Source organism: Bubalus kerabau, chromosome 15, assembly GCF_029407905.1.
Source record: "Bubalus kerabau isolate K-KA32 ecotype Philippines breed swamp buffalo chromosome 15, PCC_UOA_SB_1v2, whole genome shotgun sequence".
Lineage (NCBI taxonomy): Eukaryota > Metazoa > Chordata > Mammalia > Artiodactyla > Bovidae > Bubalus > Bubalus kerabau.
In genome coordinates this window covers 24,208,053-24,336,147 of record NC_073638.1, presented here as the reverse complement: position 1 = coordinate 24,336,147, position 128,095 = coordinate 24,208,053, and the positions used below count along the sequence as shown (strand labels likewise).

Here is a 128,095-nt window from a genome sequence, read left to right as displayed (position 1 = left end):
CCCTACTCCAGTACTCTTGCCTGGAAAATCCCATGGACAGAGGAGCCTGGTGGGCTGCAGTCCATGGGGTCGCTAAGAGTTGGACACGACTGAACGACTTCACGTGCACTTTTCACTTTCATGCATTGGAGAAGGAAATGGCAACCCACTCCAGTGTTCTTGCCTGGAGAATCCCAGGGATGGGGGAGCCCAGTGGGCTGCCATCTATGGGGTCGCACAGAGTCGGACACGACTGAAGTGACTTAGCAACAGCAGCAGGCTACCCTCTATTCCTTCTAGCTGTGAATGATACACGCTCAGAAATACTTCGGGAAATACTATGGTTAAGATTCCCTAGGATCACTGCTTAAATTCAGGTTAAAATGCTCCATAAATAGATAGAATATATAATTTATCACCCAAACCTATACATTTGAGAAAGGTGGAGCTACTAACAATCATGCTTGGAAAATAGGGTTAAATTAGAATTGCACCAGCAATCTGGGACCTGTGGTCACCCCAACAGTAAATGGTCTTCTGCGTGCCAAGATCCCCATTGTCTTTCTCAACTCAAATAGCACCTCCTCAGAGAAGTCTTTGAAGGCTTTTTGTTCTCTTAATTGTTCATCTTTCGAAGCTAGGGTTTCTCTAAACCAGAATCTTTATATCTCACCTCAGGCTATAGATCGAGAAAGAGATTGCTTAGCTTAAAATCCTGTCTCTACCTTTATTAGTAGAGTCTTTGGGTAAATAAACCTTTCTGTGGTGGTTTACTCACTTGTGAAGCAGGTATTAAAAAAAAACAATCGAACTTACTTGGGAGGATGAAATGAGTAACACACGCAAAGCACTCAGAACATCACCTAGTCCATAGTGCTCAGTAAAGTTAGCTATCACTTCCTTTAAAAACGCCCCCTACTTCAAGAGTCAAGTATCTGATCATTAAAAAAAAAAAAGCAAAATTTATATGTCACTTCTGCCTCATCCATTCTTTCCATTCTGATATTTTGAGGACGAATATTTTTTACTTTAATAGTGATCCTGAGTGAAAAAAAATTAAGTCACCTGGAGCCCAAATTTATATCACAGTACTTGCTGCATTATAGAAGTTTCTATTTGCTTTTCCTGGGTGGTAGCTTTCTGGTTTTTATCCTGTCATGTTTTTGTTTTTGAAGCAAGGTCCCAACTATGACACATGTGGACAAAGTAGGTCCCGCCTGCCATTTCATTTTTTTTTAAATTTTATTTTTAAACTTTACATAATTGTATTAGTTTTGCCAAATATCAAAATGAATCCGCCACAGGTATACATGTGTTCCCCATCCTGAACCCTCCTCCCTCCTCCCTCCGCCTGCCATTTCAGTAAACAAAGTATGTAGCGGCCATAAAGCCACCTGTTGTGCCCTGAGGGGAATTTTAGGCAGAGAAAAGATTCTGACCCTCGATAGCACACGTTGTTGTTCAGTCACTAAGTGGTGTTTGACTTGTGACCCCATGGACTGTAGCACACCAGGCTCCTCACTCCTCCACTATTTCCCGAGTTTGCTCAAATTCATGTCCACTGACTGAGTTGGTTATACTATCTATCTCAATCTCTGCCGCCCCCTTCTCTTTCTGCCTTCAATCTTTCCTAGCATCATTTCCTGGGGTCTTTCTAATGAGTTGGCTCTTCGCATCAGGTGGCCAAAGTACTGGTGCTTCAGCTCTAGCACCAGTCCTTCCAAAGAATATTCAGGGTTGATTTCCTTTAGGATTGACTGGTTTGATCTCCTTACAGTCCAAGGGACTCTAAAAGAGTCTTCTACAGCACCACAATTGGAAAGCATCAGTTTTTTGGTGCTTAGTCATCATGGTCCAACTCTCACATCTGTACATGACTACTGGAAAAACCAAAGCTTTGACTATATGGGCATTTGTCAGCAAAGTGATGTCTCTGCTTTTATAATATAGTCTAGGCTTGTCATAGCTTTACTTCCAAGGAGCAAGTGTCTTAATTTCATGGCTGTAGTCATGATCCACAATGATTCTGGAGCCCAAGAAAATAAAATGTCACTGCTTCCACTTTTTCCTCTTCTATTTGCCATGAAGTGATGGGACTGGGTGCCATGATCTTAGTTTTTTGAATGTTGACTTTCAAGCCAGCTTTTTCACTCTCCACTTTCACCCTCATCAAGGGGCAATTTAGTACTTCACTTTCTGCCATTAGACCGGTATCATCTGCATATCTGAGGTTGTTGATAAGATGTATATCAAAGGAATAATTTCAGTAAGCCCGGACTCTTACATCTTTCCTACATAGAAAAATACTAAAATCATCTTGAGATGTCTTTTTTTGTGATTAGCAGTAATCTTTCAATGCTTGACTACTTTTTCCTTTTTGCAAAAAATCCTATATATCCTTTTCCCTTACTTCCTTGGAACAATTCCTCAGAACACGGCTGTATCCTAGGCTATAGCTCTCATTAAAGCTACAGAATTAAACACAATTCTCAACCGTACCTGTGTGTTTTGTTTTTCAGTCAACCCACAGACGTCTTTTGCAAAGAGCTGGGAGCTAAAAGGGAAAATATTTTACAATGTAGACTTGCTAAAATCTATAATCTGGATTTTTGGCACATCCTACATAAAATGGAATGGTAATTTTTGTTTATCTTGAAGATAGTCAACTTACAATTTCTACTTATTAGGCAAGACTGCCTTATCAATCACATAATATTTTTATTTTCTGCAAATTTGAGATTTTTGTCAGTTTTGTGACGACCACAGAAATGCTATTAGAGAATGAGGATGGTTTGCTTTTGAGCTTTATTTTTTGATTAGTGTACTTCTGATCTTTCGTTGTTATAGAACACATATAAAATGATTTAATGAATACTCATGTATCTACCACCTGACTTATGAAAATAGAACATTATCAGTATCTTTGAAGGTCCTTATATGACTCTTCCCCATTCCATCACTTGTCTCAGTTTCTATTCTGAATTTTGGGTTTATAGTGTTCTTGCTTTTATTTGTAGTTTAATCATGTTTGTCTCCATAGACAAAATATTAACATTTAAAAAATTTGTATAAATATAGTCATACTGTATGTCATCGTCTGCGCTTTGCTTTTCATCCACAAGACCATGATCCTGAGCTTCATTCATGTTATTGCATGGCTATCATTCATTCCTTTTTGATGTTGTATGATGTTCCACTGAATGTCTATACAAGATTTGAGCAATTTATATACTTACATACTGTTGATTTATTTAGGTTGTTTCCTGTTTTGCGGGCTGTTCAAAGTGTTATGAACATTTTTGTACATATATTTTGGTAAAAATGTTCAAGAATCTTTCTAGGATACTTACTTAGGGGAGGAACGGTTGGCCATGAGCCACGCAGGACTTCAAAGTTTAGTTGTTATTTAATTGCTAAGTTGTGTCCAACTCTCTGCCACCCTACAGACTGTAGCCTGCCAGGCTCCTCTGTCCATGGGATTTCCCAGGCAATACTGGAGTGGGATGACGTTTTCTTCCCCAAGAGATCTTTCTGACCCAGAAATCAAACCTGTGACTCCTGCATCAGCAGATGGATTCTTTACCGCTGAGCCACTAGGGAAGTCCAATTTTAGTAGCTAATGTCAAAGTGTTTTCCAAAGTGGTTGTGCTATTTTACACTACTAAACAGTGTAACGTGTTCTTCCATTGCTCTGCATTCTCACCAACACTTGTTAATGTGGACTTAAAGTATTTTTTCAGTTGAATGCATGAAATGATGCATTTTAATTCATGTGCTCCTGATTACCAGTGAGTTTAGAACCTTTAAAAATTTATTTTTGGTCACGCCCTGCATGGCATGCAGAATCTTACTTACTCAACCAGAGATAGAATTTGTACCCCCTGCAGTAGAAGCACCCACCAGGGAAGTCCTCAGCTCCTTTTTGTATGATTCTATTTCCTTTTCTGTGAAATGCTTGGCTTAGGCCTTTAGCATTTTTTTTTTTTCTATTGCATTGTCTTTTAATTTGTACGAGTTTTTCACTTAATTTACTTATCTTTAATTAAAATATAGTTGATTTACAATATTATATTAAGTTTCAGGTTTACAGCATAGTAATTCAATATTTTAATAGACTTCACTCTATTTAAAGTTATTACAACAAAGGATTAATCTCCAAAATATACAAGCAGCTCATCCAGTCAAAAGGTGGGCAGAAGACTTGAACAGACATTTTCCAAAGACATACAAATGGCTAACAAACACATGGAAAGATGCTCAGTATCACTCATTATTAGAGAAATGCAGATCTAAACTTCAGTGGTGTCACCTCGCACTGGTCAGAATGGTCATCATCAGAAAATCTACAAACAATAATGCTGGAGAGGGTGTGGAATAAAGGCAACCCTCTTGCACTGTTGGTGGGACTGTAAATTGACACAGCCACTATAGAGAACACTATGGAGACTCCTTAAGAAACCAGGAAGAAAACTACCATATGATCCAACAATCCCACTACTAGGCATATACCCTGAGGAAACCATAAATGAAAAAGACATATGTACCCCAATGTTCACTGCAGCACTATTTACAATAGCTAGGACATGGAAGCAACCTAGATGTCCATCAACAGATGAATGAATAAAGAAGTTGTGATGCTTATATACAATGGAATATTACTTAGCCATAAAAAGGAACACATTTGAGTCAGTTCTAATAAAGTAGATGAACTTATTATACAATGTGAATTAATTCAGAGAAACAAATGTCTATAAAGACATATATATGGAATCTAGAAAGATGGTACTGATGAACCTATTTGCAGGGCAGCAATGGAGACACAGACATAAAGAAGACTTGTGGACGCTGGGGGGGAGTGAGAGGGAAGGACAAATTGACAGAGAAACAGTGAAACAAATACATTACCACATGTGAAATAGCCATGGGAACTTGCATATGATGCAGGGATCTCACACTTGGTGCTCTGTGACAACCTAGAGGGGTGGGATGGGATGAGAGGTGGAAAGGAGGTTCAAGAGGGAGGAGACATCGGTACACCTATGACTGATTCATGTCGATGTATGGCAGAAACACAATATTGTGATTATCCTTCAATTAAAAATATAATTAAAAAACTATAAAAAAGTCATTACAAAATAATGGCTATATTTCCCTGTTGTATAATATATCCTTGTTGCTTATATATTTTATACATAGTGTTTTCTCTTAATCCCCTACCCCTATCTTGCCCCTCTTTTCTTCCCTCTCTCCACTGGCAACACTAGATTTGTTCTCTATATCTGAATGTTTGTTTTGTCATATTCTTTCATTTATTTTTTAGATTCCACATTATGTAGAATATTTGTCTTTGTCTGACATATCATTTTTCATGTAGTTTAAATATGTGATTCTCAAATGGAGGAGAAATTGCCCCTTAGGAAACATTAGGCAATGTCTGGAGACATTTTTAATGGTCACACAACTTGGCAGGGGAAGCATGTAACAGGTTGAGATCAGAGATGATGCTAAAGCATCCTATAAAGCAGTCTCCACAGTAAAGAATTATCGGGCCCAATATGTTAATCATGTCAAATGAAACTAGAGATTTGTCCTAGGGACCAATATGTTATCAATTATATGTGTTGTAAATATTTTTCCCAGTTTGTTGGTATCTTCATTTTTCCTGTGGTACTTTTTGATAAGAAATTCTTAATTTTAATATATTTAAGCTATCAATCTTTTCTTTTATGGACTATGCTTTTGTCTCTGATTTAAGAAAGTTCCCCATGCCTTAAGGATAGAGATTTTCCAATGAAATGTTTCATAAGTTTTAAATTTTGCTTTTTTATATTTAAGCCTTTGATTACATTTGTTTATAACCTAAGAGTCCAAAACTAACTTTTATATGAAGAAATGAGGACTATTTATTTAAAATCCATCTTATCCCCACTGGGTTACAATGCTGTCAAAACTGAAGTTTGCAAAAATGGACTTATTTCTAGTTGTCTATTTTAATCTTTTTATCTGGAGACTAAAGTTGTTTTTACTTTCTTAGAAAAACTGAATCCCAAGAGTTTAAGGTTTTCATAAATTTCATGAAAATAGATTTTAGAAGCTTTTTTTAAAAGTGTTTCTCTGTCTTTTCTAGAGATACAAAAAGAAGGAAATTTGATGTTATTTTGAATACCAAGACCAAATACTTCTCAAATTATTATAAAATGAACTCATTAATTTCACTGAAAGTTGTTTGACTTCTCCACAAACTACACTGCCTACAGGATACATTTCACAAAGGTTGGAAACCCATTTATTGACTGGCAAAATGAAAGCCTTTCCTCAAATATTTTTTAACATCTATATTTAACCTTATACATCATCCAACTCTTTTATCTAGGGGTTGTAACAGAAATATCCATGTTCTTTCCTCCATAGTAAGAAAGACCATTTCCTAACTGCTGAGAAGCTGGCTCTTCCCCACCAGATCATTCCTGGAAAGGAATTCATAGCTCAAAAAACATTCACACCTGTCAATCAGCCTCAGCCAGCAGCTTTCAAATCCAGTTGCTCTGAAGCCAGTGGCAAAACTATTCACAGGGTGAAGCAGAGACGAAATATATGTAAACATCTTTGTTTCCTTTTCGCTTTTCTTTTTCTAACATTTCCCCTTCATTCTCATTTAGCCCACACAAGCTCCAAACTAGTAGTCAGTAACACCGAAGTGGGATCATTTTATTAAAAGAAACTATACCTTGGAATTGAGGTAAATCAGAAGCAGAAGTATAAATCCACTGATTCAGAAAATAATTCAGCATTGGGACAAAAACTTTTCCAGGAAAGGAACATTTTTTTTTCAATTTTTTCCTTTGGGAAAATACTCTGGAAATGATTCCCTTTTTAAACAAGTATTTGCTATTGCTTGTTATTATTTCTTTTTTTCCTGAATATAATAATGCAATTAATCTGGAGCTTCAAGTATGGGTTTAAGGGAAAATGAGAAGGGGTTTTCTGCAGTGACAGCACTTTCCAAGATACCTACTTTTGATATATGATCACCATAAAGATTGACAACTCATGGCAAAGCGATGATATACAGTGGTCATGAAATACTCTGGTTGGACAGGGTGTCTCTAGCTGATTACCATGTCTGGGATCAGGTGGCAGTTAAACCCAAGGGGGCTAAGAGGATTTACCACACATACAGCTCTCAGATTCTATCAAATTTATTACATCTGGAGAACTGTTTAGAACCATATAGCACAAAGACGTTTACTCAAAACTCAAAAAGAGACCTCTATTTACCAAACGGCTGTACATACATCTTTCAGATATAGGAGTATAGATCTCTGGTGGTCTTTTAAGGAAATTTTCATTAACAAGATTTATAAGTTTCCAGCTCATTTAAACACATTAAATAAGAAATTTCCTAAAAATTGCAAAGGCACATAGGAGCTGCTCTAGGAGCAATGCAGAAGTACCCAATGCTGCAAATAAACTGGACTGAGAAATCAGTTTGTTTTGCAGTGACCCCCTCTTCTCCAAGTTGAGGCCAGGAATACAGGATTACACGAGGGGAAAAAAAAAAAAAAAAAAAGAGACAAAGCCACAAGCATAAAAAGTCCTACAACCATCAGACATAAATACACACCCGTTTTATGTGGAAGATTACGATTACGCTGCAAGTTTTACCTGCCAGGAAAGGGGACCCCCTGAATCTCCAGGTGAAGGAAGTAGCAGCAGTCATGGCCCAGGCTCCTGAGAATAATCGGGTCTCCCATGGGAGACGCACCTGATCTGTACCTGTTTCCTTTTGCCTCAAACTGCTCACATGCAGACTAGGAAGGCCTACTGGTGAAACATCACAATCACATGAACAACAATGCCAGGGGCACAGGAAAGGCCACCATCCACATAAAATTCACACTGAAGGTGCTGCCCAAGGGCTTTGACCAGGGCAACGATATCAGCTGTACGCCCTAAAAGAGATCCTTCCCTACCCAGCCTCCACACAGATTTGGAACAGCCAAGTGATACATCTGAATGTGAAGTAGGGTTTAGCAGTTACCATTTCCACCAAATTGTTGAAAATAAATTGAGGGCACCTTAGCTCTTTATATGCCATCATATGTATCCGGCTCAAGCTTAACAAAATACTATAAAATTTCAGTTTGAAAGTCAGAAAATCTAAAATGGGACAATGTGGCGATTCTTGCTCCCCACGCCCAGGTCGGTGTCAGGGTACCTCCCCAATCATCAGTGAACACAAGTTCTGGTCCGTTCGGTTAACTTTAGACGTCTGCCCACTCCGTCGAGTCTCAGTCTTCCCTTTTCTTCAGGACGAAACATTTTTCGTGTCACTGGACTTGTAAACGACTCCACCGTGAGGTAGGACATCCTCTATTACCCGTTCCCTAAGACAGGTTCCCAAAACAGGGAGCAGCTTTAACTTGTCTGTGAGGAGTCTTGAGCCGGCGGTGAGTCCGAAAAATGAGGAGATTTTGAGGGCGGACATCGGAGAAAGAGACTTGGGAAAGGAGGGACCCAGCTCGGCACCACCACTTCCGGGCCGCAGACGGCCCGACCGACGTACAAGTTGACCATTAGGCGCGGGCGGGGCCGGGGTCACGTGACCTGCGCGGGGTCAGAGCCCGGCGTACGCGGGAGCACGCAGAGCGGCTCGGCCCGCAGCCGCGCGCCTCGCGTGCGCGCGCAGGCCGGGGGCAGAGCGTGTGGGCTGAGCCTCCGGCGCGCGGCGGGGCGGAGGCGGGGTTCGAGTGGGGTGGAGGGCGGAGGCCGAGCCTCCTCCTTCACCTCCTCCTCCTCCTCCTCCGGCGAGGCTGGGCCGGCGGCAGCGGCGGCGGGAGGAGGGTGACCCACGGAGGGGCGTCTCGGCCATGACTGCGGAGCTGCAGCAGGACGACGCGGCCGGAGCGACCGACCGCCACGGCTCGGTGGGCCTCGCGGCGGCGAGCGCGAACCGGGGGGCGGGCTCCGGGTCCCACGGGGTAGGGGTGCGGGGCCCAGGCGGGAGCTGCGCGGGGCGCAGGCGGGCGGGCCTGCGGAGATGGGGCGCGGGGCTGCGGAGGGCGCCCGGGCCCGGCGGGGGCGAGGGCAGCGCTCCGGCCGGAGTGAGCACCGGGCTCCGGGAGGAAGCTGAAGTCTCTGCAAGGCTCGCTCGCAGAGATTGAGGACTCTTCTTGGGGTCCGGAGACGGGCTGAAGTTCGAGGGAGATTAGCTAATTTGGGATATCAAAAATAAAGGGCTGGACGTGGGCTGCTGTCTGCATCAGGGATCTCTAAAGAGAGCGCTCCTGGCCCCCGCGAAACTTCGGAAAGGGGCAGCTTTGCTGGATTTTTTTTTTTTTTTTTCGAATCCGTTTTAGGGCAGTGTTGTTTTAAGAGTCGAAAGTAGACCGAAGTTATCTAAGTTAAAGCGAGGATTTTATCTACACCTTGTGAAAGACCAAGGGTCCTTGTTACCACTTCCTACCTTCTACATTTCCCTCCCCAACCCCCATATTTTTAAGCAGAAAGCAGCCTCCCCATTACTGCATTCATCACTGTAGATTTTTAAGGAAGGGGGAGGAACACCGTGATGAATAGAAGGTATGCTGATAATGCTTTCCTAGTCCTAGTATCTAAGAAGATTGAAATCAATACAGGGATTCTGGGCTAAGAAGGTGAGAGGAAAAGAACACTGGTTTGAGAGAAAAAAGGCTAATGTCTGTGAAAAAAAAAAAAAAAAAAAACCTTGGGAAGTGGGCAATTTGAGAATGTCTTCTAATGTTACTTTGGAATGTTCTAACTTAACACTAGCCCGTCACCCCTCAAGCGATGCACTTTTTCAAGACAGAATGGGAAACTTGTACCAAGTATTTAAATGCGAGTTTGGAAGTGAGGAATTTCATCAACTATCTATTTACTGTACAGAGCTGTCAGATACCTCCATGTGAGAAACCTTTTACGCCCCTTTTTTCCACCCTCTTCGATCACTCAAGAGACCAATAGAGTATAAAGTGACCGCACTTCCTTTTTAAATTCCTGTAGTAAAAGATACCTCCAGGTCCTGGGCTCCAAAATGAAAGTAGGCATGGTGTTTCATGTGCTGATTTCTAATAGAAATATTGTTAGGCGTTTACAAATGACCCTTGGAATGTGAGTCAGGATTTTCTCTCCTTTCACAAATCAGTTCTGTTTGTTTAAAGGACAGTGACTTAAAAGCAGGTGGGAAAGTCTTAGTTTTGAGATCCTCATGTTGCTTTAGAGAAGAGACTATTTTAAGGGAGAGCAAGTCATATTTAAATTTGTTGGTTGAGACCATGTGCCTTTTGGTCAGCAGCAACTGCATTTACCTCTGCCGCAGTTTGAGAGATGACCACTGTCTCAGCCTTCTCGGTTTAAGCGTTCATGTGTGAGGTGTTTGATGAACACTTGTATATAAGTCATAGCTATTTTGGGAAAGCTTTGGAACTCCAGTGGCTGTGGCTGGCTGGAGGACCTGATTCCTGGCAACCTGCAGAGTGGTGACATTTACTGTTCTTCCCAGTGATTCGCCCCATACAGACAGATGATAAGCTTGGAATGCTTGATAATGTTTGCCCTTTTGGTTTTTTCTAATGTAAAATGCCCGAAGTTAGCAGGCTAGAATGAAGGAGTCTTATATGAGAAGTACCTTTCTCATCTCAGAGGAAAAATTTTGGTATTTTCTTCATTTTAAGTTTCATGTTAGAATGAACTCTATTTTAAATTCTGTGAAGCAATTCTTCATTGTCCTTAAAGGATCTTGAATTTCTAGAGGTTCTAGAAAAAAGGTTCTAATTGAGGGGAGCTCTCCTCCCCTGACACTCAGCAGCTATTTAAAACTTAGAGTGCTTCCTTTCCCTTATTGGTCAGCGTACATGGTACAGGCAGAATCTGTTATAGCCTCAAAGAACTTGAGTGGGACGAAAACTCAGTACTCTTGAAATCTGTTTTCAGTCTGCACTTGAGTCTAAAAGAGGTAGGTGCCATTTAAATCGCAGCTTCCCAGGTGGCGCTAGTGGTAAAGAATCCACCTGCTAATGCAGGAGTCTTGAGAGATGCAGGTTCGATCCCTGGGTTGGGAAAATTGTCTGGAGGAGAGCATGACAGCCCACTCCAGTATTCTTGCCTGGAGAATCTCATGGACAGAGGAGCCCGGCAGGCTACAGTCCATGGGATCACAAAGAGTCAGACGAGACTGAAGCGAGTTAGCATGCACCATTTAAATCAGTTCTTGACTTAGATGAAAACCCAGCAGCAGCGTTTAATGTTACTGTAGTGCTCTCGGAGGGAGAGCATTGAGCAGTCCTGAAGAGAGATCTTAGTTCTCTGCTTAGGAATTAAACCTGGGTAACCTGGATGAAAACCAAGAGTCCTAGCCACTGGACCACCAAGGGCTAGAGGCTAGAGTCAAAGTGGCGCTGGCTCTTGCCTCTGTTTGAAGCAAGAATATTTCAAGGAGGCAAAACATATAAAAACAGATACAAAGTTTAATATTAGAGACACAGCACAGTATATGGGAGAGCACACAGGAAAACAGCTTGTTTATCCAGCTCAGAATCAGGGCGGAGATACACACCGGACAGCGTGCGGGCATCCTCTCTAATGAGGAGCTGTGCGGTAAGTCAGAAGTCAGGCAGCGATGCACACCTGCAGAGGAGTGCAGGCGTTCAGAGACACACCCAGAGAGATGTGCGGCCGTCCGGGATGAGGAGGAGCAGTGAGGAGGTGATATAAATCATTTATGTAGGACTGTCCTTCCAGGTCTTTGTTTACCTCTGACCGATTATCTTGTTTCTCTGTCCATGCCTGACTGGCCCATGGATCCTGCCCAAGATGCGTGTGCAACTTTTTGCTGAGACGGTTCCCACTGTAGAGGCCTGTGGGTGCATGTCCACACTTACTATGGAATGGGGTCCCCTCCCTTTTCAACCCCCAAAAGCATTCCTTCTCATGTGCAGACAGGGAAGTCTTCCTTGACCTCAGGAGTGGGCACCTTATCCCTGCTTTAGCAGCACTCAGCTTTTACCACTAGCTTTGTCCTTAGAGTGTCTGGTTGAGAACAAAGGCTTAGTTTTACTCCACTTGACAACCACCAGGTGTCTGGCCCAGAGACCCACGGTCTCCTACCTCAGTAGGACATGTAATTTGAAGTCAGATTGGCTCTTATAAACCTGTCAACCTTGGCAGCTATACTAAGGCTCATCATACATCCTGCTAACGGAAGCCCTATGAAAACCTGTTTCTGAGAAAATTTAGTGCCTTCTTTTGATTTATTGGTTTTACACTCTCTTTTATCTTGTCTCATTACTTGTAATTTTTGGAACATCAGTAAGTGAGTGCTTGGTTGGCATCCACAGCTCTCATGCCTCCAGCTACAAACAGTTCCTACTCACACAGTACTTTTAGTAAATTTATAAAACTCATTGACAAGTAACACGTCACTAGGCAAGATCTTGCCATGTGTTTTCTTTCATCAGAGAAAGCAATAGCCAGATGAAACATATTTTTCAAGGAGAATAATGATGCTTATAATATGTAGTAGATAACCTTGATTGATCATGTACTATATGCCAGACTGTGCTCACAACTTAACATATTATCTCGGTACTTAGGACAGCTTCAGGAAGTTTTCTTATTTCTTGTTAAATAATTTGCACAAGGTTACTTACCTAGTAAAGGGTACAGCCAAGGTTGAACCCAGGGACTTCTAACTCCCAAGAGCTCAAGAAATCTCTGATCCTACTTAGTTGATGGACCCATGGTCTTGGGTCAGAACCTATTACTCTGTAGAACTCTCTTCCTGATGTTTTAAATTTTCAGTTCTCATTGCAGTCTTTCTCAGTAGATTACCTTCCTTTCTACTTGAATGAGCTAACTGATACCTAAAGAGCTCTCTGTCTCGTGCTTGGGGTCCTCCCCACTTCAGAATCTCTTTTCTCTTAGTGGAAGATGTACTCTTCCCTTCTCCCCTCTTTTAGAGATGAATCTAAATCAGTGGTGTCTAGAAACCTTTTTGATTGTGACTCCTAGGGAAGAATACTCCTGTCATCTAGTGAGTGGAAGCCAAGAATGCTGCTAAATATCCTGCAGTGTACAGAGAGCCCCCCCTTCCCCAAAACAAGAAGTTGTCTGGCCCAGAATGTCAATGGGGCTTAAGAAACCCTGGTTTAGATGATGTTTCTCCTCATTTGCCTAAGTTTTCTTTCATCTTCTTTATCCTAGCCTAATTCCCAGGTACCTTCACTGCCTTCTGCGCCCTTGAGACTCAGGATATGGTCCATGGACCAGTAGCATCCATATCACCTAAGAGTTTGTCAGAAATGTAGAAATTTGGGTGTGCTGGAGCCAGCTTGTACCTGTACTGCCTCTCCAGGTGACTGTATACATTTCTTCCCAACTCTCTGTTCAGTGACCTCATGTTAGTAGCTTGAAATCTCAGTTGAAATATTTCTACTAAGGCAATAAGTAGGCTGGACAAATCAACATACCACTGTCTGGGCCTCCACCCTAGACCTGCAGAATCAGAATCGCTTTTTGACGAGATCCCTGGGTGATAAACTTTGTGAAAGTGATCAATTTTCTCCTCCAAAGGATTCCCATTTTCCCTTCAGCTATGCACACTTCTCCTCAATCCTCAAACAAAATAGCAACAATAGCAAAATCGTCTCTGCCTTGTTCTTTAATTTTGTTTACTGTCTTTCATTTTGTTTACTTTCTTGTAAGTCCACCTGTTTCTTCTCTAAAACAGTTTTCTAGTTACAATGTAATTCCAGCTCCTTGTGGGTAATTTGAAAAATACAGACCCAGGCAAGGTTTAGCTCTTGGCTGGTGGGAGGCCCCCCTCCCCAGGCTGAAGTGAGTTGGTTCCCAGATTTTACTTGAGGTGCAGCAGCAACTTTGCAAAAGTCAAGTTAGCAGGTGACTCTGGGGATCACTTAGGCTCCAGCAGGATGAGGGCTGATTGCCCACAGGCCTACAGAGAGGCTGACCAGGCAACAGATTAGATTGTAGGGCAGTGAGTGGTTTTATGTGATCAGCATCTCCGAGGGCACCCAATGAGAGCCTTGCCAGCAGTAGGCTTTTAGTATTAGTAGCAAGTGAAATGGATCTCTTGGAGGTGACCAGTGACTAATCACCTTCTGGTCAGGTCAGTGACCTTTCAGTTCTAGTTCTTTCTACATCCTTGCTTATTTAAATTCTTTCTCAAGTCCCATTTTCATGGTTTGATTTGTGATGATTTTTCATGGCCACTTTTTGGTTGATAGTTATTTTGGCTCTTGATTTTGTTGCTAGTTATTACCAACTGTTCTGCTTTTTACAAAAAAATTCCAGCGTGTTTTCTTGAATCATTCACCATGGTCTCATCACAGATGTACCACAGTAAGCCCTCAGTTCTGAACTGATGACATCATTTTATAACTTTCTTATGAAAACTAGCCCTGGAAAAGATGTTTGAATTTATGTACTACAGCTTTCTCTTTTTTGTGTGGAGGGATGGAGTCGTGCTGCACAAGTTTGTAGGATCTTAGTTCCCAACCATGGAGAAGGCAATGGCACCCCACTCCAGTACTCTTGCCTGGAAAATCCCATGGACGGAGGAGCCTGGAAGGCTGCAGTCCATGGGGTTATGAAGAGTCGGACACGACTGAGTGACTTCACTTTCACTTTTCACTTTCATGCATTGGAGAAGGAAATGGCAACCCACTCCAGTGCCGTCTATGGGGTCGCACATAGTCGGACACGACTGAAGCGACTTAGCAGCAGCAGCAGTTCCCAACCAAGGATTGAATCTGTGCCCTTAACAGTGAAAGTGCCAAGTCCTCACCATCGGACCACCAAGGAATTCCATACTGCACCTTTGCTCTAGAGTGCGAGGGCTTCAGTAGTTGTGGCACTCGGGCTTAGCTACTCAGTGGCATGTGGGATCTTGTTGAGCCAGGGATCAAACCTCTGTCCCCTGCATTGGCAGGTGATTTTTATCCACTGCATCACCAGGGAAATCCCTTACTACAGCTTTCTTGGTTTTGCAAATATAGTAACTGGTTTATGGAGTTGATTTATTTGTGATCACAGTCTGTGGCAGAACCCTGGCCTCAGACTTTGGTTCCGTGTCCTGTTAAGTGTGCCCAGTGTTGCCGCTACTGTACTTCCTGAGCCCTCTGCCCTGGGACCTTTGGGGCCTGTGCTTTATGTATGTTTGTTTGTATGTATGTGTGTGTGTATTTGGCTGCACTGGGTCTTAGCCACACGCAGGATCTTTAGTTGTGACATGCAGCATGTGGGATCTGGTTCTCTGACCAAGGGTGGAACCTGGGCCACTTGCATTGGAAGCTCAGAGTCCCAGCCACTGCACCCCCAAGGAAGGCCCTGAGGCCTTTATTTTTCTGGCTTTTCTACATTTCTTCTCTGCTCGGGGCGAACCTTTGCTTTCTGTGTTGTTACTGTCCTTTTATTAACTGCTTCCAGATCTGCAATGTCTGATCCCAAATTGCAGACGACTTCAACACCTCTTTTTCCGAATGCTTTTTGAGCATTTCTACTTGAGATAAACATATGCTGCCTCACTCCTTTTCCCACAGTTACTATACCAGCCCTGTAAATACATACTTATAATCATAGCATCTGCCATATGCCAGTTTTTGGTACATTTTTAATCTTTATAAAAACCCTATAAGGTATGAATTATGTCTTATTACTGTGGGAAAACTCAGCCTCAGATATTAATATAACTTACAAGGTCCTAATAAGAAAATTTTAAACCAAAGTCTGTCTCTGTATTGCATTTGAAAAAATGACTTACTCAAGAATAAATTCTAAGTAGCATGTTTGAGGGGCTTCCCAGGTGGCTCAAATGATAAAGAATCAACCTGCGAATGCAGGAGATGAAGGCAGAAGCAGCAGCGTTCCTGCCTTGGATCGGGAAGATCCCCTGAAGAAGGTAATGGCTACCCATTCCAGTATTCTTGCCTGAAAAGTCCCGCAGACAGAGGAGCCTGGCGGGACTACAGGCTACAGTCCATAGGGTGGCAGAGTCAGATGGCTTAGCAGCTGAGCACACGCAGCATGGCACAGGTGAGACTTCATGCCATTCTGACTTTGCCTGCTGCAGTACATGTCTCTCTAGAACCAAACTTTTTGACTACCTTGACAATTTATGGAGCACTTTAACATATATTTCTCATTGAACCCATATAGCAACCCTATGAAATAAAATTTAGTGTGAAGCAGAATTTGCAAAGTGACCCAACTAGTGAGTAATAAAACTAAAACCCTGGCAAAGGCAATTATTTTTCTAGGATATCAGTATTTTTACTACAATCTGTAGATGAATTTTGTTAAGATGGACAGATCACAGTATTTTACATTTAAAAACTCATTTTTTCATTTTAATAACAATTCCTGTATGCATTACTTCATTTCACAGTCACACCTGTGCTGTCAAAGCTTATGGTATAGTTTATTTTCCAGCTGTAGAAATTGATGCTCAAGAAAGTTGAAATTTACCCAGAGGCTAATGTGTGGTGCAGTCGGGGCTACCTGGTGCTATTTCCACCATCAAGGCTTTCTAATAAAAACAGAGGTCAAAATGCCAGACATTCATAGCCAGATTAAAGATCTGTGTGAACAGATGCTAGCAGCTGCTACATGATGGTTGGTGGGTTAAATTTGAGATATCCTAAGAAAATATTTCCTTTTTCCAATATTCCTGCCCAAGTTAGTACTTTCCTGGTGTCTTTTTTCTTTTTTGTTGTGTGTATGTATGTACATACGCAAAGCTCAGTTTTTATTCAGTTGAGGTGAAATTCATATAATATAAATTACATATTTTAAAGTATACATTTAGTATATTCACAACATTGCACAACCACCACTTCTGTCTGGGTCCAAAATATTTTTATCACCCCAAAAGAAAACCATATTCTACTAAGCAGTCCCTCCCCGTTTCCCCTCCACTCTCCCCGCTGGCCACACTGATCTGCTCTCTGTCTCTGCGTTTTACCTGTTCTGGATAGTTCATGTAAATGGAATCGTATAATATGTGACCTTTTGTGTCTTGTGTCTTTCACTTAGTTTATTGAAGTTTATCCAAGTTATAGCATGTATCAGTACTTCATTCCTTTCAATAATGGCTGATACTCAGCTCTAGAACCAAACATGGAACAATGGAGTGGTTCCAAATTGGGAAAGGAGTACATCAAAGCTGTATATTGTCACCCTGCTTATTTAACTTATATGAAGAGTACATGATGTGAAATGCCAGGCTGGATGAAGCACAAACTGGAACCAAGAGTGCCGGAAGTAATATCAATAACCTCAGTAGTCATGTACAGATGTGAGAGTTGGACCGTAAAAAAGACTGAGCACTGAAGGATTGATGCTTTGCACCGTGGTACCAGAGAAGACTCTTGAGAGTCCCTTGGATAGAATTGATGCTTTTGAACTGTGGTGCTGGAGAAGATCTTGCGAGTCCCTCGGATAGCATAGAGATCAAACCAGTCAGTCCTAAAGGAAATCAACCCTGAATATTCATTGGAAGGACTGATGCTGAAGCTCTAATACTTTGTCCACCTGATGTGAATAGCTGACTCATTGGAAAAGACTATGATGCTGGGAAAGATTGAAAGCAGGAGAAGGGGTTGGCAGAGAATGAGATGGGTTGGATGGCATTGCCATCATGAATAGACATGAGTTTGAGTGAATTCCAGGAGATAGTGAAGGACAGGGGAGCCTGGCATACTGCAGTCCATGAGGTTGCAAAGAATTGAACACGACTGAGTGACTGAATAACAGATATATCTGTTACACCCTACCTGATGTAAGATGTAATTTTTCCATTGGTGGACATTTGAGTTTTTCCCACCTTTTGGCTTTTGCAAATAGTACTTCTGTGAACATTCATGTTCAAATATTTGAGTGTATGCTAAGTCACTTCAGTCATGTCTGACTCTTTGTGACTCCGTGGTCTGTAGCCACCAGGCTCCTCTGTCCTTGGGATTCTCCAGCCAAGAATACTGGAGTGGGTTGCCATGCTCTCCTCCAGGGCATCTCCCTGACCCAGGGATCAAACCTGTGTCTCCTGCATTGCAGGTGGATTCTTTACCACTGAGCCACATGTAAAGCCCTAAATATTTGAATACCTGCTTCCAGTTATTTTGGGTATATACCTAAGTGTAGAATTGCTGGCTCATAGGGTAATTCTATATATAACGTTTTGAAGAACCGTCAGACTTTTCCACAGCATCTTTACTGTTTTACATTCCCACCAGCAGCACACAAAGTGCCAGTTTCTCCATATCCTCCCCAAACTTGTAATTTTCCATTTTTGCTTTATTTCGTTTTATAGGAGTCATCTTTGCCTATGAAGTGGTATCTTGTTTAGTTTTGATTTGCATTTTCCTAATGGCAGTTGTTGTTAAGCATCTTTTCTTATGCTTATTGATCATTTGTATCTCTTCTTTGGGGAAATGTCTGTTTCAGTCCTTTTCCCATTTTTGAATTGGGTTTATTTGTCTTTGGTTTTTGAATTGTAAGAATTTTAATATAATCTGAAATACTAGACCCTTATCAGAATTATGTTTTGAAAATATTTACTCCCATCCTGTAGGTTGTCATTTCACTTTCTTGATAATGTCCTTTGTTGCATAAAAGTTTTTAATTTTGATGAAATGCCACTTGCCTATTTTTTCTTCTGTCACTTGTGCTTTGGGGATAATATAAAAAGAATCCATTGTCAAATTCAAGATACTGAAGATTTACCTCTAACTTTCTTGTTAGAGTTTTGTAATTTTAACTCTTAAACTTTAGATGTTGATCCATTTTGAGTTAGTTTTTGAATATTGTGTGAAGTAGGGGTCAAACTTTATTCTTTTGCAAGTGTATATCTAGTTGTTCTACCACCATTTTTGTTTGTGGAGTGTGTAAATATAAAGTGTACATCATGTTCCTTTGGTAAGTGTATATATTACAATATGTTTGCTCTTCTGATATTTATCACATCACATACCTATAGTGCATTATGATGATGTTCTGTAAACCTTACATTAAATCTCTATGGCTATTTTAGTACTTGTTGCAAATTTTGCTCTTAAATACTGTCAATCTTATCCTTATACCATCCTGAATGCCATTTTTTGAAGAGGCTTTTTTTCCCCCCATCAAATAGTCTTGACATCCTTATCAAAAATCAGTTGACCAGGACTTACCTGGTTGTCCAGTTGTTAACAGTCTGCCTGCCAGTGCAGGGGACACAGGTCCCATCTGTGGTCCTGGAAGATCCCATATATCACAGGGCAACTAAGCCCACGCGCCACAACTACTGAGGCCCTGCGCCTAGAGCCCGTGCCCCGCAGCAAGAGGAGCCACCACGGAGAGAAACCTGCACGCTGCAACGAGAAGTAGCCCCCATCTGCCGCAACTAGAGAAGGCCTGTGTGCAGCAGTGAAGACCTAGCACAGCCAGAAGTTAAATCAATAAATAGATAATAGAATTTTTTTTTTAATTTAAAAATCAGTTGACCAGAGATTATGACACTCTTCTGGACTCCCAGTTCCAATTCATTTGCCTATCTGCTTGTCCTTATGCCAGAACTATACTGTTGTGAGTACTCTCGTTTCACAGTCACTTTTGAAATCTTAGAGTGTGAGTCCTCTTTGTTCAATATTGTTTTGGCTATTCAGCGTCTTGTGAAATTCCATATGGATTTGAGGGTCAGCGGTTTAATTTCTGTAAAAATGATCATGGGAATTGATCTTTTTTACATTGCATCGAATCTGTAGATCACTTTGGGTAGTATTGATGTATTAATATTAAGTCTTTGTGATAGTTCATTTTATGTGTCAGCTTGACTAGACCAGGAGGTGTCCAGACGTTTTGTCAAACATTCTGGTTATGTCTATGAGGGTGCTTCTGGATGAGATTAGCATTTGAATCGGTAGGGTGAATAAAGCTGATTGCTCTCTCTGATGTCTTTGGACCTCATCCCAGCTACTGAAAGCCTAAACGGAAAAGGCTGATAAAGAGGAAACATTACCTACCTAATTGGGTGCAGGTCTTCTCTTGCCCTCAGACTGAAAGTTATGTCATCAGCTTTCCTGGTTCTCAGGCTTCCAACTCAGGTTAAAATGACCCCATTAGCTGGTTCTCCAGCCAGTGTAGATCTTGGAACTTCTCAGCTTCCAAAATCCCAAGAGCCAATTTGTAATAATAAACTTCTTAACTCACATATACTGGAAACTATGAACACAGGATTTCTTCACACACACACACTCACGCCCTGTTGGTTCTGTTTTTCTGGAGAACCTTAATACGGTCTTCCCGTCCATTACCTTGGATGTTTTTCCATTTATGAAAGTTTCCTTTACGTTTTTTCTCAGTGTTATGTAGTTTTTAGTATACAGATCTTTCACCTAGTTGGTTAAATTTATTCCGAAGTATGTTGTTCTTTTGGAAACTATTATGAATGGAATTGTTAATTTCCTGTTTAGATTGTACACTGTTACTGTATAGAAACACAGCTGATTTTTTTCTATAGATCCTATGCTCTTCAACTTTGCTGAATTTATTTATTAGCTCTAGTGGATTTTTTTGGTGTTTTATATATCATGTCATCTGTAAATAGAGATTTGCTTTTTCCTTTCCAGTGTAGGTGTCTTTTATTTATTTTTCTTGCCTAATTGTTCTGGCTAGAACTTCTAGTATAATGTTGAATAACACTGGTGAAAATGGGCTTCTTTGTATTAATACTGATTTTAAGGGGGACTCTTTCAGTCTTGCACTACTGTGCATGATGTTAACTGTGAGTTTCTTTTTCAAATACAGGTCCTTCATCACATTGAGGAAATGCCGTTCTTTTCCTAGTTTCCCAATTATTTATATCATCAAATGTGTTGTATTTTTTCTGCATTGATCAAGATGACTTTTTCCCCCCTCTTCATTCTGTTACTATGGTGTACTACATTATTTTTTTTATGGTTTCTTTTTATGTCTTTGTCAGTCACATTCTCTTAGGCATCCATTTTCAAATACTTGACTAAGCTTCATCTCTTCACTCTTTGAGATGTACAGAGTATACTCTTAGTGCTTAGTCGCTCAATTGTGTCTAGCCCTGTGACCCCATGGCCTGTAGCCTGCCAGGCTCGTCTGTCCATTGGATTTTTCAGCAAGAATTCTGGAGTGGGTTTCTCCTCCAGGGGATCTTCCCAACCCAGGGATCGAACCTGCATCTCCTGTGTCTCCAGCATTGCAGGTGTATTTACTCACTGAGCCGTTGGAAAAACCCATAGACTGTACTCTACCATTCTGCTTTTCCTACTAGCTTCCAACTGCTTTCATCATCTTTGGTTTATTCAGTAGCTCTGTAACTCATGGTTAAGCTTTCTTTTCCTAGTTTTAACCACTTTTAAACTAGCTGTTAACATGTGCTAGATTAATCCCTTTAAAATGCCTTTTTTGCCCCTCAGATTTCTTCCCTGCTGAAGAGCCTGTAGTGATTTTATGTTGTTCATTAGATCAAGTCTAAACTTCATCCTGACATTTAGAACTGTTCATAATCCCATCCCACATCACCTCTCTGCTGCTGCTGTTAAGTCGCTTCAGTTGTGTCTGACTCTGTGCGACCCCATAGACGGCTTCCCCGTCCCTGGGATTCTCCAGGCAAGAACACTGGAGTGGGTTGCCATTTCCTTCTCCAATGCATGAAAGTGAAAAGTGAAAGTGAAGTCGCCCAGTCGTGTCCGACTCCTAGCGACCCCATGGACTGCAGCCCACCAGGCTCCTCCGTCCATGGGATTTTCCAGGCAAGAGTGCTGGAGTGGGTTGCCATTGCCTTCTCCATCACCTCTCTGGTCCCTGTTATTTATAAAAGATGGAAACTACACACTGAGGCCCATCTAATAATAACATAGAATTTTGTTTCTAAAACTGTAAGTGTGTAAACTTGGTTTTATATCTTTTCCTGTATTTTCTTAGTTTCTCATTTAGCAAATAGATTGCTAAATGGCATTTTCTTAAATTTTTGAAGATGCATTTCATAAGACCTTGTCATATTAGTTTCCTGGACCTGTTTCTTGTATTTGGTTGAGGCATATATGTATTCAAAGAAATGAAAAAATATTGTCTTAGTGTATTCTAAAGTAAGGGAAAAAATAGGTGCAGGACTTCATGTATAGTATGAAAGAAGACATTCATGTGCATAGACCGTTTCTGAAAGATGTCAGAAACTATTAATAGTGATTACTCCTGGGACATGGAACTGGATGGAAGGACCAGGGAAATTTCCCTTTCATTTTATATTGTGTTGTGCTGTTAGAATTTTCTACTCAGTGAATGTGGACAAAAGAGATGAAAAAGTTTGAGTAAATAATGATTAGTTCTTTTTCCTTGCTTTCAATATTAGTTCAGACCCCTCTAAACCATTTAGGATTGACTAACTTTTAAAAGCTTTTAATGCTTTTTAAAAACTTTAAGCCAGTTGATGAACTGAAACAGTGATTTTCATCATGTACCTAAGTTGTGCACCATTAAAATAAGTTACCGATTTCAGGGGATCCAGTTTTATCCGGAAAAAAATGGCTGTTTGTCATTTGTGGAGTCATAAGGCACTTTAGATTTCCATATTATGAGTAAATTGTACCAACATAGAGTTTTTACTGGAATAAAAACTGAAAAAATAGCAGGGCTTTTGCGGACTTTTTCCGTGGAAGTTGGAAAGGTTAGCGACAGTCTCAGACTGTGTTAAGACTCTGTTATATAGCCTGGGTTTCTGGAGTTGCTGCTGTGTATTTTCTTTGACTCCTAGAGTTACCCTTTGCTTTCCTTGGATATTTAAGGTTTATTTTAAAATTAGAAAACCAGATCTTTGACTTTTTAGAGAATTTTATTAGGCACACCTTGGTATTTCTTTGAAGTAAAGTAGCATTTATCAGTTACTTAGTTTTAAATTTAGAAATGTCCTTGTAAAAATAGATAATCGAGATCAGTAAATGTGTGCATCAGAATGGTGAAAATAGCATTCCTGTTTGAAGGAATGGAATCATCTAGAAAGCACCCTTGTCACAGTGCTAAACTGGGTATTTTGAAGATTGTGAGATTAGTAATCGCAGTAGTTTGCTCATCAAGGAGTTTTAATTTAGTTGCAGTAGGAATAGGCCAGTTGTTTATTACAAAACTTGATAACTTAATGTTTTTACATGCAAATAATCCTGTTTATTGTTTATGATGAGGTGAGTTGCCATCTTTGCTGTAAGAGAACCTCAGTAGAGAGAAGCTTTGCACCAAAACCATGGAGTAGCTGAGCTCTTTCTAGAGATTTGTGTGTGCCTGTCTTTCTTTACTGCCTCTGGGCAAGAAAAGAGAGTGCTCTTTGTTTTATGAAAATAATCTGTATTTAGTTAAGGAAATGCAAACCTGTTGGCTCTTGCCAGTTATTTGACTTCATTATGACTAGAGCACAGGCTTTGTCTTGTCTCTTCTTGCGTGTGTGCTTTATTTGTAGCATCATAGTTATGGTGAAGTTAATATTTAAATCAATTTCGTGTGAAGTTGAGGAGAAACTGTGAGTTATCTATGCACAATGAGCTTAGCTTGTCTGTCGTTGTAAAATTAAAATGTCAGATATACCACCAGGCCCCTCTGTCCATGGAATTCTACAGGTCAGAATACTGGAGTGGGTTGCCTTTTCCTACTCCAGGGGATCTTCCTGGCCCAGGGATCGCACCTGAGTCTCCTACATTGCAGTGGATTCCTTACTGTCTGTACCCGGGAAGCCCTGATCAGGATTTGGGTTGTGGGTGCTACTGAGAGTTTAGGTTCAGCTAAATATTTATAGGACTGAGTCATGTAATAGCAGTTGTTCATGTGTGCCAATAGCATAGCTTATTCCTTGTGAAATGTGCTGTTCAGAATCTTAATGGTTATTTTTGAGTAATCATTTAATTAAGATATTTGATGACAAAACTGATTTTATAAACTGTAGTTTTCTAATTTGCACAATGAAGACGATCCTTGACTATTTTAGGGTTGTTCCAGGGATTACATGATGTATGAGGCATCCAAAGTTCCTGACAGAAAGGCGTTCAATAAGTGTTGGTTACAACTGTGAACAGCACGGTCCTGTGGGTAATTCACATTAGGTAGTGTGTTGTGTGATTCTTGTCTTTATGGAGGCAGGAATTTCACATATAAACAGATCCACATGGTGAGAAATAGCAGGTAAAGAGAGTAGGTCCCATTCCTTTACAGGCTTGTTTGTTCCGTCAGCATGGGAGGTTAGAAAGGGCAGAGAATAGTCAGGGGCTGGAGTCCTTGAATAGTATGGGGCTTCCCAGGTGGCGCTAGTGGTCAAGAACCTGCCTGCCAGTGCAGGAGACGTGGGAGACGCGGGTTGATCCCCGGGTCAGGACGATCCCCTGGCGGAGGCAGAGCAACCCACTCCGATATTCTTGCCTGGAGAATCCCCGAGGACAGAGGAGCCTGGCAGGTTACAGTCCATAGGGTCACACAGAGTCAGACTGAAGTGACTTAGCACACACACAGGGTTCCTGAGGGAGATGAGATGAGTATAACACTGTTCTTGGAGCTGCACAGAATGATTTTATGTCATTGTCCTCTCTGCCCAATAGCTTTAAAGAAAAGGGAACCTGAGTTTCCTTTCCTGAGTGTATTCTAGATGTGATAATGTCTGCTGCTACCTCTTTCAGCGTGGAGACAGAGGAGTGGGACTTTAACCTATGGCCACATGTAATGGTTAGTAAGTTACTTATCATTTGAATACCATATTTCGTTGATTAGCACTTATTTGGCATTCTGAGATCTCTGAAATTGAGATGCTCCTTAATTTACTGTCCTCCACATAGCACATGTGGTGTAGTTTTCATGGTCTACACACATGTGGGCTTGGTCATAGCTGTTCCTGCCACCATGGACGCCAGGTTACACACCCTGTTGGTGCTGCATGGTTAGTTTACTTGCTGTCTAAAACGACTTTAAAAAGATAACACTATGATTCAACAGTGAAACAAAAACTATGAAGAAAAGCATAGAAACAGAACAGCAGGGTAACAGATTTGATTTTATGTGAAGTAAAATATTTGTCTTTGGAGGAATGATTGCAAGTTCAGATTTTCTTGCAAAACTACAATCGAATGCATCATGGGACCTCAGAAAGGAAGATACTGTAGGTGTTTTAAGCCTTTTTTGATGTTGCTGCTGAGAAATATGCAAAAGAATTACCTAACGCATGCCAGGCTATGCACCTGGAAGCAGGGTGACTTGTTCTGTTTCTCAACATAAATGAGACATTTTGGAGCTACAAGAAGCTGATGTGACCAGTTCATGTGTCTCCTAGGACTGTCGTGAAGGTATTGTGTCATAGTTTAGCAGCAGTTTTTCTATTTGGTGGCACCATTTTATAACTGATGGCACCTTAGATTCAGTCTCTTCTAGTGTTTACATCTCTAGCTCCTGATGGTAGCTTATTTGGAACTGATTGTTCTACTAAGTAATCAAAACTGTGCTTTTATAAAGGCAGCTAAAATAAAAATAGGAAACTTGCTAAGATCAAGGTCAAAATTTAAGAATAAAATACTTGCATTGTTTTGCATTAAGTCGGCGTTTTTGCCTGTTTTCTTCGTCTTCTCAGATACAGCATGGCATAGAGGTTAGGGTGCAGACTCTGGGGTCGGGCAGCCTGGGGTCCAGTCCCAGCTCCAACCCTTACTAGCAGTAACTTTCTGTAAGTTACTCAACCTCTCTGTGCCTCAGTCTTCTGTCAGGCGGCCGCAGTGTCTCTCCCACAGGTTTGTTCTGAGAGATAATTGAGTTAATACCTCTGAAGTGCTTTGAACAGCACCTGGTGGGAAGTAAGCAGTGTGCGTGAGCTGTTATTCTACCTGGCATTGTCTTTTGTTGAAACACCGAGTGGTCTGAGGTGAAGGTGTGTCTGTCTATCCCACTCTTCCCTTCTTGGTTCCAGTTCAAGGCTGATACACTACCCATTTCCCCTTCCCAGTTGTTTTTCCATCCTTTTTTGGATACGTCATTTTGGACTTTTTAGAAAATTGGGTATGATTGAGCTATATAGATTTGCACACTTTTACACAATATGATCACGGAATTAGGATTCATTTGAAAACAGAGTTTTTGATGCATTACTTTTCTAAACACCACATGCTGGGTGGGTGTTTTCAGTGTTTTCCAAGGTTAGCTTTGGACACTTCTTAGTGCAAAGGTCCTTCTCCCAGTGCCCAGGCAGTGACTGCCTGAGACAGATGCCCAGCCTCCAGGACTGCTGGGCTCAGCAGGGTAGGGTTCCATTTCAAGCCTATGACCATGGCCTGTGACTAGAACAGAAAGACTGTTGATGCTTTTCTGAGGACTGCACAGGGGTGTTTCAGTTCGTTTTTTCTAGTGCGTGATACTTGAGTGTTGCATTGGGCCCTCAGCTGTTGAAGAACAGAGGATACTGTTTCTCTTACAGCTGGCAGGGAACTAGACTGCCTCTTGGAGACACAGCACTAACCGAAAGATAGTTAGTGGTCAACGTCAGCTGTTGATTCGGGGCTTCATTCTAGGATAACCTTAAGAATAGTATAAATTAGATTTCTGCTGGCTGGACTAAATTTGAACTATTTCGTTTTTAGTATTCATCTGAAAGATCACTGTGTCTTCACTTGGGCCAACCGACTGTTTAAGTTGAGCTTACTTGTAAATAGGTGTTTTATGTTAACTTTTGTCTTTGTGCAAAACAGGACCAAATGCTTAGTGAAGACTTTGAGGCTGAAAGGGGTTATAAACTGATCTTGTAGCACGGAAGGTTTTGCCATGATTCAGATTAATGAAGAGAAAACACTCCATACTTTATTCTCTCTGGAATTTTATTTATAATTCAGAAAATTCCGGCTTTATCTATACTTCTTTTTAATCAATCAGACCTAAAGTTTCAAATGTGACGTTGTTGGTGTTGTTTGTTAATTACATGATCGGAAACTTATTGTCAGTGAAAAATGACACACACAAATGGCATGTGCAGTGCAGCTTAAAATAGCACATCTTCACATCCATGCAGATTCCCTGGACTCCTTATAGTGACCTACTTACACACTGCTCACAGAGAAACAGGAGGCACTTTAAGTGTCCATTAAGCCTAGGATATTACATTTAAATGTTTTATGCATTTGTAGTTTTACTCGTTTCTTGTATTTCTTCCACAAGTATCAAAAGCATTTTCTGTGATTAAGCTTTTAAAAGAGTACTACATTTGACATTTCACAGTGTGTCTGACAGTCAGTACCTTGTTGCTTGGAGCTTGTTGGGTTTTTAAAGTAAGAAATGCAGTTCTCAAGCCTGTTTACCCTAGATGTTCATGTCTCTTCGTTACATGTATCCAGGTTTGCTTTCTGATTGACACATGTCTTGTGTTCATTTTGTTTCTGAAATACAGAGCTGCCAGATGCTGTTAAATCAACTGAGAGAAATCACAGGCATTCAGGACCCTTCTTTTCTTCATGAAGCTCTGAAGGTTAGTTTCAAGGCCTCTATGGGTCAACAGGTTTTAGAACAGTTGTTCATATCATAGTTATGTCGGTCGAAGCTATTTTTATGCCAAAATGAAAGTGCACATGTATAGGGACAGAAGTTCTAGAGGTCAAATGACCCAGTATCTTCAACCTATAAATTATAAGAGTAAGAAGAAGTTGAGGATGGAAGAGACAGTGCAGGGAACTCTGCAGAGATTTGAGATACATATCAACTAACTGCCCTGTATGGACCTTTTATGGATCCTGATTCAAACTAAAAAATAAATGAGTCAGGGCAGTTTAAACTGGTGATTTGTGTGAGGATAACACTGCGGGTTGTATATTTTTTTAAAGATACATTCTGAAATGTTGAATGATGATAATGTAATAAGATGCTTAGGATTTGCTTCAGAATATCTGGGGGAGAGGAGGCAGAAGAGATAAAATAAGATTGACTGTGGGTCAGTGACTATCGAAGTCAAGTGATGGGCACTTGGGATTCAGTTATACGTTCCCACTTCTGTTGTATACGTTAGAATTTTTACCTAAGGAAAGTTTAAAAAGTTGAAACAAAATAGAAATATGGTCACCACTAGAGAATATGATGACTGTTTGGCACCTTTATTGTAGGGGCTGACTTCATTTGGAGTCTGATACATATGCCTTAGCCATTGTGCAACTGGGAGGAGAAGAATCCAAAGCAGTGAGGTTTCATTCTTGTTTGCATGTTGTGGGAAATCAGCACATGGCACTCCCGTCCTGTACCTGGGAGTGTGATGGCATCGCTTCACGTTTCCTAGCGTATGTCCTAGAATTATGCCTAGATTTAGTATGTCCCCAGGGTAGTAAGGAGTTATAACCCCAAACTCACCTGCTGTTTATTTTAAATGCCGTGATGTTTGACTTTTGAAATTTGTTTTTTTCCCTCCACTTAGGCCAGTAATGGTGACATCACCCAGGCCGTCAGCCTTCTCACTGATGAAAGAGTTAAAGAGCCCAGCCAAGAGACTGCTGCAGAACCATCTGAAGAAGAGGGGAGTGCTGCCAGCAAAGAGGAATTAGCAAGTAGGTATATCCTGGCTGGGCCCTTTTCTGAACTAGCAGAAATTAAAAGATGAGTTTCTGTGAGTGTCCTTTCCATCACATCAACCCTTCGGAAATAATGGTAATCATGGCTAATTACTGAGCCATAATGAGGTGCCAGGCACAATTCTCAGCACTTAAATGGTTCCATTCATTCAGCAGTTATTTAATGAGCCCCTGTTAGGTGCCAAGCACTCTTTTAGGCACTGGAGATGAACAAAAGGAACAAGAATTGCTGCCTTGTGAGAGATGAGGCCATGGAGGGAGTGAACGGGAGGCAGATTATGCAGAGGCTTCATAGCTGCTTGGCTTGTACTCTGAGCTGGAGGACCAGCCATTGGAGAGTTTGCTGCAGAGGAATGCTGTAAACTGGTTTCCACTCCCTAAGGATTCTGGCTGCTATGTTGAGAACAGAACTGTGGGAGGGAGTAGTGAGCATGGGGCAGAGAAGGAGCCCAGCACCATTCAGGAAGCTGTTGCTGATGAGGGCAGTGTGGGCCAGGATGCGGTGGTGGAAGGCTGACAGTGCTCGCTGCACAGGATCTGCTTACAAAGGAGATGAGGGCTGTGACAAAAAAGAGAAGGGTTAAAGATGACTCCAGGTGTTTCCTAAGCAGCTGGAGGGGTGGAGTTGTACCTAACTGACACGGGAATAGTTACCGCTGAGCAGATGTGGGGTGGAAAATGAGAAGATCGATTTTGGCAATATTAAATTTGAGAGGCCTGTTAGACATCATGGTGGAGTGTCAGAAAGACAGTGGAGATCCAAGTGTGCCATTTAAGGGAGAGAGCTGGGCTGGACCTGGATAAAACTTGAAATCATAAACTTGTAAATGGTACATAAAGTTATGGGAAAGGATGAGCTCTCCTAGGGAGCGGATATAGAAAAGAGAAAAGGTTTCGTGTCTCAGCAGTAGGTACTTCCGATGTTGAGATGTCTGGGGAAGGTGGAGGGGGCAGTGAAGGAGTATATGGAGGCATAGCAGGAAGACCCAGAGAGTGGTACTCTGGAGACCAGAGAGGCTTCTGGGAGGAGGATCTGTCAGCTAGGTCAGGTGGTATTAATGGATATTTGGGCAGTTTCGAGCTATTCTGAGTGCTGCTGCTGTGAATATTCTTATATGTCTTTTAATGCACAGTGACTTATTTCAATCCATATTTTTCTTGTTGAGATGCATCCATGTTGGCTATACCTGTAGTTATTTCTTTTCATGTGTAGTATTTCTTGGTCTGAATACACAAGAGAATTGATATATTTGTTTTGACTTTGGAGTTGTTTTGAATTTTTTTGCCATTATGAACAAATCTACTGTGAGCTATTTTGATTCGCGTTCTTTGGTGCATGTATGCAAGAGTTTCTTTAGTGTTTAAAAACTCGCGATGTAATCGGTGAGTACTGAAACATGCCAGTCTTCATCTTAGTAGGTATTCGGTGTCTCAGATGGTAAGGAATCCGCCTGTAATGCGGAAATCCTGGGTTTGACCCCTGGGTTGGGAGGATCCCCTGGAGGGAAAGGCAATGCACTCCAGTATTCTTGCCTGGAGAATCCCCGTGGACAGAGGGGCCTGGTTCTGTGGGGACACAAAGGGTCGGACACGACTGAGCACTGAGCGACTAAGCACACAGCGCTGGTGACATTAGTTTCCGAAATGATTTTTTAACCTATGTATATTCCTACGAATAGAGTTTGAGGGTAACTCTTGCTCTTAGGATTGTTAGATTATAAAATTGTTGCTTGTGTTTTTGATAGAAAATGATTTTCTTGTTATTAACTAGAATTTTAAAAACTTAAATAATGATACTGGTCATCTTTTCCCTTTTGACCATTCATGTTTCTTCATGTGACATTTCTCTTAGTATCTTATGGTTTTTCTGTTTGTTTCTTTGTATTGATTCTTGATATTCTTAGTGATAGTGACCTTATTTTCTTGATATGAATCCATCTTTCTGGACTTGGGCTTTGCAAATACCTTCTTGTTGATGACCTGTGTTTTTCCTCTGTGGTGATGAGCTAATAAATAGCTTTCATTTATTAATCTTCTGTTGTGGTTTATGCTTTTTGTTTAAGAACTCCTATACCATGACATCATAGGATATTCTGTTATATTTTCTTCTAAAATTGTAATGTTTTGCTTTTCACATTTAAATATTTAATTCATCTGAAATGGATTATTTTGGTAAGAAATAAGATAGAAATATAGTTAGATCCATCACTGCCCCCCAGCACCTCCCCTCACTACCCACGACCTTTTATTGAAAAGGTAGTACTTACCACTGATGTGCAGTATTAGCTCTGTACATTATTTTTGTGTTTTCCATTTTTCTTCATTTGTTTTTAATTCTTTGCGGTATATACCTAGGAGTGGAATTGCTAGATCATATAACAATTTGTGCTTAAGTTAAAAAAAATTCTAGAATACCTTTTTTTCCATGACTACTACATTATCACACTTAAAAATTATAACAATTTCTTAATCTCATCAAATACTATTGTAGAAATTTCCCTGCTTGTCTCATGAACAATATGTTGGTAGTTGGTTTGAGAGTATAATGACCCACGTAAAATAAAACATTAAGCTATGTTTGAAGTCTAGTTCAAGATGGCAGATAATAGAAGGATGTGCACTCATCCTCCTCCTGTGAGAGGACCAAAATTGCAACTAGCTTTGCAGGAGGACAACCTGCAAAAATTTGCAGCCAGACAGGATGACACTGGAACCCACCAAAAGAACATACCCCACATCCAGAGAAAAAGAAGAAGCCAAGGTTAGACAGCAGGAGGCATACAGTCATGAAAAAAATCAAATCCCATATCTTCTGGGTGGGTGACCCACAGGCTGGAGAACAATAATGCCAAAGAAGTTCTCTCAGTGTTGTGAAGGTTCTGAACCCCATGTCAGGCTTCCCAGCCATAGGATCTGACAAAGGGACTGGAAGGCCAGGGAATCTGACCCTGAAGGCCAACAGGATTTGATTATAGGACTTCCAGAGGACTGAGGGGAAAAAAAAGACTCCAGTCTTGGAGGACATAAACAAAATTTTGTGCACACCATGACCAGAGAAGAGGAGCAGTGACCCCACCGGAGGCTGAATCAAAACTCCCTGCTGGGGTTGGAGGGCCTCCTGTGGAGGCGTGGGTCGGCAGGGGCTCACCAGTGGCCCCCTTGGCGTAAACCCTCTTGGAGGTTGCCATTATCCCTACTGTAGAGCCCGTAGACCCCAGGGCTGGGTCACCTCAGGCCAAACAACTACAAGGGAGGGAGTGCAACCCCAGCCATCAGCAGATAATTGGATTAAAGCTTTACTGAGCAAGGCCCTGCCCAACAGAGCAAGACCCTGCCCAACAGAGCAAGACCCAGTTTTTCCCATCAAGTTTTTCACCAGACTCTCCCATCAAGAAGCTTACATAAGCCTCAGCCATCAGAGGGGGGACAGAAGAAGCAAGAAGTAGCACAGTCTCACAGATGGCCAAAACAAAAACCATATTACAGAAAGTTAATCATGATGAAAAAGCAGAAAGTTATGTCTTAGGTGAAGGGACAAGATAGAATCTCAGAAAAACAATTAAATGATCGGAGATAGGCAGCCTTCCAGAAAAATAATTCAGAATAATGATAATGAAGATGATCCAGGATCTCAGAAGAGAGTGGACACAAAGATTGAGAAGATGCGAGAAATGTTTACCAGAGACCTAAAAGAACTAAAGAGCAGACAAATAGAGATGAGTAATACACTAGAAGGAATCAGCAGCAGAATAACTGAGGCAGAAGAATGGATAAAAGACCTGGAGGACAGAGTCGTGGAAATCACTGCCACAGAACAGAATATAGAAAAAAGAAAGAAAAGAAATGAAGAGAGCCTAAGAGAGCTCTGGGACAATGTTAAATACACCAACATTCACATTATAGGGGTTCCGAAGGAGAAAAGAGAGAAAGGATCTGAGAAAATACTTAAAGAGATAATAGCTGAAAACTTCCTGAGCATGGGAAAGGAAATAGCTAAGCCCAGGAAGCACAGAGTGTCCCAGGTAGGATAAACCCAAGGAGGAACACACCAAGACACATAGTAATCAAACTGACAAAATTAAAGGCAAATAAAATACTATAAGGGAACTCTCATCAGGCTGTCAGCTGATTTCTCAACAGAAGCTCTGCAAGCCAGAAGGGAATGGCATGATAAATTTAAAGTGATGAAAGGGAAAAACCTACAACCAAGAATACTCTACTCAGCAAGACTGTCCTTCAGATTTAATGGAGAAATCAAAAGCTTTCCAAACAAGCAAAAGTTAAGAGAATTCAACACCACCAAACCAGCCTTACAACAAATGCTAAAGAAACTTCTCTAGGCAGGAAACACAAGAGAAGGAAAAGACCTACAGAAAATAAACCCAAACCAATTAAGAAAACGGTAATAGGATCATACATATCGATAATTACCTTAAATGTAAATGGATTAAATGCATCAACCAAAAGACATAGACTTGCTGGAGAGATGAAAAGATGTGCCTGTATGCACTTTCATTTACCACATCACTCGGCTTTGACCCCCACCCCCCAAATTGTATGTAATTATTATATTACTCAGTTAATCATGTTCCCATTAAGGCTTGCAATTGTAATTATCTTTTTTTTTTCTTTTTCTGGCTATTGATTGTGAAAACAGATAAACATCTTTTATTGTGATTATGTAACTATAACTCGTTTAATACCATTATATCATGATTGGCAACAGAAAAATAGTAGAGCTCGATATCACCAAAACTAGGATATAATAGAAAAACCTTTGAAAAAAATCAGTTTTTAAAATCCGGGTGCATACCAGAATTATCTTGAAATTTTTTGAAAAATACAAATGCTCAGGTATTGCTTATTTTCTCCAGAGCTCCAGATATGTTTCTAATGAGCAGTCATGTTTAAAAACAACTGGACTCTGGGTCGTCCCAGTGCACCAGCCCAAGCATCCAGTATTGTGCATCGAACCTGGACTGGCGACTTGTTTCATATATGATATTATACATGTTTCAATGCCATTCTCCCAAATCATCCCACCCTCTCCCTCTCCCACAGAGTCCAAAAGACCTGGTGCACTGGGACGACCCAGAGGGATGGTACGGGGAGGGAGGAGGAAGGAGGGTTCAGGATGGGGAACACGTGTATACCTGTGGTGGATTCATGTTGATATATGGCAAAACCAATACAATATTGTAAAGTTAAAAAAGAAAGAAAGTAAAAAAAAAAAATTAAAATTAAAAACAACTGGACTATGTGATGGCCTTTTATCTAGTTTGTTTCACTTTTTCTATTTCATATTCAGTACTCCCATTTCATTTAGTTTATGTTCTCCAACTTTTCCATCTCTTTTTAAAATTTTCTTTCTCAAGCTTTTATCAGGTGTAGTAGAACATCTTTTGTATACATATATATAAACATGTATTATATATATTTTAAAAAACGGATGAATTTTTGCCTAACTAAAAAAATTATGACATTTTGATTCCACTTGTTTGACTTAATATGAATAGAATGCTTGATTTCTAATTAAAAAACAGATAATGCATGAAGCAACAAAGGTTTACTCTATGGCACAGGGGGCTATAGTCTATATCCTGTAATAGCCTATGATGGAAAATAATTTCAAAAATAATGTATGTATATTTGTATAACTGAATCGTCTTGCTGCGCACCTGAAACATTGTAAGTCAACTATACTTCCATAAAAAATATATGTTAAAATATGTTTGAAATGATTTTAAGGTTCCTTTTATCTATAAATTCCCCATCTCTTTTTTTGTCGTATTTCATACATTCTGGAATTTGCTGTTTGCATTCCTGTGGTGTACTTGACTGAAGTTTTATGTCCTCTGTCTTTCCTGTTAATTTAGGTGCTTATCTGGCATGACAGTGTCATAGGTAGTATTGTGTATATTTCTCCTGTTTTGTCATATCAAGAAGCAAATAATGTCTGGTCACCCCCTTTTTGTGTTGTTAAAATTGTTAGTGTGTTCAGGTTGTCAGCTTGATTCGTTTATCATAAAATTCCCCACCTAGTGTTTCCAGCCACCATTGGTGATTATTGCTTAGATTCTTTATTTTATTGGAGATTTCAAAATGATAATATTTTATATATCATTACCTTGTAATTTATTAGTTAGAATTCTTTTTTTCAGTTGTGGTAAAAGCACATTAACAAAATTTACATTTTAAGCATTTTTAAGTGTATATTTCAGTAGTGTTAAGTATATTCACATTATTGTGTAAAAGATGTCCAGAGCTATCTTGTAAATCTGACACTTCATTCCCATTAAGCAACTCTTTTCTCTCTCTAGCCCACCCCTGGTAACAGCCTTCTGCTTTCTACTTCTATGAATTGGACTACTTTAAATACCTCGTATAAGTGGAATCATATAGTATTTATGTTTTTATGACTAGCTTATCTCATTTAACATACTGTTGTCAATGTTCATCGATGCAATGGCATATGACAGGATTTCCTTCCTTTTCTGTCAAATGTTTTTCCCTGTGGTGAATTGCACACCACGAGCGCTCCTGTCGTAGCGGCTTTAGCGTGCGGCTCACTGGCGTTATGTGCATCGCGTCATTCTGCAGCTGTCAGCACCATCCACCTCCACGACTCGTGCTCTGTCTTGTGAGACTGAAACCTGTACCCATTCAACAGCAATTCCCTATGACTCCCTCTCCTAGCAACCTCTATTCTTTCTGTTTTCCATGATTTTGACTACTCTAAGTACCTTTTATAAGTGGGATCGTAGAGTATTTGTCCTTTTGTGCCTGGCTTGTTTCACTTAGTATAAGGTCTTTAATGCTCATTCAGATTGTAGCATGTTAGAATGTCCTTTCTGTTTCAGGTTGAATAATACTCAATTCTATGTGTATACCAGATTTGCTTTATCCATTTATCTGCCAATGGATATTGAGGTTGCTCTACCTCTTGACTCTTGTGAGTAGAGCCATTTGAACTTGGATGTGCAGATAGCTCTGAGACCCCGATGTGTACCCAGAAGTGAGATCGCTAGACCATATGGGAGTCGACTTTTAATTGTTTGAGGAGCCTCTGTACTGTTTCCCGTAGCATTTGCACTGTTTTATAATCCTACCAGCATTGCAGAAGAGTTCCAGCTTCTCCAAATCCTCGCTAATACTTGTTATTTTCCAGTTTTCGGTTGGTTTTTTGATGGCCATTCTAATGGACGTGGGGCGATAGCAGCACATTGAGGTTTTACGGTGCACTTTCTCTGATGATAGTGACACTGAGCATGTTTTCCTATGCCTGTTAGCCATCTTACATCATCTTTAGAGAAACGTCTATTCAGCTCTGTTGCCTATTTTACAATCAGATTAGTTGAGTTTTTACTGTTGTCGAGTTGTAAAACTTCTGTATATATTCTGGATATTAACTCTTTATCAGATATATGATAGGCAGATATTTTCTTCCATTCTGTAGATTGTCTTTTCCCTCTTTTGATTGTGTCCTTTCATGCTTTTAAAGTTTTTTACAAAGCTTGATTTAGCTCTGTTTGTTGATTTTTGTTTTTGTCTATGCTTTTTGGTGTCATATCCAAAAAAATCAATGTCAGGAAACTTTCTGTGTTTAACGTTTTGAAGAACTGACAAACTCCATTCCTCTAGCTCCCCCAGCAACTGCATGACTTTACATTCCCCCTGGCACTACACAGGGTTCTAACTTCTCCACATCTTCACTGACACTTGTTATTTAGCCTTCCAAGTGGGTGTGAAATGTTAATCTCATTGTGGTTTTGATTTGAATTTCCTAATGGCTAATGATGTGAAACATCTTTTCATGTGCTTATTGGCCATTTGTGTATCTCCTTTGGAGAATTGTCCATTGAAATTCTTTGCCCATTTTTAAAGTTTTTTTTAAAATTATGTATTATTTTATTATATTAAAGTTGGTCTTTTTATTTTTCAGTTGCAGGAATTAATGTATTCTGTACATAGTTCCCTTACCAGATAGACGATTTGCAAAATTTTTCTCTTATTTTGTGGGTTGTCTTTTCACTATCCTGATGGTATCCTTTGAAGCCCAAAGATATTTATTTGATGATGTCAAATTTATCAGTTTTTTCTTTAACTCTTGTACTTTTAGTGTCATCTGGAAGATGCCATTGTCTAATCCAAGGTCATGAAGATTCACCTATTTTAAGACTTTTGTTTTACCTCTTATCTTGAGGGCTTGATCCACTCTTTGAGTTCATTTTTGTAAATGATGTGAGGAAAGAGTTAAAAGTCATTTTTTTGCCTGTGGATATCCAATTGTCCCAGCACCTTTTGTTAAAAAGATATTTTTTTCTCTGTTGAATTGCCTTGGTACCTGTGTTGAAAATCAGTTGACTACAACCGTGAAGTTTATTCCTGGACCGTCAGTTAGGTTCCACTAATTCTGTTCCATTGATCCATACATTTATTCTTAGGCTGTTAGACAAGGTCTTGATTATTAGTTTTGTGTTCTTTGTGATTTTTTTCTTTATAAATTATTTCATTGCTCATGTATAGAAATTCATTTAACTTTTGTTCATTGATTGCTTATCTAACCACCTCTTATTATTCATTATGCCCATTTTCCATAGATTATTTTGGGCTTCATTGTATATGTGAATTACGAGTTTTGTTTCTTACTTTGCATTCTTTTATTTTTTTATCATAAACTTTTATTTTCTTATCACACTACCTGGAACTTTGAGAGCCACGGTGAGTAAAAGCCCTCACAAGAGACTTCATCTTACTCTTGGTTTTAAAGGAAATTTCACATTTCAGTATAAAGTCTGCTGTGGGTTTTCCATGGATAATTCTTTCTCAGTCTAAAAATACTTTTTCTCTTCCTGCTTGGCTTGGAGTTTTTATTCCTCGATAGAGGTTGAATGTTATCAAATACTTTTTTCTGTATCTATTGAGATGATCATTTTTTCCTTTAATTGCTTAGATGATGAATTTTACCGGTCTCTTTTCTAACATTAGCTCAGTATTTCATTTCTACAGTGAATTCAGCTTGGTCTTAATATATAATCTTTTGTGGTATGTTAGCTGGATTCTGTTTGCTTATATTTAGGCTTTTTACATCTGTGATCATGCGTGAGCTTGCCATTTTGCCTTTCTCTTCTGTCCTTGATTGGCTTGGGATGTAACAAGGTGTTATGCTGACTGTGTAAAGTGGGTTGAGGAGTATATTCCCTATTCTCGAGAGTAGTTTGTGTGAGATTGAAAGTACCCCTTTTTTGAATGTTTAACTTTTAGCTGCTACTTTACAACAAGTACACTATTTAACCTACAGGTATGGGATATATTTCTGACCCTGTGAAGTAAGGCTGCAAAAGAGGGTATTTGATTCATTGCACTTCAGCAGCTTGTTATTACTGTACTGTGAGCTAATCTTAAGGTTACAGTGTGGCAGTAAGTTATTACTTTGACTCTGGCAAGGAGTAATAAAGTTGTTTTTTCACAGATGAGCCGTTGTAGTGAGACCTAATTTTGTGACTGCTTTTACCTTTTTGCCTTCAATATAGACAATATAGACAGAAAGGCAGTGTTTCCTGCATGTAGACTAATTAAATTTCTGTTTATCTTACAGAAGTGATAGACCTTACTCACGATAGCAAGGATGATCTTCAGGCTGCCATTGCTTTGAGTCTGCTGGAGTCCCCCAAAATTCAAGCTGATGGAAGAGATCTTAACAGGTTATTGACTTAATTTATAATCTTTGCTCCACGCCTTAGTGTGTAGGTCAAAGACAGTTCTGCCAGACTTCTTTAATTGCACCTAAATGAAACTTCTTTTACTAGAAAATTTAAATTCATGTTAGCTTACTTACTCTTTGGTTCACTTTTCAAGAAGCTAAATATGATAAGAGTCTTACTGCAGCCTGCCGTCTTTGAGTTGAGTATAAACTGCAAGGTATTGTAGTTTTCAGTTGATAGGATGGAAACCAAGCTAGTGCAAATATCTGATAAATACATATTCTCTTTTTTTTAAGATGTCTGTGAGTTGGTATTCTGTTCATAAACCTTGAGCCTTTGTAAACTTTGAGAGTTACATTGTTGGCTATTTGAAAATGAAAGTTATCATTAACTCCCCTGTCTCAGAAGTGACTAGAGGGATATATTTTTTGAATTGGTACTGATTTAGTGTTGGTATTGTTCACAAATACCCAGTTCCAGGGGTGGCATGTTAGTTTGTAGACACGTTGATCACCTCCTGTTGCTGAGTTGCTTAGGACCATGATATGTGTGTTAAACAGTTTGGAGGCGCTTATCTTCCGCAGAGTGTCTCTCTTACCTCTTTCAATGGCAAGTCTGAAATAAGGCACTTTCATTGAAATGTAAAACTTTTAATAGTCTTGAGTCTCAACTCAGTTCCATCAGGGGCCTTACTGGTAATAATCTCTGCTAGGAAGAATTTTGACAACTTTATGTTTAAACCTTACTTTTCATTTATGGTAAAACTAAAGTTATGATATGCCCAGTGATACCCCAGTTAGTAGTATACCTGGCATTTTGAATTTCCTATGAAAGGTTATCTACAGCCTCCTTATTGTTGTTTAACTCTTTTCTTTTTGATGTGTGGTATGTTGGCACAATATAGGATGCACGAGGCAACCTCTGCAGAAACTAAACGCTCAAAGAGAAAACGCTGTGAAGTCTGGGGAGAGAATCCCAATCCCAATGACTGGAGACGAGTTGATGGTTGGCCAGTTGGGCTGAAAAATGTTGGCAATACATGTTGGTTTAGTGCTGTTATTCAGGTATGAAATTTTTAAGAGACAACTGTGTCTTCTGGAGACAGTTTTGTAATGTATTAAGCTGAAATATGAGAAAAACAGCTTTGAAAAAAATGGAGAAAGATAAATAAAACTGGAGCATTTTCCCCATGGTATGATTGTATTTCGGTTACTTTCTTATGTTTCGGACCTAGATGCTCTGGTGTCTAAAGTGGGCAGTACTGAAAACAAAGTCTTCTGTGCTTTTAAATAGGTTGAGTGAGTGGTGTATTACAGCAGAGCACGAGTTAATTAACAAGGAGAAACCAGTCTTTGAGAGGCTATTGTAAGGGACCAAGCAGGAAGGAAATGGTCGCGGCCTGGAATGGAAAAGTGGCATAAACTGTGAAAGGTGGGAATAAAAACATTCTCAAGGTGTTCAGGAGATCAGATGTGTAGGGCATGGCAGGCAGCCTAGCAGGGATATGTGCAGGAAGGGCTGAGGGAGACCAGATTTCTGACTTGAGCTACCAGGTGGGCAGCAGCGCCATCTGACACCAGAGGAGGAATAATTTGCATGTGTGTTAAACGTGGGGTTTGGTTAGTTTTAAAACATGCAGAGTTGTAGGGTCCACATGGAACTACTGGGTAGGCAGTTATCTTTGTGAATCTGTTGTTCAGTAAAAGGACCTGGGCTGCAGATAAAATTCTGGGAATCAGTAGCCTGTAGTTGGTGATCAAGCCCCGTGGATGGATGGATGAATTACCCTGGGGAGTGTGTTGCCTCTTAAACTTAACGTGGCTGCAGTGCAGCACGTGACCCCATCCTGCAAGCTTCTCCTTCATAGTACTTGACGGCAACCCAACTGCTCAGCAAAAACTGAATCCTCTGCTTCCACGCATAAAACCCATGGGCTCCTTCAGCTGACTCCTTGCCTGGCACTGTTGTAGCGCTGGGGAAACAGCAGTAGATAAAACAAGGCCCACACTCCCAGGGAGTTTGAAGAGAGTGGGACATCCAGGATACAAATTACACATCAGGTGGTGCTGAGGACTATAGAGACGAAAGAGAGTAAGAGGGACTAGAGAGGAAAGGGGTGCTGTTCATTCAAGGGGTTTGGGTAACGCCTTTCTGCCACGGTGAGCATCCGAGCAGAGGCTGGACTTGGGCGAGGCATTGGATGGGCCATGTAGTTACATGAAGAACGTTTCTTATGATCACATAAAGAATGCTGCAGACGGAGCGGACGGCAAGTACAAAGACTCAGGGTCAGGAGCTTAGTACGTTGAGAAATAGGGAGAAAGCTGGGACTGAGTGTGACCAAGGGGGAGGAGCAGACAGCAGTGACGACAGCGGTGGGGGGTACGGGGGAAGCTGGGGGTCATGCGAGGACTCGGGAAGTATGAGTGGTGGTAGGTGTCGGAAGGTTTGGAGCAGACAAGTCCTGTGAGTCTGCTTCCACTTTAAGTGGCTCACTGGCTTCTGTGTCGAGAATAGGCTATAGGGCGTTCATTGGGAATCAGGGATGCCAGTCAGTTCTTTCCTTTTGAGAGAGAGGGAGAGAGATTGACCAAGACTGAGACCCTGGCCTGAGTTGACGTCCCTCCTGTGAGAGATGATGATGAGGAGACAACTGAGAAAAGTTTCAGAGAAAGCATGGGAAGATGGGACAAGGAGCGTGTGGGGAGGGCTTGGCCTCCAGTAGCAAGAGGGCAGCAGAGTAATAGCAGAGGACAAGGAAGAAGTGATGACTGCTAACTCAAGTTGAAATGGTTCCTAAGTAGTCATTTTTTCCTCTGAAATAAGCACCACTTTCTGAGACAGCGTGGAAAAGTTGACAGAATCTCTTTAAGAGGGTGAAAGTTTAAAAGAGTTGGCAACAGCGGGAAACCAGTTGGCACCAGACCACAGTAGTAGAATTTCTAAAAATATGAAGCTCTGCTTGAGCTTATAGACTTAAATGCATAGTGGTATCAGTGTGCCTTGCTTTATCGAGACTTTTTCTCTTGGCAGTGCTCCACACTGCTTAAGTGGAAAATTAAGTTCATCTACGTTGGAGGATTTGCTGGGTTAGATGAAAGAATGAAAGGGCAGTTTGAGAATTTAATGAAGGTGGTTAGAGATCATGGGATCAAAGCTGGGGAGAGGGCAAAATGATGACAGGAAGGAGGTAATGACTGGGGAGACAAGGAAGATACTTATTTGCTTGGGTTCCTGAAGACGTCAAAGCACAGATGTCCTGTGGGCCACTGAACACGTGAGCCAGAGGACAGGTTATGGTTCTGGAGGGGGGTGTTCTGAATTTGTGGTCTGACCTCTGGCAGTTGTTTCAGGTACTGACATATCCTGGGTGTGGATGAGGGTGTAGAGATGAAGCTGAGGAGTAGGTCATGAGAGGTGAGATGCTCAGGGAGCCAGCCGGAGGTCCCCGGGCTGAACAAAAGTACCTGTGTTCCCTCCATGAATATAAGCCAGACAGCTGCTGTGTGCCTAGTGCTGTTCTGAGCACTTGAGATACAGAATTGAACCAAACCCAGACTGAGCCTTGTCCTTAGGAAGGTAGATTCTTATGAGGCAAGATGGACAAGGAACAGTAAATAGAAAATAATAAATAGCTGGAAAACTTAACTAGGTAACTAGATAGCTAAGTTTCTATACTATGTTAAACTGTGGTCGGTGTGGTGGGAAAGAGAGGAGGGTGAGGGAGACTGGAGCTGCCTTGGGAGGGCGGGAGGAGTTTCCCACATCGACTGCGAGGTCAGGCCAGGACTCTTGAGGGGCTGAGACTGGAGCACATGCCTGGGCAGCAGGCAAGGGGGAGAGCCCATAGCTGCCGGGGGCGGGGGCAGGGGTTGGGGGTGTTCCAGGCTATGGGACCTTCCTCGTAGGGCCCCAGCATGGGCGCGAGCTTGGCATGTTCAGGGGACTTCAGAGTCCTGAGTGGCTGAAATGCTCAGAGTAGAGGTGAGAGTCATTGGAGGTGTTGCTGGAGAGGTAACTTGACTTTTGTTCTGAGTGACATGGGGCGGCGTCATGCGGGTTCTGAGCAGAGGAGTGATGGACTCGGGCTTGAGTTTTCAAAGGCTCCCGCTGGCCCCTGAGGAGAGCAGAATGGAGGGGTGAGGATGCAGGTGTTGAGACGTGTGAAGGGGGCTGCCGCAGTCATCACCACGAGGCGTGCTGGCCGGGGCCAGGCTGGTGGCCGTGGGAGTGGAGGAGAGGTTGGAACCTTGATTTATTCCCAAGGCAGAGCTGAGAGGGTGTCCCATGGGTTGGATGTTGACCAAAGTCACCTAGGAAGGATGGCGGACTTGGGGTAGTCAGAAGACCTCTCACCACGTGACAGTCTTCAGTGACTCGGGAGCTCTGTTTTGGTCACACATATTAGAAAGATAGTGAGAAGGACCTGTGTGGAGAGTGGGCTGGTAGAGAGGAGGTTCTGGAGGCAGGGAGACGATGTGTGCAGAGCAGGGAGTTGGATTAGGTGCTTGGGACTGAGGGAGAGGAGGTGGTTATGAATAAAATAGTGCCCCAGAGGCAGAGTGCAACGGCCTTCTTACTGGATGTCAATGGTTAGTAAAAAGAAAGGAGTCAAAAGATTATTCTGAAGTTCTAAACTCTGATGCCTGGAGGAGGAGGATGTAATTAGTGCTAGAAAGACTTCAGGAGAAGCAGCAGATGGTGGACGGCCAGTCAGTATTGGATTGGGAAATGTGAGCAACGTTAACTCACACTGTTGTTGTTTTTAAGAATCACAGCATCTTTGCGGGACACCAGACTTTGGTGAAGCTGCAGAGGTGCAGTGAGGAGACTTGGGAATGTAAAACCATTTTTTCTCACGGTGGAAGAGAACTCCTGGAACTTTCCTGTTAGCAGAACAGGGATGAAACTGAGAGGAGTGGAGATGGGCTAGGTAGACAGGGGAGGTGGGAAGAGAAGAGAGCAGGTGGCAGGCAGAGCTGAGCATTCCCGAGCCCTGGCTCCAGACAGAACTTTGCCATCCCAGCCTCACCTGACTGAAGTTGCCAGGCCAGGTGTCCACGCCTCCTGTTGGCTGAATCCCAGTAGAGCTTGTGATGTTCCCAGTCCAGGTGTACTACTGGCTGAAACCTGTAGAGCTTGTGATGGAGTGTGGGAGGTTGGAGGCCTGTTGTCCACCCAGGCTGCCCCTTCAAGAGTTCCGGTCTATGGGCTGGAAGGCTTTTTCACTGGAGGAGTATGTTGGGATGAGGAGTTAGGGTCATACAAGAGGTTTTTTAAAACATCAAGTTTGAAAATAGAGTTAGTCATAGTTGGAAAAATGTGTAATTTACAAGCAATAAAAAGGAATTCCTTTCCCTAATTCTGCCAGTCCAAGATATCTACTATTATAATTTCTTAAAATACAGTACTTAAGACAGAGTGGAGAATAATGAACACAGCTGTACTCACCACCCAATTTTAGAAAGAAATGTTTCAAATCCCTGTACTATTGAGTCCCTGTTGTGCCCATTCCATGCCTTCCTAGATACACCCACAGGGGTATGTAACCCTAATAGTGTACCGTGTTGTTTTATATGATTAAACTTCATGTACACAGCATAGTACTCTTACTTTTCTACACTGAATGTTTCTGAGATGCATCCATGTTGATATATGTCACTTTGGAGACTTCGTTTTTACTGTGTACTTGTCCATTTTATGAAAACATTGTTTCTACAGTATTAATGACTGTATAATAATCTGCTGTGGAGAAGGCAACGGCAACCCACTCCAGTACTCTTGCCTGGAAAATCCCATGGACGGAGGAGCCTGGAGGGCTGCAGTCCATGGGGTCGCTGAGGGTCGGACACGACTGAGCGACTTCCCTTTCACTTTTCACTTTTATGCATTGGAGAAGGAAATGGCAACCCACTCCAGTGTTCTTGCCTGGAGAATCCCAGGAACGGGAGAGCCTGGCGGGCTGCCGTCTATGGGGTGGCACAGAGTCGGACACGACTGAAGTGTCTTAGCAGCAGCAGCAATAATCTGCTGTGCAGGTGTGCTATAGTTTATTTAATCTTTTCCTATTAGCCATTAGGTTGCTTCTAGTTTTTCTCTAAAAAGGATTAATATTCTTCGTGCTAAATTTTTATACATAGCCATTATTTCCTTAGAATAGAATTACCAAGTTAATGGGTTATACACATATTTTTAAGATAAAAAATATTTTTTTGCTGCAGTTATTTTGAAAGAAAGGCTATTAATCCATTTGCTTCTTTATTTCAGTCTCTGTTTCAGTTGCCTGAATTCCGAAGACTTGTCCTCAGCTATAGTCTACCGCAGAACGTACTTGAAAATTGTCCAAGTCACACGGTAAATTGGTGTTGAGGAGTCTTCACTGTTCAGCCCCTTTCATCCCAAAGGCCTTTAGATTTTGGTTAAAGCTGGTGACTGTGATGTTCTCTGGCTTCTGCAACATTTGTTTCCATTTCCTGATGACCCCTTTTATTTCTTTGTGACAAGAAATAAGGATTTACAAAAACGTGAAGTTAAGCAGGAATAAAATGAGAAAAATAGTTCTAAGAAAGCAACGAGTCACTCTGGTGACCTCAGCTTTTCTGCCGCTGGGTCTCCTTCAGGCTCCTTCAGCCATTTGCACTGAGTGATGCAGAGTGGATGACGTGACGTTGGAGGCCTGGACCATCATAGAAGAGATTTCAGCTCATTCTTGCCAAAGGGGGTAGCCTCCTGCCCAGATCAACCCTGCCCCGCCAAGGTTTCACCGTGGTGATGCTGTTCCCAGCAGGAGGGAGGGCAGCGGCTTTAGAAAGGGAGCACTTTTGCTTTCTGACAGTGTTCTGTCTCTGGCTGCTGTCAGTACACAGGTAGTCTTGAGTTTAGGGCAGTCCCCACCACAGCCCTTATCAGAATGCCGGTAACAATTTGAGACCTGACGCTGATCCAGATCTTCATAAATATAAATTAGGGAGTGATTGTTAACAACTTTTCTCTTTACGCGTTCTGATTTTCCACATACGAGGTTATAAGTACATATGGCTATCTTTCCTGCAGGAAAAGAGAAATATCGTGTTTATGCAGGAGCTTCAGTATTTGTTTGCTCTAATGATGGGATCAAATCGCAAGTTTGTCGACCCTTCAGCAGCCCTGGACCTCTTAAAGGGAGCGTTCCGATCACCTGAGGAACAGCAGGTACAGGAAGCCTCTAGTCCTGGAGCTTGCAGTGATGCCTTGTGACCATCACTGTGATGCTGCTTTGTCTCCGCTGTAGAATAAGCTGTGAACATGATGGTGTGGGACTTCAGTGCCTGCTTTTTTTGCCCTTTATAATGCTTAAGGAACAGGTGGTAAGAAGAATGTACATGCACGTGTGTGTTGTGCACAGTTTGCTGGCAGTGCTGAAGGAAAGAAGTAGGAGAAAGAAGAGAGTTTTCCAGGGACTGTTGAATTAGAAAGGAGGAGTTTGGAAGATACCTCAGTGAGCCATGGCAAAGGGTCACCGAGGAAAAGAAAGTCCGTCCTTTTTCTGCACCTTTGTCTTGGAATAGCCCAGATCGAAATCCTCATTTTAAAACTGTCTAAACCCGAGTTCAGTAGCTTTTCTGAGCAATCTTTCTTGTCTAGTCACAAGTCTATTCCTTTCCCTCTCTCCTATTAAAATCAAAACTAGCACTGTTGATACAATTACTTTTTTTCCCCTCTGTTTGTCTAAAGGTCCTACAGTTCTACAGAATTCTCAGAACATTTGAAAATGTTTCCTTTCTCCCCACAGATCTCCCATTCTAGAGGACTACAGTCTGTTCTTTGAACCTTGCTAAAAGGCCTAGCTGGAAGTGTTTGATAGTTTGTTACAAACAGATGTGGCTGGAAGGGGCTGCGTTCCATTTCCTTCTAGTCAGAGATCCTAGCTCACCCTGTGTGCTGTCTGCAGCCTTGGGCTCCAGTGTTCTTGTATCTTCATGATATTTGGACCTGAACAAAAAATCTTGCACAGTAATAGAGCCTTACTCATCGGTGGGGTAAGGGCAGAGTTTCATTTGCCCACATACAGTGTTGAGTCTAACTCTTCTGCACTTTGTGCCTCTCTTACAGCAAGATGTGAGTGAGTTCACACACAAGCTCCTGGATTGGCTGGAGGACGCCTTCCAGCTAGCTGTTAATGTTAAGTGAGTGCGGCGGATTTGTGCATTCTCCTACTCGTAGCAGTTCACTGAGAGTGATGATACAGGAGAAGACTATTCTTCTCAAGTAGAAATTACTGATTTTTACCAAACCCCATGGGGTAACCACCCATATTTGTCATTGTTTATCCCCCTTGCCTTTGGTTTTCCCCTCTATAGATAATCACATTAACCTGTAACTTTTTACTAAAAGGGCCATAGCTATTAACTTTCAAAAGTCAACACCTGTGCTGTAAAATGTATTGAAAGGTCAAATCAATCCTTGATGTGAGAATGGAGCTGTAATATGAATACATTGAATTTAATTGTTTCAGTCACTGACAGAAGTAAAATTCAAGGCAAAGAATATAAATACCTCTTACCAAATATAGATGCAGAGGTATTTGTTTCCTAAGCTTTTTTTTTTTTAAACTCTACATGGAAGAAGTATGTATCATAAAACAGCTTTCCAGTACATTTAAGAAGGGATTATAGAAATAAACTTCTCTTTCCATTTCTATTGTGCCACCAGGAAAACTTTTTCATTTGAAAAACTGCACAAGGGGGCTCATTCTTGCTTTTGTACAACTTCTACACCTTATATACTTCTGTCCCTGGATATGGATGTTATCTACTGAGTAGACACACATACATGTATTTGCATGTATGACTTCCTTATTAGACTTTCAGCTCCTTAAGACCAGCAGTCATGCCTTTGCCTTTGTGTCTCCAGAATTTAGTACAGTGCTGGGCATATACTTGATCAGTGAGTTTTTGAACTAAACTTGTTCAGTGGGTAACTAATCCTTTAGACCACACCTGGCTGTTAATGAAAATGTTTTATTTTTGTTTTTGAATGATTGTTTGGTTTAGTATATTGCTTACCTCATCCAAATGATACAGAATTGTTTCCTTGTTTTAAAAGTAGCAATCCCAGGAACAAATCTGAAAATCCAATGGTGCAGCTGTTCTATGGTACTTTCCTCACTGAAGGGATTCGTGAAGGTAAATCCTCCGCTCTAAATGTTAATTCTCAACTTGTGACCACATGTGTATTTACTGTGGAGAGGCTTGAGAGTCAGACAAATGCAGGTCTGAATACTAGTTCTGCCTCTTTGATGTGTGTGACCATGGACAAGCTCCATGATCCTGGATCATGAATCCTCAGTCTCTTCATCTGCAAAATGGGCACAGTGTTTGTTGCAGAGACGTTATATTGAATTGTATAATATTGCCCAGCCCAAACCTGGTATTAATATCAGACGTACACTGATATTTATCAGTTTTCTCTGTTTTTTTCAGACATAATATCTAAGCTCAAAGTTCCGTTGAGTCAGACTGCCAAAAAATGTGTATCTCTTCTAGTGGCTTATCTAGCTGCACATTGGACACATGGCCAGTCATTCCGCATCTAACCCTTGTCATCTTTTACCCTTCTGATAGCCTCCTTAAAACAATCTAATCCACTATCATCACTTCCCCAAAACAGCATTTTTTACTGTCGTATACAACTAGCCAAGTGTTCAAATACCCTATTTGTTTTATAATTTTTTGTGTATATAAATAAATAATTTTACGTATGTAAAGATACGTGCACTTCCCTATGTGTATACTTTTTTACAGTTTGTGTTAATCAGGATCAAATATGGTTCGTTTGTGACTGGTGATATTTGTCTTTTCAGTTTTTTCCAGAATCTGCAGACTATCCCGTCCTCCCATTCTTTCTTCCTTGAAATACATTATTTTTTTTTTTTTTTTTAAAGAAATTGGGTTGTTCTCTTATATTCTCTACAGTCTAAAATTTTGCTGCTCACTTATCTGTGATATAGTTTAGCATATTCCTCTCTGCTCATCATTTCATAAATTGATAGTTGGATCTAGAGTTTGGCCAGATTCAGGTAAGGCTTTTTAATTAGTCGAGACTAATCTGTAGATGGCGGGATGGTCTTTGATTAGGAGGCATGTTACCTCTGGTTGTCTTTCTTTTTTGTGAGGTTAGCAGTTGTCAGTGATCTATGAATGGATCCACTGGTTCATCAAGGCCATGTATACTTCTAACCTGTTTTCAGCAAATTGCTGAATTAAGAAGATACTGTTTCTGTGGTGCCAGGAAAAAAGCTTTAGAAAGCAGTAGTGATGCCTTTAAAAAAGCAATCTGTCTCTTTGCCTAGGAAAGCCCTTTTGTAACAATGAGACCTTCGGCCAGTATCCCCTTCAGGTAAACGGTTATCGTAACTTAGACGAGTGTTTAGAAGGGGCCATGGTGGAGGGTGACATTGAGCTGCTTCCTTCCGATCATTCAGTGAAGTACGGACAAGAGGTGAGTTGGATATTTTTGCTTTTGCCAATGACAAAGCCAGTTAAATAGGACTGAGCTTTTGGGCAGACTGTTTTCACATTATGTATTAAATAACTTTTTACACTTAGCAGGACTTGTACTAGTCTGAAGTGTCTCATGAGTTGGTAAGAGTAGTGAGTCTTAGTGTTTGATAATTAAATTCTTGTATAATTTGAGTTAATCATATAAAGGTTGTATGCTGCCTCTGATGTTTTAAGTATGATCAAGTTTCTCTCTTTCTGTTGAAGCCTACCTGTACCTGAGTAGGGAGAACCCACTGCCTCCATATTTTCGGAGGGTAAAAGTACAGTGATTAATTCCTATGGTATGCCATTTAGAATATCTTCCCTATTATAGTATTTACTGTTCTCAGTTGTAAATTCTGCCTTTGCTTTAAGTTTTTTTTAATTTAAGATTCATTTATTTGTTTTTGTGGGTTGGAAAGAAAGGGGGAAGGTGAAGGATGGGTAAGGGTAATTAATATCTCAACATTCCCATTGGGTTAAGAATTAGTGAGTTACATTGTAGCATAATTGCCAGCACCACACAGCTTGAATTATTCTCCTTTCATCATACATTTTGAAACAGAATTGTGGTTTTTATGAGTCCAGTCCAGTAATTACTTATAAGAGGAGGAAAATCTTTCTCGAATTTAACAGGGAGCCTAACATAAGCCTTGTCAAAGTATGTTAGCTGTAGAGCAGTGTTAGAACAGGGAGAGAACTATTGCCTCCCTGGCTTTTCAAGGAGCGTGTTGATTCCTGATTGGGAAGCATAACACCTGTGCCATCTGTACAGCGCTGACGCATGCTCTTACAAAAGAGAAAGAGTGTTTATTCACAGCTTGGACCTCTGGAGACTTTTATTCAAGAATCGGACCTCTCTATTAAAAAAAATAGATGGAGAAGGCAATGGCACCCCACTCCAGTACTCTTGCCTGGAAAATCCCATGGACGGAGGAGCCTGGTGGGCTGCAGTCCATGGGGTTGCGAAGAGTCGGACACGACTGAGCAACTTCCCTTTCACTTTTCACTTTCATGCATTGGAGAAGGAAATGGCAACCGCTCCAGCGTTCTTGCCTGGAGAATCCCAGGGACGGGGGAGCCTGGTGGGCTGCCATCTTTGGGGTTGCACAGAGTCAAACATGACTGAAGTGACTTAGCAGCAGTGCCTGTTTAGATTTATCTCTGAGGAGGTCAGGCAGACTGTCTGGTTCACCTCATGCCGACAAGGGTACGTGGAGGGAGTATAGCTGTTTTGCATCTTTGGTAAAGGGAACATTTTAAAGTTATTGGTATGAACCTCTGCCACACAGGTGAATTGAACAGAAATGCCTTTCCTGGTTTAGTCTTTCCTCATCTATGATCAGTGACAGTTGAGATCTTTTTTTAATAACTCAGTACTTTTCTTTTCTTGAAACTCAAGCTAACTTAATAGGTTGATTTGACAAAGTCCTTTGTGATATCCATAAATTCTTGGAATTCAGAGATTTTTTTCAGAACTCTCAGAATCATGAGGCTATTTCAAATTTTGTTTTTAGTAGTAAAGGGGATTCAAATTGTGTGTGAATAAGTAGTATAGAGGATGTGTACACATGTTAGTCTTTTTAGACAATTTTGAATTCATTGGTTGGGCTAGCTATTTTCTCCAGGTTTTAAGCCTCTTAAATGCTGATGATGTAGTGAATGATATGTAGATTTTTGGTGCAGTTCACATATTTAAAGGTCATTATTTCTGATGATAATAGTTGAATTAAAATGTTGTTCACTGGTTTGTAAGTTCGGGGTCTTGAGCATTTAACCATATTCTGTAAGAAGGCATGATTCTGTGTGGGCGTTTTAACTATTTGGGATTAAAAAAAAAATTTCAGTATGAGTTTGATTTGAATATAAATTCTATACCAAAAGAGAGTCTAATGAGGGATAGTTTAAATCTGGCTATTGCTGTTTCCTAAACTTTTATCTCCTGTATTTCTACTCTTGATTTAGCGTTGGTTTACAAAGCTACCTCCAGTGTTGACCTTTGAACTCTCAAGATTTGAGTTCAATCAGTCCCTGGGTCAGCCAGAGAAAATTCACAATAAGCTTGAATTTCCTCAGATCATTTATATGGACAGGTGAGTTCTGTGGTTGATTGTCTTCTTGATGTGCTGTAGCAGAAGTAAGCTAATGTAATGTCCGTAGTACTCTTTTGGAGGTCTTGATAATATGCAAATTTGGGTTCAGTGGATCTAGGTGGGGGCCCAAGAGTTTGCCTTTCCAAGAAGTCCTCAGGGTGATGCTATTGTCTGATCTTTGGACCACAATCTGAGTAGCTAGGCTTTAGGTGAAAGCGCTGCTCTCTGCGATGGTGGACAGTATGTGGAGTAGCTGCCGTGTATTTCTTTCTCATCTGAATACTATTTGTATTCCTGAAAAAAATACTAGACAGACACAATTTTAAGTCTGTTTTATCAACATATAGTTTACATACAAAGAAATGTTACCATTTTTAAGTGTACAACCAATGAGTTTTGACGAGTATATGCAGTCAAGTAACCAGTACCACAGTCAAGATACAGAATATTTCCATCACCCATGCCCTTTACAGTCAGTCCCTTCCCTCTACCCTCAGGCAACCACTGACTTATTCTCTGGCCCTCTAGTTTTGTCATTTATAAAGTGTTGCAATTAGGGACATTAATACTCATTATGCACCCTGTTGTGGTCATTGTCTTTCACTTAGAATAATGTTTTTGGAATTCATTGTGTGTGGTTGCATGTATCAGTGATTTCTTTCTTAATATTGAGTAGTATTGCATTGTATGGATGTACCACAATATTTTTTCCATTAACTAGTTTAGGGACATTTCAGATGTATCCAGTTTTAGGCTATTATGAATATGAATTTTCACATAAAAGTTTTGGTGTGGCTTTTAGTGCTTCTGGGTAAGATACCTGGGAGTGAGAGTCCTGGTGATTGTATGAAAAGTATGTTTTTAACTTTATAAGAAATTTCTAAACTGTTCTCTAAAGTGGCTATACAATTTTGTGTTCCTATCAGCAGGGTATGAAAGCTGCATTTGCTCTAAGTCCTCACCAGAATTTGGAATTATCAGTCTTTAAAATTTTAGCCATTCTGTTGGGTTTGTTGGGGCTTTTCTTGGTGGCTCAGATGGTAAAGAATCCACCTGCAATGCGAGAGACCTGGATTCAGTCCCTGGGTCAGGAAGATCTCCTGGAGAAGGGAATGGCTGGCACCCACTCCAGTATTCTGGCCTGGAGAACTCCCTGCACAAAGGAGCCTAGTGGGCTAGTCCATGGGGTTGCACAGAGTCAGACATGACTGAGCGACTTTCATTTTCACTGTTCATTGGGTTTATAGGAATATCTTTATTTTTCTTCTGACTTGTATTTCCATGGTAATGACACTGAGCATCTTTTTGTGTGCGTAATTAATGGTCATTTATATGTTTTCTTATGGGAGGTGTCTTCTGTCCACTTTTTAGTTTGGCTGATTGTGTTCATACTGAGTTGTAAGACTTCTTTATATATTTTAGATAGGAATTTAAATCTATCTTTGTCTCTTCCATTTCTTTACTAGTATTTTTAGAAGAGCAGGAGTTTTTACTTTTGATGAAGTCTAATATATCAGTTGCCTTTTTTGTATTCTAAATAAGAAGTCTTCCAACCCAGGGTCACAAAGGTCTTTGATACTTTTTTCTAGAAATTTTGTGACCTTTACTCTTAAGTTCATGTTTATGACCATTTAGAGTTTATTTTCACATATGGTATGAGGTAAGGGGATATTTTTGCAGGAGGCAGTCAGGCGGCATGTGGATATCCAGATATATCAGCATCATTTGTTTAAACAGCTCCCTTTTCCCCACTGAATTACCTTGATACTTTTTTAAAAAATTAGTTGGACTTACATTTGTGGGTCTTTTTCTGGAGGTTTTATTCTGTCTCTTGTGTAATCTTATGCCGGTGCCACACTCTCTTAGCTACTGTGATTTTATTATAAATCTTGACATCAGATATCCTACTGTGTTACTGTGGTTTTTTTTTTTTTTTTCAATGTGTTGGCTATTCTCAGTTCATTTCTATCTAAGTATTAAAATCATCTTGTCAAAACCCCTGGTAGCTACTGGGATTCTATTTGAGACTGTGTTGAATGTAAAGATCAATTTGGGGAAATTGACATTTTAGCAATTTTTAGTCCTCTAGTCCATGAGCATGGTATAGCTTCATTTATTCAACTCTTTGTTAATTTCTCTCAGCAGTGATTTATAATTTTTTTGTGTATAGTTCTTGCACATATCTGGTTGTTTATTCCTAAATAATTATTGCTTTTGATGTTATAAGGCTTTGGAAAAAAAGTTTACTTTCCATTTGTCCTTTACAGGTATATAGAAATGCAATAGATTTTTTTCTGTTTCTTTTTTAATTGACTTTATGTCTTTTGGCATTACTAATAAATTCAGTTATTAGTTCTGATACATTTTTGTAAATTCCTTGAGATTTCCTATGTACATGATCCTATTATCTGCAAATGAAGGCAGTTTCACTTCCTTTTCTATCTATATGACTTTTATTTCTTTTTTTTCACCTTATTGCACTGACTATGCCTCCAGTAAAAACACTGAATAGAAGAGGCAAGAATGGTCCTTCTTGGATTGATCCTGATCTTAGGGGGGAAGACTTTTAGTCTTTCATCATTAAATATGATGTTAGCTCTGTATTGTCATAGAGCTAACATAGAACTAACCCTGTGTCTGATTAAGGTAGTTTCCTTGTATCCAAAGTTTGCTGAAACTTTGTGTTATTAATGTTTTTAAATATAAATTGTGTTTGTGGGATTATTATTTGCTTAGGTATATGTACAGGAGCAAAGAGCTTGTTCGAAGTAAGCGAGAGTGTATTCGAAAACTCAAAGAAGAAATAAAAATTCTGCAGCAGAAACTGGAAAGGTGAGTCATAGACACCTTTGTACTTAGAATGGGGTATTAAAATTGGATAAGTTGCTTTTATCTAAAAACTAATTCAGAGTTTAAGTATTAACTAATATATTTCATTAAATGGATAAGGAAAAGGTGGAACAGTCTTTAAGATGGGCAGTGTGGTCCCAGGACACCTTTGACCCAAGTCACATGGTGCGTTATTGACAGTGTACTGAAGAGAAGCCAAGCTCTGACTTCATAGCTCCTTGCCTTTTCTGCTCTCCTTGCCGTCTCGTTCACAAACACAGGAGAGGTAACTAAGACAAAGCTCTAACCCCGTTGTCGTGAGAAAGCAGCTTTTGAAGTGCCTGGTAAGGGAAGAACGCGTCAGCAGCGCTGACTCAGAGAGAGGGCTTGTATTGTTGACACATACGAAGTCCTTTCTCCTGTGGAGAAGTCATTGTTCATCTTTTTGCTGACTGCTTTTGTGAAGTCACCCTATGACTTCCTAAGAAGGAATCAGTGTAACTTCTCTCTAGTCAGAGACTATTAATTTAGTCTTTAGAAAGGAGACTCCATACAATGTCAGTGGCTTTTTTTTTTTTTGCCTTTATCTACTTATTATTTTTGCTGCTACCACTGCTCCACCTCTGACTGCTTCATTGCTAGCTCAGTAATTTCCCTGAGAGGCAAACCCTGCTATATTAGCCTGAGAAAGACCCTGCACCTCTGGGTGCCACTTACCAGCTCCCTCCCTCTCACTTAGGAAGAATTTACCCAAGACTTGTTATGATCCATCATCTCGTTGTCTTAATATAGACTTAAGCTGGAAATTGAGTCCTCAGATACTCTTGGAAGTGATTTACAGTACTTTATACCTATAGCAATATTTTACTTTAAAAGTTTGAGTGATACTTTATAAGATTGGAAAGTTATAATTGTTTTCATACAACATACCTGGTATATCAGATGTATTTTAGCTGAAAAATACTCAATTTGCCAGTAATGAGCTAGGCATTCTGAATAGCGTACAGGAGTATTTTCTGTAGTATGAATACGATTTTCTTTTTAAAATAAAGTGACTTAAATTTTTGGATAATTTTACTTGAGTAATTATTTTTGAAAAATTGCTTGTCTATGTGTGACACAGTTCTGGGAATCTTTGCAAGGAACTTGCTAATGGATACCATTAGGTAGTAGAACTGAGGTGGCAATGGATGGCTTTTATGGTTTATTTTATCCTTTTTTGAATTTGAGTTTTCTTACTAGGTATATGTATTACTTTTATTATTTAAAAAAAACTTCACCATTTCTTCTGTAAAAGTATCTTGATATCATATTAAAAATAGAATTTCTTGTGTACAGTGTAGACATCTTTTTTGAAACCACTTTCATTCTAATTCTACTGAATTAATACATTATATAAAGTAGTTGGTCTAAAGGAATTCATTAGAAGAATTGGAAAATGATTATGTCATAGAATTGAAGGTAAGTTTCTCAAGGAAAATTTGTTCCTGAAATTTTGTATAAATATCATGTTAAAAATACAACAAACCTGGGAAGAGTTAGAGGTGTAAAATGAGGGCTTAAAATCTTATGACAGATTATCAGTGCTGCAATTCTACTAGAAAGATGTTTCCTTTGGTCCAAGGCAGTCATGTATTAATAAATTCTTTCAACAAACACTGCTTAAGAAGACATTTACCATGTCTGTGGGATAGACAAGGAGTTCAGACATGGGAGATGTTCCTTCAGTGTTAAAGGGAATGACATGCTGAAAGAAGACCATGGAGAAAATAGATCTTGAAAGATCAGTCAAGTTTAGATAAGTTGATAGCTGAAATTAAGCCAAAGATACACATCTAAGGACTAGAAGCAGTTATTTAAAGTTCCTCTAGCTTTATATATTTAACATCCTTTTCTTTGAAAGCCAAAACTCTCTGTGGCAGGCACGTCCACAGGAGAAATCATTGTTTCTCTTTTAAATTAGAGAGGATGAAGTGTCTTTGCTACATATCCTCTAACATGTGGTTGATTTTGAGTTGCATTATATTTTATTTTTCATTTCACAATGTCCTTTTTGATATAGAAACAGACAATTTTACTTCTCCCTAGTTCTGTGGCTGTTTCTTTCAGTTTATTCAGAGAAGAAAAATGTGAAGTGACTCTCCCCTTTTGTAAATGGAATCCCAGAATTAGAGTTTACCTGTACCAGCGAGTCACCTTACGTACTGCAGTGAGCTGGAGAAGTCACTAAAGTAAACCTCTTTTCTTAGTGTAACATGTGCTAGTAATGGCAGAACACTGGGTATTACTAAAATAATTAGTTATTTTGATTACATATTGAAGACATTTATTATTTACTGATTCCAAAGAAATCTTCAGTAATTTATGCCTGGCCTGCACTGTTAAATGAGTACATGAATCATAGTGTACATAGGACTTAAACTCTGACCTTTGTCAACACCTACTTCCCATTTCCAGCTTTATCGCTCTCATTTTTCCTAATTGCAGATTACTTGATCTAAAACGCAGCAAAGAAAAAAAACCTTGGGTACATTGGATTGGTACAAAAGTATTTGTGGTTTCAGACACTGAATTTTAAATCAGTATAACTAGGCTCAAACACATCTTTATTAGTCAAAGTAGGAACCATTACAATCAACACATTTTTGCCAACGAGAAAAAAGTATGCTTATTCCCGTAACATAAAAATCTGTACCTTGGGATTCGATGAACTCTTGGAAAGCATTTTCTGCATCCTGCTGGTTGTGGAAGCATTTTCCCTGCAAAATGTTGTTGAGATGCTTGAAGAAGTGGTTGTCAGTTGGCGAGAGGTCAGGTGAATATGGCAGATGAGGCAAAACTTTGTAGCCCAGTTTGTTCAGCCTTTGAAGCATTGTTTGTGTGACGTTTGGTTGGGCATTGTCATGGAGAAGAATTGGGCCCATTCTGTTGACCAGTGCTGGCTGCAGACGTTGCACTTTCCAGTTCATCTTATCCATTTGCTGAACATGCTTCTCAGATGTGATGGTTTCACTGGGATTCAGAAAGCTATAGTGGATCAGATTGGCAGCAGACCACCAGTGACCATGACCTTTTTTGGTGCAAGTTTGGCTTTGGAAAGTGCTTTGGAGCTGCTTCTCTGTCCAGCCACTGAGCTGGTTGTCACTGGTTGTCATGTATAATCCACTTTTTGTTGCACATCACAAACCGTAGGAAATGGTTTGTTGTGCAGAATAAGAGAAGATGACACTTGAGAGTGACAAGTTTTTTGATTTTCAGTCAGCTCATGAGGGTACCCACTTTCTGAGCTTTTTTACCTTTTTAATTTGCTTCAAATGCCAAACAGTCATCGAATGGTCAACACTGAGTTCTTGGGCAACTTACCCTGTAGTTGTAAGAGGATCAGCTTCAGTGATGCTCTCAATTGGTCATTGTCAACTTCTGGTGACCGGCCACTATGTCCTTCATCTTTCAGGCTCTGGTCTCCTTTGCCAGACTTCTAGAACCACCACTGCACTGTACATTCGTTAGAAATTCCTGGGCCAAATGCATTGTTGATGTTGTGAGTTGTCTCAGCTGCTCTATGACCCATTTTGAACTCGAATAAGAAAATCGCTTGAATTTGCTTTCTGACTAACATCATTTCCATAGTCTAAAACGCATAGAAAATAAACAGCAAGTAATAAGCCATTAGCAAAAAAAATTAAGCAAGAAATGCACATTAAAATGTATAACATAATCACGTTTATTTAAGAATATATTCCAACATCAAATGGCAAATTTCAGCAACTCAAAACTGCAGTTACTTTTGCACCAACCTGATAGTTCAACAGCATTATTTTCAGATTTGAGTAATGATAATATATCTCTCTTCCTTTAAAAAATAGAGTTTACTTTTATGAGTAGAGCCTAAATGTGATTTGAATTAAGAGAAAGCACCATTGGTGTGACTTTGAATAGGAGCCCACCTGAAATGCTTTCTGTCAAGTGTAAAGATTCAGATTGTTGTCAGTTTTCACTTTCGTAGTTAGAAAACTTTTGCTCTGTAGATTAATGTATTAAATATTGTATAGCCTTTAGGGATAAGCCTTTCCGTTGACTCTCCATATAATAATGCAGTGAGCCTGAAAGAACAAGATGCCTTGGCACTAGAGTACTATTTTCTCTGCCTCGTAGGTATGTGAAGTATGGCTCAGGCCCAGCCCGGTTCCCGCTTCCAGACATGTTGAAATACGTAATTGAATTTGCTAGTACAAAACCTGCCTCAGAGAGCTCTGCATCTCAAAGTGATGCGTGCATGACAGAACCACTTTCTTCAGCACACTGCCTGACTTCTGACCTGACATCCAAGGAAAGGTAACAGAAACAAGTTTTAAAATAGTGTATATTGGTGATTTTGGCTTACTCTGAGCCGTGTGCCATGTCTCCACCCGACGAACACTCTCCCCGTGAGAGCTCACGGGCCACGGGCTCTTTGTCTTACAGGGAAGGGTTTTGCCACTTAAGTGAACTGTCCGTAATTATTCCCACCCGTGTATTCGTCTCACCCAAGGGATAGTTGGGATTATTACAGACACGTCTTGAACTGTCTGGAACAGTGTTCATTCTCTGCCAGGCCCACCTGGCTCAGAGGTCGCTATAAGCTAACTGCCATGAAACACCTTGCCCAGAGGAAAAGTCAGCCGCTGATTTTCTAAAACATGGCATTCACTCGTCTGCTGAAGGAGCCTGCACGTCTAAGTAAACACCAAGCAAAGGGAAACTTATCTACAAGCAGAAAATTGGAATAAGAGAAAGAACTGGCTAGAAATTGAAGAGGACAACCTCCAGCGGCTTATCCAGCAAAGAGAGAGGCCATGGCACGCGAGCCTTGGTTCTCTTCTGGCTCAGCTGCGTGCAACAGCCTTTGTGGTCTGGAGGAGCCATTGGGGCCAGCTCGAATCAAATGTGATCTGTGTGTCCTGGCTAGCAAAAACACTAGAGCCTATAGAAGAGTTTAGACTTTTTTATGTTTTTAAAAGAAACCCAATCATTCCTTTGCCGCCCCTCCCACACACACACGTGTTACTATTCATTCATTCACGTGTGTGCAGAGTGCCTATTTGGATAGAACTTAACAAATGGTAATAGCAGTTATCTCTAGGAGATGGCGCTAGGCATGGGGTGGAGGGAGGGTTCCTTTACTTTTGTACTCTACTTATGTGTGTGTGTTTGGATTTTTGTAGACTGTTTTCATGTCGTTTGTAAAATATAAATGATTTTAATTTTTAAAAAGTGGTTTTATCTGTTTAATAATATGAAATGATACTGATATTAGATTTTAAAGTTGATCTGTGTGTGTGTATGTGTGTAATCTTTTTTGAGAGTGAGACATTTCCTCTTTTGCTTACATTGGCTTTGTTTTCCCATATGTATAGGTCCTCAGGGAAAAGAGGTTTGCTCCGTTATTTTGTATATGGGAGAGAGGCAGGGAGGAAGGGGAGTGAGAGTTTAAGTCAGAACTGGGAAGTTTATGTTCTTCAGTTTTGGTGTGAAACAGAAACCTAAGTACCGTTAGATTTGTTTGTATTCCTGCTGATTTGTCTGTGTGCAGTTTTTTTTGGCAGTAGTTAATTAGTAGATAAATTAACAGTTACTTTACATACAGTATTCTCAGTTTATAACAATGGTGTAAAGTGGTTGACATCCACCTCTTTCAGCTGAGGTGTTAGATTCCTTACCCGAGGCTGCTACCGTCTTCTTGGGTGTTTAGCTGAGATGCGGTGGAGCTATGTCTGCCTGTAAGTTCTGCACCCTGTGCTTTCCCAGAGTGCCACCTAGTTTGTGTTCCTGCATGTTGGGTATACAGCTGATGCTGTTTTTCTTCTGTGTATTTTGTTCCTGGATCCACCTGTCCATCTCACTTTGGTCAGTTATCTCTTGGAAACACAATAGTTGATCCCTTAACTACTCTACTCCCCATCTCCTCTTTTCCATGTTCCTTCTCATCCTTTCTTCTTGAGAAGAAGGTTCATTGTTACAAGTGGTTAGAGAGCAGGTACCATAGACTTGTAAACTCAGGTGGATGTGAGTATTGTAAAATATAAATGATTTTAATTTTTAAAAAGTGGTTTTATCTGTTTAATAATATGAAATGATACTGATATTAGATTTTAAAGTTGATCTGTGTGTGTGTATGTGTGTAATCTTTTTTGAGAGTGAAACATTTCCTCTTTTGCTTACATTGGCTTTGTTTTCCCGTATGTATAGGTCCTCAGGGAAAAGAGGTTTGCTCCGTGATTTTGTATATGGGAGAGAGGCAGGGAGTAATCCCTCCCTGTCCTTTACTAGCTGGGTGAACTTGGGAACGCTGCTTTATTTCTCTGAATCTTAGGTTTGAAAGTTGGTAAAATAGGAATGGTGATAGTACCTGCCTCGTCAGCAAGCTGTGTTAAAGGAGATGATGCCTGTAAAGGAAAGGTTTGGCTCAGTAACTTTATAGAGTAAACACTCACTAAATTGTAGCTGTGCTTTCCCACAGAGCAGCTCGCTTTACAGAGTCCATTAATTTAGGCAAAGATGTATTTTGGAAATGGAGGAGAAAATGGCAACCTGCTCCTGTATTCTTGCCTGGGAAACCCCATGGACAGAGGAGCCAGGCAGGCTACAGTCCATGCATGTATGCTAAGTCGCCTCAGTCATATCTGACCAATTCTTTGTGACCATATAGACTGTAGCCCGCCAGGCTCCTCTGTCCATGGGATGCTCCAGGCAGGAATACTGGAGTGGGTTGCCATGTCCTCTTCCAGAGCTATAGTCCATGAGGCCCCAAAGAATCGGACATAATTTAGCGACTGAGCACACACGCATAGTTCGGAAGTTGTCATCTCAGCTTTTTTTTTTGATCTTCCTTCAGTACAAGTGAAGAGAGCACATCTCAGGAAGCTGAAGGAACCTTTTCTTCCTCTGAAGATTCTCTACACAAGTCTAGGATGGCAGAGCAGCCACTTACACCTCCCCGTTCTTCCATGGAAATGCCCGCACACCCAGCTCCTCGAACAGTCACAGATGAGGAGATAAACTTTGTTAAGACCTGCCTGCAGAGGTGGAGGAACGAGATTGAACAGGATATACAAGGTTGGCTCTTTCTGCTTGTCAGAGGGTTACTCTTTGCCTTTTCTGTTTGTGTGAATGCATGCAAGTTAGGCACCTGGAGACACATCCTGTCATGGCCATGGATTCTGTTGAATTGAGGAATTTGACCTCTTTGGTACTTTTTGTTCCCTGTGAGATTACACTTTGTAATGTGTAATTACAAAGTGTAATTACACATTACAATGAGTGTCAGACACTTTGCTTTAGTAATATAACCATGAAAAGTTCTTCCCTAGATTCCTTCCTCAAATTTTCTGGGAATTCCTGGGTATCTTGGATATACAATGCCACTCATCTTAGAGAATTTTCTGTGTCTGCTGGATTTCTTTTCCTATAGTTTATCTGAACTCTGACTTCAGTTGACCCAAACTTAGAATTGCAGTTTCCTGAATTTCCACTTTAAAAATTTTTTCTACATACAGTATGCTTTATTGACAGTTAAGGAGGCAAAGAATATTCAATTAATGCATGCAGTGTAAAATCACATTATTCAGTATTTTGTTCCTAAAATCCTTTGGTCTTGTCTTGTTTCTCGTCCTCCCCTTCTTTCTCCTTTTATCTAGGAGCAATAAATAAGTAAATGATACGAATCTAGATTCCTCTCTAGTTTTTTTTAGAAATCTTAATGTAGTTATATTAAACTATAAGCCTTTGTAACCTAAAGGACTAGCTGCTTTAAAACTGCATGCTTCCTTATGGTTCATAGAAGCTGAAAGGGTGAAAACCTCAGGTACAGAGAAGCTGTAGTCTTTGCAGAGCTAAAGTTGCATGTGTGACATGGGATGAAATCATTATAAATGAGTTTTCTTTTTTAACAGACTTAAAGAACGGTATTGCAAGCACTACCCAGACTATCGAGCAGATGTACTGTGATCCTCTCCTCCGTCAGGTAGAATGAAAATTGATGGGAAGTAGTCAAGGCATGTTCTAATGGTGCTAATGGGATACAGACAGAGAAGTTGATGGTTTTCTTTGAAACTGAATGGAAACTTCCCTAAGATATAAAAATTAATTTTGGAAAGAAATATGTAGTATTCTATATTTTAGGCTAAAAAAGAGCAGTGTATCTTCCTTCTGCCACCAACAGGACGTAAAATGTAGTTGTCTTGAGTCTGCCACATGGTATTTTTTCCATGTATTGGAAAGGTTTGTTGTTAAATATTAATAAAATTTCTCATAAAATGGTAATTAAGCAGTACAGTGGAGGAAACCTGACCAGGGGCTGGTTCCCCATCCTTTGCAAAGTACCATGATCCTTCATGATTCTTCATTTAGCAGTATGATTTTTAACCTTTATGTCTCTCTTAATTCTAAAAGAGGTAGGCATGCTAGAAATTCTTACTTTCCACATATGTTTTTATTTAGAATAACATTCTGGGCATAGACGGGAAAGAGGCTGCAGTTAGGGGACTGCCCTCCACGGGCTTCTGTGTAAATGAGTGACCGTGGGAGCAGAGCCCTGTTTCTAGGGTCACGGGAAACCATAGTTATGCACCATGTGAATCTTGGGTGTTGACCGTTTTCTCTTTTCTATTCTTTAAAAAAATTTACTGTGTTTTTTTTAGTTCATCTTGAATCAACAAGATGTTTTGTTGATGTGAACCCTACATCAAACACACGTGTAAATGGGTAGTTTTCTTAGGTCTTATGGTTGGGTACACTCTGGAATTCTCGTCACGTAAACCCCTGTCGGATGACTTTGCTTTAACCTAACACGGGGAACGCTTTCTGACTTGCAGGTGCCTTATCGCTTGCACGCAGTCCTTGTTCACGAAGGACAGGCAAACGCGGGGCACTACTGGGCCTACGTCTATAATCAGCCGCGACAAGTCTGGCTCAAGTACAACGACATCTCTGTTACCGAGTCTTCCTGGGAAGAACTTGAAAGAGATTCCTATGGAGGCCAGAGAAATGTTAGTGCTTACTGCCTGATGTACATTAACGACAAGCTGCCCCACTTCAATGCAGGTAAAAACACTATAAGCAGAGGCCAGGCTTGGGGAGATGTTGTTCTTCTCAGGGAAGGGAACAGTCTTATAGTTTAAAAAAAAAAGAAACTCGGATTTATTAGAAAGTAATGATGTGTTTAAGAAATACAAATTGTATAAAAGAGAAGAAAAAGGAAAAATAAGTTTGCTTTCCTAATAAGTATCCATTCTTAGGCTCCTAAGGTAGTCTTCTAGAAATGTTCTGTGCAGATGCTAGGTTTTATTTATTGATATCTCACGTACACCCCATTTTTTCCCACCAAATGGGATATTTTTCCATTCTGTTTGGCATCTCTTTCACTGTTTTTCTTAGCAATCTCTATTTTTATAAATAGAACCAAGTTATTCCTATTAACAACTATAAAATAATTCCATTGCATGGAAGATATATATATATATAATTTATTAAACCAGCCTCCTGTTGATAGACTTTTAAGCTGCCTCTAGTTTTTCCCTTTTTTAGTGACATTCTTGTGTGTGTTTTTTGCACCTTTTGGAGAATAGCTAGATTTTACAAGTGGATTTGCCTCAGCGCTTTCAGACTTCTAATACTGCTACTATTGCTAACAGTAATCATAATTATCATTTATGCTGGTACTTTCCTCCTTACTGCATGCTTTCAAGCTTTATTTCTCTAATAACTTATTAACTCTTAACACAGAGGAGGCAGAGCAGAAATTCTTATCCCCCACATTTTCCAGCTGAGGTTCTGTACTTGTCATACAGCCAGTAAATAGTCTGGTTCCAGATTCTGTGCTGTTTTCCATGTATATTACTCTTTCTTTCTTCTTTAACATCTGAGATCATACAAGGCGTCTTCTTTTAATGTTCAAACTTCACTGTGCTGCATAAGTAAGGAAACATACAAGGCATTTTGTCTGGGCAGCAAGTGATCTTTCTCTTGGGCTTGGTGGGTAGGGGATGGAGAGAATGCTCACTTCACAGTAACTGATCGTCCTAATTGCGTGTTTGCAGTGTGAGGGCAGGAACAGCTGCTCGTGGGAGTTTCTGTACAAACGATTATGCTGGCTGTGGGTGGTATATAGGGGCCTTGTTATAACGGGTACGGCTCATCTATAGAAATAGACAAAAAGTGGGAGCTGTCATTTACTGAAAGACTAGTTAACAGCAACCAGTATGTGGATGTGCTACTCTTCTGTATGTTTTTATGATTTGTTTCGGTTGTAAGGTTGGAAATGAGATTGAATATGTCATTGATAGCCTTGTCATTTTTCATCATAGCCTTTAGTGAACCCCAGGTATTATTGACCTATTGATCTAACCTTTGTATCCCTTTGCTTTGTGGTAGCACTTGATTATGTGAACTTTAAGGCAGTATAAATGTCTTCGTTTTCATTTTCAACCATCTTGAGATGGATATACTTTGTTATTTAATTCAGTTTATTATTATTATTTTTTGACCACACTATATTGCATGTGAGATCTTATTTCCCTCACCAGGGATCAAACCCATGTCCCCTACAGTGGAAGCTCAGAGTCCCAACCACTGCACCACCAGGGAAGTCCTGGAGATGGATATTCTTAACAGTAATAGGGGCATTGTTTACACTGATAAAACTGTTTAACTTGAAATTTCCATTGAATCTAATGATTTTCTGAATTCCCAAGAAATGTTTGGTTTGTTCTTGCTACTTTGTCTGTGATTGGCCTCTATTCCAAATCCTCTCTTGTTACCATTGATTGATTCATTTAACAAATATTCAGTGTCCCTCGCTTCCAACATGCCAGCCACTGTTTCTGGGGTACTGCGACCATTGGCCTGATACTGTCAGTACTCCGGACAATGGATGGGTTATGTGCATATTTTTCATTAAAAGTAAGAAAAAAGACAAAGTGTCTTACTTTCTTGTTTTCTGGAAAGGAGCTTTGGTTTCCTTGAGACCTTTTGCTTGGTGGGACTCTGTTTTAACTGTGTCTTTGTTCTTCCTCAGAGGCGGCCCCAAATGAATTAGATCAGATGTCAGGAGAAGTGGAAGCCCTGTCTGTTGAACTTAAGCATTACATTCAGGAAGATAACTGGAGGTTTGAGCAGGAAGTGGAGGAATGGGAAGAAGAGCAGTCTTGTAAAATTCCTCAGATGGCATCTTCCAGCAGCTCAGCATCACAGGACTTCTCTCCATCTCAAGGTATCTGAGCAGGCCGTTTATGCCAGTGACTTGGGGGAGTTCACGCTGCATTCCTGTAGCCAGCCCCGTGCGCGTCCTCTGAGTGAGCCATGCCACACTCTGCAGAGTGTGATCAGAGTTGGTGTTGCACAGCCTGACAGCCTAGCTTGTGGCTCTAGACAGTCAGTTCTGCTGAGCAGAGGTAATAGCAGAAGGATTAGCAGCTAGCTACCTGGACTTTCACTCTGTTTAGTGTTTGCTCGTTTCCCAGGTTGCAGGAGAAACTATGGTAAGATTAATAGGTAGATTTTATGAAAACTATTCTGTAAAGTGATCTTCCTAACGGATAGTTGTTTATAGGAAGCCTTTTTGCCATGAAGAAATACGACAACGTCGGGAACACATTAAACTTGACAGAGTCATCAGTGACTCCTTGCTGAAGTAGCTGTTTCTTTTAGCTACTTGTTTCTAGGGGAAATTTACATAATTTTTTCAAAAGGTTAGTTAGAAGGCGTGCACATTAAATTTTGTATCCAGTCCTGCTTGCCTTGTAGAGTGTTCTAGTGGTTTTACTACCAGCTGCTGATTGGTACCTGCTGTTCTTTCTCAGAATCTTCAGCAGCCTCTTCCCACGGGGCTCGGTGCCTGTCCTCTGAGCATGCTGTGATCGTGAAGGAGCAGACTGCCCAGGCGATTGCAAACACCGCGCATGCCTATGAGAACAGTGGCGTAGAAGCTGCACTGAGCGAGGTGAGGGGCCGGGAAGCCCAGAATCCGGAAGGGTGGGCTTTCAGCAATAACTGCCACAGTTTTCTCACTTTTCTGTTATTCTGTGTCTGCTGCATTTAACCAATCCCTCTTTATTTCTGTTTTTTTCTTACTCTTTCTCTCCATTCTGCTGCCACAGCTTAAGGAAGCTGAACCCAAGAAGCCTATGCCCCCGGAAGCAAACCTTGCAGAGCAGTCAGAGCAGCCCCCACAGGCTCGTGACGCAGAGCCTGCCGCCCAGCCTAACGCTGAGGTCTCTGAAGTCGAGATTCCCAGTGTGGGAAGGATTCTGGTTAGATCTGATGCAGATGGATATGATGAGGAGGTACAGAGATGAGTCAGGGTCTAGCTGTCTGTTGTCAGTCTTGTATTTCCTTCTCACGTGACTGAGCATAGCTGTGTAAGGTGTGTGGCAACAGTGTTTTCTCCTAGACACAGGTGGTGGGCGAGAGGGCCTTAGTCACACCGCTGCCAGCAGGTCTACTCAGACCTGTCCTTATAAGGCCACCGTGGAGTCCAGGTGGCTCAGAAAGGTAGAGTTTAGTTCCATGCGTCATATCCTGAACACAAAATTGCCTTTTAAATTAGGAGTCTTTGGTAATATTAGTCCATTGCATTTCCTCCAAATATGAAAATTGCAGTTGTCTAGTGAGCAGGTCGAGCGTGAGTCGACCTGGTTCTAACTCGGAAGCTCGGGAGGCGCTGCAGATGCTGGGCTGCTTGCTGTCCGCCGCCTCGCAGCTGTCGCCACACACGGACAGGCCTGAACCCTGGCCTCAGCTTTCTGTGGGGTGCTTTTTTTTTTTTTTAATCATTGCAAGGATTTCACATTATGAAGTCCTATTTGTGCACCTGCTAGTTTCAGGCTGTTTCAAATGTGCTGTTCACCCAGATAAAACCTCTGAAAGACTGATGTATTTAGGATGGACACCCAAACCTCAGAACTCAGGTGGAATTCTCACCTCAGACCTTTCCCCTCTGAGAGCTGTAACTTACCTTGATTGTGAGGCAGTGCCACATCATAGGTATTTTTAGACATGCCTCTTTATTCATCTGCTAAATTAGAGAGAGTCTGTAGGAATAGCTTGTCATGGGCAAGGTCTGTGGTCGTGCAGAGGGCCAGGGGCCGCTAGTGTGGAGCGGGGTGTGCGAGCCTGCCCCTGCAGTGGCTGCTGGCCGGGGAGCACGCCGCCCCGCTTCCCTGCGGCGGTCTGTTCGCCTTTCTTTCACAGTCTTCTTCTGAACCCTTCTTCTCTGCTTTCTCTCTGTGTTTTGTGCCCTCTTGTGGTAGGTGATGCTGAGCCCTGCCATGCAAGGGGTCATCCTGGCCATAGCTAAAGCCCGTCAGACCTTTGACCGAGATGGGTCTGAAGCAGGGCTTATTAAGGTATCTCTTGTTTTGTCTTGTTTTTTAAATTCTCATTTAATTAGGATTAAATTTTAATCCTTATACCACAGGGATCATAATCATGGGGCAGTGATTATATCAGATGCTAAAACAATGTCTTTCATTGAAGTAAAACGTAAAACTGCCTTCGCTGCCCGCCCAGCAGCCCAGCCGTCCACGGCACTGACGGCGCCTCTCGTGGCGCTAGCACGGCCTCGGTGCTCAGGCCACAGCTGGCCTGGGGTAACCGGCCAGCAGCCCGGCCGTCCCACGGCACTGACGGCGCCTCCTCTCGTGGCGCTAGCACGGCCTCGGTGCTCAGCTCACACCTGGCCTGGGGTAACCGCCCACCAGCCCAGCCGTCCACGGCACTGACGCCTCCTCTCGTGGCGCTAACACAGCCTCGGTGCTCAGGCCACACCTGGCCTGGGGTAACCGCCTGGTTCTTAGCAGGTGCCTATCAATAAAGCTCTGAGTGAGACCTTGCCTTTGTAATTTGGAGGCCGTAATATAAGAAAGTAGGCCATGCTTTTTAAGGTGCTTGAATAAAATTTAAGATTCTTAAAGAAATACATTTGGATTTTTAAATTTCAGGTCCTTGGTACTCATAAACGCCTGAAACAATTAAAACTTTTGTTCTTCTGAGCACTGTATGAGGAAAATGATTTTCTTGTGAGTACAGGATGTCTCTGGTGCCAGAGGAGTTTTGTCCTTTTGAAAGGCAAAGAGATTATAGGTTCCAGTTGCCTCTGTCATTCCTCAATAAGAACTTCTTAGAAGTCTTCTTAGAGTGATGAAAACCTCCTTAGGCAGCGGTTTCTGTGTGTACAAGCCCACCATGCCCCCCTTTCTGACTACCAATTCTGTCTTCAATAGGCATTCCATGAAGAGTACTCCAGGCTCTATCAGCTCGCCAAGGAGACCCCCACCTCTCACAGTGATCCTCGTCTTCAGCACGTGCTCATCTACTTCTTCCAAAATGAAGCGCCTAAAAGGGTAGTAGAGCGGACCCTTCTGGAACAATTTGCCGATAAAAATCTTAGCTATGATGAAAGGTGAGAAGGGAGTACTTGGGTGAACCACCCTTCCTTCTATGTTGACTAAGTCCTCTGAAGGGGAAACGGTCATTACTTTCTTAACTTTGTCCACAGATCAATCAGTATTATGAAGGTGGCTCAAGCAAAACTGAAGGAGATTGGTCCAGATGACATGAATATGGAAGAGTACAAGGTGAGGTCTTCTCTTTACATCTACAAAGCAAACATAAATTTCTAAGGCAACCCTAACAATTAAAAAACAAATAAAAAGGTAAGGAGGCCAAGCTGTTGAAACATTTGGGGCTGTCATTTATGTGTTCTTCTCGTGCGTGCTAAGTCACTTCAGTGGTGTCCAACTCTTTGGACCGTACGGACTGTAGCCTGCCAAACTCCTCTGTCCATGGGATTCTCCAGGCAAGAATACTGGAGTGGGTTGCCATTTCCTTTTCCAATATGTTCCTCCTCGTATAGTAAATTATACATATGCACCAATATATTTATAATCCAATTTGTACAACTTGTAGTAATATTAATAAACTTTATAAGCTATAAAGCAAACAATTTTATATTATCACCAAGACTCCCACCACCTCTCAAAAAAAGCTGAGTCAGAATGAATGATCTTTTCTTAACCCTTTGAATGGCCAGTTTCTTTATGCCATTCTTCTCTTCAGCTGATCAGCACTTCATTTCCCTTAAATACTCACTTTAGAGAAGGCAGTAGCACCCCACTCCAGTACGCTTGCCTGGAAAATCCCATGGACGGAGGAGCCTGGTAGGCTGCAGTCCATGGGGTCGCCAAGAGTCAGACAGGACTGAGCGACTTCACTTTCACTTTTCACTTTCATGCTTTGGAGAAGGAAATGGCAACCCGCTCCAGTGTTCTTGCCTGGAGAATCCCAGGGACGGGGGAGCCTGGTGGGCTGCTGTCTATGGGGTCGCACAGGGTTGGACATGACTGAAGCGACTTAGCAGCAGCAGCAGCCTTATCCTAGGCAATATAATTCGTGACTTCATGGTTTTGGTTTGCTTTAAATAATACAGTTTTCTAATATTTCTGTATTCAAAACTAAATTTTTATGCATTAAAATACATGCTTAACTACAGATTTCCAGAAACAAAACACATCATGTAGGTACCGACACTGTTGTGCGCCGCCTCAGTGTGCCCTACTCATCGCCCCTGGCCCCCACCCCCCACCCCCCCAGGCAAGGTTAGTGTTGTTCCTGAGATTGGAGCAGCCTTGACCTTCTGTCTTGCCTCGTCTGAATGGCTTCCTCAGAACTCGGGAGGCCATTCATTCAGACCAGAGCTGAATGACTTTGGCGTGGGTGTTGGAAGTTAAGATCCGAAATTCTAAAGCTCATGTGAAGTGAATATTTCTGTTCCTCGGCGGCAGGAACAGGACATGGAAAATTAAGGTCAGCGGTAGACTTTTATCATAAATGTCCAGAACTTTATTATCTGAAAGCTTTTGTGTCTCCTGTTTTTGTGCTGGGCCATATGAGCTCCGTAAGTATTAGTACTGAGTTTGAAACTTGCTGTGGGGAAAAGGGTAGAAGTAGTTTTGGTCATAATCACGAATGGCTGTCATTCCTTTTCAGAAGTGGCATGAAGATTACAGTTTGTTCCGAAAGGTGTCTGTGTATCTGCTGACAGGCCTGGAACTCTATCAGAAAGGAAAGTAAGTGGCGTCTCATGTTGCCAAGCATACTGGTTGTGGATGCCCACCAGGAACTCTAAGGACCACAGCCCCTTCCACACGCACCCTGTGTCTCTACCTTGCTCAGTGTTCTGCTTCGCGTTTGCACTGAACATCACACATGTGTCTCCATCTTTTATATAATGATAGATTTCATGGTTGAGAGATATAATGGCCAATTTTCTTTGTGATAAATGAAAATGAACTCAGAAAATGAATTTTAGAGTCAGTGTGGACCGCAGTGAGCCTCTCGTCCACTTCCTTGTTGTAGAGTTGGGAGAAACAGAAGTCCAGGGAAGTGCCATGATCTGCCTTGAGCTTCTTGGCCAGTTTGCAGAGGAGCTGAGGCTGGCTGTGGTCTTTGGCCCTCTTTTCCACCTGCACCATGCTGCCTCCATGCTTAAGACTTTCCCATCCCTGTAGCCGGTTCCATTCTTGTATTAGAGAGCGATGGGGACTAAGCCCTGGGTTTGGGAAAGGAGCACTGAACTGTTTTTCATCAATAACTTTCTCAGGTACCAAGAAGCGCTTTCCTACCTGGTGTACGCCTACCAAAGTAATGCCACTCTGCTGATGAAGGGGCCCCAGCGGGGTGTAAAGGAGTCGGTGATCGCTTTATACCGAAGAAAATGCCTTCTGGTGTGTACTCTTTATAAAGCCTGACGATTTTTGTGTTTTATTGTATTTATTTACCTCTGTTCCTAGAAGCCAGGAAGAAATATAACATAAAAAAAAAAACCTCCTGCAGGTTTTAGATTGTTCTAAACCCTCAAGAGTAGTTCTGCATTGAAACAGATTATAAGTTACTTCAGTGAACATCATTCTTCTTCCGCCCCTGATAGAAGTTAGGTGAGAACCGCATCTCCCCTTTTTGGTGCTCTTCATGTGTGCCACATCACAGCTTATATATCACACGCCTCTCTGCTAGGTTGTGAGTTCCTTGAGCATAGACCCTCTTCTTAGTCAGCCTTTTTCTCTGTGCCTGGCACACAGTAAGCATCTAATAAACATGTGTTTTCTGTGTTCCCTAACTAATAAGCTAGTAGATGAGAAGCTTTAGTGGTGTCTAAAGAGACTCCAGTTTTTAAAAGGTTTGAACCATAAGGATTGGTCCTGCCGTTCTGTTAACATTCTTGTCATAAACCACAGGAGATCTAACCCGGTCATTTTGCACTTGGCTGCTGCGTGGGAAGGTGCACCCATAATCTGTCTGCCTCCCCAGGGGTCCCTCCAGGTACTTGTCTTAAGAAAACTGCAGAGACGGCTTAACCTCAGGCTAAGCTTGCATTGGGCCTCCCTGCCACCCAGCAGGATCACCCTCCACCAAGGAGGAGTCAGGCCTGCATTTCTGCCACTACCTCTTGTTAATGCCAAATGGAAGAGATTAAGTTGTGACATGTATGCATCTCAGAAGCTTCGTTTTCTTATTATACTTGGATTCCTGTGTCAGTTGTAGATATGGCAGGGCACTTTGAAGCTGAAAAGGGAGCCTTGTAGATTTGATGGACTGCAAATGCTTTTATTTTTTAAATCACCAGAGATTACGTTTTGAACGTCCTGCTCAGCTGCCACAGGAAGGCAGTAATAAGGATTTGGCTTCTTTCCGTCTCTGGCTCTCAGCTCCCGGTGTGTGTCAGAATCACCTAAGGGGCTTTCACATGTTGGTGCCCAGGCCTCCCCCAGACGATTAAACCAGTCTCCTGGTGAGGGGCCTGGGCACCACCTTGTCTTCTGCAGGTGATTTTTGATTTTTGGTGAAGAGTTAGAACCATCAAATAGGTCTTTTGATAGAAGCAGGTGTTAAGTATGACCTTGACTTATAAGTTTAGGCCACTTGATAAGAGGCTTTGCTGCATTTGGATCACCTTGGGGACATATTAAAAAAAAAATCCCAGTGCCTAGGTCAGCCAAATACCAATCAAATCGACATGAGTGTGTTAGGGTGTCTGTGGTTTTTAAGGATCCTGGGCAATTCCAATGTACAGTGAAGTTTGGGAACTATTTGTTTAAATATTTATCTTCTTTTTGAGACTTTTTTCCCCACTGTTTTTTATCCATAGGAGCTGAATGCCAAAGCAGCTTCTCTCTTTGAAACAAACGATGAGCACTCTGTAACAGAGGGTATTAATGTGATGAATGAGCTGATCATTCCCTGTATTCACCTTATCATTAATAATGACATCTCCAAGGATGACCTGGATGCCATTGAGGTCATGAGAAACCACTGGTGCTCTTACCTTGGGCAAGATATCGCAGGTGTGTTGTTTGTTGCCATTGCTAATAATTCCTAAGACCCCTGAGAGTTCTAGAAATGACAGTTGGACTCTAGAGCACTGGTTGTCAACCCTTTTTAAGGGATTGGAATCCCCGAGCATATAAATGCATGAAAATTACATCTGTTGTATTGAAACAAGGAACAGGACCCTGAACCCCTGTCCTTAGCCTCCCCTTACCTCCTCTTGGTTGCTGAATCACCTCCACAGCCAGCCACACAGCGCTATTAGAAAAAAAAAATCACTGCTCTCCAGCAATGTTAGACTGCTGTTACTTTTCCATCTGCCAAAATCTGAACTTGAACTTTGTAGTTTAAATATAAAAAAAAAAATCTGTTTATGCTGCTTGATTACCTGTCGGTGCCATAATTAAATTTCCCTGTGACTTGAAGTTGCAAGACAAACATTTCATTAACTGTGATGCCTTCCAGGTTAATAAATTAGTAAATGGGATGTTTTACTAATCTGTTTTACTAATGCCTGTCCAGAGCATTTTGGAGAGAGAGCCTAAAACTAGATATTTTTAGGCGCGTTTAGTTGACTTAGAAAGTTGTTATGTGTCCTAATGTGAAGCCTCTTTGTTGCTCGCTGATGTAAAGATATTCTGTTGATTTGTCAAAGTGTTCAAGTTTATGATATTTATTGAAAAAATCTATAATAATTAGTAGCTAAGAATTTCATTTTAATGTTTTCAGTTTTTGTTGAAACTGTGTGTGACGTTACAGCTTTACTTAATGCCGTGTACACACTGGTACATTTTAATTGAAGGGTAAGACCAGCTTTCTCTTTATGGCAGTAGTATGTTCACAGCACATTATATTTATGGTACTTTCTCAAATTTTAAAGGATGATTGATTAGAAGACACGTCCATAATGAAGTGAGTATATAGTGTTATCCTGCCGCATGTCAGATGACTTAAAACAACAACCTAAAACTTTGCTCTAGTCGGCAAATAGGTCTTTGCTCTTGATTTGGTCTGAAGGAATCGTCATTTGTCATTAGCTGGCCAGAACAATGCTTTGAACTTGGAGGTTGTTGCAGACTTACTAGTTTTAACTCAAGAGATTTATTTAGCTGTATACTAACCATCCATTTTCCCTCCACAGAAAATCTGCAGCTGTGCTTAGGGGAGTTTCTACCCAGACTTCTAGATCCTTCTGCAGAAATCATTGTCTTAAAGGAGCCTCCAACTATTCGGCCCAATTCTCCCTATGACCTTTGTAGCCGATTTGCAGCTGTCATGGAGTCAATTCAAGGAGTGTCAGCTGTGACAGTGAAATAAGCCCCCACGTGTTCAAGACCCAGCCTGGTCTTTGGTTGACCGTCTGTTGCACAGAAGTCTGTTGTCACAGTGTTTACCCTGGGAAAGGGATTAGGTGGGAAAGTGAGACTCAGATCCAGATCCTAACTATGCTGTGTGTGTAAAGAAGGGTTGAAAATAAAACTCCACTTTTTAGGTACAGAATCATAGAAGCGATTTCACGAAAAAAGGCAGGAACCGGTGTATTAAGGCGTTGATTTGTGGCAGAAGCCCTGAAATGTCTCTTGTCCCTGCAAGACAGCCTGGGTTTTTCTGAGCCTCAGAGTATCCTTCAGGCATAAGTATTTTTGACAGCAGACTAAAAGGGTGATTCATCAGGACCTGAACTGTATGAACAGCTACTCATTATTTTATCAGATACAGATGACATTAAAAAAAATTAGCTGTAAGGGAGGAGATGAAAAAATGGGTTGTTGCCTGGCTCTTGACAGGAGATGAAAAAATAGGTTGTTCGTGAGCCACCACCCTTTCACATGTGGGTAGAACATAAGGTCATGTGGCAGTAAGAGGCTGAAAAGTCAAAAGAAGGCTGCCTCTCCTTTCTTCCTTCTATTTTATTTTACATTTTTAAATAAACCAGAAAACCTCATACTCAGTCCCGAGTGAAAGAAAGGAGAAAGCATTAAGGACATCAGATGGAAGAGCAGCATTGTGAAACTTGACTAAAGATCACATTTTCAGAATTGTTAACTATTTAAAGGTAAATTTTTCTAGCATCTGAAAATGGCTAAAACACATGGCTAAGGCTGCTGCTGGTCCAGAAGAACATTTTGACACCCCACCCCCTTTTTTCCTTTTAAGAAATAGGGGATGTGGGTTTGTAAAAAGAAAAAGAATATATATATGTATATGTAGAGAGAGAAATATCCCGTTGACCATTTTTAAAACGCTGCAGATTGGGTATTGTGTTTTAACCAAATTTTAAAGATTACCAGGGGAATTGTGGGAGGGTCAAAGGCTTGCTACAACTATGCAGATTTTATAAACGTGCAATAAAAGTGTTTGTTTTACATTTGGTATGCAGTATGGCCTTTGTTTATATATGTTCTATTTTGGAAATGGATGGACTCAGTAAGCATTTGTCATGTTTTAGTTTTTTTCTTCTTACAGAGAAAAGGGCAGATAAAAGGGTTAAGAAGCTTGATGGGAATGAAAAGTGTCAACTAAAAATAGTCACAACCTGAAAGCAGAGAGTGGTTTTATTCCTTGGGAATTTTTAGAACTTCAAGCCTGGGAGGCAGCCTCTCAAGTAGCCCCGAGAAACTGCTCCAAGGAGGCAATGGGGAAAGGAGTCAGGTATATAGAAGTTTGTAGCAAAGAGAGGTAGATAGTCTGAACATCAAAGATTACTGATAATTAAGGAAAACCAGCTATCACAAGAAGTTCAGCGCTCTTCTCTATGGGAAGGTGCAAGCATCTGGGCTCACTGAACTCATTCCTTTCCTATGCATCTCAGCTATCTGGGGGCATTGTTCTCCCTGTTCGGGTCCTCTGGGCTCAGAAATGAACATTTGGAGGCCCTGAATCACAGCTGGCTGTGACCTCCTTTCTAGATATGGCAGGGGATACTCCATTTCACAAAGGCAAGTCACTTCTTGAGCAACACCTAGTGGTGTCTGATTTCCTCTCATTTGCTAGTTGCATTGCATGTAAGTGTATTCACATTGTAATTTGATTCAGAAGGCAAAAAAAGTTATTTTCTTGAAGCTGAATATTTTATATTTTGGTCAAATGAATGGTTAAGCCGTCTTTTACAGACATTCAGAGGTGCTTTTGTGTTTTAAAGCTCACTGCAAAGATTTTTTTCATGGGGAATTGATTGATTTTCTTACTCATTGATTGTGTGTGTGCTAAGTCGCTTCAGTCATGTCTGACTCTTTGCGACCCCATGGACTGTAACCCTCCAGACTCCTCTGTCCATGGGATTCTCCAGGCAAGAATACTGGAGTGGGTTGCCATTTCCTCCTCCAGGGGATCTTCCCAATGTAGGGAGCAAACCTGTGTCTCTTGGCATTGGCAGGTGGGTTCTTTACCGTTAGTGCCACCTGGGAAGCCTTTTACTATTTACCATTTGCCTTTTGCTGTGAAATCCCTGTCATTACTGAGTGCTGTGCACAGTTATGTAACAGCCCTGGGATGATAATGACTGTTGGCTTGCCCAAGGTCTCAGGTGTCCTAGGTGGTGGAGCCAGGACACTTGTCTTCGGTGTGTCTCATGTCATAACCTGTGCTATTAACAACTACTCGACTGCCCTTGGAAGTCTTGTAAGATCTTTTGCTTTGTGCCTTTTCACATTAGTTATTTCCTGATCAGCTTTTGAAAATCTGTAGTTGGTGAAGAAAGGAACAGGTGGACATCTGTAGAGATGGACCTGCTCAGACCACCCAGCGGGGTGCTGGGGCTGCCTTAGGTATTGCTTGATTTCTTTTAGGGTCAGGAAAGTGCCTCAGGCTAAGAATGGTTTTACTTATTTCAAGGGTTGTGAAAAAGAAGGATGAGCGGAAGGGATGTTGGGGACAAGGTGGGAAAAGAACCAACCTGACCCTTGACCTGGAATGATTCAAGAGTTTGGGCAGGTTACGTGACTTCTCCATGACTTCCCTGGAGACTGGGATTCGCCTCTCCCTGGTTAACTGGCATTGCAATCCTTTTCTGTTGGGGTTTGTTAGCTCTTTTAAGAACTATTGTTCAGTCACTCAGTCATGTCCGACGCTGCGACACCATGGACTACAGCACATCAGGATTCCCTGTCCTTCACCATCTCCTGGAGTTTGCTCAGACTCATGTCCATTGAGTTGGGGATGCAGTCCAACCATCTCATCCTCTGTCATCTCCTCCTGCCTTCAATCTTTCCCAGCATCAGGGTCTTTTCCAATGAGTCGGCTCTTCGCATCAGGTGGCCAAAGTATTGGAGCTTCAGCTTCAGCATCAGTCCTTCCAATGAATATTCAGTGTTGATTTCCTTTAGGATGGACTGGTTTGATCTCCGTGCAGTCCAAGGGACTCTCTACAGTCTTCTCCAGTGCCACAGTTTGAAAACATCAATTCCCTGATTGGGTTGGACAATTAGAGGCCACATGCCACAACCAAGACCCACTACAGCAAATCAATCAATGTTTTAAAAAATAATTTCTTGGCTCTTTTATGGCAGGAATCCAGTTACTAGCTCTTGTGTGGGGTATTTTACGGGTCTTCAGAGAACCCTGTGCAAAACCTCCACATCATTCCCTGGTGCAGCTTTGGGACTTTCTGACTGACCTCTCCTCTCAGTTCCTGCTCTTGCCACTCCCACTTCCAGCAGTGCTCCGGACAGTGCCACCCAGACTGCCTTCCCCGGCACCCATTCAGGTTACAGAAAACTTAGCCATCCATGCACCAGTCAAAGGCAGGGGGACTGGTGCTGCTGCCTCGCTCCACCCAAGCCAGCCAGCCCCCTGCTGCAGGCTGCTCCAGTGGTGTTCAGGCACCTCTGTGCTTCTGTCACCAGGAGTTTGCGCCACTCAGCAGGGTGGGATGGGTACGTTTCAGATACCGTCTTTCCTGCTGGGAGCCGCTGCATCTGTGAGTGGTTCTCCTGTGGTCCATGTCCCTGCCGCCCCCCTCAGAAGGAAGGGTGGAGACATCACAGTGCTCCCAACTGTTGTGAATTCCCTTCCAGGAATCCTCCCTGATGAGTCTGGGTGCTTCTCTTTGTGCTTCTCTTAGGCGGGCTGTGTGAAGGCTGACCACCAGTTTACTTCCTAGCAGGAGTGGTGAGCCCCTGTCTTTAGAGTGAGTACTAGTACTAAGTCAATGCACTCGTGTCCAGCTCTTTGCAGGCCTTAAGGACTGTAGCCCACCAGGCTCCTCTGTCCAGAAAACAGGGCTTCCTGAAGAACCCAAGGCGTATGTCGCCCATTGGATTTAGCTTTGAGGTACTATTCAAAATTCTGGGCAACTATAAATATGGACAAGGTAGCAAGAATACCTGGCTTTAAAAATAAATCCATCAATTGGTAGAGTGGAATGTGATTCCAGTTTCTTTCAGTTCTATATCAGAGGCCAGCGACTGCAAACAGTTGCATTACCCTAACCCTAGCTGCTAAGACACACCTCCAGTCCAGAAGCCCATGAATCTATTTCTGATTTTCCTCCCATTCCAAAATGTGGCTCACCCTTGCGACTTACCCCTTAGAGCTAGTCCCAGAGGCTCAGAAGGGTAACAGATGAATATTTTAACAGGAACTTCCTGGAATGCCTTCTTTGCAAATGGTGAAATGTTCAGATTCAAAGGAAGGCCAGTGGAGAAGTTAACACAGAACTCATCAAATTCTAACTGCATCAGGTTTGGCAAGTCCCTGAGTTATTTTCTTAAAATGCCTTGCACATAATAAAAGCTTTTGGCTTGAAACCTTAATTGATTGATGTCCCTTTCTGTTTCTCATACATATGACAACACACTTCTCCATGTGTAACCACAACAAAGAAATGTTTTTAATGCTAATTTGCCACAAATGCATGAGAAAAGACTGAGCTGAAGCTAAGATTTAATGAGTTCTATTTTTATTTCTCATTATTTTCCCTACAAAGTAGCAGGTAGATAAGCACTGTGGCAGTTTTAGGTGAAAAGCATCTTCTTCCTCAGATTCTTTCTTGAAAAGTAGACTCTGTCCAGAATGCAGATCACTTCCTTCAGGGGATGACATGCTATTGACTGCTTGGGAATCAATCAACAGGGCCTGCTCCACTCCCGAATTTTTTTTTTTAATGCCTTTGTGTCCTTTTTAAAGGAGAGTTAGAAAAACAGACTTTTTTTTTTTTTTTTTAACAGATGTTAGTTTGTGCCCTTTCTTTGCAGAGGAAGCCATAATCACATGCTGATGGAAAACATCGACAGCACCTGCACCCTGGGGATTAGGGTGAGGGCTGCAAGCCACCAGCAGGAGCAGGTGAGCTGTCTGACAACAAAGACCCTGTTTAGACCCCAACAAATGCACAGAGAACGAGATTTTTCTTACAGGTCTTTTTTCTTCTTCTTCTGCTGGGGTGCTAGTTTTTCCTTTGTTCTGGTGGATTGTCGGCAGCCTACCCCCATGAAGCAACCAGTTGGGGTAATGAAAGATTGCCGCAGCATCCAAACCTTGGATTCAAGTCTCTGCCAGCTAATTACTCACTGTGGGCATGTTGCCTAAATTCTTCATTTCCTCATTAGGAAAACAATATCTGTTCTCCCCAGCTCAAAAAACAAAAAGCCAACCCTCAAAATAACAGTAAATAAAGCACAAGATATGTGAAAGTGCATTGTCATTCTTAAACCCTACCCAGCTGTGTGGCAGGGATATGGCACAGGGACAGTTCAGTTCAGTCGATCAGTCGTGTCTGACTCTTCACGACCCCATGAATCGCAGCACACCAGGCCTCCCTGTCCATCACCAACTCCTGGAGTTCACTCAGACTCACGTCCATCGAGTCAGTGATGCCATCCAGCCATCTCATCCTTTGTCGTCCCCTTCTCCTCCTGCCCCCAACCCCTCCCAGCATCAGTCTTTTCCATTGAGTCAACTCTTCGCATGAGGTAGCCAAAGTATTGGAGTTTCAGCTTTAGCATCATTCCTTCCAAAGAAATCCCAGGGCTGATCTTCAGAATGGACTGGTTGGATCTCCTTGCAGTCCAAGGGACTCTCAAGAGTCTTCTCCAACACGACAGTTCAAAAGCATCAATTCTTCGGCACTCAGCCTTCTTCACAGTCCAACTCTCACATCCATACATGACCACAGGAAAAACCATAGCCTTAGGTGTTAGGAAAGTGGGGTGGGCTCCTGCTGCAGGTCAGCTGAGCTCCTATTCCCAGCCCCATGCTTGGCTTCTTGTGGTTCTAAGAACACAGATAACGTTCAGGCCTTACAGGCCCTGCAAGGTGTGGTTCCTTCCTACTTCACCAGCCTTGCCTTACACTTTCTTCTCTTTCCATCTAGAACTGCTGTCCACCCTTTAGCTTTTAGCCAGTTACCATTTCCTTAGAGTACCCACTCATCGAACCTGACTAGGTTAAATTCCTCCTATTGCATGATCGTATAGAACTATGTGGTGGTGGTGTTTAATCACTCGGTTGTGTCCGACTCTCTTGCAACACCACAGACTGGCCCGCCGGGCTCCTCTGTCCATGGGATTTCCCAGGGAAGAATACTGGAGTGGGTTGCCATTTCCTTCTCTAGGGGATCTTCCCCACCCAGGGATCAAACCCATGTCTCCTGCATTGGCAGGTGGATTCTTTATCACCAAGCTACCAGGGAAGCCCATGGAACCATGTACCTTCCCAAGTTTGTAAAGTCTGTCACAATTACAATTTCCACTGATGTGACTCCCTGTCAATATTTGTGTCCCCTAATTGCCTAGATGAGGGGCAGGGACAAGTTTTCTCTTACTCCTGGTTGCTAGCACAATGCCTGGGATGTGATAGGTGGACAGTAACATTTGTTCAAAGAGATGGATGAATGGTGACATGGATCCTCCTTGTAGATCCTATGGCATTCAAGGAGAACTCTTGGCTATTTGAGCTTCGATGGCACCCCACTCCAGTACTCTTGCCTGGAAAATCCCATGGATGGAGGAGCCTGGTAGGCTGCAGTCCATGGGGTTGCGAAGAGTTGGACACGACTGGGCGACTTCCCTTCCACTTTTCACTTTCATGCATTGGAGAAGGAAATGGCAACCTACTCCAGTGTTCTTGCCTGGAGAATCCCAGGGATGGGGGAGCCTGGTGGGCTGCCGTCTATGGGATCGCACAGAGTTGGACACGACTGAAGTGACTTAGCAGCAGCAGCCTGATTGAAACTTGGCCTCGAGATCTTGGAAATGTAATCGAGAAAGGATAGTTGATAAAATGGGCATCAAAACCAGAGAAGGCCAGAATACAAATTTGATGCAATCCCCTTTTATACTGAAAAATTCATTTACCTAAGGCTTTTGGATCTGTGTATGTGAAGTGAACATATACAAAAGGATATATGTAAAAGGAAAAAGAGCTTTCTGGAGAAACCGATCCCTACAGGATGCTATTCTGGGTGAGAAGGTATGTGAGTCAGGTACTGCAGACAAAGCTGCACCAGGGCAGACTCATTTCCTCAGAAAAAATGAAGGGAACTGATATGGGCTATGCTGGCAAATGGTTTATTCTTGTGTTGGTATGTGCATCTTCTTGCTTGAGCAATGGGTACCTCAAGATGCCAGGGCTAGGCCAGGGCTCTTCAATGGAGAAGGAGAAGCATCTGAACACAAGCAGCACAGCGTCAGGGCAAAGTGCACCACCAGGGTGTGGAGGGAGGGCCCCCTGGGTCCTGCGAGCAAAGGTGCCTTTGAACTTGAGAAGCGATCTATCTGAGGACATTGGAACCATCACCCTTAGTTGTTCTCCTGTGGGAATTGTCGATGGGGTCAGTGGTGACTCTCAGCCGATTAGGGGAGTGGGAGGCAGATGGTAGTGGAAGGAAGAGCGCGAGTTTGCAGGGTAATTTCAGCTGATGAGCAGGTTTACGAGCAAGCAGGAGGCTTCCTCTTGAGGACCTGCAGAAATTCCTAGGGAAGATTTGGGGCGGATGGTCAGGAAAGGGGGACAAGCAAAGGAACTGGGGTCATTGTTGTGAAAGGGACTTGATTGGTAGCTACAGCCTACGTAGGTCATCTGACATTTGGATTAAAATGTAAGGGATTTATGATGTGAGTCATATAGTAAAAGGTATTTCCAGGAAGCTGACAATTCTTTCCAGGTATATGCCCATGTTGGGCAGTCCTTGGGCACAGCCACGCCAGGGATCTTCCTAGGGTCAGTGCTGAAAGTGCCCTGTTCTGGACAAACCAGGATTGTTGGTCACCCTATCACTCACTCACACCATTTCTTACCTTCATGTTGGGGAGACAGACCACATACAGCCTCCTAACATAGCAGAAATAAGAATATGTCTTCCCTTTGGAATATTAAGAATCTACAAAACAGCAAAGATATATTGTGACACTCCCTTTCAAATCATGCACCTGAAGCTGAAAATGAAGGCAAGGAGGGTTCCTATCCTGAGGTGTTATTCTAGGCCAATATTTCATTTTCAATTGCCAAGGTATATTCTGAAACTTTTCTATCTACATGTAGAGTAGACTAGTTTTTCTATGATGGATGCAATTTTGTAATGTTTTCCTTGGTAACAGAAGAATCAAGTATATAACTCATAAGTTTAAAAGCATGTTATGTAAATAAAATCTAAATCAGATAAATATGCTTTTAGAAACTGTGCTTTGATTTTTCGTTCTGAAATTAGGATCATCACATCACTAAGACAGTCAAATTCCTGAACAAACAGGACAGTGACCACCACCCCTAAAATGAGGCAAACAAATACAGAGTGAAGAGGGTAAGGAATAAAAAGGATTCTACTGACATTCCTCTGTCCCAGAGATTCCTTGGCAGAAGCTTGTCCTAGATGAGCAGGGTCCTAGGTCTTGGCATTAGGTAGAACGAGCCATCAGATACCTTGCTGGAGCACAGGATGGTGGGGCTGTTGTAGGAACAGCCATGTGGGGAGAAGTCACATCTTCTTTTCCCAGGCAGGCTGAGAAGATGAGGAGTAACCCACCAAGGGCCAGGAAAACACCAGAAGCCCAACCCAGGTAGAGGGCATCTCCAAACTCCCACCGAGGCACAATCTCAGGGATGCTGTCATCCCAGAAGTCTTGGATTGTGGCGTAGGCCACCCAGGAGACGGGAAGGAGGGTAGTGGCCGCAGCTGATGCCTCCAAAGTCCCTCCCAGGAGGCAAAGCCTCCTTTTAAGCACCCGTCTGATCCTATGAAACTGGAAGCATTCAGCCCCAAAGCCAGAGAGCAGAAGCCCCATGAGTCCGAGCCCATGGGAGGCCACCATGAGGATGCGGGACGCCTGGAGCTCCTGGGGCAGAGATAGGAAGGACTCAAAGGCTTTGCACACGGTGGCGACTTCCTCCTGATCCACGCAGACCTCCCAAAGCCCCATGGTCCAGGTCTCCATTTCGTTCAGCTCCAGACTGAGAGTCTTCCACTGGGGGAGGATAGTGGTGACGCATAAGCAGATGCAGCCAAGGAGAGAAAGGAGCAGTCCCCCTAGCTGGATTTTCCCGTGGGAACTCCAGGACATGGTTGCTCCCACCAGAGAATAAAGGCAGAGAGCAAAGGAGGAGAGGCGGCTCAGTGACTGCGTCAGGCAGGACTTTTGGGAAGTTGAGCAGAAGGTCTTTCACGTTTGGAGAGGGTTCCTGTTTCAGTTTTCTAGGCAGCTGGTGCCAGGAACTTGGCAATGTTTGGGTTTAGGGGGTGTGCCCAAGATTGGATGTGGGGGTGGATCCTGGGGGAGGGGCCCATGAGAGGCAAAATAGTCAGATAGTAAACCATCAATACATATTTGATGAGTACATTCAAAAAATTACTCCCCAGGTCCAAGAAGACAAGAATGATGTTCTGGGAATACACACTTAATGTAATCTTTCTGGAGGGTAACATGACATCATGTTTTACACTTTTTGTTGTTGTTTTTGGTTAGTTGCTCAGTTGTGTCCAACGCTTTGTGACCACATGGACTGTAGCCCATCAGGCTCCTCTATCCATGGGATTTTCCAGGCAAGAATACTGGACTGGGTTGTCATTTCCTTCTCCAGGGGATCTTCCTGACCCAGGGATGGAACCCATGTCTCCTGCATCTCCTGCATTGGCAGGCAGATTCTTTACCTCTGAGTCACCAGGGAAGCCTTTTACACTTTAAAATATATACACAGGTGCATGCGTGCTCAGTCGCTTGAATCATGTCTGACTCTGTGGGATCTTATGGACCGTCACTTGTCAAGCTCCTCTGTCCATGAGATTCTCCAGGAAAGAATACTGGAGTGGGTTGCCATGTCCTTCTCCAGGAAATATATGCATACTTTGTCCCAACATCCTACCTCCAAGAAATTACCTTAATTTATTGTGAATATATACAAAGATGTATGAAAATATCCTTTGAACTAGTGTTGATCATTGTGTATTATTATGTACAGTTTAGGCAGCTGTTTTAAATTGATGTAGAAGAAAATTTAAGGACGTGAAAAATGTTTTTGATATGTTAAGTGACAAAAACAGTGACCAAACAATATATAGCTTCACGTTCACAAACAAGTGCATATATCTGTATCTCTATGTATTAATATGTATGTGTGTGTGTGTATATATATATATACATATATATGTGTGTGTGTGTGTATATATATATATATAATATACCACAACGTGTTAACCATGGTTATTTTTAGTGGAAAGAGCATGGATAGTTTTTTCTTTATTTGTGCCTATGTATTGAGTTGGCCAAAAAACTCGTTCGGGGCTTTCCATAACATATAATGGAAAAGCCCAAATGAACTTTTTGGCCAGCCCAACATTTTATACATTTTACAGATTTAATCATTTAGTGATTTGGTAGGCAGAAAGAAAAAAAAAAAAAATCTCCTATCCAAGGAGTTTATTCAGACCCGGAATGTAGCAGGAGGTAAGCGCTTCCACCTCCGTCTGCGGCTGACAGCAGCTATAAATAGACGGTAGTCACACCAGCTTTCATTCCTATTTGTTGCTGCGGTTACAAGAGGCAGGTTCCGACAGGAAGGGAAATAATTCGCATTTACTGAGTGTGCTTAAAAACCAGACTTTTGGCCAGATTCTTTCTCCTTATTTAATGTTCACACCCGCGCTGTGAGATACAGGTTAGGGAGCTTGCCAAGGTCCCCCAGCTGGTAAGCAAGAGATCTAAGTTCTGAGCCCGCGGCTGGGACTCGGATGTTTCCTGTGCGGTCTTCCGCCTGCACAGAGACGCTTCCTGCGCTGCGCCTGCGCACTGGTGACACAGCACGCCGCTGTGGGCTCCTTTTTATGGCAAAATACGAAAGAAAACTGGGATTTATTACATTGAAGACATACGTGTTGACCAACGTATTCCCCTATTTACATTTTAATCTGAGTGCCCTGTAGTACACTAAAAAGTGAAAAGGCGGCGTGGGATAGTAAGGGGGAAGCATCTGAAAAAACAGTACCTTGACTTAACCTGAATGACACCTCAACGCTTAAGCAGCCCTATTAACGTGTCAGTCTTGTAGGGGTGGACAGAGGTGAGCAGAATCTTCTGGAATGTCTCCTTTCCTTTCATGGTTTATTATGGAAAATTTCAAACATATAAAAATAGAGCAGATGGCATAAAGAAATCTCGTGTACTCTCACTCAGCTTCAGAAATTCACTGATAGCAATCTTGTTTCATCCATACCTGCAGCCACAGCTCCCCGTCCCTCCTTGAATCCTGCCTTGAAACAAATGGGATGCTCTTTTAAATTGCAGTCTCCTTCTGCTGCTTTTATAGCAACCACATGTTCCAATCAAAGCGATGGCAAAATATTATGCTTCCCTGGAAACTCGGTCTGCTTGTACTATATCCATCCAGATTTGTGTTTGACACTTTGCTTCCTGAATCCAGGCATGCCACATGTGTGTGAGACATGTTCGGTCAGGAGGAGTTCTTTCAGACACTGTTCCTTACTTCTTTGGCTTTTCTTCAGAGCCCTTTCTTGTGAAAATCTGTGAGTTAGGAGATATACAAACCAGGATAAGTGTGAATTATAAAAGAGGTCAGGTAAGGGAAAACAGAACCCATTCATTTGTTAATTTCTTTAAAAAAAATTTAAAATAAATATCCGGCTGTACCAGGTCTTAGTTGTGGCATGTGTGATCTAGTTCCCTGACCAGGGATCAAACTCTGGCCTCCTGCATTAGGGGCATGGAGTCTTAGCCACTGGACCACCAGGGAAGTCCCCTAATTTCTTTAAAAATTTTTTAAAATTTATTTTTTATTGAAGCATAGTTGATTTACAATGCTGTGTTAGTTTCTGGTGTACAGCAAAGTGATTCAGTTATATAAATATATATATATATACACACACACATATAAATTCTTTTTCAGATTCTTATTTATTGTAAGATATTAAATACAGTTCTCTGGGCTATACAGTAGGACCTTGTTATTTATCTGTTTTGTATGTAGTAATGTGAATCTGCTAAACCCAAACTTCTAATTTATCCCTCTCCCCCTTTCCCCTTTGGTAACCTACGTTTGTTTTCTGTCTGTGAGTCTATTTCTATCTTGTCAATAAATTTATTCGTATCATTTTTTTTTTAGATTTCACATATAAGTGATACTATATATTTGTCTTTCTCTGATAGGTCCATTTGTATTGCTGCAAATGTCATTATTTCATTCCTTTTTATGGCTGAGTAATGTCCCATTGTATATATACCACATCTTTTTTAATCCATTCATCTGTCAATAGACGTTTAGGTTGCTTCCATGTCTTGGTTATTGTAAATAGTGCTGCTGTCAACATTGAGGTGCATGTATATTTTCAAATTCGTTTTCTCCAGATATATGCCTTGGGGCTTCCCTGGTGGCTTAGAGGGTAAAGCATTCACCTGCAATATGGGAGACCCAGGTTCGATCTGAGACCTGGGTTCAATCCCTGGGTCGGGAAGATCTCCTGAGAAGGAAATGGCACCGCACTTCAGTACTCTTGCCTGAAAAATCTCATGGACAGAGGAGCCTGGTAGGCTACAGTCCATGGGGTCCCAAAGAGTCAGACACAACTGGGCAACTTCACTCACTCACTCACTCACTCATGCCTAGGAAAGTGATTGGTAGATCATATGGTAACTCTATTTTTAGTTTTTAAAGAAATTTCCATACTGTTTTCCATAGTGGCTGCATCAATTTACATTCCCATCAAGAGTACAGAAGGGTTCCCTTTTCTCCACACCCTGTCCTGGATTTCTTATTTGTAGCCTTTTTGATCATGGCCATTTTAAGTGGTATGAGGTCAAACCTCATTGCACTACTTTTTATTTGCATTTCTCTAATAATTAGTAATTTTGAGCATCTTTTGACCTGCTATTTGGCCATCTGTATGCCTTCTTTGGAGAAATGTCTATGTCTTCTGCCAATTTTTTTGATAGGGTTGTGTGATTTTTTTGTTATTGAGTTGTATGAGTTGTCTGTATATTTTTTAAAATTAGCCCCTGTTGGTTGCATCATTTGCAAATATTTTCTCTCAGTTTGTAGGTTGTCTTTTCATTTTGCTTATGGTTTACTTTGCTGTGCAAAAACTTATAAGTTTGATTAGGTCCCATTTGCATATTTTTGCTTTTGTTTCTATTGCTTTGGGAGACTGACCTAAAAAGACTTTGTTATGATTTATGTCAGAGAATGTTTTGCCTATGTTTCATCTAGAAATTGTTTGGCATCATGTTTTACACTTAAGTCTTTAAGCCATTTTGAGTTTATTTTTGTATATGGTATGATGGAGTGTTCGAATTGCATTGATTTACATGGCAGTCCAGCTTTCACAACATCACTTGCTGAAGAGATATACCACCCCCCTGCCGCCTGCCATGTTGTATATTCTCGCCTTCTTTGTCAAAGATTTATTGATGGTAGGTGTGTGGGTTTATTTATGGGCTCTCTATTTTGTTCCATTAATCCATATGTCTGTTTTTGTGCCAGTATCATGCTGTTTTGATTACTGTAGCTCTGTAGTACTGTCTGAGGTCTGGGAGGGTTATGCTTCCAGTTTTTCTCTTTTTCATCAGTATTGCTTTGGCGATTCTGGGTCTTTTATTGTTCCATATAAACTTGAGCATTATTTGTTCTAGTTCTGTGAAAAAATTTCATGGGTAATTGGAAAGAGATCTCATTAAGTCTATAGATTGCTTTGGGTAGTATGGCCATTTTAACAATATTAATTTTTCTAATCTGAGAGCTGTTTATTTCTTTTTCTTAACTCAAGTGTTCACTTGCACTTGGGTACATTGTCTGTGCGTAGCAATCCCATTCCATTCCCCATGCTCTTTCCTGTTCTTCCTGTCTGACTCTTCCTTGTCTTTTGTTGGAAATTTGCTGAACAGTCTTAGGCTTATCCAGTGCTCAGGGAGAGGTGGAACTTCTATAGTTTAGTTTCTTAGAAGAAGATTCCAGAACTTCAACCTGATAACTCTTTCCATTCTTAGTTCAGATTCCTTCTTACTGTGAAACCTCCCTGATTCAATCTGAGACTGGGTTGTTGCTGCTGCTAAGTCGCTTCAGTCGTGTCCAACTCTGTGCAACCCCATAGACGGCAGCCCACCAGGCTCCCCCGTCCCTGGGATTCTCCAGGCAACAACACTGGAGTGGGTTGCCATTTCCTTCTCCAATGCATGAAAGTGAAAAGTGAAAGTGAAGTTGCTCAGTTGCGTCCGACCCTCAGCAACCCCGTGGACTTCACCCTTCCAGGCTCCTCCGTCCATGGGATTTTCGAGGCAAGAGTACTGGAGTGGGGTGCCACTGCCTTCTCTGTCTGAGACTGGATACTCCTCCAGTATTTCTTCTGCCCTTTGTATCTTCCTTAGAGGTAGATTAAGCTTCCAGGGCCGTTACTTGTACAGATCCCTTCCAAGGGCTGCACTTGGTTTTGTATTTTTTATTTTACATTCTTTTCCTTAAAGAGTCCTCCCCCTCTCTCCTGACAATTGTGTAAGATTTAGGTCCCACAACATCTGGATCAATCTCTTAACTACCTCCAAAATAGTAATGACCATATTTTCCTGAGATTATTTATTCATATATTTAGGATTCCCAGCCTAGCAGTGTCTGTCATATAGTAGTTGCTCAAGAAATATTGTTACAAGTTTTCAGGAATTTCATCTGCAGGTCCTCCTTTCCTCACTGGGCGTTTGTTAGTATAAATATTTAGATTTCAAGGAGAGGCTGACAGGTCCACCAAACAAAACTTGGTTAATCTTCTAGAGAGAGGCACTTCTCAAGATATTATGGCTTCTTGTCTCAACCCCAAATTCATTTCCTTTGCTTATGTCACAGGAAGATTCCCCTGCCTCACTAGTACAAGCAGATTGTTTCACGGACACTTAAAAACGACAAGGACCTTCAGGTCAGCATCCATTTGGGGTCTACCCTCACAATGTACCTTTAAAATTTTTTTAAAAAGCATTTTAATCAATGCAATATATGTTTATTTTAGAAAAATAAAAAAATCAGGTGAAAGAAGAGAATAAATACCATCAATTCATCACTAAAAGTTAATTTGGTATACATACTTTATCTCTATATTTGTATCTATTTGTATATTTGTATCTATTTATTATTTTTAATACTCTAAGTTTATAAGCATGAGCAGAAATGAGAATATCAGGAATCTTTGCAGTTAGTCACAAACTAGAGTAGGCGGGTCACACATATTCACACGGTAGCACTTTGCAATTACAAGTGGGAGACGCTGCTCTCATCAACTTTTTATGTGGCAGCCGAGTGCTGGTAATTTTAATTAGGTCATTTCATACTTGACGCTGTGTACTTGTTCTGAGAACACCTCCCAAATTAATTACTCTTCTACACCTTTCCCAATAAGGACCTTATTTTTGTTTGAACAAAGTTTACATGTATGTTCATTTTTTTTTTAAGAGCTTTATAGCTTATAAAGCTTTATAATTAACCCTGTGCCCAGATCCGTGGGTCAAGAAGATTCCCTGGAGAAAGAAAAGGCAACCCACTCCAGCATTCTTACCTGGAGAATCCCCATAGACAGAGGAGCCAGGCAGGTTACAGTCCACGGGCTGGCAAAGAGTCGGGAATGACTGAAGTGACAGCATGCAGGCACGTACGCCCATAGCATATTGTGAACATCTTTTAGTGTGTAACACACTTGAAAAGTGAAACAAATTTTTTAAAGTTTTGATAAAATTGATTTGTAACCTCTGACAGAAAGTGCTAAGGATCATGTTCCACTCCATTCAGTACTAATGTTATTTATACTTCAGTTCAGTTCAGTCGCTCAGTCACGTCCGACTCTTTGTGACCCCATGAACTGCAGCACGCCAGGCCTCCCTGTCCATCACCAATTCCCGGAGTATACCCAAACTAATGTCCACTGAGTCAGTGATGCCATCCAATCATCTCATCCTCTGTTGTCCCCTTCTCCTCCTGCCCTCAATCTTTCCCAGCATCAGGGTCTTTTCAAATGAGTCAGCTCTTCACATCAGGTGGCCAAAGTATTGGAGTTTCAGCTTCAACATCAGTCCTTCCAATGAACACCCAGGACCAATCTCCTTTAGGATGGACTGGTTGGATCTCCTTGCAGTCTCCTTGGGACTCCCAAGAGTCTTCTCCAACACCACAGTTCAAAAGCACCAATTCTTCTGCACTCAGCTTTCTTTATAGTCCAACTCTCACATCCATACATGACTAATGGAAAAACCATAGCCTTGACTAGACAGACCTTTGTTGACAAAGTAATGTTTCTGCTTTTTAATATGCTGTCTAGATTGGTCATAACTTTCCTTCCAAGGAGTAAACGTCTTTTAATTTCATGGCAGCAGTCACCATCTGCAGTGATTTTGGAGCCCCCTAAAATAAAGTCTGACACTGTTTCCACTGTTTCCCCATCTATTTGCCATGAAGTGATGGGACCAGATGCCATGATCTTCGTTTTCTGAATGTTGAGTTTTAAGCCACCTTTTTCACTCTCCTCTTCCAATTTCATCAAGAAGTTCTTTAGTTCTTCACTTTCTGCCACAAGGGTGGTGTCATCTGCATATCTGAGGTTATTGATATTTCTCCCAGCAATCTTGATTCCAGCTTGTGCTTTTTCCAGCCCAGTGTTTCTCATGATGTACTCTGCATAGAATTTAAATAAGCAGGGTGACAATATACAGCCTCGATGTACTCCTTTTCCTATTTGGAAACAGTCTGTTGTTCCATGTCCAGTTCTAACTGTTGCTTCCTGACCTGCATACAAATTTCTCAAGAGGCAGGTCAGGTGTTCTGGTATTCCCATCCCTTTCAGAATTTTCCACAGTTTATTGTGATCCACACAGTCAAAGGCTTTGGCATAGTCAATAAAGCAGAAATAGATGTTTTTCTGGAACTCTCTTGCTTTTTCCATGATCCAGCGGATGTTGGCAATTTGATCTCTGGTTCGTCTGCCTTTTCTACTTAGGTAATATAAATAATATAAATGTATATTTAATAAATGTTACACATACGTATAGGCCTTCCTAGGTGGCGCTAGTGGTGAAGAACCCGCTTGCCAGTGCGGGAGAGACAGGGGATTCAGGTTCCATCCCTGGGTCAAGAAGAGTCCCTGGAGGGCATGGCAACCCACTTCGGTATTCTTGTCTGGAGAATTCCATGGACAGAGGAGCCTGGTGGGGTACGGTCCATAGGGTCGCAAAGAGTCCGACAGGGCTGAAGCGATTTAGCATGCACACACTGACACACACACACATAAATAAATAAATATACATACATATAAACTATGCAATATGAAAGGAGTGCGATTATGGGCATACTTTTATTTATGAGGTGATGCCACGTCCTTGAACAACTGCAGAGGGTACCATTCACATAAATTCTGATGGTCACTGCAGTCCATGAGAATGAATACTTAAAGAAAAAAGATCAAGATGCGCTCCTTGGGTCTTCAGGCTACATAAATTTCACAGGAAAGCGTTTTGCAATTGAGAAAGGTTCACTCGGGACTGGTTATTAAATAAGACCATTTCACTTCTAGTGAAAAACCGGCGGGAAAAGACCAACTATTTTAAAAGGAGCTAGTAAACGCGTCTACGCACAGTTTGCCAACTACGGGACACCGTGGAAAATCCCCGCCAGGATAGCCGCGGTGCCTGCTGGGAGCTGTAGTGCAGCCATCGCTTTTCGTGAGGAGATCTGGGCCCCGCGAGACTTCGTTTCCCGGCAGGCCGCGCGCCAAGGCTGCCGGCGGGACGGGAGCTGCCGCGCTGGCTGCGAGTGACCCTGTCAGTTTTGGTTCTTGTGGTGGCGATGGCCTCGTTCGTGACGGAAGTCCTGGCACACTCCGGGAGGCTGGAGAAGGAGGATCTGGGAACTCGGATCAGTCGCCTGACCCAGCGGGTGGAAGAAATCAAGGTGAAGCCGGAGCAGCGGGCGGCTGACTGTAAAGGGACGGAGGGAGGAACGAGAGTGGGTGCAAGTATGTGGGATGAGAAGGGGGCTTAGAGGGGAGTCCAGACTGGGACTGGGACTGCGGAGCCGAGGAGGCTGGGACGGTGGGAAGAGGCGGTGGCTGGGGCAGTATTGGGAGTGGGGTTAGGCTGGGGAGGTATGGGATAGGGGGACGAGGGGAAGGCGGTGCAGACCGGCAGAGCAGGAAATTTGGAACTGGAAGCCCGAGGCGTTTAGGGAGCGGGGGATAGCAGCTGGATAGAAATGAGGGCAGGGTCACCCCACCCCTCTTCGGTGTGTAGTTTCCTCCTCTGTATGATTCGTGGATGAATGTGATAGCTTTGGGAGGATTGTACCGTTCTCCCTGAATTTTTGTCATTAAAAACGTATATCAGTATTTTATTAAACTCAACTCTCTTCACCCCCAGGCCTTTGAGACTACGCCGAGTGTTATAAAACACGTGAATAGCACTTCTTTGGACCTTGCTGTCTTGCAATTGATACAAAAACAAGACACCTAACCACACGCAGTTTCACTTTGTACTAATGTCATTACCTTACATTTGTTATTTGCCACATCTTTGTTGCTTTCTTAAACATCTTAAAAAGATGTATACCCTGTGGATTTAAGACAGCAAGTTTGGCACTGAACCGTAAATGCACAAAAATGGTTTTATTTTACTAAAATGATTTCCTAAGTGTTAAGTATTCATGTCACTGGCATCTCCTGGAATATGGCTTTAGGATTTTTCATTGCTTTTTTATATGATGGAAAGAAGACCGACTGTTAAGCTACAGGCTCCTCCCGGTTCTGGAACTAACTTGCCTTTCTCCAGTTTATTTTCCCATCCAGACAGATGAGAATTACTTTCTATTCTCCAAGCAGACCCACTTTCCCCCTAGTTCCCAGATTTTATTTATGTTGCCATCTCTCCATCTTTTACCTGTTAGTATTTCTCCTCATTCTTCAAGTTCCATCTCAAATGTAGTTTCGTGTATGAAAAATATCCCCATTTACCCTCAGGCAGAGGTGCTCTGTCTCTCAGCTGTGCTTCTGGAGTACCTGAACTCTTGTTATATGGTATTTCTGTATTCTGATTACTTAAGTATATACTATCTTTCCTACCTAAAAGGAATTTATTTGGGACAAGCATAATTTCTTTGGTTCAGTGGTAAAGAATCTGCCTGCAGTGCAGGAGACACAGGAAACGTGGGTTCGATCCCTGGATTGTGAAGCTCCCCGAGAGGACAAAATGGCAACTCACTCCAGTATTCTTGCCAGAAAAATCCTATGGACAGAAGAGCCTGGTGGTCTACGCTCTGTGGGGTTCAAAAGAGTCAGACATGACTGAGCAACTGAGCATGCATGCAAGCATCGTTTATTCTTGTCTCCCAAACATTGACTAATTCAGTGAAAAATATTCAATAATTTATTAAATTATTTTGCGTTAAAGGAAATAATGGAACTCAGATCAACTTAGGGTTTTAAGATTGTGTGTGCTCAGACACTCTGTTGTGTCCAACTCCATAGCCCCATGGACTGTAGCCTGCTGGCTCCTTTGTCTAGGGAATTCTCCAGATGAGAATACTAGAGCAGGTTGCCATTTCCCACTCTAGGGGACCTTCCCAACCCAGGGATCGAACCTGCGTCTCTTGTGTCTCCTGCATTGGCAGGAGGATCCTTTACCACTAGTGCCACCTGGAAAGCCTGAATTATTTAAGATTAGGTCTTGCAATTTCATAAGCAAGAAAATAGAAATTCATAAATTAGTTGAGGTATACAGATTATGGTCTTAATTTATTCATTTACTTTTTTTCCTATAAGATATATGATTAAAATTAGTGACTATAGTCTGAACTGATTTGATTCAAAAATGAGAATTTCTGGCTCTGCCTTTCTCTTTTTCAGTGTTTGTACAATTCTTGGACACAGTTGGCATTTGTTGATCATTGTCTTCTTGTACCCTTGTGTTATGGGACTCTTAACGGTAGGAGAAATTTTTTTTCAGAGAAACCCATTGGCTTGGAAGGGAAAGTGAATGGGTATGAGTAACTGGGCAAAAAGGCCCTGACTTGGAAGATACCTAACAGAAAACGAGCTATGTATTTTAAGAGTTCCCTACTCATCTCATTGTAACTTTTCTCTTGTATAATAGGGCGAGGTGTGCAGTATGATCAGCAAGAAGTACAGCGAATTCCTGCCTAGCATGCAGAGCGCACAGGACCTGGTTACCCAAGTGGATAAGCTATCTGATGACATTGGCTTGCTGAAATCTAGGATAGAGAGTGAGGTAAGAACAGTTTGTTATGTGGGATGGGTTTGTAGGGAGAAAGTTCAGCTTCCTGATTCCAAGGACAACTCAGTTTACAATTTTTTTTTTTATCTTCATTTTTTTTAAAAAAGAAAAATTATTTTTTTGACTGCACCAGGTCTTAATTATGGCATGTGGGATCTAGTTTCCTGACCAAGGATTGAACCCTGGCCCCCTGCATTGGCCCTCTTAGCCACTGCAGGGAAGTCCACCAGGGAAGCCACCACCAGGGAAGTCCTTAATACAACTTTTAAAGACCTCACTTTCCTTATTGGTGAATCGAAGTTGAATTAGATGACCTTAAGGTAACTTCCAGTTTTAAAATACAAATGTTTTCCAAAACCATAAACAATTTCTTTTTTATGGTAAAAAATTTTAAGCTATACTAATAATATCTTGCATCTTAGTTCACTTTATAAATTAAAAATATAGCCTCAAGATTTTAATGTCTTCATAATAAAAACAGATAAAGCATATAAGTGAATCATTTGGCCTTGTCTCTTATCATCTCCTACTTTAAAATGCTTGTATCTCTTAACAGCATGCATTCTCTTATATCTGCAGCTGGCCTCAACGTATTAAAGCTTCAGTACAATCTTTGTCTTTTGGCTTTCTTGTGGAAAATTGACTTGGCTTGCCAGTCACAACCACTCTACTTCGTGTCATAAAGCCACTTTCCTTGGACACGCAGGGAATCTCTGCCCGTCTTGTACTGTGTCACCGTACACTTTGTGGGGCTAGTGCTTACTGTACTTCTCATGGAGAGTCGGGCAGTTTTTAAGAATGTTCACCATGTTTGCCAGAGTACTGTCATCACAAAGGAGTAAGCCAGTGTTGAAACAGGAATATCCACTTCATAATTTAAAGTTGCTTTTCATGTATATTACCTCACCAGGATTTTTCCCTTACAGTTTCTTTTAGGAAAAATAAGCAGTTGAAAAAATCAAGCTGATATTAGAGGTTTAAACTGAATAGGTGTCTTGTACATCTATTTCTAAATTTTCACTCAGGGTGCATTGATATCCAAAATAAAGATGTTGAGATATTCTCAAGGTCCTAAAGGAAAGACATCAAGTCTCTTCTCTGTGTGACAGTTCCTAAAGAAGGAAAGGGAACAGATGTGTTTTTAAAAGTTCTGTATAAAACTTGAATTGCAAGTGGGGAAACCACTAGCTATTTGGAAAATCTATTTAATAATGAGTTTACCTGTCATTCTGGTTAGAGGTTTTAATAAAAATAAATCCATTACTCTGCAACTCTGGCACAGTTCAAATAATATATTCAAAGGGTATTTGTCAGACAAATAAGTCAGTAGTGCAATTATTAGACTGTGTTATTAGAAATGAAGTATCTGGAACAAGAGAGTAATGGACTATGTACGTTTTCCTGGCCAGATTATGACTGGACAAGATTTATTCAGTTCTGATTGTTGTATTTTTAAAGATGACTGGTCTTGATGAGAGGGTCCAGACCTGACCACCATACCGTCTGAAGAACAGTGAAGAAACTGGGGGTATTTAGCTGTGAGAAACACTTTCAATATTTGGAGTCTTATCATTTGAGAGAAAGATTCAAATGTATGGCTAGAGAGGGGGAATTCGATTCAATAGGTGGTCTAAAGGGTTTATTCAGTCATTTGATATATTTACTGAGCATCTGTAAGTTGCCAGATACTATGGTAGTTGGTGAACTAGTTTTTTATTTCAAAATGTGACTCTCATGCCTGCTATAGAGGAATAAAATAATGTGATACACATTAAATAGGAATAATTCAGTTAAAGAGAGGAGATGTTGCTAAAGATGTCTTCCTGTACGAATTGGGGTCCAAACCAAAGTCTGAAGTGATAGGTAATTAAGCAAAAGAAGAAGGAGAAATGTTTAGGCAGGCACAGGGGACAGCATGGTGGAAACATGGAGGTAGTGGAGAGATACCACTTTTGGAAAGCTGCAGTATTCCATGTGACAGATGTTGATAGAAGGTGGTGGGAGGGGCCATGAGATGAGATTAAAAAGGTAAGCCAGAACCATGTGTATCAGTTTAAGTAGTAAGGATTTTCTTGATTGCCCTGTAGAAGCCGTAGAGGAGTTTTAAGTAGGGGAGTGATGTCAGATTTGAATTTCAGGAATCCCATTCTGCTTGCAGTTTGAAGAAAAGACTTGAGGGAAAAGAGACTGGGAAATGAGAAGGCAGCTGAAGCATCAGGAGGCAGTTAAAGTAATCAGGCAAGACAGGCTGCGACCTTCACCACAGTCAGTGGCAATAGGCATAGAGAAAAGGGGATCGATCCTGGGGACTTGGAAAAGAATGAGGATCTTTGGGAGTTGCTGATGTGAGGAGTCAAAGATGGAGGAGTCGCCGGTAACTGTGGAACTAGGTTATTGATGTGCCATCCATTGAAATAGGGAATCTTGAGGAGGAGGAGGTTTTGGTTGAGTTTAAATATGGGCTGCCTGTATGAGATCCAAATGAAGCTGCACAGTTGGCTTGTATGAAGATGGAGGCTAGACTATGGTAAAGAAAGATGGGGCAGGGCCAGAAACTTGAAATGCAATGGCTCAAACAAGATACATATTTTTTTAATCATGGTCTCCAGGCTAGCAGGCTGATTCTACAACCCAGGGCCTGGCTGTTCTAGTGCATTCTGAGTCAAGAACTGTGGTGGATAGTCTGTTCCCTACAATAGTAGCCAGTGGATGAATGTTTTTGCACAGCACCCTGAGCCCCAGTTTCTACAGGGCAGTGTGGTAGGCTGCATGATAGAAGAAAACTCCTGAGCTTAGACAGCGTAAACATCTTCTAATGGGTAGTAAGCATGCTGGATTTTTGTCATGAAGGGAAATACTATTTCTGTTTTTCAAATGTTTGTTTACTACACAAACATTTTTGAAAAGATAGTTCAGAACAAAAGACAGTCCATTGCTTCACTTGCAAGATGGTGCTGAAGTGTGAGAAAATCCTAAAAAATGGTCTTCCAACAGTCTGTAGAGCAGTGGAACTGGCAGCATTTGGTGGTTTGGTAGGCACGGAGTATCTCAGACCCCATCTCAGGCCTACTGAATTTGAGGCTGCATTTTAATAAGATTCACCAAGCAATATGTATATATGCATGTTATAGTTTGAAAAACACTGCGTTAGAATTTTGTTGTTTTTGTGGTTGCAGTTGGTCTCTCCCCATGTCCAGTGATATCTGGAGGTTCAGAGAAAATAGAGGGCATAGAGAAGATGCATCTATTTTCTTAAGACCCAGATTTGGAAATGGTAGACATCACTTCTGCTTATATTCACTGGTGGGATCTTAGTCACATGGTCACAACTGACTGAGAGGGACAGTGAAAACAGATAGTGTAGTTGGGTAGCCACATGCTGTTCCTATGAGAGAGTGGATTTTAGAGGATAGTTTGCACATCACCCCCTCCATATACATACTTGGATTTTAGGAAAATGGTGTGGACTTGAGAGAGCCACACTTAGAAATTGAAACTATGAGAATGGAGAGAGAATATAGAGCAGGGTTTTTCAATCTAGGCACTGTTGAATGCCTAGATTGGGGCTGGATATTATTCTTTGTTGTGGGGGGCGCTCCCGTACATTGTAAGATGTTTAGATGTTGAGTATCCCTGGCTCTACTCACTAGATGCCAGTAGAACTTGCTGATTTGTGACAAGCCAAAATGTCTCTAGACATTGCCAAATGTCCCTGGATGGGGGTGAGCAAAAAATGTTTGATTTTTTGAGAACCATTGGTTCAGAGTAATAAGAGAGCCAGGGAGAAAGGATTCTCAGTATGTGTGAAGTGATCAGACAGAAAATGAAGGTCCCAAAAGAAAATGAAAAGAAGTGGCCAAAGAACCAGGAGAAAAATAAGTAGAAATTGGTGTCATAGATCTCAGGGAAGGAGAAGAACAGTGTACTGATGAATGGTTAAGTACTGGTGATACACGCTTTAGACATGGCAACAAGGATTTGATTGGTATTTTTTTCTTAAAGACAGGGGAACTTTTAACATATTTAAATCTGATGGGAGGAGCCATCCTCTAGTAGATGTTGAATCAGTATGTAATTCATGAATGAAGAATGAATTGGTAAGAGGTAAAAGATAGAGAAAAGAGGAAGTAATTGATAGTGTGAAGTCCCTGAAAAGGTAGGACAGAATAGGAGGTGGATCCTCACTTAACCTAAGAAAACCTTCCTGTTGGTTAGAACTGTTCAACTCTAGAGTGAATTATTGCTTGGCCATGGGGACACCCTTCTAGTAATCCAGGTGGGTGAGTTCTCTGATGTGAGGTAACTGCTTAAACTAAGACTCGTTGCTGACAAGAGGATACTATGTTGATGACAATGGGTGTTTCTGCATAAGACAAGGATTTGGGCCATTTGGACCACTTCAGGTCTCTTCCTACTACATTCTATGATTTTTATTCCATTCTTAACCAGCATTTAAATTTAATCATGAGTTATATTCAGCTAATAAGGCTTATTGATTATAATGAGTGTTTTATTTCTTAGGTATAGTATAGCTAAAAAGTACTTGTCTTTGATATTGTGAATTAGGTCCGCCGGGATCTTCATGTATCAACTGCTGAATTTACAGACTTGAAGCAACAGCTGGAAAGAGACTCAATAGTCCTCTGTTTGCTTAGACAGCTACAGGAGGTCAGTAAATTCAAACCAAACTAGCGCTTTGGTGGTGAGAAAGTTGTGTTGTTTTTTTTTTTCCCCAGTTGGTCTTATCGTTTAATGAGTATCCCTTGACTATGTGCTATTTTTTTCATATTTTAAAAACAAGCAAGCAGACAGACTTGAAATAATAAGATGTATCAGATAAAATACCTAATAACTATACTTATCTTTTCAGTTTTCTACTGCTATTGAGGAATATAATTGTGCATTGGCAGGAAAGAAGTATATTTCTGCTGCTCAGCATCTAGAAGAGGTATTAAACACTTTCTCTAAAGCATGAACAAGGAATGCTACCCTTGTTTTAAGTAAATTCTGTGTCACATGTATTCCTTACTGTTATACAGATATGTTCGAATTGCCTAGAGTACAGATGAAATGTTTAACAGTGATTCCATTTCACTGCCAGGCCCAGAAATGCTTGAAGTTATTAAAATCCAGAAAATGCTTTGACTTAAAAATATTGAAATCTCTCAGCATGGAGCTGACAATACAGAAACAGAACATACTTTATCACCTTGGAGAGGAGTGGCAGAAGCTGATTGTATGGAAGTTCCCACCATCAAAAGGTGATGCTGACCTCAGTGAACTGCTTTGCTTAATCTGCCTGAGCCAGTTTGGCTTCTGAATGTATTCCAAATATTTTATATTGGGAGAGAAGAAGGCTTCATTTATTAATCTCCCAATTCTGTATTGAGTTCTCATTTAAGCCAATATGCTGTTGGGACCAAAATGCTTGTTACTTCCTTCACACTTCTGTTTCTGTCCCTTTCGCTAGGAAGGAGCAGAGAAAGGGGGAGATGACTGGGAGGGGTCCGTGAGGTGAGGGTGTGCTAGACGAGGTGGAAGCACTTTAAGTCCACAGTTCCACTCCATTGTAGAGTGTGCTCATTCCCAGAGCCCTCATCCCAGCAGTTTATCTTTTCTAAAAAGCTTAAAGAAACTGTTCGACCTTTCTCTTTCTTGCTAAGGAAGACAGGGGATCAATGGGATAGGAGTTTGACCCAATTTTTTCAGTCCTTGGGGAAAATCGGTGACAGAATCATGAGAAATGGGGTAACTCTGGCCCTGGCTTTTATTTATACTACTTGGCTCTCAGCCCCTCTGCCCACCTCTGGGTGTGAACCCTCTTTGATATCTTGTTTATACAAAGTATAATCTCTGAGGGTATATTGAAAGACATGCCATTAAATCTGGTATATTTTCCAACATTTAATCTTGAAATTTGGTCTGTTTCAGAGGAAACCTCAGTCTCCCCTTTCTTCCTTCCCCTTATCCACTTTGGCCTTCAAATACAGTGTATATGTATGTATGTACGTAGACACTCTGCCCCCTCACACACACCCCATATGTATTTTCAAGGAAGTCATCCAGAAGTTTTTGATTCTATTTCCAAGCAGGTTATAAAATTAAGAGAAGATGGCAATTCTTTGTTGTAACACACCCTTCTTGTTAAACTTGTTTGGCAGGCTGTTCTCTTTCCTTCATAAGAGGGAATATAGAAGACGAGGCCTTAACTGAAACTAGGATCTCACTTTTTATTCTTTGCCTTCATTCAGTCATTCAATATATTTTTTGTTGTTGAGGTATAGTTGATTTACAGTGGTATGTTAATTTCCTCTGTACAGCAAAGTGATGCAGTTTTATATATATATGTATATATATATATACACACACACACACATTTTAAAATTTTCTTTTCTGTTATGATTTATCATAGGATATTACATATAGTTCCCTCTGCTGTACAGTAGGACTTTGTTGTTTATCTGTTCTCAACACATATTTAATATGCAGTTATTGTAGGTACATCATCTTTTGCACTCAGTTTGATTCTTTGAGCATACCAAAAGAAGTAATTTCTTGTTTTAAAGTGATGCCAAGGACTTGTATGCAGTAATTCGTACTTGCTTGTGTTAGAAGTGTTTTGTGCTAAAACCACGTTTTTAGGACTCTTGGTAGACCGTGGACTCTCAGGAATAGAAATGGGAACATCTTGTATTGCTGAGACAGCTGATATTTTTTCCCTTCTCCATAGATATCAGCAACTTGGAATCCTGCCTGCAAACAGAGCTTCATTTATGCACTGAACAATCTCAGAAAGAAGAGAAGAACCCTGTGCCACCAATCAGTTCTGTCCTCTTGGCATTTTCTCTTCTTGGAGAGCTACATACCAAGCTTAAGTCATTTGGTAAGCCATCCTACTTTGTTTCATTTACATGACATTTTCAGAAAGTCCAATGTTAAAGGACTGACAGGAAAAATTAGCAAATATTCTCTGAATGATATTGATGATGGATTATAAAGTTTGGCTTCATGATTCATTAAGTAGAATTGTTATAAATATTACCCTTTTCATTAAGGGCTTAGATCCTTTCCTTTTTTTCTTTTCTCTCTTTTTCCTCAAACTAGCTGCTGGTGTTTTTTATTTTTTAATAATTTAAATAAAAATCTGTAGACAATCTGGGAAACTTCAGTGGGAAAACTTGCAGTGCATATGGGTGTTGTGTAATGTCATGGTACATGTTTTTTTGTTGTTAGGCTCAAAGATCTTTTGTTTTTTCTCAAGTGTCTTCAAGTGATTTTTTCTTTATGAGTGTTGATATAACTTTCAGGTCAGATGCTGCTGAAGTATATCCTTAAGCCTCTGGCATCTTGCCCATCCCTTCTTGCCGTGATAGAAAGCCAACCTAACATCACCATCATTCGTTTTGAATCTGTGATGACTGACTTGGAACATCCATCGCCATCTGAAGTTTTTGCCAAGATCAGACTGGTACTGGAAGTGGTCCAGAAACAACTTCTAGGTGTGTATTCCCAAGGCCATGCCTTTGTATTTTGGAAAAGTTGATGTGGTATTTGAAAATAAATATTATTTTAAAAAGTGGACAAAAATGCTGCCATTCTGAGTGACTGGAGGATGGAGGTGAGTAAATTATGTCTTGAGGAAAAAGTAGTTACCTTTCTGTTTCTTGCTCTGTTTTGCTTTCCTTCTCTGCCTAGTGTTGACAGGTAAGGTCATCAGTGGTACCCCATATTCTTTGTTTGTAATATATAGTTGGATTTTGGGATGCATTTCTCTCATGGGTCTTCTAGGGACATCATATTTTGGGACTTTTGGTTAATTATAGGAAAAGCAGAAATGAACTAAGTGCTGTTTTATGTATTTCAGTGGGAAAATCCCCATCAACCTAGTTGATATAAACAAACTGAGTTTAACGTAGGACATGAATTTCATTCCAATTCAGCCTACTGGTTAGATCTTTATATATTCACCCTTGAAACAACCAGTTTCTGTTGCTTGAATGATTTTTTGGCTGTCACACTATTAAAAGTAAAATTTCTTCTCTTTTTATTATAATACTGTCATTTTAGTCTATTTGACTTCTTTTTGCTTTTCTCAGTTGTCTTATTGAATAGTCAAATTAAGCACTCTTGCTGTGGAAAAAATGAAAAAAAGAAATGCTGCTATTGTTTGTAAGCCTTCCTGGAAGTCACATAATTTATTTATATATAAAGACTTTATTATTTTTTATTATAGTTCATTTACAGTGTTGTGCCAATCTCTGCTGTACAGCAGAGTGACTCAGTAGTATACATATAGACATTCTTTATTTATATATAAATAATATAAAGCAAAGAATTCATTCTAGTTCTGATAGCAGAGAATAAAACATTTCAAGACTTGGATGAACTGCAAAAATCCAAGGTAGTTTTCTTCTTGTTCGTTTACTTAGGGAGATAATGTAACAAAGAGTCCAAGGATTGGAAGGAACTAGAAAGATAATCAATGCAGATATCTCTGAGGCTTGACTCTCCTCTGTAACACTCCCATCAACTGGTCACAACAAGCCTGAGCACCTTTTGAGAGTCTGTCCTACCTCTGCACAGCTCTGAGTACTGTCAAGTTTTTGTTTGTTTTTTTTCAAAATTGTGTCTCTTTTCTGTATTAAATACTCTTGCCAAAATGCCCTTTTTGGAAATTAAATCTTTAGGGCAGTTGTTTAAAAAATATGTTCAAAATATATTGCGCTGTAATATCTGCTTTACTGATGCTGTTTCTACTATGTGGAGCTGTATAGAAGTCTAATTCTTTGAAATTGGTCTTTGAAATTCTTTCCAGTCTCTGTTATTATGTCCCCTACGTCTTACCACCATCTTTACTTTTTTTAAAATGAAATAATGTTAGATCTTCTTATCTTCAGTGATCTTCTGTGGATATATTCCATTTCTTCCACAGTCCTTTTTATTACAGTATGGTGTTGAAAACAACAAAGTATTCTAGATATAGCCTGAACCAATTCTGAACCAATTCAGATTCATACGGGAGGATTATTCACTCCTTTGGTCTCAGTTTCAGGTTTCTGTTAGTACAGCCAAAGGCTGTTATTACACAGGTAACTTACTGAGCTTGATGTAAATGAAAATCCCACATCATACTCAGTGTAGATGGCTGCTTTCCTGTCTTACACTTGACTTTTTACAGTTAACATTGATCTTTGTTAGATTTTACTTGATAACATTTTGCAGTGAGTTAACTCTCCTTTCTACTTCATGTTGAATGCAAATTTGATAATCATGTTTACTTGTAGCTTGTCAGTGATGGTACTGTTAGCCTAGGATAGGGCTAGATTGGAGGGTGCTCTAGGAGCACACTGAAATGTCTTTTCAGGTTGACATTGGTCCTTTAAGTGCTCAATCCACTGTGTTTGTAAGTTTTCTTTGTACCTAGGATATTCAGAGCAGAAGACAACTAACTCACTGTTGCTAGGTTCTCTTCTCATCTCTTTAATATCTTTCAGTCAATATTCCCTTCCTTCATACTTAGTTTCTCTTCTTTGCATCCGCAATAACACCTAAAACCATGTTAACAAATATTAATGTCTGTGCACATTCCTGACTTAAAACTGATTTTAATGGAAATAAATGGGGCTTTTTTTTTTTTTTAATGGTTTCTTCTTCCCCTAAATATAACCTGAGGATCATACTTTGTAGCCTTAGTTCTTTTTGGAGTCTTCTACTTTCTTTGCATTTTAGTTATTCTGAAACTTCATAAAGGTTTTTACCTTCTCTCTTATGTTTGTCTTTGGTTATATGCTCCTTTCATCTTTTAAATATGTGTTTTTTACTTCTAAGTTTTCTTTATTACTAAGCATCATTATACCAACAACAAAAGAATTTTTAAAAAGAGGATAAAAAATTCTTTTGGAAATAATTTGGCAAAATATATAAAAACTCTTAAAATGTTTGTATTTTTAAACCAAGATTTCAACTTCTAGGAATCTGCCCAGAAGAAATAATCTTAAATATATGAAACCATTAAAAAAAAAAAAAAAAGCCCCATTTATTTCCATTAAAATCAGTTTTAAGTCAGGAATGCACACTGGCATTAATATTTGTTAACATTGTTTTAGGTGTTATTGCTGATGCAAAGAAGAGAAAATAAGTATGAATATTAAAGAGAAGAATTTACTTGTAAATGATGTGATTGGATACCTAAAAAACCAAAAGACTACTAAAACTTTTATAATTAGTAAGAAATTTACTAAGTTGTCTAGGTACAGTATAAATCTATAAAAATCAGATTTCTTCTCTAGCAACAATCAGTTATAAAATATAAAGGTATCTTATTTACAGTGGCAACATAATCTATTAAATTCTTAAAGATAAATTTAATAGGAAGAATATATGTAAAGGAAAGCATAAAACTTATTGAGGGCTTAAAGGGAAGGGAGGCTATCATGGATTAGAAGACAATCTCAAAAAGTTGTCAACTCATTCCAAAATAACATATAAACTTAATACATTTCCAATCAGTTTCTTGTTATATATTTTTTGAATTGGACAAATGAATTACTCTAGAGCTTACATCAAAAAATATGAGACTTGCCAGTAAAGATTTGAAAAATACTAGTTGGAGAATTTTATAATTAAAACTATGTTTTTGACATAAGCTCAGTGGAATGAAAAAGAGTCCAGAAGTAGACCCAGGAATAAAAGAGAATTTACCATTTGATCAGTCACATTTTAGTTTAGTGGGGCAGACAGTTTATTAAATAATAGTGCTAGCAAAACTGGCTATGTGGAATGAGACAAAGTTAGATTCTTGCCTCGTACTTCAGAGATACATTCCATTTGGATTAAAGCCTTATATGCAAAAAGTAGAACAATAAAAGTGTTGGAAGAAAATTCACAAGAATACTTAAATATTATCAGGAAGCTCTGAATACATAAAGGAAATGATTGACAAATTTGACTGCGTATAAATGTCAAATTCTGTATGGTAAACAGTACCATAAACAAAGATAATATTATACTGGGAGAAAATACCTGCAGTGTGTTTGACAGACAAGGAGTTGATTTTTAGATTTTTTTCCAAAGAAAGAGAGAACATAGTAACAGAAAAAGGGTAACAAATATGAATAGGTAATTTATGGAAGAAAAGGTTCAAATTATTAATAAACGTAAAAATATGTGTTGCTTAATCTCCCTAATAGTGGAATGGAAATCACACCATCAGAGTAGAAATTTCCACCCTTAAGGTTGACAAAATTCAGAGATCTGTGTAAGACACTTTTGGTAAGAAAATGGAAAGGTAGGCTCCATCATTGCTTTTGTGAGTGTTTTTTAGCAGGTAATCTGAGGCACTGTAGTTATGCTAAGATATTCATCCCTTTGACCCAGGCAGCCCACTTTTTAATTCCTTACAGATGTCATATCAACAGTATGTATGTTTGCATGTGTAAGTACTGTATGTACTTGCATACTGGAATGGGCATCATCTGAAGAATGGTTGTATAACTTACAGTTGAGCCATAGTATGGAGTACTATGCAGCTATTAAAAAGAAGTAGAGCTAGATACCTCAGAGATGGCCACGATCTAGTTTTAAGGGATAAAAAGCTAAGTGTTAAAATCTATGGCATGAACCCATTTTATAAAAATGGAAATGTAGCCTCTTATTTGAGTATTATATTAGTTTACTAGGGCTTCCATAACAAAATACCACAGGCTGTGTGACTTAAAAAGCAGAAATTACAGTTTTGGAGGCTGGAAGTCCAAGATCAAAGTGTTAGTAGATTTGGTTTCTCCTGAGCCCTCTCTCCTTGCTTAGCAGTCTTCTTACTGCCCTCACATGGCCTTTCCTCTCTGTATGCTCATCCCTGATGTCTTTCCTTTTCTTAGAGGAACACTAGTCATAGTGGATTAAGGGTAGGGCTCCACCCTTATGACCTATTTAAAGGTGAGTCCTATCTCCAAATGCAGTTACACTGGGGACTAGGGCTTCAACATATGAATTGTGGGGAACGCAGTTTGATCTGTATCAAGTGTGTATATTATAATGTAAGGGAGGAAGAATACAAACCAAACTCTTAACATTGGTTACTTGGGCACAGAGAGACAGAGAAACTTGTGGATATGGAGAGGGAAAATTACCCTTTTTCTTTAGAAACATTAGTGGTATTGATTTTCTAGAAAGTATAAGTTACTAAAATTTACCAAGAAGTAGAGACTCTGAACATACAAATAGTTGTAGAAGAAATTTGAAAGGTTATTAAAAATTTCCTATTTAAAAGGTCACAATTAGGCACATAAAGTTTATGGCTAAATTCTAGGTACCCTTCAAATTACACATAATCCTTTTTGATAATCAAGCTCTTTTGGTCAATAAAAAAGGATAGATAAGTATCCTGATTAATTTTTTAAAAACAAGCATAAATTTGATATCAAAATGTACACACAGAGAAAACATATAATGATTTTTTTTTTTTTTTGTGAAAACCTATCTGAGGATTTTTATTTTTTGCAGCTGTAAGGCAGACCAGGAAAAATACTTCTTGTTTAATAAGAGAACATATGCAATATACAATTGAGGGTTAGTTATCCCAAGGCTCTTAAGTTCATTTTCAGAGGGATTGGTTATCTCCACAAATTACCATCATGGTTGGTGAATTCATTTACAGTAAAAAAAAAATTCATTTTTTTTCTGACAAATGTATATTTTTTGTAATTTATGACTTCTTATAACAAATATTTCTGAAGACTATCAAAACAAAATTTACCATATGAAAATACTCTGTGATGAAGTGAACAAACCCAATTTTCCATACAAATAAGTTTTGTGATTATCATAGGCTTCAAGTTTAAGAGTTATATTCCTTGGAAATCAAATAAACAAAAAATAAAGAAACAGATTATTTAGTTAAGAGTTGAATATCTTAGAGTACTTTGATAAACATTAAAATGAGGATTGTAATTAATTTCATATCAAGAATTAGAGTACACAGAGATATATGTCATACTAGTTTTCCAGAAGTGCTTTTTTAAATTTAATGTTTATTTTATATTGTAGTTAATTTACAATGTTGCATTAGTTTCAGGTGTACAACAAAGTGATCAGTTATATATATACAAATATCCATTCTTTTCACATATAGGTTATCACAGAATATTGAGTAGAGTTCTCTGTGCTATACAGGAGGCCCTTGTTGTTTCAAGTCATTTTATCACTAGCTAAATTTACAAGCTCAGTTCAGTTCAGTTGAGTTGCTCAGTTGTATCTGACTCTGTGACCCCATGGACTGCAGCACGCCAGGCTCCCCTGTCCATCACCAACTCTCAGAGCTTAGTCAAACTCATGTCCATCGCATCAGTGATGTCATCCAACCATCTCATCCTCTGTCATTCCCTTCTCCTGCCTTGTCTTTCCCAGCATCAGAGTCTTTTCCATGAGCTCAGTTCAGTTCAGTTGCTCAGTCGTGTCCGACTCTTTGTGACCCCATGAATTGCAGCACGCCAGGCCTCCCTGTCCATCACCAACTCCTGGAGTTTACTCGTACTCATGTCCATTGAGTCGGTGATGCCATCCAGCCATCTCATCCTGTCGTCCCCTTCTCCTCCTGCCCCCAACCCCTCCCAGCATCAGAGTCTTTTCCAATGAGTCAACTCTTTGCATGAGATGGCCAAAGTACTGGAGTTTCAGCTTATCATCATTCCTTCCAAAGAACACCCAGGCAAAATTTTGCCTTGCTCTGTTTTAGCAAGTTGCACTGCCATTTGTTGTAAAATTCGTGGAATATTTTCTTCCAGTCTCTGTTTTCCTTTACTGTTTCTACCAGTTCCTCCAACTTTTGCATCTTCATTTGATTCTGCATCAATAGTATATTTTAGTTTTAAATTTGAAGCTTTGTTTATGGTTATTTTCTTAAATGAGAAAAATATATCATAATGAAAATAATAAGCACTTCAATTTAACTGCTTTTTTCAGTTTATATAGTTATCACTGTAACCTGTGCTGTATGCACAGAATATTCAAGTGCACACATTACAGTGTTACATTGATGCATAGGAAAACACAGTCATTGGAGTGGAATGAATCTGTTTACTCTGACTACATCAAAAATGTGTTTATATGAAATACTAGAAGTAATATACGTGCCTGAAATGAGCACTACAGTACACATACGTGATGCTATGGTTAAAGTGAGATGTGGTCTTATCAGAGCAACAAAACTGTGTTTAACAGAAAAGTATTTTACACTACTTCCTTTGTTTTTTCTTGTTTTTTTTTTTTTTTTGAGTTTAAAATTTTTATTAAAAAAATGTATAGAGATCTCATATACCCTTCACCCAGTTTTCCCCAATGTTAGCATCTTGTGTAACCATAGTATAGGATCAAAACCAGGAAATGGACTGTTGTGCGATTCACAGAGCTTATTCAGATTTCTCCAGTTTTCCTTGCACTCATTTGTGTGTGTGAATAGTTCTGTGCAATTTTATGACCTGTGTAGATTCATGTAGCTACCACTACGATCGAGCTACAAAACCAGCCTATCACCACAAGGCTCCCTTATGCTACTCATTATAACTGCACACCTTTGCTTCCAGTTTTTGAAATTACTTAAAATTAAAAAAAATTGAGTTCGTCAGTCACACTAGCCCCATGTCATGTGCTCAGTGCCAAAATGTGTCTGATTGCCATCATATCAAACAGTGCAGGCCTAGACATGTGATATTATAAGATAGCTCAAGGCTTTGAGGTAGTATGGTCACTTTCTTTTAAGGTTCTCTTATACTATTTAGTTAATTAATAATGAAAGTCGCACAGTCGTGCCCAGTTCTTTGCGACTCCATGGCCTATACGGTCCCTGGAATTCTCCAGACCAGAATACTGGAGTGGGTAGCCTTTCCCTTCTCCAGGGGGTCTTCCCAACCCAGGGATTGAACCCAGGTCTTCCACATTGCAGGTGAATTCTTTACCAGCTGAGCCACAAGGGAAGCAGTTAATTAATTAACTTCCTCAAAATGTGTTAGAAAAAGCCACCATAAAATATACCGTGGAAGATATACTGAAGTATTCTGTTTGACAGATTAGATATTACATGATGCTGCTGCTGCTAAGTTGCTTCAGTCGTATCCGACTCTGTGCGACCACATAGATGGCAGCCCACCAGGCTCTGCCGTCCCTGGGATTCTCCAGGCAGGAACACTGGAGTGGGTTGCCATTTTATTTATTGATATTTTGCTTAGAATAAACACTCTGATCCTTTGCAGAGATGAAAAAGTATGTTTATTTATTATTGGAGAAATGGGATTTTATTCTAAACTAGTTTCAACTTGGTGTGCAGAACTTCTGAGTGCTTGTCATATAATCAGATTCATAGATTAGCAGTGGAGGATTATAATGTAGATAGCTTACTACCTAATTGTTACAGAGAACAGGCAGGCAGTCTTATACTGCAGATGATTCATCTGAGCAGTGAAAATGCAATAATAATTGTGTGTCATGATTTTCCCACGTAGTTAGTTGAAGTAGGGTAGAATTACTTGTGCTGTTTTCTTCCCTGTCATCTTAAAATTGAAGCGTTCTAGAAAAGTAGGGAATTTGAGAATATATCTGGAGTGTGAATAGCTTCTTGTTTAAAACTTTTTCTTTTGATTTCAGATTTACCTCTTGATGCTGACCTAGAAAATTTAAAGACATCTAAGATCACATTGGCTGAGATGCTTGGTGACATGATCTGGGAGGACCTATCTGAGTGCCTTATTAAAGATTGTTTGGTGTATTCTATTCCGACAAATAGCAGCAAGTTACAGCAGTATGAAGAGGTAAGAGCCGAGGTGTCACCGAAGGTTTGGGGAGACCACAGGCTCTTGTCACTGTCCTTTGTTTATCTTAGAGATCATTTGTTCTTTAAGAAAATTATTCGTAAGGTGTGGATGCAAATTCCCTATAACTTCATTTCTCTTCTGGCTTGCTGCCTTTTGATTGGGAAGTATGCTTTCTTATTCAGTATTAATATGTTTTCATTAGGTACTTTTGAAAAACAATTGTTTTTATATTTGTATCAGGTCTAGTAGCTACTAGGTGATACTTTACTTTTTGGCTTCTTTCTAGTGTTTCCTCAAACACTAAAATAAGTACAGAAGTCCCCCTCTTATGTTTGGGGTATGTTCTAAGACCCTCCGTGAAGACGTGAACCTGTGGTTAGTACTGAACTGTAGATGTATGTGAAGTGTTTTTTCTATACTAATGGGCAGGTAGTGTATATAACACGGATATGCTGTACAAAAGGATGATTCATATCCTGTGGGTAAAACACAGCAGGACAGGGCGATATTTCATCACACTACTTAGAACAGCGCACAATTTAAAACTTAGGAATTGTTTGTTTCTGGAATTTTTCATTTAGTATTTTCAGACCATAGCTGACTGTGGGTAACTGAAACTGAGGATAAGGGAGGGGGATTACTGTATATTTACTAAAAAATGTGTTGCACTTTTACTAAGCAGACTCAGAAACTCCTAATGAAGATGCTCTTCCTGATGAATTTAAATGTGTAATATTTTCTGCCTAGTAGTGGATGGTGTGTTCTAAAACTTAACCATCTGCTCCTTATTCTTTTCTGTACATTGGATTTGAAATTTTAATATTGAAAAGGAATATATGTATATAATTCTTTACTTTCTTTCTTTTCCTTGCATTTCTTTCTTAGATCATACAATCCACTGAAGAATTTGAAAATGCCTTAAAGGAGATGAAGTTTTTAAAAGGAGATACTACTGATTTGCTGAAATATGCCCGTAATATCAATTCTCATTTTGCTAACAAGAAGTGTCAGGATGTGATCGTGGCGGCTAGAAACCTAATGACCTCTGAAATTCACAACACTGTGAAGGTATGGGGGGGATGGTTATAGTTTATTACATTGAGTTAGGAAGCAGCTGATTTTTGAGATGATTGTGGTAGAGTGGAAGAGCACGTGACATTTGCTGAGGTCATTGAGGTGAGTTGTTAATTTTCTTAAACATTAGTTTTCTCATTTTGAAAGGGGTCCTAAGATCTACCTCTTTCATAGGGTATTGTGGGATCCAGATAAGATCACACACATAAAAGCATTGTATAAATTGAAAAAGTGTACATAAATTTAATGGATTACTGTTGTTGAAATCATAGAGTATATCGACCTATAGTTTTCTTGACTTTATCACTTGAATTTTTAGTATGCAATTTTGTGACAGGTACTGTTATATCCAGAGATTATATCCTGTTGTGAAAATGTTGACTTCATTGCTTAGGCTAATAGAGGTGCTAGTTTTGAAGTTGATAAAAGGAAACAAAAAGATACGATCTTTGATGGTATAAACAATTATCTGTAAAATCCATGGACAAATTATAATTTGCATTGAGAGTAATTTACTCCTTTGACCTTAGATAATTCTGTTTATTTTTTCTGTTTTTTTAAAAATAACTTGCATATATAAAATAATATTTAGCAAATATAAGTGTTATTTAGATTAAAAGACGACATAGACTAAACTAATCCCTTAGAAAATTCCTCGGCCGCTTTTCTGTGACCACTGAGAGGACCATGCTCCTCTCCCCTCTGTGCTTTCTGCATGCCCCTTTCTCCTGGGGTTACCCTGTTGTAGTGTCCACTTCAGTAAAATATTTAATTAGCCATTTGAGCTCCACAGATATTAACACATTTTGGTGTAATCTGGGGATGTGAGGGGAACTGAAATGCACTCAGTACTGGGAACTGGGCTGCAGGGTTTTTACATGAAAGTCAGTTATGTCACTCTCATGCACAAAGCCCAGTGGCTTCCTGTCTCATTCAGAGAAGGACCCAGTCGGCTTACCGTGGCCTGCAAGGCCCTGGGTGATGTGTCCCCTGTTGCTGCTCTGACTGCATCTCCTACGGCATTCTTCTTCAGTCACTCTCTTCACTTGCCAGGACAGCTTGGCTACAGAACTCTGAAACCTCTTTCCCCCTCGGCTTAGAATATTGCTATAGACGTACTCTCTTTCCTGATCACTATTTTACTTTTTTAAAAAACTTCATTATTTTTAAAAATATTTCCTTGGCTGCACTGCTCAGCATGTAGGATCTTAGTTCCCCAGCCAGGGATCAAACACACGCCCCACCCTTGTGTTGGAAGCACAGTCTTAACCACTGGACCACCAGGGAAGTTACCTGACTACTGTTAAAATTGTAACCTCCCCCATTTCTTTTTTTTTAAATTATTTATATATTTTTATTTTTGGCTGTGCTAGGTCTTTGCTGTGTGGGCTTTTCTCTGGTTGCAGTGAGTGGGGACTGCTCTCTAGGTATAGTGTGCGGGCTTCTCATTGCAGTGGCTTCTGTTGTTTCAGACCATAGGCTCTAGGCCTGCAGGCTTCAGTAGTTATGGATCCCAGGCTCTAGAGTCCAGACTCAATACTTGTGGTGCATAGGGTTAGTTGCTCTGCAGCATGTGGGATCTTTGTGGATCAGGGATCGAACCCGTGTCTCCTGCATTGGCAGGCAGATTCTTTACCACTGAGAGTCACTCAGTTGTATCTGACTCTTTGTGACCCCATAAACTCTAGCCCGCGGGGCTCCTCTGTCCATGGAATTCTTCAGACAGGAATACTGGATTGGGTAGCCATTCCCTTCTCCAAGTGATCTTCCTGACCGAGGGATTGAACCAGGGTCTCCCATGTTGTGGGCAGATTCTTTACTATCTGAGCCATCAGGGAAGCCTCCCCCTATTTCTTGTACTTTGCTTTGATTTTCTTCCCTGATAGCTCATTTGGTAAAGAATCTGCCTGCAATGCAGGAGACTCAGGTTCGATTCCTGGGTTGGGAAGATTCTCTAGAGAAGGGATAGGCTACCCACTCCAGTATTCTTGGGCTTCTCCTGTGGCTCAGCTGGTAACGAATCCACCTGTAATGTGGGAGACCTGGGTTTGATCCCTGGGTTGGGAAGATCCCCTGGAGCAGGGAAAGGCTACGCACTCCAGTATTCTGGCCTGGAGAATTCCATGGACTGTATAGTCCGAGGGGTCCCAAAGAGTCAGTCGGACATGACTGAGTGACTTTCATTTCATGTTACTTTACTTATTGTCAATAAATATTTTGTCTGAATTACTGTTTTTCCCTGCTAGAAAACATGCTCTATGTGGGGAGGGGTGGTTTCTCTTTTCCAGTGTGTTTTGTTCTTCGGTGTTTTGTTTACTTGTTGTACCTCTAGCATCAAGAATGTACCTGGTGCCCACTACTGTGTACTTAGTGCTCAGTAAATATTTGGTGAACGAATTACTATATATCCCAAGAGCTCTGTCCTAACCCTTGTTATAAATGAGATTGTTACTAGGTTGCTTTGTGACTCTGGGCTAAATCTTTCAGCCTTGTTAGACCTCAGTTTCCTTTTATGTAACATGACAGAATTGAACTAGATAATCTCTGAGCTCCCTATTCAACTAGTTCTGACATTCTGTAAGACTATTTTCCTCCCAAATATCTGGATCCTAATGATGGCACTTCCTCTAGATCAAAGTTTCTCAGCAATGCCACCGTTGACATTTGGGACCAGATAATTCTTTGCTCTGGGGCCTGTCCTGAAGGATGTTCAATAGCATCGCTAGCCTCTACCCACTCGATGCCAGTGGCACCTCCCCTGGTTGTGATATTTGTATTCTCATTGAAACGTTTTAACAGCCCTACAAAATAGATGTTATTATACAAACTTTATATATAGATGGCAAGTCTGATGACTTTAATGTTTTTTTAAGACTTGAAAAAAACTTTTTCTATCAGAAATTTTCTGTAGAGGTCCAGTATGTACTGAGCAGAACAGCTCTTCTTGAGGTAGGAACCTGCCGCTTCCACCTGCTTAATCTCCCCCCAACGTTTTTTTGGTTCATGAGGCATCTTTGAGAAGCGAGATTTGAAAACCATTATTGTTGGGGGCCGGCGTGAGGCACTCCACCCATGGCAAAGGTCATGAGGAAGGAGGCTCGACATACACAAAGGCGGGATCGAGCCTCAGGAGTCCCCCTGGAATTCTCTAGCATCTACCCCCATAACCAGAGCCTGCCTACTTTACTACTTTGTGCTCTCACCTACACCTCTGACTTTATGGGGGGCTGTCCCCCACCACCTCTTTTGGAGAAGAAGTTAACTTAGAGCTCCAGTTAATAATAATTCCTGGGCGTGATAGGAGTGTTTCAGCCTACAAACTCCTCTGAAGGTTCTCGAGCCTGCCTGACAGGCTTGTCCGGCCACATGTGATTGCTCACAGCCTCGCAACCGTGAGAGGCACGAGATGCTTTAAACCTTCTAAAAACAGGTTCTTTAGAGAAGTTAGAAAATGATTAGTATAAGTATAGTGGGCTGATTAGAAATTGTATTGGTGAAGGGTTTTTCATTTGTTGAGCCAAGGTTTACTGCTAAGTCTCCACATCCCCTGCCCTTATACACATTAATGAATATATAGAAGAAATAAGTATTAACCTTTGATATAAATCACATTAGACCTTAGGCCAAGTAAATTCTTTCCTTAACTAAAACCCACTACACCCTCACCCTATAGGAATGTAACTTTATTTGAGTGGCGTCTGTTTTAAGAATAATCACCCCTGGAGAAATAAGTGTTGACTGACCGCTGTCACAAGGAGAGGGTCATAAATTGTCAGCAGGCCCCCCTGGCCAGAAGATGATGTAACACCCCTAAGACCTCTGTATACATTTCTGTGAAGCACCTGACTTTAATAAAAGTCAGGACTGCTGTCCCCGTGTGACTTTTGTATAACATCTCAGTGTATAAAAACAGACCCTGGAAAATAAAGAATTGGGATCAGTTCCTCGAAATACTAGTCTCCCCATGTCTCTCTCTCTCTCAAACTCTGGCTGAGTCTCCATCTGGAGCACGGAACCCGCCATGCTTACTAATTATGCCTGGGCTTCTAAGATCCAACCGGGGAGGCCTCAGTGTCTCCTCTCCTTCGGGAGAACGGAAGGACGCCTGCGGCCTACGTAAGTGGTGCAAACTTCTTGTCTTGAAGTTTTATTGGTCTCCCGTGTAAACCAAGCTACTCAGCCTCTTTTCTCCACTGAATTTTGCTACTGAGCTATCCTCATTCTATTACTCTTTATATCTCTAATTAATATCTAATTTAGCTATTGTATCCTGATCCTCGCCGATGCCATCTCCCCTTTGAATACCCTGGATCAGCCGGGGCTGGACCCTGGCACATTATTTTAGTGCAATTTCTTCATATTGCAGTGAGAAAATTGAGATCAAGAGAGGTTAAATGACTTTGTTTAAAGTTAGGGTAGAAAATATCACTGATGTTTCCAGACTAGAGGCCTAGTATTCTTCCCTTTGTGTGTGTGTGCTCACGCGCTTTAGTCGTGTCTGACTCTTTGCAACCCTGTGGAGCCTTCTTTGTCCATGGGATTCTCCAGGCAGGAATACTGGAGTGGGTTCCCATGCCCTCCTCCAGGGGGTCCTCGCAGCCCAGGAATCAAACCACTGCCTCCTGCATTGCAGGCCATATTCTTTACTGCTGAGCCACCAGGGAAGCCCCGTTCTTCTCTTTATTTTTCACCAAATCTGGGAATTCTCATTCAGTGTAAATGGAGGGAACGTTTTTGGATTTTGTTTGGAATTTTGTTTTTAAGAGCAGCATAAGCTAGCTTGAATGTGTTGTTTCTTTGGCTAAGCCGAGACATGTTTCTGTTGGGAAATAACTTAATGACAGTGGAACACAAAGTCATACTGGTGTGCGTTAATCCAACAGTCTAATCTGAGAAAGAGGATTTTTTGAAGGTCCTTTCATTTACCTAAAATCTTGGGTCAGTTTCACAGCTTTGTTGTTTTCCACCCAGAGTAAGAATGCACAGAGTGAAAAGAATGGCCCAGTAAAGGGTATTGCTTATTCCTTATGACATCCTTTCACCCAAGGTTGAGCAGTCATTAAAGAACTGCCATGTTCACTCATATCTTGTAATTATTCTGTGGATCCACAGCTTAATTGTGATGGAAGCGGTCAGTATCTCATTCCTCACCATCTGCATGCATCTGGATTATTCTGAGGACAATGCATTTTCTGTGTTTGACTCTTAGATCACTCCTGCTTCTAAGATAAGGGTGCCAGACTTACTTCGTCCTGATGAGGACGACCAGCTACAAGTACAGAAAGCGTCCACCGCTCAGTACAATGAAGTGGCGAATTTAGAGCCTGAGAATACATTGGACCAACATTCCTTTTCTTTGCCCACATGTCGCATCAGTGAATCTGTGAAGAAGTTAATGGAACTTGCCTATCAGACTTTACTGGAGGCAACAACCAGCAGTGATCAATGGTATGAGTTCTGAGTTATCTGAAAATGGCAATGACTTGGTTAAATGTGTATCTAAACTAGACATTTATTAAGAAAATTAACTGGAATTCTTTGGGTTTTCTTACCCTATTAGTTAATATTTTTTCCCTGAAGAATCAGTATAGCACACAGGTATGTATTGGTAATTAACTTTTACTTATAACAACATATTGTCTTACAGCAAAGTATGAGAAATAAAATCATATATGAGGATGGACAACTGGATTTGACATTAAAAATTGTTAATCACTTGTTAACAAAAAGCTCTTTAATTTTTTACTTTTAACTTTTTATTTGACTTGAATGGTATTACATGAGAAAGCTCTTATGAAGAACATAGAATGCTCCCTGGGAAATAATTAATACTCAGATGTTAATTAGTATTGGTGGTGGTGGTCATAGTGGTAGTTGTACCATCTGCTTCAGCATGCTCTGGCTCTTTAGCCTAACATTCATTTTACCTTTTGAAATCTAGTTCCTAATTAATTTCTATTTTAAATACTAATTTTAAGCAGTAATAGTTTGTTGGGCAGCCAGAGGCAGACGGAAAAGAATGAAATGCACCAAAGTTCTGATTTCTCCCTTTCCAGAAGATTTCTTCTAATCAGCATTATATTCAAGATACCTAAACTCGATCCCACATACTTCCATATTTGAATCTCTTTTTGTTTAATAGGCTCCTTCCCCTACTCCTGAACCAGACTGAGGAGATGATGGTAGGCTGTAGCCCAAGTTGATCGTAGAGTGGGTTTTCCAAAGCCTCTTTAGTTTGAATCTGTGTATCACAGATTTTATTTCATGTTCTCATAGGAAAACAGTTTCAGTTAGAGCTTGACTTAATCAAATTGCATCTTCCAAGGGGCTTCTGAAGTTTTAATCCCCATGTATAAACAAACCCCTTTATTCTGTTCCAGAAAGAACATGCATACTAAAATACTTCCATGACTTCAGTGAATCATTATATTCACAAGTCCGTCTGGTTTTAAATATAAGGAGGAAGAAAAATGTAATACATGTGAAGGGAATTATATACTCTTTTGGCAGAATAAGAGCTTCCCTTTGGCTCAGCTGGTAAAGAATCCACCTGCAATGTGGGAGACCTGGGTTTGATCCCTGGGTTGGGAAGATCCCCTGGAGAAGGGAAAGGCTACCCACTCCAGTATTCTGGCCTGGAGAATTCCATGGACTATATAGTGCATGGGGTCACAAGAGTCGGACACTGAGTGACTTTCCCTTTCACTTGGCAGAATAAATATAGGAGTGAATAGGGCTTCCTAGGTGGCCCAGTGGTAAAGAATCCACTTACCAATGCATAAGACACAGGAGATGCAGGTTTGATCCCTGGGTCTAGAAGATCCCCTGGAGTAGGAAATGGCAACCCACTCCACTATTTTTGCCTGTAAACTTCGGTGGACAGAGGAGCCTGGCAGACTACAGTCCATGGCATCACAAAGAGTTGGACATGACTGAGTGACTGAGTATGCATGCAGGCATTTTTACATGGCATTCACCTGAAATATACTCAAGCAGAAGTTAGGGACGCAAGGCAATTTTTCATAAGATAATACCAAACTATATATATATGTGTGTGTGTGTGTGTGTGTGTATTTTTAAATTCACTTATTTGGCTGCACCAGGTCTTAGTTGCAGCCTGTTGGGTCTTGCAGCATGCGAACTCTTAGTTTCGGACTGTGGGATCTGGTTCTCTGACCAGGGATCTCACCCACCTCCCCTGCATTGGGAGTGCAGAGACTTAGCCACTGAACCACCAGGAAAGTCCCACCAAACAACAGTTTTGTATACTGAATGTCTACGGACATCCTTCTCACCAAAAAATTAGTTTTAATAGGACAAACAAAAACACAACTACAAGGACCCACTTTCCTATTATCAAACTTCAAACAGCAACAATGCAATGAAAATACAATGTAATAATTTAGTCAGATATCATAGTCATCAAGTTTTAACAGTGTTTTGGGGTATAGTGAACCATGACTAATTTTTAATAGTCATTGGTGGAATTCCTGTGACTTACTCAGGGTACATAGTTTTAGTTAGTCTTATGTAGAAGTAAGCTCCATGAGCCTTTTATTTGCTCTGAGAGCTTTTTAATAATAATCTTCATGTGTTCTAAGACCAGACTTAAAGGGCAAGAAATCTTGAGGTTGGATTCTCTCCTAGAAATGTTGATTCATGTCCTTGCATTGGGGTGAGAAGGAGAAAAGGTGGAGGCTGAAGGCAGACTGGCCCTGGCAGCACCAGTGAGTGCCTTTATTGATGCCTTGCCCTTTGCAGAGTGCGCCAGTGAGCAGGTGACATTTGCTGAGGCTTAGCTTCATTCATTACTGAAGGGATACTCGGGGTCCTGGCAGAACACAAATTGATAAATGGAAAAGAGGCTTTGGGCTGAACGCCACTGTTCTTAATGCTGTGAATGGGCCCAGGTTTTCAGACCTGCAGTTCAGTTGGTAACTCCTAGCTGAGAATTCATCCCATCCAGAGGAGTGGTGTTCTCAGCAGTGGCCAAGGCAGCTGTAGTCTCAGCTGTGGACTGAGCTTAGTCTCTCCAGCTGTAGTCCTAGTGGGGGATCTCACTTAAGGTGCACTGACTTTGAATTTTTTTTTCTCATTGCCTCTATATCCTTACGCGTTTCTCTTGAAACTGTGTTTTCTTTTTAGTGCTGTTCAACTTTTCTACTCAGTGAGGAATATCTTCCATTTGTTCCATGATGTTGTACCAACATATCACAAGTAAGTGCCACTGTGTCTGACTTCTGTATAATATTGTAGGCTTGAAATGTTTGAGTCAGGTTAAAACAGTAACTTTATATTCCCACATAAGATAATTGGCTGCTAAAACTCACAATAAAGTGCAATAAACCATTTACAATACATGTTTAAAGAACATCAGTCATTTAATAATCAATTAATAGGGGTCCTATGCTGCTGCTGCTGCTGCTAAGTCACTTCAGTCGTGTCTGCTTCTGCGTGACCCCATAGACGGCAGCCCACCAGGCTCCCCCGTCCCCGGGATTCTCCAGGCAAGAACACTGGAGTGGGTTGCCATTTCATCTGTAGTATAGTAGGTAAGACAGATTTGAAAACTCAAGAGAACTTTTATCCTATTAGCAATGGTAGGTATTTTCAAAACTGTCTCACTTTACTTGGTTGCAAAACAAAAAGGTCATCCATCGCTCCATATTGCTATCAAGTAAACATCCCACATTTTTTCCTTGGCATTCATAGCTTTGCAGACTTAATACCAGGTGGCACTAGTGGTAAAGAACCTGCCTGCCAATTCAGGGTACTTAAGAGGTGCTGGTTTGATCCCTGGGTCGGGAAGATCCCCTGGAGGAGGCATGACAACTGCACCCCAGTGTCCTTGCCTGGAGAAGGCCGGGGACGGGGGAGCCTGGTGGGCTGCGGTCCACAGGCTTGCAGAGAGCTGGACATAACTGAAGTTACTCCATCTTCCTCCACCTTTTCTGCTTCTCACCCCACCGCAAGGACATGAATCAACACTTCTAGGAGAGACGGCATGTGACTTAGCACACACACACAGCTGCTCTTCTTAGTGATCTTAGGCTGTATTTACCTCACATCTTGGATTTTTAAAGTTTCTTTTGATATTAATCTGATAAGTTAATATTTAAGCCTCCAGGAGTTCTCTCTATCATCCAAATAAAGTGTTTTGGATGACTTTATAAATATTTTAAGTAATATGTCAGCAAAGCTATTCCTTAAGTCAAGAACTCTGGTTTCAAAGAAAAGGTCAGTTTAATGTTTATAGATTTTCGAACAATTGAGATGTTTTTAAGTAGGCCCAGTTATTTTGTTCTAAAAGACCACTTATTTATTGTAAACTTATTATTTTCATTTGTCTTCTCTTTGCTGTGGCTTAAAACTTTTATTTCACTTTCTTCTTAGTTAGGTAAAGGAAAAGAGAAAATCTCTTCAGGTCAGTTGATAGCCATGTTCTTGGGGATTCAAAGACAGTTGGCTTAGGGCTTTTTGTGCTTAGAAACATTTTTCACACTGGGGTGGAGTTAGATTTGTTGTTTCCCCCCTTTGTATGATTTGAGAACTTGATGCTAGACCAGTGGTTTACAAACTTTAGTATGTTTCAGAATCACCAGGAAACTTTGCTAAAATACAGATTACCAGATTTCATGCCCCAGATATCTGATTCAGTAGGGCTGGAGTAACGTTGTTTGGTCGTTAAGTTTTGTCCAACTCTTTGAGACCCCGTGGACTGCAGCACACCAGGCTTCCTGGTCCTTCACCGTCTCCCAGAGTTTGTTCAAATTCATGTCCATTGAGTCAGTGGTGCTGTCCAGCCGTCTCATCTGCCACACCCTTCTCCTGCCCTCAATCTTTCCCAGCATCAGGGTCTTTTCCAGTGAATCGGCTCTGCACATCAGGTGGCCAAAGTATTGGAACTTAAGCTTTAGCAGCAGGGTTGGGATAAAGCCTAGACTTTTTAACAGATTTCCAGGTGGTGATGCTATTTTCTTGCCAGGGGACCACACTTTGAGAACCTAAATTAGTTCTAGATTGGTGTTCTCAGCTTTGGCAGTATTTTAGACTCTTTCATGGACCTTTGAGAATATATATATTTGCTTGGGCCCTAATTCTAGAGATTTCGATGTATAGGTGTGATTTAAGACTCAGATATCTCTGTTTTCTAAAGCCCTGTGATGATTCTGATGTGTAGCCCAAAGTGAGGACAACTGTCTTAGGTTGTTAGTTTCCAGCTTTGTATATTCTAGCCTGACATGGAACGGAAGTTTTAATTGAAAACCAGGAAGTTTTAATTGAATGACTGCAAGTGGATATGTAGCAGAGGTTTAAGACAAGCTCTCTTCCCAAGCTAGGCAAATAGACTAATATGTGTGGACGAATGAAAAAAGTGATTTTTAATCTTTTAGGAAAATTTAAAATCACCTGGGGGGGTTTTAAAACATATAAATGCCCTGATTTCACTCAGAGATTGTGTTCTGTTTGGAGAGTGAAGTCTAAGCATATATATATTTAAACTTTCTCAGATGACTCTAATCTGCAGCCATCTTTGAAAACTAGTGAATTGGAAAATAGTTAAGTGCTTCATTGTATAAATGAAATAGTAGTTTGGAGAAAGAGGAAGCAAACCTATATTTCCACAGACTTAGCAGTGTTAAATTTTATGGGAATTATGTATAGCGATTCTAGGTTTCTAGTACAAAGAGTTGACACAGGTAAACATCCATCCCCTTGCTCTTTCTTTCTTGTTAATCACAGGGCTAGTTTTATCTAATAAGGTCTCATGCGGGCAGAACAAACTCACTGCGTGGGAGTGGGAGCGATGAGTTTACATCTTGTTACGTATAGCATTTATACAGTAGACAATGATTAATACCTTGAAAGTCATTAGACGAGTCAGCTTCAGTAACAGGTGATTTCTTTCTTTTCCTTCGCTTCCTCCTGACCTAGGGAGAACCTTCAAAAACTGCCACAGCTGGCTGCCATTCACCACAACAACTGTATGTATATTGCCCACCACTTGCTAACCCTCGGGCATCAGTTCAGATTGCGTCTTGCCCCCATTCTGTGCGATGGCACTACTACTTTTGTGGACCTTGTACCTGGCTTCCGGAGACTTGGTAATGATGCCTTAAATGTAGGAAAGCATTTTGATAATGCAGCTTGTCAGACTAGTATCTGTGTAATTTACGAATGAGACCTGTTTGAAATTAGATGGTTGTCCCTGAGCTATATTGGAAGAGAGGGGGCATTTAATTCGCAGGTGTTCCCAGTTATTTAGCTTTATGAAGTGAATGCAATTTTTTGAAAGCATTAATTTTTCATGACATGATTCTGTGGTACATTAGAGTTCCAAACTGCATTGCTGGTATGTGGTGAATTCACCAAATTAGAGTTATGTCAGTAGAGTGACATGTCCTAAGAGGTGTAGTGTGACAGTCCTGTTAGCATTGTTCGTAAGAGTCACTAATGTCAGTGCTTATTCGTTTGCAAAACCTCACACCAGCTCCCTTCTATTCTACCTCCCTTAGCTTTACTTCTGATTATTAAAAATCAAAAGAAATATGGGATATCAGTATGTTTACTATAATGACAGCCTAGGAAAAGCAGAGAATCTGTATCATTTACTTAGCTTTTCAATTCCTGACTTTCCCCTGAGGTAGTGTAGATATATCAGAAAAATAAGCAGTGGCTTCTACTGTATATGTAGTCTTTCTTATCTGATTCTGGATAGACTTTTGAAAAAAGCTCACTATTCTGAGGATGGGCTTAGAGGGACTGGCTGATGTATTAGAAGTGGTGTTTTTATTAATCGTAACCTTAGGGCCACCTTATGTTAACTAACAAGCAGTTGTTTTCAAATAGGCAAAAACAGATACTAGATTCCTTCTTATCTCTGCTCTTCCACCCTGTGTGTAACTGAACAACACTCAGAATTCTTTATTCTCTTTTCTCGTCATAGGGACAGAGTGTTTTCTGGCCCAGATGCGGGCACAGAAAGGAGAACTCCTGGAAAGGTTATCAAGTGCTAGAAACTTTTCAAACATGGACGATGAGGACAATTATTCTGCAGCAAGTAAAGCGGTGCGGCAGGTGGGGAGCTGTTGTTAGCTCTGCAGTTCGTGCTCTTTCTTTAAATGCTTCCTGCTTGTTTTTAAGCAGCAAAGTGTACGTGGCAGGTAGCCCAGTTGATTCCCCACAACTGCCTGTGGAAATGTGGCCACCTTTTCTAGTCACATTGATGGCCTTTCCTTTGCTTTTTTCCCTGCCCCACCAAGTCAGTAGGAAGCTGTCTTCCCATCAAGCCAGTAGTGCGCCTAGTTATCTAATACGTCTCCCATCGCAAGTATTGGGTTGGCCAAAAAGTTTGTTTGGGTTTTCCCATAAGATGTTGCAAAAAACCCAGATGAGCTTTTTGACCAACCCAGTGTTTTAACCCATGAACTTTGAGAAGTTTGAAATACTAGCTTTCATCTTAAAAAAAAAAATGCTTCTCTCTCTTAAGTGACATACCTTTTTACTCCAGTTTTGCCGTCCACAGGGTAAGTATTTTTCATCAAGCAAGGATATCACTAGGGTGAAATATTCGAGAAACATGTGTTCTGAATGGCTTTACATCACTTTTGTATAACACCTCTTCTTCCACACACACAGAAACGGTAAATGTAAATCTAGGAAAAGAGTTGTAACCACCTCTGTTCCATGTAAAGATCTGTGTTTTTCTGACAGGTGCTGCACCAGCTAAAGAGACTTGGAGTTGTGTGGCAGGATGTCCTGCCGGTGAACATATATTGCAAGGCTATGGGGACTTTACTCAACACAGCGGTCTCCGAGATCATTGGCAGGATCACTGCCCTGGAGGTAAGGGCCACTAGATGCCTCTCCAGACTTGAGCTGCAGCTGCTCTTCCAGATGATATTGATGCCTCATTTTTAGTCAACACAGATGGTAGAAGAAATTGTTCGTGTTTCATGTCTAAGTCATTATACTGTTATTTTCTCACTTTTGTCTTAATTCTGTTTTGCTGGAGTCTTGCTAATCTCTGTCCTTCATACCTATCTAAGAAAGTAGGATTATACGGCTGACACCACCTGGCACCTGTGTAAATTATGAGTGAGGAGCCTGGAAATGGGGCAGTGCTCCCAAAATACAGAGTGTGAAGTTGTATACTTAATGAGTAAGTGGATCAAAAACTCTAATTTAGTAAGATAGAATGCAGCCTTGTGCAGGCACCACTTTACCAGCACCCTGTTGACATTGGGACTATATGTGTGGTCCTGAAGGAAAGTTGCCTGGACTCTGCGAGCTGATTCCTCTAAAATATAGATTGGCTAAACCCCTGTAATAAGATTCTCTGCTTTCCAGCACGCTGTACCATTTTCTACTGGAGAAACAGATTCTTTCATGTAGGCAAATGAAATTACCGACAATCTGTTGAAACCTATTGCGTGTCATTCTAGTTTGGGGAGTATTGTCAGAGCTGATGAGATCAGTAAGATCTGCTAAATTGGTTGGAAAACATCTAGCTGCCACTGACCCCCTGAATAGCTTGCACCAAAGATCTGCTTTTTTCTAACCACTAAACTGGTCCAATTCTGTTCTGTCGTGTTCCCTTTGTGCAAAATCAGGACATCTCTACCGAAGACGCTGACAGATTGTATTCCTTGTGCAAAACAGTGGTGGATGAAGGACCTCAAGTATTTGCACCTCTGTCTGAAGAAAACGAGAATAAGAAATACCAAGAAGAGGTTCCAGTCTACGTGTCAAAATGGATGCCATTCAAAGAACTGATGATGATGCTACAAGCCAGTTTGCAAGAAATTGGGGATCGGTGGGTAAAACCCTTCTGTAGGACTGATTTATGTCTTCACAACTATAAAAGAATATTAGTGCCATTGAAGGCAGTGCTTTTCTCTGTTTCTTAATGTTACTCAGGAAGGTTTCATATCGAGTAGCCGTAACTGGGGCCTTTGCACAGCCTGTCGTAGTGCGGATCTCGTAACCACTGTTCATATTTGATAGTGTAAGGACTTCTTGCTTCTGTTATTTTTTGTCTTGAGCATGTTGTTTTGTCGTGCTCTACAGATAGATGATCTTGTACCACTTGCACTTACAAGAAATACAACCTTCTGACACCTAGATGGAAATTCTTGCCCATTTTAACCAACAGGGGATACATTTTAAGATCGATTTTGATATGTTAGTAGAGAAGTGACTTTTACCTGTAAGAATAGTCAGCATCAAACCATTGTTTGATTGGGCAGCAGTTTTTCTACGGGGATTCAGTACCACACACATAGAAAGGATTCCTCTTTTCTTAAATACAGTGGATGTTGTTTTCTCTCAGCACCATCAGTTAACATTGCTATGCTCTGCAATTGCGTGCTTTGTTGTATCCTATTGAGTGTGTGAAGGTCATTGATACTGTGCAAAACAGGATAGATGTTGGCTAGTTGCATATCCATGGATGCTTTAATTATTGTCTTGGTGTATGATTAACAAGCACACATAACCTTGCATAGAGAAGGCACTGAATAGGCGTTAAGGTCCATATCCATCTCTATAGCTACTTGTCTAGCTGATTTAGGTTGGTTTATTATAGATGCCCAAGTATATTAGACTAGCTAGCTATCCTCGATGTGTCTGAGTTGTTACCAGCAAATACTATTCATTCTTAAACAAGGTAAATGAGAGTTTTGCTTGAAAAAAAAAATCACCTCAGAAGACCTCTAACTGCACTTAGTACAAACTTCAGTTGATTCCTCTGTTATTTACAAGTCCTTGGTGGGTTATGTCTTCAGATAAGACTCCAGAGGGCAGCAGATGAGAAATTTTGTTTCTGCTGTTAAAAGAGCCCTCTTGCAGCCCAAGAATGATCATTAATTCTTTGTTGAGAACAGTTACAATACTGATATATCTCAGCTTCTTTTCTTCTGACTAGGAAGATGTTTCTCCTCCCAGAGATTTCAGTAGATATAAGGATAAAAACTAATTTAGAAAATATATATTTTTTTTTTACCAAAGTAACTATCTCCAGTGTGTAGTTTAAACATTTAAAAATTAAAAAATATACCTATGAAGGAGTACAGTATATATAACATATTCACAGGTCTAAAGAAAAAAAGAGTAAAATAAATGTTTGCGTACCTATTACCCAACTTAAGAAAAATATTATCATTACCTTTGAAGACCCTTATGTGCTGTTCCCCAAATGGTCCCCCCTCCCCCAGAGGTAACTGTCTTGAATTTTGTGTTATCTCCTTGCTTTTCTTTATAGTTTTACCACATTCGTACATATCCCTAATATAAATTTTAGACTTGCCTGTTTTTGAACTTCCTGTTAATGGAATCTTCTATAACTTGCTTCTTTTGATTAGAAAATTCATTCATGAAAGTATGTGTAGCTACAGTTCATATGCACTGCTGTATCATATTCTGTAATAGTCATAGTTTTTTTAAAAAGAGTTATAATCAACATATTATATTGCTTTCATGTTTAAAACATAGTGATTTGATATTTTTATGCAATGAAATGATCACCACAGGAATAGCAGTTGCCATCATCACCAAAGTTGTTACAATATTGATTATATTCCTTATGGGTATGTTACATCCCTGTGAGTTACTTATCTTATAGCTGCATATCTCATAGTTTATTTATGCTGTTGTTTCACATTTTCACCAGTATTTGGTATTATCAGACTTGAAATTTTTTCCTGGGCTAGTTGCTGTGAAATGGCTCCTTGTCCTTTCAGTTTATATTTCCCTGAATTCTAATGACATTGAGCATCTTTTTAGTGATCTTTTTTTTTCCATTGTAAAATGCCTATTCTTTTTTTTTATATTGAAAAATCTGTGCTTTTTTGTGGAAAAAAGCATTTTGATGCATAATATTATTAAGTTACAGTTGCACAATATGGTGATTCAGTTTTTAAAGGTTATACTCCCTTTATAGTTATTATTGGCTATATTCCCTGTGTTGTACAATATATCCTTGTAATTTATTTTATTAGTTTGTACCTCTTAGTCCCCTCCCTCTAAATTCCCTCTCCCCACTGGTAACAATTAGTTTTTGTTCTTTCTGTCTGTGAGCTGTTCATATTTTTTACCCTTTATTCTACTGACTTTTTGTGTGTGTGTGATTTTATGTATTCTTTTTTGTGCCTATTCTTTGTCAGTTAAAATGTGCTGCCTGTGGTTCGCTTTTTAAAGTAGTTACAGATCCCATTTCTCTATATAACCCTGTGAGCATGTGGTCATAATTGTCAAGTTTAAACGGGCTTAGTGAGTATAGAATAAGGGAGGAGAGTTTTTATCTTTCTAACTTGGTCTCTTCATCTGTCTCTGCTGATATCAAAATGCAGCCAAGAGGCAGAAGATGTTAAAGATACTGAGTGGTAGACTCATAAAGAAGGGGGAAAATGCCAGAACTTGTTTAGTTCCATTTTAACACATTATTGAATTAATATCATTTATATAGCAAATCACCGGCCACAGGCAGTAGTTTCTGCAAAAATCCCCTGGTCAGTAATGAGTTAAACAAATACATGTTTGGAATCAAGTAAGCAATTTAAAAACTTTGCTTATACTTAATAGGAAATAGAAATTGTATTTTTTTATTTTGCAGGTGGGCAGATGGAAAAGGGCCCTTGGCAACTGCATTCTCTTCCAGTGAAGTGAAAGCTTTAATCCGTGCCTTGTTCCAGAACACAGAAAGAAGAGCAGCCACCCTTGCTAAGATTAAATAGCTTCATCTTCCTGGGAAGGCCATGCCTTGGCCAGGAGGATTCCTCTTGGCATCATCACTCCTTTAAAGACTTGTTGGAATCACTGATATATTGTGGAAGTTTGATTTCACCCAAGAACGCCTTACCTCCTGGCCTGTATGCTAAGATATCAAATAAAGTACCTCAAGTTGTTGACTTTTCAGCCGCCCTCCCATGATAAGAAACTCGAGGGTGACATTGTTTCATGTTGCTCCCAGGGTCTGGGGACTGTATCCATTGAAAATATAAGCCCTGGCCTTGGATCAAGGAATCCAGGACATTCCAAGAGTCAGGATAAAGAATTTGTGAGGGATGGGAGATTTATTTTGGAGGGCAAGGGAACTATATTTGGTCTCGTGGGAATTAAAGAGACTGCTTTTAATTTTTCTTTCCAATAAATAATGATTTTCGGAGTTATGGGTCAGTGTCTTTAATAATAGGGAGCTTAACAAAGGAGGCCATCAAGTTTTCCTGTCTTTTGTGCCATTTTTTTTATTGACATTTATGATCCTCACAGAGGAATCACTGACTTATCTTCCTTCTTCATGATACTCTCTGAAAATTTCTCAACATTCCTAGGACCCCTAAGACTTTCTTTTAGTATAAATTTTTGGCACTTTTCGCTGTTTCAACTAAATGCTTTTTTCTTTCTGACCTTGCGCACGGCTCGTAGGATCTTAGTTCCCTGACCA

General features: G+C 40.7%; 3 protein-coding genes across 13 annotated transcripts; 2 read left to right on the top strand and 1 right to left on the bottom strand.

Annotated features, from left to right (window-relative positions):
* Positions 1-8,703: 8,703 nt before the first annotated feature.
* On the top strand, positions 8,704-74,459 carry USP28 (ubiquitin specific peptidase 28). 8 transcript variants are annotated; one of them, XM_055548116.1, is made up of 26 exons: positions 8,704-8,906; positions 27,416-27,493; positions 28,427-28,556; positions 38,179-38,284; positions 39,189-39,348; positions 44,552-44,638; positions 45,338-45,475; positions 46,376-46,449; positions 47,372-47,448; positions 48,615-48,763; positions 50,770-50,897; positions 53,634-53,729; positions 57,882-58,061; positions 60,601-60,821; positions 61,658-61,728; positions 62,579-62,807; positions 64,780-64,974; positions 65,564-65,703; positions 65,861-66,046; positions 67,013-67,108; positions 67,985-68,163; positions 68,260-68,338; positions 69,750-69,829; positions 70,363-70,486; positions 71,908-72,103; positions 73,228-74,459. In XM_055548116.1, exons 1-26 carry the CDS (start codon positions 8,850-8,852, stop codon positions 73,401-73,403), a joined length of 3,432 nt encoding a protein of 1,143 aa, XP_055404091.1. In that variant the 5' UTR covers positions 8,704-8,849; the 3' UTR covers positions 73,404-74,459. The 8 variants fall into 8 exon arrangements, with proteins under 8 accessions (XP_055404091.1, XP_055404090.1, XP_055404088.1 ...); XM_055548115.1 differs by having other exon boundaries at positions 47,369-47,448; XM_055548113.1 differs by lacking the exon at positions 8,704-8,906 and adding an exon at positions 24,661-24,720 and having other exon boundaries at positions 47,369-47,448.
* A 7,460-nt stretch (positions 74,460-81,919) lies between these two features.
* Positions 81,920-82,582, bottom strand: CLDN25 (claudin 25). The gene has a single exon (XM_055547705.1). The coding sequence runs from the start codon at positions 82,580-82,582 to the stop codon at positions 81,920-81,922; it is 663 nt and encodes a 220-aa protein (XP_055403680.1).
* An 8,658-nt stretch (positions 82,583-91,240) lies between these two features.
* On the top strand, positions 91,241-127,816 carry ZW10 (zw10 kinetochore protein). Of its 4 annotated transcripts, XM_055548108.1 has the most exons (16): positions 91,247-91,442; positions 93,635-93,769; positions 98,342-98,443; positions 98,646-98,723; positions 98,877-99,036; positions 100,506-100,658; positions 101,083-101,274; positions 109,412-109,575; positions 110,464-110,646; positions 115,862-116,100; positions 118,798-118,869; positions 121,588-121,757; positions 122,600-122,730; positions 123,367-123,498; positions 124,266-124,468; positions 127,265-127,816. In XM_055548108.1, the coding sequence occupies exons 1-16, from the start codon at positions 91,338-91,340 to the stop codon at positions 127,383-127,385; spliced, it is 2,340 nt and encodes a 779-aa protein (XP_055404083.1). In that variant the 5' UTR covers positions 91,247-91,337; the 3' UTR covers positions 127,386-127,816. The 4 variants fall into 4 exon arrangements, with proteins under 4 accessions (XP_055404086.1, XP_055404084.1, XP_055404083.1 ...); XM_055548109.1 differs by lacking the exon at positions 118,798-118,869 and having other exon boundaries at positions 91,246-91,442; XM_055548110.1 differs by lacking the exons at positions 91,247-91,442; positions 93,635-93,769 and adding an exon at positions 95,886-96,149.
* The last annotated feature ends 279 nt before the right edge of the window (positions 127,817-128,095 follow it).

What these genes read in the sequence shown, in the direction of transcription:
- USP28 (XM_055548115.1), top strand. Translation starts at nt 8,850, where the DNA reads ATGACTGCGGAGCTGCAGCAGGACGACGCGGCCGGAGCGACCGACCGC. An exon ending in CTGAAGCAGGGCTTATTAAG is followed by an intron (nt 67,109 to 67,984) that starts GTATCTCTTGTT and finishes TGTCTTCAATAG; the next exon opens with GCATTCCATGAAGAGTACTC. An exon ending in GAACTCTATCAGAAAGGAAA is followed by an intron (nt 69,830 to 70,362) that starts GTAAGTGGCGTC and finishes TAACTTTCTCAG; the next exon opens with GTACCAAGAAGCGCTTTCCT.
- CLDN25 (XM_055547705.1), bottom strand. Translation starts at nt 82,582, where the DNA reads ATGTCCTGGAGTTCCCACGGGAAAATCCAGCTAGGGGGACTGCTCCTT.
- ZW10 (XM_055548108.1), top strand. Translation starts at nt 91,338, where the DNA reads ATGGCCTCGTTCGTGACGGAAGTCCTGGCACACTCCGGGAGGCTGGAG. An exon ending in GAAGTTCCCACCATCAAAAG is followed by an intron (nt 99,037 to 100,505) that starts GTGATGCTGACC and finishes CCTTCTCCATAG; the next exon opens with ATATCAGCAACTTGGAATCC. An exon ending in GCAGGATCACTGCCCTGGAG is followed by an intron (nt 123,499 to 124,265) that starts GTAAGGGCCACT and finishes GTGCAAAATCAG; the next exon opens with GACATCTCTACCGAAGACGC.